This window comes from Helicoverpa armigera, chromosome 25 (assembly GCF_030705265.1).
Source record: "Helicoverpa armigera isolate CAAS_96S chromosome 25, ASM3070526v1, whole genome shotgun sequence".
In the NCBI taxonomy this organism is placed as follows: Eukaryota; Metazoa; Arthropoda; class Insecta; order Lepidoptera; family Noctuidae; genus Helicoverpa; species Helicoverpa armigera.
In genome coordinates, this window is record NC_087144.1 from 3,514,017 (window position 1) to 3,635,468 (window position 121,452).

Sequence of the window (121,452 nt, forward strand, 5' to 3'; positions counted from 1 at the left end):
TGTATTTGTCGCCAATATTCCGAAGTTTCCTTCCTACTCAAAATTAAGGAAAACGGAAATGTTAACACTGATTACAGTTATGAATAATGATTTTCCTTCCGAATTTAATTTGCACTTTCAATGTAAGATTTCGTTTAATTTTCCCGTTACGGAGTATCTTCGTCAATTGTCTAACTTTGTCTTGCGAACTTAACTTTTTTCGTTCGGAAAATCTTTAGAGGCTTTACTTTCGAAGTTCTTTGCTCAAATTGAGGTTGTGTTTCGTCTCAAAACTTTTTGATTGAGTGGATAGTTAATCTATCTATTTACACAGACACTTAGCCATCTGTTATTTAAAAAAAGATTCGTTTGTGTTTGTCTTATTCTGAAATTACCCTTACATCGTCATTTAATAACCTTCGAACGAACAAAATACCTGAAGAGATACTGCAATATGAAAGCATCCAATTAGCGAGAAGTGGGATAAACAAAACAACATCAATATTGGCATTCGATGCAGTTTACAGCGCTCATTTCCCAGCAAATAACAAACAGAAGCAATTTGATTACGAGAACATACGTAGATATATACCTAAATAGTAAAAGTTGTCCGTAATAACAATTCATAAAGGTTGGAGATTGATAATTCCGTGTTCTGACCACGTCGGAGGGCGCGCGATGGTTACCAATGTCCTCGGCTTTCAGCATGAAAATCAAAAGGATACAGTTTTCCTCCGTGGCATTATAATTTTCTCCTTTCCCACCACAGTCGGTCTGGGACCGTTGTTGCGAACGGTCGCGCGTCGCGTCTTTCCGTGCACCCAAAAACATCACAGTGAGATAAATATACCTAAATATAAATATTGTGTGATACAGCTGTGTTTTTGTGTATTTCTATTGACGTTTATTGGATTTTCTTGTCGGTAAGTGTGATTTAAGTCATTATTTGTGATATTTTCGAGCTTTTGTTTCGATACCTGTTGATTTTCGGATGGCAACATAGAATGATAAGTGAAGATAGAACATAAACCATTACATTAGAATACTGTAAAGCACAATGATTGATAGATCCTACATAATATTGTTTTTGTTTATTTGTTGTTTTGTATGTAAACAATTTTAATTTTAGACATGCGGGTTGATCGATATTGTCCTTTTTTATTTTTTTGTAGGGTAATAAAATGGATAAAATTCTCCCCTGTAATTATTTAATATGGTAGGTATTCCTACAGAATTACCTAAAATACCTATAACATACTGTCGGACGGTTACTCAACTGCCAAAGGCGGGTAATGTTTTTACAACACCATTTATTCCTAATTCTTTTTATAGAAATGTTTTTTAATAATATTAAGCAGGTGTTCTACTTAAGATTGGTCGACAAAACTTTAAGTATCAATATAACTTAGTTCAGATAAAAGGAACAAGATTTTAGGTACTGGAATATTTAGATGACGGCGGCATATTAATCATAGTATTAGACACCAAATTCACAAACTGTGTATGAACGATTTAAGTACATATATGCCTTCTACCAAATGGTTTACCTAGGTAGATACTAAAATAAGGAAACAAACAAAATCTAGTAAGTACAAAAAGCACTGGAATGGTAAACAATATTTTGGGGCATATTTCGGGTAGACCCTAAATCAATTTTTTTTAAAAGATGAAAATCTATTTGTGGCAGATAGGACATCGTTAACGCAAATAAGGAACATGATTCGAAACGAGACGATAATGAACATTTTAAATTAGTTTATCTGACTCATGCATTCAACCTTTTTATTCTGCTTCTGAGTCTTCTACTACAGGCATATTTTGTCTAAAAGAGGATTCTGTAAACACTACTGTAAACCAATTACTGTCACAATAAATTATTCTTATTCTTATTTTTATTGTCTACTGCAGAGCACAGGCCTCATCTGATACAGAGAAGGCGTTAATTATTGTTTGCCCGAAGCGGATGGCAATCTCAGACTTTACAGTCCACGTTTGTAACCAAAATATGTACACTCAAAAGTACTTATGTATGACTTTAAAAAGTTACACTGGTAGCCGTCTGGTCTGTTATCAAACCTGTACACTCAGATTTGAGAGGCAGGTGCTGTAACTAGCGATGCGTTCCGTCATTATTGCAAAACCCTTCAAAATCAGCCAGGACAACCACTTAGCTAATATTACAAACCCATTGAAAGACTGTGATTCAATAAGACCACAAAAAACTTATACAGCTACATTTTCTTACACAAGAAAAAAACAAAAGAATACCCAGACATTCGATCATGGCCTGTCCCCCGTACATCAGGGAACTGTAAGTAGTTAACAATCAATCGATAGCAGTTTTTATGTCTAACAGGGGCCGTAAAACTGTACTAGGAAAATGGATTAGTATGTAGTTACAAGCAGAACTGCCGCTTCAGTGGCGTTTTTTAGGGAGGGGAAAATGCCATACGATAGAAAAGTTGATGGTTTTTGGGGCAAAAAAGTGACGGATTTTTTGTGACGAAGCTTTGGGAGAAAATGGTTTTGGACAGGTGGTGGTATTCAAGATAATGACTGGCAATAGCCCACTGTTATTTAAGTTCATTAATTTGATCATTTTGGTTTCCGGTTTTCCGTTATTAAGAGTTTGTTTGCTCCTACGTTTTAGCTCGCTTATTTATCTAGGAGGGCTATAGGCACCTTTTTATCCGGGTAAGTAAAGTAGTTCCGCAGAACAAAGATGAAACCGCTGTTAATTTAATAATAGAATTTGTTTCCCGTTGAATAAATCGTCCCGACATTTAATCGCATTGCAAGGGAGTCACTTTTCACAGGAAATTGTGGATTCTGTTTGCATTTTCTTATTTGAATACTAGCTGTGGTTCACTCTTACTGTGGTTTTATTCGCATCCCAAGGGAACTGCGCACCCGAGTAAAAATGAGCAAAAATATTTTTCTGATCTATAAGCTATAAGTTTTACTGCTAACAGCCAGTTTCTTCATCAAAAGTAAAAGCCAAAGTAATGTCATAAAGTAAAAGTAACGGTCAAATTCGTTTTTTCAAGGCTAAAGTGACAACAAAACTAATAGAAAAACCGAATTTGACCGTTACTTTTACTTTATGACATTACTTTGGCTTTTACTGTGGCTTTTACTCTTGATGAAAAAACTGGCTGTAAGTATTATTCAAATTCAAATCCGTTAATTGTTTTCCCGTGAAAGAGTAACCATCCATGCATGCCTCAAACTTTTACGTTCATCATTAGTGTAAATTGTGGTATGAAGCAACATTGCACTAGGTAAGACTTAGATACGTATAGTATATATGTATGTACCTACTGTGTACATACTTGAATAGCATTGTAAGTATTATTTGTACAGCAGGCAGGTAAATACCCACAATGTAAAATGCGTTCGTATGCTGCATGTCAAATAGAAAGCTTTTAACGATAGTCAAATATTTCACGGGCATTTTCCGTGCGACAAAAAATATTTGAACATTTTTCATTGGAAAAATATTTTGACGAAAACGAAAACAATGACTGTGGTACATATACATATACATATATGTATGTACTTATTTATTGTGTGTTAAAACGGTTTTTGGTAAGGAACAATAAAACATCGGCAGTGTTCGTTTGTTTGTTTCCTTGAATGCGCTAATTTCAGGTCCCATACCTAAGAGACAGATCTGAAAACTTATTTCAGTATCAATAGATAAGCTATCTAACATAGAGGATTTTTTTCAAATTGGACTTGATAGTCCTAGTTCCTTTACTCACCGTTTTCCACCAAAAAAACTCCCGAACTTTATGTATACCTCATAAAAATATTTACAGGACCGATTTGAAATTAATTTCAGTGTCAGTACGTAAGCTATGTAACATTGAGGAAATTTCTTCAAATTGGGGAGGTCTAAGGACTAGTTCCTGTTTTAGCGCTTTCCATCAAACAAACTCTTCCTCGTACTTACTCGTAACTTAATGCAACTTACCACTTGGTACAGTTCATACTTAACTTCTTTAAAAGCTCGCAGAAATACGCAGCTCACATAGTATAGCTATAGCTCTGCTTGAAGCGCCACAGGTGTTTGCGAGGTATGGCACATAAGGTTAATGGCGCTTGAAGATTTTCAACATCATTGCGTTTTGTCACGTCAGCTTTCTTCATTTATTTGCTCTGTATACTGGAAAGAATTTGATTGAGTACTGACTTTGTGTAAGAGAATATTACTTTTATAAATTACTTTTAATGTAATGTAACTTCTAAGAGAAACTTGAACACTAATTATGAACTAATGTTGAAAGAAAAGATAATCTGTTGTAAACAATCTGTATTGAAGTGCAAAATTAGCAATCAACGCTCATTCTTCCTCTGTATGAGAAGAAGCCTGCGTTCTGTAGTAGGATAATTATAAAATAAGAGATGACAGAATTCAAGGGCTTTGAAAACCGCGGAGTTTATCAATTACGTAGTTTAAGTAAGTAGATATTTAGGTAGGTAGGTATAGGTAAATCCTTACCTTGTTAAAACTATTTTCGGCAACATGCATTTTTGAATTGGGTTCTTATAATACGTAAAGCTAAGACTAAAGTTACCTATTCTCCATATTTTTATACCTGATAAAGTGGGCAGGGTAAAAGTCCTTTTTCTTAGGATAGCAACCAATGATATCTATAGATTATTTTGTTCAGTTGGTCCCTAAGAGAGTTTGTTTAATTCCCAGTGTCAATTCGTTGATAGATCGATAAGTCGCTTTATAAATAGCTAATCTTTGAGTTGTAAGCAGTCGAGCAAAGGGAATGTTAGGTAAATGCGATGTTTTCATTATTTGTTTTTTTTAGGGTTCCGTACCTCAAAAGGAAAAAACGGAACCCTTATAGGATCACTTTGTTGTCCGTCCGTCTGTCTGTCTGTCTGTCTGTCTGTCTGTCTGTCTGTCTGTCTGTCAAGACCCTTTATCTCAAGAACGCGTGGACGTATCAAGCTGAAATTCACATGAAATACTCAGGTCTATGGTCCTTTTAAGCTGTGAAAATATCAAATTTCTAAGCCAAGCCAATCAAAAGATACATCCGATTATGTCGATATTTTCAACAAATTTTCGACACTCGCAAAGGAATCAAAACCTACAGGATACTTCCCGTAAACTCAGAGTCTTGAAATTTGGCACGAAGCATTGTCATATAATGCAAATATAGGAAAAATTACGAAAATCTCATTTTTTTAGTTATATAAATTAAAAAAAATATTTTAATAAAATGAAACTTACTACCTTATTTTTCACGAACGAATAAAGGTATCAAATTGAAATTTATACCAAATACCAAGGTCTATTGTCCCTTTAGGCAGTGAAAAAATCAACCTTCTAAGTTAACACGCTCAAAAAATACAGCAGTTATACCGACACCTTAGACGAATTTCCGTCACACGCTAGGGAATCAAAACCTACAAGGTACTTCCCGTGAACTCAGAATCTTGAAATTCGGCAAGAAGCAACGTTATAAAGTACAGATAAAGGAAAAATTGCGAAAATGATAAATTTGAAGTTACATAAAATATTAAAAAATCAGGTGTAAACATCAAATATTTTCTTCATTTCAATGGAGAATTTAAACGACCAAGTTTGACGGATTTAAGAAATCATTTCTTTGTAGTGAAAGAGTATACTCGCCGTTTATTTCCATTGTCATCAGGTCAGGATCTGATGATGGAAATCCTGAGAAATCGAGGGCAACTATCAGAAATTGCAGGCATGCATAGGATTAAAACTTGATTCTCAGATGTATGTCTGGTGAAACTATCAAACAGTGAAGGTTTAGAGCTTACCTGATGATGGAGACGTGAGAAAGTCGAGAGTACTCCTCCACGGCATGTTTTAGTTACGTCGTGTTTGGGCTTATATTATTCGTATTGACGAGAACTTTTCACAAAAGTTAAAAATAAAAACTTTTTACAAAAAAAAAAAAACAACTTCCAAAAACAACAAGAAAACTGTTTATATGCATCGGTCTAGATCTCAGTGGTTAAATAAATATAGATGCATCCTCTAGACACCGACTTCTAGACCGATGCACCTAACATCTTTTCAATTTCTTTCTTGCTTTTGTTTTCTTGTTGCTTTTTTATATGTTTGGATTTGGATTTGTTTGTAAAATGCTACAAAATAAAATAAAGCCGACTTTATAAAACAAAGAAAGGGACAGAATTACACTTTTGTCAAGGCTCTAGAAACGTAAAGCCAGCAGCCCCGAATCCTACTCTCTAGCAGTCGTTGTTACAATTCGACAGTTACAAGTCGTCAGGCAGTTTCGAAAAAAACATGAAACTGGGGCTCGTTAGGTGATTAATCCCTCAAAAATAAAAGATTCCCTTCCTGCAATGGCTGCTTTAACCCAAGTTAGTAGTGAATCCTAGAATTCTAATAGTGAACCTAAAATAAAATAAGCTCCCTCACAAGGTTACGGGATAAATTGTAAAAGAGTTCCCATAACTATATCTGATCTTTGCTATCGATCCCACAATGGCAGTCAAAGCTATCTATATGGAAAGTCTACGCTAATACGAATAAAATAAGCCCAAACACGTGGTAGTTGCAACATACCGTTCAGGAGTTCCCTCGTCTCTCTGTAGTCTCCATAATCAAATCAGCTCCAAAATACAGTCACATGTCTGGTTTTGATTCGATGCGTGCCTACAATATTCAAGAGTTGCCCTCGATATCTCAGGGTTTCCAGATCCTCATCAGATCCTGGTCATCCGAATTGGCATCTTCCTTCTTTATGAAAAGTCTTTAACAATAAAAACTAGCATTGCAACCTCTACAATCCTCTGTATCTGCTTGTCTTTTATATTTTTCAAACGATCCTGGACATTCGTCTCCATGGAATTTTAATAAAATATTTATATTCAAAGAAACGTCATACCATTCTCCACGATTTAAAACTACTTTGATTCATGTCCGCCACTTTTTACAAAGCGGGTCAGATATGCCCAATGACCTTTAAGACATAATTAGTTATATTCAATCAGATTTCTGAATGATGACTATAAAATGTTGTATATAAATAACTTTAATAAAATAACTTTTACAAAGTACTGGCCTACTATTTTAGTTATATTATAAAATAAAAAATATTAACTAAGTATTTTGACTCTCACGAAATTACCATAACTATGATTGTTCTAAGCTGAACGGTTAGCACGAGACTCACTTTTCATCTATACAGGATTTGTACGGAACCCTCGGTGCGCGAGTCCGACTCGCACTTGGCCGGTTTATTTTGTTTAGCTTTAGCTGTAATTAAAATGCGTAGGGTATGTATTAGGACGAACAGGTTTAGTTGACAAGAATAAAGATAAAGAGCATCCTCTTGCAGCATTTTAGTGTTCTTTCCTTAAATTATTGTATCGTCTTTAATTATATATATCGTAAACAGACGCAGAGCTTTCTTTAGTCGTTCTCTTCAAAAGAATTTGACATCTGTGGACAGAATAAGCATTATAATTTTGGTTTAAACACTCTTGCAAACGACATATGATGATTCGGCACAACAGATAATCATTAAACTGCAAAGACCCAGACCAGAGCGTTAGCTCTGTGTGTGTTAACACATTCTCACTACACAAAATGTTGAACAATTGTTCGCAAAAAAAAATTGATGAAATCCTGCCATAATATAAGAACAGGCGGAGATAAGCTCCTCATTTAAAATATTTTTATTTATAAAGCATATTAATAAATAGGTCCCTAAAGAGGATTTTGAAATAATAATTTCAGTCCCTTATTTCATTGGTGAAAACCATTAGCGCTATTTATTATTCAAAACTTAACCGAAACGTTTTATGGCCGTTTACAATATTCTACTATTTAACTGTTGGTTTCCTTACAGTTACAGTAACAGCCTTTTTTTTTATCGTCCCACCTGTGATTTCAGACTTTATAGTCCAGGTTTCCCAGGTACATACAAACTTAGAAAAGTTGCACTTAGAAGACCCAGGCACTCATACTTGAGAGGTTGGTTCTTCGACTTCCAGCGGGGCCCAGTAGGGCCAAGGCCTACCGGGGCTGCGGGTTGTTCGAAAGAGATACCGCGGCCCTGGTACATAAAAGACCAATGACGGAACACGACGGTTTTTAGTCAGTAAGAGTCTGACACTCCCTCACCGCTGCTAACCCACAGCGGGAGGGGTCATTTGATGATTTTTGACGTCGTTAAAAAAAAGGCCTCCACGACTTTTTCGATTTGCCTAGATTTTTGACATTTCTATCTAGGTAAGCTCCATACAAGTAATGTCAAATTGCTAGCTAAATAATAGATGGATAGAATATCGGGAGGCCGTTTATATGTTGTGGTGTAACTTATATTTATGATTTTGTATTGATAGAATATTCAATTCAAGTTTTCTAATACTTCGTGAAAAGAAAAAGTTTTTTGATAACATATTGTAGAAGGTAGGATATTTTTTGTCTCAACATATAAGTTCTTGACAAAATAATATTATCAGAAGACCTTGTTAAAATGACTAAAATAAAACACACGCGTAGGTACCTGTCTACTGACTTTGATAACAGTAATTTTATCGTAAAAGTGTTGTATTTAGATTATTTAAATCTAACGGACATAGGTACTGTTGCTGGGTAGTTTATTGCGCCACTTTTGCTTCCTAACAAAAACACATAGGAAGTGGTGAACACCGTTTTTCGGGAGAGTCTCATGTAAGATATTAGTTACTTTCAGCCTATTTTGAAAAACTTTCCATTTTTATTTTGGAAGCGAGACAGCAGAGCTAACTAGTAATTAACCGACACTTTATCGGTAGCTTAGCTACCGAAACCGGGCTTTAAGATTGTAATTACCGGTAATAGGTTGAGCAGCTCGCGTCATCACAGTTTCTGTAGAACTGGATAATGCAGTTAGAAGTTCCACGAGGCGCAGGTGTTCTTATGAAGCTAATCTGCCATCAGCTGCAGCACTTTTCTGCAGAAAACTATGAAGTGAAACAACATACAAATGTTTTTTGCTGTCTTTGTACAAAAAGTATAAATTAATGATAGTCCAATTGTATGTGAATATTATATCCTACAAACTATTTTCTGTTAGGATGAATGAACTATCTAACACTTGAAGTTTTTTTTAATGTAATCGGTAGATGATGATGATGATCCTCCTAGCCGATTATCGGCTACGGCGGCTGTTCTCATGTAAGGAGATTAGCCAACTACGCAGGAGATATTATAGTGCACGAGCATTTGCGCAGACACAGGTGCACTCCCTATTCCTTCACTCTCATAGCCCGATGGGACGGTAATCCGACACGACCGGAGAGAGATCAGGCGCAGGACCGACATTTTACGTGCTCTCCGATGCACGGGTGTATCAATCACCAGCTTCCAGGCTCCGGGCTGCTTTTGTGAAAGTCTTCTAAAACCCACAAAGCGATTTCGGCCCGACTCGCGAATCGAACCCGAGACCTCGTGCTCAGCAGCCGCACTTGCGACAGCTAGACCAACGAGGCAGTTATCGTTATAGTAATCGGTAGATAGTGTAGTTACATTAGATTTGTAATATTAGCAAAAAAATATATCCTAGTTAACTTGACTTTACGTCGAATAAGTAGGTATTTGGTACATTTTCTGTTTTGTCCCAACGTCTAACACTAAACAGATAACACATTTTGAAAATTGGTCTTTCCAGCTATTGGTCCTTCTGTCCAAAAGTAATACATTTACGAAAAAGTACCCTAAAGCTATATTACACGTATAGAACAGGTCGGCTTTCTCCATCCTATAAACGAGAGTATACCCTCGACATTTGGAGCACGGATGCTCGCATTCAGACCGTTAGATCGCTGCAGAACCGAACGAATGGGTGACAATTGGATAATTGGCTGATTCCTTATTGTATTCTCCTTTATGTACAATTGTTGCATTTCTATATATAGGTATTGTATAGGCAGGCTTCTATTGTAAAGTGAGACAACTACAAACTTTTAGGAGGCCAATGGTTGGTTTGGGATCATAAATCAGTATGGAAATGAATGGTTGTAAGCACATGACAATGATCAGGTAATCATTTGACCGGTATCAGACTGACTTTGATTGAATTCAAGATTTTCTTAAAAAATATGTTTTCCAACCATTGGGCAAACTGTTAAACTTTCACGTTTTAAGATTTGGTATACGACGATGTAAATTATACCTATATTTTGCTCTTCAGCCTCTCTTTTTGTAAAAAGTTTTTTCGTCACAAAAAATCTAGTTTGCCTCATACATATATGAATGAAATGAATCACCTAGATATCTTATCTTTCTTTCCCCTCTAATAACCACTTTCGCTGATAATAAAATGATAATGTTTCCCCAACAGGAAAGTCCAATAACGTCGGGCCTTTTCCACGAAATATTTGTGACCAAAAAAACCTATAACATCTATTTATGTATAATCATCTATCTAGTCTTTATTCAACCATGTTGGGGTCGGCTTCCAGTCTAAGCGAATGCAGCTGAGTACCAGTGTTTTACAAGGAGCGACTGGCTATCTGACCTCCTCAACCCAGTTACCAGGGCAACCCAATATACAATAATAGGTTTCTTTTATGAATAAAAATGAATCGCTTTTATTACTCAGCGAAAACTCGAAGATTGAAAGGCCCCCGGGGACGCTACTTTTTTATCCGTTTGCCTGAAGTATTTTTGTTGGTATGCAGGCAAAACCTCTAACTCTGGAACTACCGAATCGGCATATAAAAAGAGAAATAACCCCCTACCTCTTTTGGTTCACTTAACAACTAGTATATAGAAGAAGGTATGGATTAATTAAAAAAATAAATATCATTTAGATATTTAGAGACCAGCTAAAAGTTCAGCCCGCCCTATGCTCTGACTGTTATAGCCAGTTTCTAAATAATATTTTACTCTCTCCGAGTCATTGGTGATGGGGTGTGCCATTTACATAGATAAAATATTTGAGCGTGTTGAAAATTCGTGTTTATTATTAACACTACATTCTCATTCTAATCAGCTTCGACAAAAGGAGAGCTCTTTTTATAGCTATAGGTATAGCTATATAGGCTAGGTAGGTATTAAACATAGTCCTAAAAGCCTGTTTTCAAATGTTTTAAATCATTCCAAATTCAATTACCACTTAGATTCGTTTTTCAAACAATAGAATACGCAGGAAAATTCACATCTGATCTGAATTAAGTATTTTTTCCTGCGCTAAGTAGATTACGTAAAAGATAAACGAACAGGAAAAGGGCTATCCCTTTAGAATAAGCCCTTTTCCAGCTTTCAACAAAAGGGACTAAAATAATTCGCACAATGCTTCCAGGCAACGGCATTCTAATTATTCAGTGTAATGTCTTTTTTTTAAAAGCGCATTAAAAACAGTGTCCATAGAGCAGATTATGCAAAAAATCTAAACGAAAGACTGATCTACCCTTGAAGGAATGTAATTTATTAATTTTAATCTGTACCTAAAACACAAAAGAGAATTCATCATTTTACAAAGCTTTAACACAGACATTTTGACACTCTTGAAAAATTAAAATGATTTATTCGGAGTAGAGAAGCACCTAGTAGCGATACTAATAGCGACTAAAAATAAGAAAATGTCGATATTTTTGGCATAATTTTCTAAAATAATGATTAATTATTGTATGTCAAAGTAGTGATTGATCGATGGACTTTAAATATTGGTCAAAATAATCAGAAGTTTACTCATTAGTATTACGAAAACCAACTAGCATAATTACCTAGTTCGTACCTAATCTAAATAGATCAGAGTAGACAAACATAATTAATCATCGTCACTCATGTCCTAATTTAACAAAGAGGAGCTTCTATACATATAGACGACATTTTCCAAATAGTTCAAAATGATGTAATCACATAGTCTCAAAAATTACCAAAAACACCTCAAAAACCAACCAGCTCATCTACCTAGCCTTTTCCCAAGTATGTTGGGGTCGGCTTCCAGTCTAACCCGATGCATCTGAGTACTGAGTGACTGCCTATCTGACCTCCCCGAACAACCAAATACCGCTATATAAGACTGGTTGTCACACTTACTGGCTTCTAACAACCCGTAACGATTGTCAACGCTGTTCAACGACACGTTTAGCTTGGACATCTAGTTTATCGTGCTAGAAACACGGTACCTCAAATGACTAACGATATCGATAAAACATATCGACTCTGCCACATCTCTAGTTGCACTATATTCCGAATATTGTCCATTAGAGCGATCTGCCTAGTAATTAGTGTTTAATCCCAATCATGGCCGCTAGAGGTGCACCCTTTGTTGCCCCGTCATTTTGCTAATTAGTCAGCTAATTAGCCGTTTTATAATGTTGCTGGAGTGATTTATTATGTCTGGCATGTTTTGTTTTAAATACTTGATGGTTTTGAAGTTTTACATAGTTGTTAAAGGCTTTTGTTTGTGAAGGATCGGCTCGGGTTTGTGTGTATAAATGTATGTACATGCGCACTGTCTTTGTATGTGTAAGATTGGGAGCGGTCATTGGTTACCCTATGTTGACAAAGACAAGACTATGTTACATGATGTACTAACGTGGACTTTTCCGCCTGATCACCAGTGATTTTTAGCGTTTAAAGTCCTATGGTGCTATTGAAAGAAAAGTCTTTATAGATTTCACCTTCTAGGAACGCATAATATCGTTTATTTAAGGTGCTTGTGGCAAAGCAAGAAAGTAGTTTTTTCTAAAGAAAAAGCAAAATGGAATCTAGTGGTGGTCAGGCGGGAGTGTCTACATAAGTTTGACTCAGCCGCTGTCTGTATTTTCTAAGCCATATTTCTCATCATAATCAATCCAGTAATTACGATAATTTACGGCGTATACCACGGCAGAATAATAAAGTCTTAAGATCCATCTATTAATGGCTTTATTAGCATCGCATGCGGCCGTCTGGATTATATTAGTACGAAAGCTTAGAATAAAGTAAGACCACATAAGACATGTGTATCAAGAGTTTTGTAGGTGCTATATTTTCTTCAGTGTTGAAAAATGTTTATGCGCTGTCATCATAATATAGGTGAAAATAAATGGCTTAGTTGCCTTAATAATGAGGGTTTCCCTGATATTGTGGTGATAGATCGATTAGCGCGCCGCGCGATGATAGTCGATGTCGCTGTTCCGCATGACGAGAACCTTGTGAAAGCTGAGAAAGAGAAACAAATAAAGTATCTCGACTTAGCGCACGAGGTTGTCGCCATGTGGAGTGTCGACACGGCTGTTGTTGTGCCGATTGTCGTTACGGCCAATGGTTTAATAGCCAAGAGCCTCGACGAACACCTCAGGAGGCTCTCGTTGGGCGGCTGGATCAAGGGACTGATTCAGAAGGCAGTACTCCTTGATACGGCACGTATTGTGAGGAGGTTTCTATCTCTGGGACCCTAACCACCGGTACCTTGGACCCTGTGCCCGATATCGGTGGCAACCTATTTTTTATATTTTTAAATGTTTTTTATTTTTATATTTAATATTTAAAAATGTAAATTATATGTTTAAAAATAAATAAATGACTATAAAGGGTTTTCTAAAATGGCGTCCACCAGGTGGCAGCACCGAGTCGTCAGGTCCAGGTAACTGTCAAAGTGCTTATCTTTACTATGAATAGTGAACGATTTTAGTGTTTTTATTTTATTTTATAATTAAAGCACTGCATTATTGTTTTACTATTGAGGTTGAGTAAATATAAAAAACGAAATCATATTGTGTTAACAAATTTTTCAACAAGCTTTTCCTTAGTACCAGTGACTTTTGCACCCTCTCTCTTAGCTCAATTTTTAGTTCGGAAACCTTATTCTGACCGTAGTCCATAATAAAATCAATAACACTTCCAATATAACAGAATTTCAATAAACAATAAGTTCGGACCCTACAATTCCATACTATTTGACAGCTGTTTGGACCTGACGCATACGAAGCGCCGCCTGGCGGCAGAAAAAGTATCGAAAACCCTCATTGGTACAAATTCTATAACTGAACAACGACAAAAATATGCGGTACGAAATCTGCCGTTCGCCTTTCTCTTTACTTTCGAAAATATTTGCAAAACAAAGTTCACCCAATCAAAGGACTAGGAGGCTATTGTCGAGTTTTAGAGAGGCTATAAAACCATACTTACCTATGCGTAGCTCATTATAATCCTCAATATTGATAGCCAAAATATGGTTTTTGAATTTAGAACTATTGACAACTGGCGAACTTAATTGTTCTTTTTCCAATTTCAAAGGTTATTCCATTTAAAATTTCAATTCAAACCCAAAAAGTATCCGATTGTTTTTTGTCAATAAGGCCAGCACATAACATATGAAGTACTCAGATGTCAAGTTAACAAGTGAAGTTTATTTATTTTTTTATTTATTCATCTACATACATTTACCATTACAGGTTACCCCAATGCGAAAGTTGTCACTATGTTATATTATTGTGTCACTAAGTAATACTTAAGTGAGTGTCTCTTCACTCATGAAGACAGATTAGTTTATGCCAAGAATTATCTCTGAGCCTTATAAGTAGTAACAAGATACGCTTAGTAAAAAGGAGTTTTCTAGGTGTGTGTAATATTATAAGTAAATAATGGATTCCTGTCAAGACATAATATTCGGTATTTAGTTAAACGATAGATAGTCATTGATTGATGATAATATATTGATAAAAATAGTTTATAATCTCTTCTTGTTTAGCGTTAATTCCTTACAAAATACCGGGTCGTATGGTCCTTAGCCTCAGTGAACTTTAGATATACCACGTGACCACTTTAAACTTAGTTAAAAGTACCTACACTTCATTGACACTTAATTATCGAGTAAGAGTTTAATTAGTTTAACATATTCAAAACGAAAAAGTAAAAGATATAAACGTGCAAAATGTATTGAATGATTTGTTGCGTTCTTAACTAAGATTTATGTAAATAAAGATGCAGAATTACTAACTACCTTACGGCTCCTGACTGCCCGTAACGACTGCGCAAAGATGATCAAATGACAGCCTAGGCCCATCAATACAACGTAGGTATAACTGAAAAACCATAGCTAGGAACAAAACAAATATTTTCCCGTTGTAGTGTTTAATGAACTTTCCACATTCTTGAAAAACAACAGCAGAAAAACAAGAAATGTATTTTCCCCGTCCAAATTCGTCACCTGTAGACTTTACTCACTAAATCAGTTCTATAATAGTTCAGTTAATATTAGTCGTAAAGTACACTAATAGACGTAGAAAGTCTAAATTTACCGTTTTATTGCAATTGACGTAAAGTTTGACGTGTGTTGTTAGTGTTCCTAAATTGTTGCAGTATTGTTCATTGGGGAATACAAAGTATGAGTTGGGAAAATTTTTATTTAGTGTTTTGTAATGGTTGGCTATTTTTAGTGTAGTTGAAGTAATGGCCTGATTATATTATACTACCTTCCGCCTGCGACTTCGCCCGCGTAGAGTTCGGTTATATCGCGTTTCCAAGAAAATTCTTCAAAAGTCCGGGATAAAAACTATCCTCTGTTCTTTCTCAAGGTCAACTCTATCTCGGTACCAAATTTTATTGAAATCTGTTCAGTGGTTTAGACGTGAAAGCGTAACAGACAGACAGATAGATTAGTACATAATATTAGTAGGGATGTGACTCTCTTCTAACCTTCTCTTCTCAGTACTATTTAATTCTCGTTTCTATCAGAGTAACAATAATTGTTACTACTACATACTTTATATTTCCACCTTATGTACTTACATTATGGAATGCAATGAATGACGAATATGTATATTGAATGCCAATACTCACCACATTGCATAACTGAAACAACGTTCATGTACAAAGATATACATTATTCAATCCCTCCTTTCTTTCCAATAAATGCAAAACTGACTTTGTTTATTTGTTACGCTATCACGCGAAAGCGACATAACTAATCTGAATGAGATATTCGATACCTAGATGCAAGTTCCTTAGCAATTTCTACTCTTCCTACGTGGGAATTCCGGCACAGTTTCAAGCTCAGACTAGCCTCCTTTTTGATAAACTAAGTGGCTGTTGTATCAAAGCCTAATTGGAGTGCTTTAATCAAGGTATGGGGAAATAGTCGCTTCGGAACCCGGGCTCACCTAGCTGAAACCGTGGGGCACAGTTAGTCGTCTTATGTTTTAATGTAGGTAAATCAGTACGCCCATGAAAATCATAAAGACATACTTTTAAACCCTTTCACAATTTATAATTAGCAACACCGATAACGAAAACGAATTCCTGGAAATTCACTTCATTACATAGCCAAGTCAAAGAAAATAACATAGTAGGTACATAATAAAACATTTAGCTAATTAGACATTTTGTTCGCGAAGACGGTTTTCTTCATATTTTAGCAGTCAACGCCCGATAAGCTAGCGAGGCGAGATTAAATTATCTCCCTCCGTAGCTGACGTGTTTTACTACACTTGAGGGCAATGAATTCGGGTCGTTTGCAAAGATTTTAATAACTCAAATAATTATGTAGACTTTTTTATTGACTGTAAGTACAAGTTATTGTGCTGGAATAGGTACAGCGGGTAAATAATGAATACAGATATTTTTAACTTCATCCTGGTTTCGTAGACATTGTACAAACAACCTGTCTTTAACCTGCCATTTGAGTCAAAAAAGACTTCGGGACCTTGTGAAGCTATGAAAATAGAAAATGAAAAACACATTATATAATAAATTATGGAATCAGGCGTTACTTTGACTAAATCTATGACATAAAATATTATAAAAATATGTTAAGTTAATTCCATGAGATGGTAAATCGAGGCATTGGATACTACATATTTCTCTGACTCTTCGACCGTTCGCGCATACTTCATATTTTTCCTATCTAACACATTGTATGAGTTTAAAGAGTAGCCCAATTAAACTGCCAGTAACTGTAATATCTGCCTTAAATTCCACCTGTAAGCCACAGGTACATACATATTACATAACCTACATGGCCGGATCATTTGCTAGTCCGTTATGCCAAGTTCAAGTCGTTGGTAGCACCTGTTGACAGGGCTTGTTGGGGTATGAAGTATAGCTAGTACTTATGTGGAGTTGAAGATGGCTGACTTTGATTATGTGTAGGAACTGTGTAATGCAATAATTCTTGGTGTAAGCTATATAATTTTCCGGAGATTTTGATTAATCGATTAAAGTTCGATAGTGAATAGAATTAGTTTTACTATGATTCTCAAAGTGGGTACTCATCCCGGTTTGACGGAGTTTTCCTCTACCAACCATCCAGGGGTACGATACCATATTAATTAAATTAAGAAGGCCTGTTACGAAGAAACTTTTTCAGACAGTCGGTGTAGTATTTTGATTCAAGTTCTTCAGTTTCTGACTTCACACGAGAAGCATGGAAAAAAAATGAACAATGCCACATTCACAGTAAAATTTTAAATACCACATAACAAGAAGGAGGTCCCACTACGACCAGAAGATATACAACCTTATGTATTATTTAAAACTACCATAGACTAGACATATAAAACCTCATAGATCAGTGGTACGTGCGACAAACATATTGCTGCCCCCGGCGCGGGCTGACAGCTCTGTGATTTATGCTGTTAATACCGACCCTATGTTCGGTAGATGTATTGCATTTGACCGTTTGTAGATACGCAAATATGTTACAGTTTTAGCTGTGTTGGTGGTAATGTTTGTAAGATTAAACTTTACATATTAGAGGCGTTAGTACACCTATGTATAATATACACACATATGCGTTCTGGCTACCCTTTGGACATCATAGCCAGTCTTACTAAGGGGGTATCGAGTTTTCGAGGTAACGGGATTGAGGAGGTCAGAGATCGGTTCATATAAAACACGAGTTACTCCAATACATTCAGTAACACTGGAAGCCCCAATATAGTTGGGAAAAGGCTTGACAGAGGATACTTGTCTATTCATACCTATTTCTATCTATGTTTTCAACTGGTAGATTCAATTTGTATTATAACTTCTTGTTTGTCTTATGACAAATAAATAGCTTTTTCATTCATTCATTCTATTTTCATATCAACGTTATAAATAACTCAAAAGTAAAACAGGTACTTAAGTAATAATTCTAAGACAACAAAAACTTACTGGAACGCCCACGTTCAGATAATTAGAACAAAATGATGTCTGGTTGTGTTAAAACTCCCACTTACTTCCTACGACTATAACAGTGTTATTGCAAGCCACGCGAATATTATTACGTATTTAATTATCTCATTTACTACTGCATAATATAGGTACTCGTATATAGCTATAGGTAGGTACATCAGATGCGATCTGACTTTCTTTGAAAACTATTCAACTTTATCCAGTCTTAAAATGGTATCAATATCAAGTTGCCAAGCTAACTGATTTAAGGAAGTCAGATAGGCAGTCGTTTCATGTTAAAGACTGATATTCAGCTGTACTACACGGTTAGACTGAATCATAATTATTATGATTAAGAGAGACGATGTAATGTTCTGAGTCGAAATGTTTCTACTCTTCTGTGTTTAAAAGGTCTTTTTAACACATAAACAGTTCTCTAGAAAGCTGATGTGCCCATAAATAGTAAAAGTGTAACCCCACAGCTTATTTTGAATACTGATTAGAATATCGATCGGGCAAATAATTAAAATCGGCGAGCATCAAAAGGAATTATTCATAGCCCTGCTTTGAAGATAACGGGTAATCTGTTAATTTGTATGTATGACAGATACCTATTATACAACGTATATAGATTATAGATCTCCTGAGTTGAACTAATCTATAGACGCATTCTCGCCCACAATATTGTTAGGTACTGTGATATTATATATTTACATCTAGAACAATATACGCTAAAATATATCTACACAGTACGCCCACTTTAGCAAGGTATGGTAGGTAATTTAAGTATACATGGTATGTAGACCAAATTAAGATCTTTCCATTTTTATTTGAGATGAAATGTTGCATCCCAAACATTTACTTATTAAAACACATTTTTGCTCTTTCATTGCCCTTTGCGTACCAGGATCGCGGCAACTCTTTCTTTTGAACCATCCAGCTGTCCAAGCAAGCTAAACCTTTGCATGCAGCTAACATATGAATAAGGATGACTACATACTCGTAAAAGACATAATTAAAGCCATACTGTCCATTTTCTGCCCACCAGACACGCGAAGCGATGTTTCACGATATACTGCTAGGTACCTAAAACACATACCTACGGAACTGCAGTGCCCACTAAATCAAAATAGCTGGCTACCGCAAAATTGGCACCGAACTGCTCGCAGATAGCATCGAGTAACAACGTGGAGTATACCGCGGTATTGGTAGCATACCTCCGAGTAACGTACACGCATACCTCCTGCGAGCGTGGGTGGTGAATGCTGCCTGGGATATGTGGAATGGCGGGATGGTGGCTTTTGAATGTGAGGTACGTTTGTTTCAGACTGTACCACTAAATACCTACGTATGTTTAATGTGAAAGTACTTACCAGGTAATTACTACTCTCATTTAAGTAATGTAGGACGTCGTAATGAAAGATGGAACGACGATTTAAAGGTTGTGGGCAGTAGATGGATGTAACCGGGATGGCTGACGTTGTAGGGAGAACGACCACAGTCAGTCAGTTGGGCAAACGCAAAAACAAAGGAAGTAGGTAAGAGTAGCAGAAGCAAATCACAAAATTGTCATGATTGAGAGCATAAAGGCGTGTAAAAAGAGACACGTTTCACTACAATATTTTTTATAGTAAGTTGGGTTAAAGTGTCGCAGTGTGAACTCGCGCTTACTCGAGTTGCGGAATACCGCGCTCGTTTCTGTCCACGACAATGATTTGTAACACTTCTTTTGTTCAAATTATGTTTCCATTTGAATAAATACTAGAAAAATGGCGGCCGAGGGAGCCGTCCCGGGTTCATGTCGGTCGTTTCAAGTGACAGAATCGATTTAGTGTCGACCAAAAACAATTTTACGTAAATCGAGGTGAAGGAATTGGACGTAATACTTTTGTTTTTTACGAATGAATCTTGATACCGTTTTCGTTGTTTTTCCACTAAATCCTAGTTGTCAGGATTGGTTTTGTGTGGGAACAAATAGGGTTGTTTTTATGTTAGTCAGGGAAAATGTAATCTAGGTTATCTGTCAAATTACCGCGCAAAATCAGGCATCCATTTTCTTTTGTAGAAAAAAATGGCGACTGCGAGTAACCTACAACTTTATTAGAACTTAACCTATATTTATAAGGAGATAAGAATAAACAAAACACTAAATTTTTATCGAACACTCGGTGAAGTGCTCTCAGACACTGCAGGTACCATCCTGTGGGCCAAAAGTACCATCCAAAGCCCACAAATGCTCATTAATGAGTCTTGGTAAGGTTAAGGGGCGTTTGTGCCATAGTTGCTCGATTCAAGGGCCCTGGATCACTCAGGAATGCTCTTGGACCAAGCCTAATAAGGCCAGGAATGCTTAGTGGTATATTTTTGTTTTGATCCACCTTTTATCTTGGGAAAAAGGCAGGGGTTGCGAACGTGTAGGTACAAAATAACGAAGGGTAAACAAAAATATTTTGAATGGAATCTTTGGGCAAATCAAATTACCATGTGTACAGGTTTTATTAAGGGAATGTTTTTTCAGAATGTTTACAAGCATTTTGAATATTTTAATGTTTACTGATAGCGGGTATATATATGTAAATGAAAATCTGTGATGTGCATAATGTCGACATCAAAGAGTATTTTTAACCAAACATGACGAATGACAGATATAGGTAGTCATTTGAAAGATGTTTCTTTTAAATCAGATCAGTAGTTCCTGAAAATACATACATATCTTGTTCAAGAAAACTTTATAATATTAGCGTAGAAGATACTTCTGCTAGCTTTCACAATGGTGGAAAAACTTTTTGGCCAAGTAAGCTGGACTTCGAGCTTTCATTTGTCTTATACCTATCATAGACAATAATATCATCGTGGCAGAGTAGCTGATGTATCACCACTCTAGTGCCATATTGTAAAATGGTCATCGTTTATATCCAAACCGCAGGAACCACGGTATAGCCTCGGAATTTGATCGGTGGCTGTGGCCCTGTAATTTACCCTTCATATCCTATGCAAACCATAGCTATCTTAACTAATATTAAAAGCTAATATTAAATGTAAAAGTTGTTACGTTTGTCAGTCACAATTTATTTTAGACTGAAACGTGCATTAGAAGAAAGAAAGAAAGAAAGAAAATCCATTTATTTCGAACACACGAATGACGCAAGAAACAAATAAATAAATATGGCAATATGGCATTAAACAATTTTTGATCTCTATCAAAAATTCTAAATCTATTTAATTGCTGCAGGTAAGCATAATTTTGAGAACTCCGTTTTGAAAAAGTAGCAATGGAGCTGTTTGCGGTTCTTCATAGTGTTCAACTAATTTCATATGCGTGAAAGTTAAATAAGGAACTCAATTCAACTTTCACTGTTATTTCAGCAGATCTTTAGATTTCAGTATGGAGAAATTACATCTATTGTTTTTTTTTTATACAAAAATGTCTTCAGCAACCAAGGTAAAACCGTCGGCAACAGCAATACCATAGTCAAAATTACACAATTTAGCAAAGGGATGGCGGCCAGGGTCGATTCCTCAGTCCGAGGTCAAAAGGGGTCTGCGGGGTTAATTCAAAAGGTCTTCAACATAACTACGAGTGGTTTCAGAATATCAATTTGACTACATAATCATATTATGTCGGAATTGTTTGGCGGAACTTTGTAATTGATATTTCATGAGACAAGTTACAGCTTAGGTATGGGTATTTTTTCACGCAAACGGTTCGGATTAGGGTCAATTCCCACTGAAAGAGCAGCGGCCGGCAGAGGCCGGCAGTAATTGCAAGGGATTGAGCGCGAGCGCGGCGGGCCGCGCGGCGCCGCGCTGCGCCGCACCGCGCCGCGCTCTTACATTTTCCGTGCTCTTACGGCCGCTGCCGGCCGCTGCTCTTTCAGTGGGAATTGACCCTTACGGTCGGTACGTAGGTAGAACTGTTAATGTGTCAAAAGATCAGAATAATGTATGTTAAAAGCAATAAGCTACTTTATACAGGTTCGGGGAAGTAGTTTCCTTGTGGGACGCAGGTAAGACTTGGGTTTTCATATAGCATAAATAAAAAGCTTTTCAGTGATACGTATAGTTGTCACTATCCATACAAGTGGGAAGTTCTCATCAATACAAAGAATATAAGTCCAAATACGAGGTATTTTACATATTCAGTTGTCGAGTTCCCTCGACTTTCTCTGGTCTCCATCATCAGGTCAGCTTCAAACCTTCACTGTTGCAAAGGTCTTGTCAATACAAATAATTTAAGCTCAAACACGAGGTAGTTTACATATTCAGTTGTCGAGTTCCCTCGACCCTCTCTGGTTTCCATCATCAGATCAGCTCCAAATCTTCACTGTTGAAAAGTGCTTTTAGGCGTCAACTGAGTATCAAGTTTTTACCCTATGTATGCCTACAACTTTCGAAGGTTGCCCTCGATTTCTCAGGGTTTCCATCATCAGATCCTGAACTGATGACTATGGGACCAACTGGCAGCTATTCCGAGTCGAACAAAAAAAGAATCACGTAAATCGGTCCATAAACCTCGGAGTAATCGATGTACATACATAGAAAAAAAAAAAAACATACCGGCCGAATTGATAACCTCCTCCTTTTTGGGAAGTCGGTTAAAAATAAAGACACAGCCAGCCTAAAATCATTGAGTTTCTTTTCAAATTCAGATTTTTTTAGTATGTACACTCAGAATACTTATATGTACATAGAGGTATACATAGTTTAGGTACGTTAGCTACACGTGGCTACACTACAAAATTCTGCACACTGCAGTTGTTTGCAAAGTAAACAAGCGTCACAGAAAAATTTGAAAGAGTTCCTACGTAGATATTTCACAGAATTTTTCGCTAGACTGACGTGAGCTAACAGAAAGTAACAAAAAGAAAAAAATCTAGGCTGTTCCTGGAAATAAAAAAGGCCGTATACGTCAAGCCTTGTCGGCGACACTGCAAAATTTTCCCTCCATTTTTATTCAATTTTCTGGAAAACACGTCAGATTTGAAATTGGAACTCGTTCGGAATAAAAAAACAAAAGTTTTGAATATAGAAAAGATGTGGATACGTTCCAATTGTCTTTTGTTAATATTTTATTCTGTTGTATGAAGGTTTGCATACATATTGAAACTTTTATAATAAAATAAATATTTTCCACTGCAGAAGAGTTGTTCAATATTTATTTATTAAATTGAATGTATCTAGCTAGACATTTTTATAAGTTCTTTTTACAAAACAATGACTCTTTTGCATAGTTTTTCCTATTTCTCTGTTTTTGACGGAAGTCGGTACGTTAAACCCATATATTTATTTAGTATCAACTCTCGTATGGCTGTTTAGTATCACACACGGTTTAATCGATCTTTGTTTCTCGATTTAGAATATTTATTGTGGTTACTCGTCGGCCGTCCGGCTGGAAATATCCCAAGGGAGGGATTTATTTTCGGCGCTAACTTGGCAATTTTATAAAGTACTCGCTTTAGGTAGAAGTATTGGAAAATAAATAAATAATTGTTTTTTTCAGTTCTAACAATGACAGAGATATACTTTTTGCTAGGTTCCTCCAGCGGCGTACCATGGGCACTACTTCGCGCACCCGGGTAAAAAAGGTAACCGATACCATTTCTTCAGGAACGGGTGAAACCGAGGGCTGCATAATATAAAAAATACACGAAACGACTTCGTTTGTAAAATTGATAAAAATATTCCACGCGCCACTTTGTAAAATGAAGTTTACGAACATAATGAACCAACAACGAGATATTTTCAATTTTATAAACTCCATAAAGGTAATTTGATTTGTCTATGTGTACCTGTACCTATATGCTTTCAATTTATTTTTGATAATACAATTTTTCTTTATGCCTGGCCAGACGTAATTTGTAATTGTAATGTTGCTTGATAAAATTATGAACGGAAAACCTTGTTTGTATTTTATTTATTTTACTACCGTCATCTTTGCATCCACTTTTTTCTTCTCTATTTTTTCGTTTCGTAAAACCCTTTTCATGCTTGTGCTAAAAGAAGTCTTATCTACATCTATCTACTAGGCGCCCATGACTTCACGCAAGTCTCTTGCCGTAACTCCCAAGTTGTTCGCAGCTCGAAGTGTCACGAACAACTTACCTGCACTATAAACATGAGCTCCTGGTACATCAAAGTTAATTTAATTCCACCTGAACGCTCGTGTTTACAACACTGTTAATTACTTGAACATTGTTTTAAGACTCCACGCCATCTTGCGAACGGCTTATGAACAATGATAGCTTTTACTTTAGATTATGTGCTTTTTGATTGTAGAAGTTTATACATTTATCAAGGTGTTGATGTCAGTTTCGTACAGTCAAAAAGTACGATGTTCGAAATTCATAGCAATTTTATTGAATAGTAGCTTTTCCCTTAGTTTTATACCCGCGTCCCGGAGGATCTTATTAATGTATCTAGACAAAATAAAGGCTTTGTAACACACAGATAGTCTAGCTTACCAAACGAGAAAAAAACTTCAAATCGGTTCAATAGTTTCGGCACCTTCGTGTACAAACAAACAGCCAACTTTCGGCGCCTTTGTGTACAAACAACCAAAAAATCCACACTTGTGTTAGGAAAAAAATATTCTAGGTTTGAATAACCACAAAGAATAATGTCTATACATAAATACATCTACCATCTCTTCGCCACATTACCCGTTAATCTAATCCAGCTCATGTGACGCTCACGTCTTATTAATCTAACGTCATTACTGTTATTAATTAAAAGGAGCCTTAACGATACTCGAGCGTTGTATTTTTTTATATTTCCACGTGTAAACAGTCGATATTTTACCATAAATTCTAGGACGCGTAATAAAATGTATCTATGAAGGTTTGATCTCGAACTTGTTGGCGGAACTTCTTGGATACATTAAAAAGTTTGACTACTGGTACCACTGACTGGTACTCAGATGTACGTACCTAAGTTGAGAACTTTGGGAATTAAATAGCAAAAGTATCGACTAGTATGGGTAAAAAATAAAATAAAGTGTTCTTCTGTCATTTGTAAATTCATTGAATTTTTTTTATTTGTACTATGTGCACGAAAAATCTGCTGTGAAAATTATTTTTCCTACTATATATCAGTAACATTCCTTTTTTAAGCTACCAAGCAGGTACCAGGAACACATAAGTCAAAGGAGTCTTTCAGAAAATTTGCGGCCATACGGTATAACTACTACTGGGGAATGAGTTCCACAATTTCTTTTCGTCTTTCTAGGAAGTTGTACACCAAAGTGCACAAAAGTGTGGCTTTTTGGTTTTCAAAAAGGGAGATTGAAATAGATATCTCGTAGGGAACTTATTTCTACGAAATAAGTTTAAGGTTCCCTAAGGTTTTTTTCCTAAGGCATCGATTTACACCTAAGTGTCATAATTCAACACAGACAACCCATCCATGAATTGGATGAGTCAAGCAGTTTTCCCTTAGTTAATCGACCCGGGCGGCCGCTACTTAGCGTCGATTCACTCTATTGATTCACAAAGTAATGTCTATAACTTATTGTTGACTATAATAAAGCTTACCTAGCTTGGTAATGAAAGCACTTCAACAACAGAAGTATGCAATTTTTTACCGTCTATTCAGGTGAGAAACTCAATTTATTATGTTTTTATGTCGAGAAGAAAAACAAAGTTGTTTTCATGTTTGACGCTTTCAGTTGCCGACAATAGCTTTATTTTATGAAAGTGTTCTTTTCAAGTTTGTGCTAGATAATGTTGTGGATCATCGTTTATAATATTACTAGTATTTTCTGTTTATGTAAACGTCTTTAGAGGGTTTGAGAGATATTGTAAGTACTTGCCATGATTTTGAAAGTCATTTGACTCTTGCATGAGCCGGGAATGCTTTGTTAATATTCCAAATAGAACACTGTAAGAATCAACAGAATACATAATTAGAATGCAAATTGATTGTCACTTTTTTTTTGGTAGATGGAAATCATTAAATGATCCTCTCTCCCGCTATGGGTGCAGCAGAAGTGAGTGTTAGACTTAAGGTAAACGCGGGTGAAGTCGTCATGCCCCAATAGTCGTCAATTAATCTTAAAACTTTTATTATTATTTTCTACTGAACTTAAAATGGGCCGGTTTATATATCAACATATTCTTGATAATATATTGCACAATTGAAATAACAATACGGGGTTTTAACAGTCACGGCTTCTAAGATATGTTATTTCAAACGTGTGTGCCCTAACAAAATCGTTTTTTCGTGAAGTTCAGCTGTCAAAAGTGAAACTCAGCACGTGGTTTTGTGTTTTGATTTACATAACTCCAGTGGGGTCTGTGGTATGTTTCTTTGTTCAATTAGATAGTTAAGTTTATTTGCTAGCGATGTAATATGCAATTTGGAATACTTTTAACATAGAAGATATATTTTTTTAATGTGACATCTATTGGTACTTCAAAACTCCCATTTGACCCAAAACCCGTCAATTTTACAATTATTATGACGACTACTGGGACATGCTCAAAAGTTGCACCTAAACTCGTCATAATGAGGATATTTTGTGTTTTACAGTACAAAATGCGAATAAATAGCTAATATCGGGACTTTTACAAAATTGATAACTGTCTAGAACAAACATATTTAAGGTTAAGATTACATTTGTTCATAAAACTGCGTTTCTTTTAAGCTTTTTCTTAGGGGTAAATTTTACTCTGCTGGTTCTAGATGCACGTACACAGTCATGTTATTCGATTCAATTAATATGTTTCTTAATGGTTAAATCCCCTGTTTTCTATAAGTATGCACTTCCTACGAGTGTTTTTTCAGGTATATATTGGCCGCTCCGCCATTCGATTAAGATCTACCACTTTGGGTACAAGTAGGTCTAGCACTAGCCTTTGTTTCTACTACGCTTGGATTACAATTTGTGGCAAACAAAAATTGACTGTTCTTACACTACTGCTTTTTGTTCGAAATAACGTGCCTTAATAGCGCCTGTATAAAAATTATGTCATTCAACTAGTTTTGACGCAAAAATATTAAAATCAGTTTTAAAACTAAGATGACATAGCTTCCATCGCTGTCACTTCTTTGCTTGTCGTATTCGATATTGATGGGTAAGGAGAAATCTTAAGTAAGATTTTTTATTTAAAATTGTCTGTATTTAGTGATTGCATGATCGTAATAATAGCAGATCATGACTGAAAGAAACTACAAGCAAGAGGGCCTTTTAAAAGTCATAAATCGTAGTCGTCGTAAATCAAGGGCCCACACACAACATCAGATGAAGCAAAAAAATTTAAAACGCCCTTTTAAGACAACTTTAATGAAATGGTGACACAAAACCGACGATTATCCCTGTATATACTATAGAAATGAACCCAAGGACAATCTCCGGTTCTGTGCTAAAGTATTGCTAACTATGGAGGAAAACTACTTGGGCTATTGCGTTGCGAGGGATGTTGATTGGATATAGGAAACTATAGGAACTATGGCACTTGGAAAAAAGTCGTGGTGGCCTGGTGGGCCAAGAATCAACCTCTCAAGTATGAGGGCGCGGGTTCGATTCCAGGTCAGGCAAGTACCAACGCAACTTTTCTAAGTTTGTATGTACGTTCTAAGTATATCCAGCAATGACACCAATGACTGTGTTTCGGATGGCACGTTAAACTGTAGGTCCCGGCTATCCTTGAACATCCTTGGCAGTCGTTACGGGTAGTCAAAAGTCAGTCAGTCTCACACCAGTCTAACCAAGGGGTATTGGGTTGCTTGGGTAACTGGGTTGAGGAGGTCAGATAGACAGTCGCTTCTTGTAAAGTACTGGTACTCGGCTGAATCCGGTTAGACTGGAAGCCGACCCCAACATAGTTGGGAAAAAGGCTCGGAGGATGATGATGATGAGGAACTATGGCACCTGCCGATGACAATGTATAAAATACATGTTAAAATGGCAGGTGGAGACTCGCCACCTCACTTACTGGGCCCCCGGGAATCAGTTGCTAAATCGCAACAAGAGGGCAACAGGTACATGAGCGGCTGAAGGGTGAGGATACCTCGGCGGACTTTAAACGCAGATCACGCGCTCCCTGTGGGTCCAGCATCACCGGCCCACTCGCCACTTACCACGAGGCACCTACCCTCCGAGCAGGGCTGCTAACCCTGCTCTAGCGACTCCACTCTGGTCGGCCAAGGAAGGCAAGCCAAGAGGCGGGAGACCTTCACTCCAGCAGGCCGGAGATGGGGGACAGTATACTCTCCCTGGAGCACTCGGATATATAGCCCCGCGGGGTCGCTACTCCCCGTCATCCACCTCAGATGCCCTGTGGGGCTTATTAGATATTATTATTATTGAGTTTGAACGGTTAGTTGTACCTAATCATATTTTATTTTTTGATTGATACCTTTAAGACAGTAGACAGTTTAAACTGTCTATAGAGATTTTTGCAAATGGTACTTAGCATGCGCTAAGCAGTTCAGAAGTTTTGATGAATGACAAACTTACCTACATATTTATGAATGTTAGTAATTATTTCGCGATAAGCTATATCGGGTGTGTCGTTCACAATCACATTAAATTCTATCACATATACTTTATGATATTCTATGGCGATTTGTAAAAAAAATAACCTAATCCATTCAGTGGTTTAGCCACAGGAGTCATTTTTCGTTTTTATAATTTACAACATCATGTGTAAAGCAGAGATAAAGTTAGGAGTATCGAATGTTTTGATCAGTTGACAGCTGTCAGTTTTCAAGGGAGAATTACAGTTGTTTGTAATGACTGACTTTTATATGGTGTTCTAATTTTCGCACATTTTTATTCTATTTACTTTGTTTGAAAAATTCATTTTTTTATTTTTACGTATTTTTCTTTTTTCTTTGTGTTAATGGACATATATTAACCAGTATATTAACGCATTTCATTTAATGTGATTATGAACGACACACCCGATATAAATGAATGTGGCTTTTATTTTTTGTGAATACTAATTATTTTATTTTACAATTTAAATATTTTAAAAGTAATTATTTTACTCGTGCTACATATGCACATGACTGCATCGTTATTATAATTAAAACATATAACATACTAGCTTCTGCCAGCGGTTTCACCCGCATCCCGTGGGAACTACTTCCCGTACCGGAATAAAAAGTAGCCTATAGCCTTCCTCGAAAGAAATATTCAAATCGGACCAGTAGTTCCTGAGATTAGCGCGTTCAAACAAATAAACTCTTCAGCTTTATAATATTAGTATAGTTATCGGCACGAATCTTGAGCTGTAGGTCACAGCTCCTGCGCAGAAGTATTTATTGGGTCCCTTTTGTGGTATGAAGTGAGGCGCGGGGACGGGCTAAAGCGGGGATTGGCCCGCAGTGCATCGCGTCATAGCGGTCACTCGGGATTGGTCCTTTGCTAATAAATCACTTCTGCGCAGATGTAGGTCAGAGCTCAAAATTCGTGCCGATAACTATATAGATATTTTATACATAGACTGGTTTTGTGATTCCAAGCGTTTGATAGATAGGAATATAAATTAAAATGCAACCATGTATCTGTTTTATTGAATACCTGCTCTTCTAACAGATTATGACCTGCTATCCTAAATAGGAATTTGGTTTTTTATCTATCTACCTACCTGATGTTTCAAAAGCACAAGTATGCTTAACAAATTCAAGCACAAAAAAAAATTTACATAACTTGAACCTTATGTTCAAGAGCAGAGAGTTTACATTAGCATTAAAAGTTGACGAGTACTGGGATAATTTGACGAGTATCCGTACAAATCAGACGACTATTGGTACAAATCGCCCTTTTTTTACTTTTGCCTTAATAAGTATAAAAATCCATCAAAATGATTAAAAAAACATTAGTTAATTAGAATAATGAATAAATACTCTATCACGTCATGCAAAAATTTTCATTTTCTATTGAATATTTAACACACAGTAGCGCTTCAAAGTCAGTGATTTCCGAAATCCGACGACTATTGGTACGTTTACCTTATACTTGCTACTATCAACCCATGTCATGTACCTTTTGTAGAATGTTTTGAAACTGACTCGGTGGTACCTGAAATCCAAGTTTAGGAGACTTGAGTACCAAATTCAGAGGCATTGAAAGTATCAGTTCAAAATAAGACACACCTACACCACCTTTGCCTTTGCAAACACAGCCAACTAAATCTTTGTTAGAGAATCTACATGTCATAAGTCTACTTATCCCAACACCTAAACAAAGGTGTGATAAACAACAGATTACAGTCTATACTGTATCTATGTATTTTTATACATATGTATGTATATAGGTTCGTCCTAAAATACATAATGGTGGCGTTGAAGCGTGGGCAAATAATCAATAATGTTATCGTAAGATAAGTTCGTTCGTGATACCCGCAGAATTAGCCAGTGATGGTGTAAATGAGCTGATATATTTAACTAGTAGTCGCCTGCGATTTTGTCTAAGTCTCGTAGAAACTTCTTCGTATATCGGGATAAATATATGTATAAGCCTTTAGCCTGTCTAGCCAGACGAGATATCATCATCAACTGTCTAGGTTTTATTCAACTATGTTGGGGTCGGCTTCCATTCTAACCGGATGCACTTGTGTTTTACAAGGAGTGACTGCCTATCTGACCTCCTCAACCCATTTAGCCGGGCAAATCGATAGCCATTGGTTAGACTGGTTGTCAGACTTTCTGGCTATCTAACACTGATATATTTTTTCAAAGTGGGCTGATTACTACAACGCTTTTACACTGTTTTTTCGTGCGCAGCAAATCCAAATTATTCGCTCGACAATTTCCTAGCAACATTATGTATTCCTGGCGACATAATCTGTCATGCGGATTTAGAGCCTGAGATTCTAGCAAAGCAAATAAAATCTTTAGCTTTATAATGTTAGTTTGGATAAAATTTACTAGATACTAGCGTTTTCTCGCCGATTTACTTTACATAGACACAATGTGACTTACTACTGCGGACCTGGGAATTGTATGTTTTTTATTTTTATTTTTGCGTTTAGTTAAGTATTGAATGACTGATTTCTGATATTAAATATTAATTTCTTAAAAGGTTTGGTAAACGGGGTTAATCGAAGTTTACTAATATATTTTATAAAATACATACTATAGATAGGTACCCAAATGTACATAGTTTAGAAATAAAAGAGTTTTTAAAATCAAACCTGTTGCTTTAGAGACCTAAACAAACAAACTTAGGTACATATTTTTATTTTAATATTAGTCTTGATAAGGTTTACACAGATTTAAAACTTTAATTTCGGCGTATTAACTTTAGGGCTTCATAAATAACTTATTAGCAAATATTTACGTGGTTTTCGTTTGAGTTATAAAGTTCTTGTGTAAACTAGTATAGATCAATAAAGTCTGAGTTACGCAGACATTTTTGTAGTTAGACTTCATTAGACTTTATATACTTATGTATGAGAATAGAAATAACATGTGCGACTCTCTAGAGATGAGCAAGTACTTGGGTGATTTTGAAAACTTTTTTTCAAATGATTTTGATTGCTTTGGTAAAATAAAAAAAAAAAGTTTTTGAATAAAATTGATTGAAGACACTGCAATGTAATGGTGAGTTGCTACTAAAATTGTAAGCATATTTGATTGGGAACAAAAAATGTTCGCTAAGCGAGAGTTCGAAAGAATGTCCGCTATGTTACATGCCTACATAAAAATACTCATGATTTAAAATTCACTTTCACATTGTTATTTTTTAATTTACTTTTTTTAATCTCCCTTTAATCCGATGGTTAACTGGTACAGAATGCTTTGTGGCATGTGCATTTTTTTGTACATGTAGTATACATAAATAAAGAAAAGGCTGCAAAAAACCAAAGTCTATTTTATTTTATACAAGTATCCAATTACTATAAAATTCTAAAGGCTTTTATTCTCTTAAAAAGACTAATAAAATAAAAACACCGCGACAACCAATCGCTTAGGACCATTAGCGTAATTAATTAACTTACCGCATTTTATCTTGTTTCTTACTTTTCTATAGAAATTAGATAAAATAGAAAGATATAGTGCTTTTTAAAGAGATGTCACTTAGTTTTAATTAGTCTCTTAATTATGGAGTCTAGGTGGTGGTAAAAGTCTCAGTTAAAAGCGAAGTTCTAGATACAGTGCCCATTTTAAACATATTTTTGGTAATACTGTTGTTGAAAAACTTTTTAACCGACTTCCCATAAAGGAGGTTCTCAATTTTTATGTTTGTATGTGTTTTGGTCGGTCGGTATCAAACTAAAATTTATTGTTAGGGTCTTGGAATTATTTCCTTATTTAATTATTAAATAAAAATAATTTCACAGATGGGATTGAATGAGCAATCGATCGGTTGGTGTAAATTCTCTCTTAGGACAATGTGTTTATAAAATTAAATTGTTATTTTCTTAAATTAATTTACGGACGTATTTATTATACATAATATGTCGTATCCACTTAGTACACACATAGGTATGGAGGAAAAACCCGAACGCCAACATACCTTTAGAGACGCAACACAAAAATATTCTCGACAAGCATAATTGATTAAAATTCGACCTTTTCCCGTTTCCCGTAACATGAGTGAATGGACAATATTGGATATATGTATGTACCTACATATATAACGTACCTACATGTCAGGACATTATATTTATTTCTTAGAAGCGGATGTAATAACGTATCCAATCTCCATTACATAATGAGCGGAGCAACCATATTTTTATTAGTAGATTTCCTTACAGAAACTACCAATACATAACTGTATTACTGTAGGTAAGTTTGTTACTCATAGTATTAGTTAGACAAGGTTATGAAAGTCGCAAATCGGTAAGTAAAGTAGTACATTATGTTTATGTGGTTTAGTGGTCAAATTCAATTATGTTTCACAAGTTTTTTTTTATTAGAAGCTAACGCTTTTCCCGCACCTGGATAAAATATAGCTTAACATTAAGATATAGCAACTTTACGAGAGTGACATTTTTTCCAATCGGTTAAGTACCTACATAGTTTCGTACCCTAATCTTTCCTCTTTATAATATTAGTGTAGATTCTAAATGTTTCAGTTGAAATCATGAGAAACAGAATCCATAATGTCTATCTTTCAGTGAGTAGTTAAGCACTCTGCAATTAGGTACTTACATAATTTATAGATGCAAGCAGTTTCTATTCATAGCGCCTACATCGCAGGCTACATGCATTTTTTAGGTTCGATTAATCGATATTTTAGACCTGTCTTATGTATATTTTATTAAGTGACTTGCAATATATTTTTCTAACATAGTTCATTTCGCTTTGATACTTTCTACTTATGAGATTCGGTTTTCAAATCTTTAAGTTCAGATCAGCCATTAAATATAGGTATAAATAATGTTTACCTTTTTTTCTCATAAACATTAATTACCTACCTAAGCGCTCTAACCCCGTTCCATACTACCAGCTATTTTCGTATTTATTTACGGCTAGTACTCTATCCCAAGGGATTCATGGCAACGATCAAGGTACTAGGCATACAGAACTTACAAGGGGTATTGGTAAAGTTGCTGTTTACTCTCAGGATAGTCCTGTGTCCCTCGGGTCCCATATAAGGGATTATAGTTCCTTTGTTTTTTTATAGATATTGAAAGGAGTTGGGATGTTGTGGAGAATTTAAAATTTAATGGTTTCCAAACCATTAATGGTCTATAAATCAATTGATTTTTTTTTTCTGGAACGCCGGTGGTTCATCTTCCTATACTTTGCATTAATGTTTGTATTTATTTTCGGCTATCCTTCGTGAGCCCAAGGTACTAGGCAAACAGAAGCTACAAGGAGTATTCGTAAAGTTGCTGTTTACTCACAGGATAGTCCTGTGGGGACGCCACAGAACCTTTCTGCATCCGGATAAAAAATACCGACTCTATCTCTCAGGCTCTAGACTAGAGCTATCTATTTACCAAACTAAAAATTTAAAACCAATTTAAAAATTGGTTCTGTAGATTTGACGTGAAAGCCAAACAGACTTTATCTTGACTTCCAAAGAAACCCAGATTAACTACATAGTTTGTTTTTATATCTTCTTATTTTCTTCCCAGCTATCCTCAAATATTCCGAGTCACACATACCCTATCTTGTAATCCCCCCGAATCCCCAAACCAAGTTCTATTGGCTTCAATAAATCTATATTGTGAATGGGACTCTGTCAACGGAAGGCCAATAAGCCTAATAAAGTTGCCGACTCAATCAGGATCGTTATGTCAAACTTTGACAGATGACAGCGTGGGAATTCGCGCGGGAAACGAGAAACGAACGTCTATTTACGGAACAAATCGTTTTGTAGGTAAAATGACTTGTCTTTTTAATTAGAAAACCGTGTATGAATAACGTTATTGAGTGATTTTATTATAATAACAACGTTGTCTTATTTAATATTCGAGTAAAATTACCCTTTTTATTTTATACCCATTTTATATGTTTAAGCATACTTTGAAAAATTTCTAAAGCTTTTAAAACTTTAAAGTTCGCATTCCTTTTAAAAGGATTCAATTTTATTTTAAAACGCTTTTGTTTTTCTTTTTTTTTAACAATAGACCACAGTCTGATATTTTTTTTATGACTAAAGAAGGCCACTAACCTTATTAGTAATGTTTGATATTATGATTTCAGTTTTGATAATATTAATATGGTGGTATTAAGTTCAAAATAGATCATTCAATTGGCAGATAATACTATTCAATTCCAATTCTAGTCAAATAGCATTTTGAAACTCACCCTATTATTACCTAAAATTAATTTCAAAGCATATGGAGAATTCGACATTTTGTAGATAATTTTTATAGCACACATACACACTTTTGGGTGTTCTGAAATATTTTCTCGCTGTCCTATGACAATATGCGTGACAAACAAAATATTCCAAACACGTTTATGAATATTATTCTATCGTCCTATCGAAGCTTAGATTTTAAGGAAAGTGAGATCGCGACTAAAGGGTGCGGATAAGCCAAGAGTGAAAATTAATGTTCGCCATCTTGGATAGCCGTAGGCGTTATTAAGCTTAGAATACATTAGCTGGCCTCGCCTAAGAGTAATTTTAGCCTGCGCGCACACTACAGGGTATTTAGTCGGCCCTTGGTAGGAATTTTTTCGTCGGTCAAATTCTTAGTCGGTCTGATACCGAACAAATACCTAAATCTAATTGTTTCGTGTGTAAGTAAATCGTTCGTGGATCAGAGAGCACGTTAATGTCAGTCCTGCGCCTGATCTCTCTCCGTCCAGTCGTGTCGGATTGCCGTCCGATCGGACTATGGGAGTGAAGGAATAGTCAGTACACCCGTGTCTGCGCAAATGCTTGTGCTATAATATGTCCTGCACAGTTGGCTAATCTCCTTACGTGAGATCACCCGCCGCAGCCGATAATCGGCTAGGAGGGCATCATCAATACTTCCATTCATCTTCATACTGATTTATGAGCAGAAATCAACTACTTACTTATCGGCCGACTAAAGTGTAGTGTGCGCGCGTTCTAAGAGTAATTTTAGACAGCCTTTTATGAAGGAAAATATGTCATTCTATTGTTGAAAGAAAGCTTTTATTTTCTAGGTATTTTCAGCAAGGTTTTGGATAGAAACAATTAAGGTGTGTGGCTTAGTAACAGGGAGTAAGTTTGTGGTGTTTTCTTTAGGTATATTTCGAAGTGATGTTCTGATTATAGTACCTGCTAATGTTATTGTTTTGTTAATTAAGTACGCACTGTCACCTCTTTGAGCCTCTCTTGGGGACCTTCTATTATCTCACTTGCTTTCTGGGGATCAGGGCGGGTTTTGGTCAGAAATGTATCGTCACCTGTCTGCCTCTCTGTATTAGTAGGTACCTACCTACCTATGTGTAAGCAATATAATATTATAAATAGGTTTTTTCTTTACGTTCGTTTGTTTATACTTATGCTAAATGCTTCGAAATTACTGAACCGATTTGGATATGGTACGTAAGTATAATTAGTTCAAATGGCATGCGAGTGAAACCACAGGAAACAGCTAGCTCCCACATAAAATAACTAGAACAAAACGCTACTGGAAAACGATCTAAACAAATCCGTCATAAACCCGTAACAAAACGTGCCCATCAGTTGTCACGTCAAACCCGAGTTAAGGGTAGCGTCATAAAAACTTTACACTCTAATGCATTTAATGAGATACAAGTGGGAGGGGGGGGGGACAGAGGGGAAGGGTATGATCACGGAGAACAAAATGACTAGTGGAGGTGCTATAGCGGAAAATCGCCTAAGAAAAGAGCGCGCCAAAATGTCGGTGAGCGGGGGACGAGGACGTTGGACCCGACCATTTTTTGTAATACCAAAAATCTTTGACAAATGTATAAAGAACCTGAACTCCTTGTTAGTTTACTTGTCACGGATCGTTTTGCCCACCGTAAGAATTTGACCTGCAAGGCATCTCCGCTCATTTTTCCTTACTCCAAGGGTGTGACGTACCAGGAAGAGAATATCGGCCTTCAATGGAATCGTTTAAGATTGACGTTTTGTAGATAGAAAGGATGACGGTAATAATAAGGTTTTGTGAAGAAATGCTTTATGAATTGTTTTACCTATAAGGAGGAGAATATTTACAAGTAAAATTGGAATATGTTTGAAGAAAAATGTGGAGACGATTTACCAGTCTAACCAAGGGTTATTTGGTTGCCCGGGTAACTGGGTTGAGGAGGTCAAATAGGCAGTTGCTCCTTGTAAAGCACTGGTACTCAGCTACATCCGGTTAGACTGGAAGCCGACCCCAACATAGTTGGGAAAAAGGCTCGGAGAATGATGTGGAGACGAATTGAGAATCTACTCATTATAGTGCAGCCTGTATAAAAGTATATTGTTGTTCTTAACCGAAACCAAAAACAACTAAACTAATATAAGTGAAACCGTTGGCGAAATCTAATCTCCATATAGGTATGTATAGTTGGTAAAAGGCAAAAGTAGCCAGCCAGTACTGGACCATTAGGTACTTTCAGTATTCACAACTGCTTATTTTTATTACTTCCACAAGCAAAATAAAGCCTAACAAACAATACAGCGATTTACTCGACCAACAGCAATTAAAAAACATTCAAAAAACACCTGTTAAACAATAAAGTTACTTCAACTAACTTTTACATTAATTTCGCAGCGTTTAAGGAAAATAATGCTTTTGTCTTAAGGTTAGAGTACATGATACTATTTTAATTGGCGATAGACAACAAACTTTTAATATTTCGAAGAAATTAAGGTCTGTTTAACGCTTAAAAATACAAAAATTTAAAAACTATAAAATGGCCAATTAGAAGAACATGCGCATTTTTTTTTGTTTTTTGTTATAAACTTCACTAAATTTACCAATATCACCACAAAGTGGATCCCGGAGGATGGAAGGCGACCGAGAGGGAGACCAAGGAAACGCTGGAGGGAAGACTTGGACAGCTTCCTCTCGGACTGGCCTCAAGCAGTGATGGATAGAGAAAAGTGGAAGGCTTTGGGGGAGGCCTTTGTCCAGCAGTGGGACAGAATAGGCTAATAAAAAAAAACTACGCACAAAGACATTAAACATATATGTACTACTTGACGCGGGATGTCATCTAATCATTCTATACTAGAAAAAGAAGTACCTATTTTGAACTAAAATGATTTTCCAACGCAAAAACCTAAAAAACAAATGCCGAGCAGTCACAAAATCAGTCGTTCGTGAAGCTAAAAGTATCGTGTATCACTGCCTTTATACAGAAAGAGAAATAAAATGGTGCAAAAGTAAGCATTTCTTGTTTTGCTTGTCGAGTCGAGATTTCCGCGCGAGTGTCTGTGTTTTTCATTTTCTGTAAGCTTGGTTAATGAAAGGCTACAAGTCGGGTGCTAATTTTGTGTGTTTTGATAGAAAATATGTATTTTTGGCTTTCACGCAGTGTAGACTGTAGACCATTCGTTTTAGACTTCGTTTTCACTCATTTGTTTTTGACTCTGGTCAAGCATCAAACAAATATACTCGTAAGTCGAAGACAAGCTGTATCCAGCGGTTTTAGTCGCGTTTTGTTAGAATTATTTCACGGTACCAGACAAAAAGTGGTCTATAGACTTCAGAAATTCATATTTGGACCATTCGTTCCTGAGGTTAGTGTGTCCAAGCAAACAAATGAACTCATCAGATGTATAATATTAGTACCTAAGTATTTATTTTATAAAACAAATAATGGATTCTATTTTATCTGAATTACCACCATGTTTCAAAATCACAGCAAGACCTAAATTATCTTCAATAACGTCGATTCGATAGGTCATTTTTTAGCCCCAAGGCTATAATGTCTCAATTTATATCGCCAAAAAAGTTTTCTTATTTTTTTATCCTCGCTTTGATGATCTCATCTATTGGTTCATCTGTTTTAACATCAAAACCTTATAAGAGGACTCAGCCCAATATACGGAAAGGTCACTTAAGTTGTTACTGTTACTGTTACAGCCTTTTTATCGTCCCATTGCGGGGCACAGGCCTCCTCTCACACGGATAAGGATTGAGCGTTAATCACCACGCTTGCTCAATGCGGGTTGGTTACTTAAGTAAAAAATATAAACATCCGAATTGAGAATAATATCTTATTATGTAGTTGAATGTATGTAATTACCATAGAAATCTAGTAAATTACCGAGCTACTAATCTTGCATGATAGAACGCATACGCCCAACAAACAGAATAAATAATAACCCGTCTTAATAATTAATTTCTCTCCATCTATCTTTGAAATTCGTGTATTTTCAGCCATTGAACCAAACAGTTAGCCTCGATATCATCTACCAAAACAATGCTATTGTTAGCTCTGCCTCAAACGACCGCATTCAAATCATCCATTCATTCGTTCACTAGTTCAAGGGTTCAGTACTGAACTTGTGATAGTTCAAGCTCGTTCAACCGCTTGGAGATTGTTGACAAAGCCAATGCTGAAATGAGGGTTTTTGAAATTTTTTCTGCCACCGGGTGGCGCCACGTATGCGTCTGGTCCAAACAGCTGTCAAATAGTATGGAATTGTAGGTGCCGAACTTATTGTTTATTGAAATTCTGTTATATTGGAAGTGTTATTGATTTTATTATGGACTACGGTCAGAATAAGGTTTCCGAACTAAAAATTGAGCTAAGAGAGAGGGTGCAAAAGTCACTGGTACTAAGGAAAAGCTTGTTGAAAAATTTTTTTACACAATATGATTTAGTTTTTTTTATTTACTCAACCGCAATAGTAAAACAATAATGCAGTGCTTTAATTATAAAATAAAAAAAAACACTAAAATCGTTCACTATTCATAGTAAAGATAAGCACTTTGACAGTTATTTGGACCTGACGACTCGGTGCTGCCACCTAGTGGACGCCATTTTACGAAACCCTCATTCATTGTTGTTTCTGGCTTTTGACGTTGTTAGACCAGGAGCCAGCGGACGCAAGACTTACGTTATTTTATAAAGGCTGAAACTTTGTGTGTGCATCTATGTACCTTACAGTGGGTGTGAATGATAGACTACTACGAAGTTTGACTGACGGTGGCTTTTGAAAATATATAAAAAAATACTTTACCTGACTCAATATTATTTTTTTGACAATCGTATCCTCCTTTATATTAAAGATTATATTAATACAAACCACTTTTTCTATGGAAGTAATATTTATCTCATACTAGCCGTTTTCCCCCGGTTTCACCCGCGTCCCGTCGGAGCTACTGCCCGCACCGGGATAAAATATAGCCTATGTTACTCGCAGATAATATAGCTTTCTAATGGTGAAGGAATATTTAAAATCGGTCCAGTAGTTTTTGAGTTTATCCATTACAACCAAACAAACAAACAAAGTTTTCATCTTTATAATATTAGTATAGACTAAAGTGCTAGCCTTTAAACATAGTTTTATGTTCTTTGTCTTGTCCCCTGTACGAAATCAACGATTGATGTCATATAATGTGTATAAATAATGCCAAGATCAGTGAAAAAATTTGTTACAAAACCAACGGAGCTTTACGTATTCCGCGACGCCGAGATTTTCTCCAAATACCCACAATATGACGCCTAATAAATCTTAGTTCAGTACATGGGTATCCAAATGTTGCCAGCCTCGTATGCGACATAAATAACTGCTGACACAAATAGCCGCGAAATGCGTCGATGTCAATCAATCACTAGATTTGTGCTGTTTTACTCTACGTTTCTTGCAATGGCTTTGGTACCTATAATACGTAAACATGTATAGGTATTATAGCAGTATGTAGATATCTTCTTACCAACTGTGACTAGACCTACGTGACCTACTGAGAAATCCATTGCCTATACTTAACGCTAGGTAAAGAGTTACTTTAACTCAATAACCTGATAACTACTGGACTGATTTCAAAAACTCTCTCAGTGTTACATAGCCTAATTACCGAAGAATTTTGCAAGTTTATTCTTCTGGGTTCGTGAAGCAGTTGCCAGTTAGTATTACAAGTATTTTCTCTGGCTCTAGACCAGCCATAGTTAACCTGCAGCCCGTCGGGCCCTTGATTGGCCCTGGATCAACCCCGGGTATCAAGATCATCTAGATGATCAAATAGTCTAGAGTCACACTATCTGTCTACACAATGTTTAATTGTATAGTTTTGCCGTGAAAACCGAACAGACAGTCAGAGTTTATTTTGCATTTACAGGTAGATTCTCTCTAACTCTATTCTCTTCTACACACTGAAACAACATGTCCTACACAAAACAGACAAAAAACACATTTATTTATAAACATATACCTAATACACTTAAATCTTACCCTACATTCTTTTCACCTACATTACACCTATCTATCTCCCCAGTTGATTTATACCCGGTCTCTTGACAAAGTATCCCAACTTTTCGATCGACAGCTCACGGGCTATTTCGTAATTCCTTGAAGGCGTTTTAATGGTTATTTAGTACTGCACAAGATTAGAAATGTATACGTCTGACATTTTAAGTATTTAGGTCAGACTTGTGAAATCAGAATGGTACTTATTACAGGTGACATTTTACTGAAAGAGTAATTTTTATTGAAATTGTAGACGACGGGAAAATTCCAAGTTTTTTTGGAGTTTTTGATGTTGATGTCAGATAAGTCGCGAAAAGTAAGCTTTGTAATTTAGGTATTGTTTCAGACATAGATAAATTTCTGATTTGTCGTGTCAGAACTCAGAAATATTTAAGTTATTTAAAGGACTGGTTTTTCTTTTCAAGTTAAGGTATGTAGATATTGTAGTCTGTGTGTCTGTATATACTCCACTATTTTCTTTATTAGTATGAAATGATCTATAGATAAAAATAGTAGTATTTAGATCTATGAAATGATATTATCAGACTCGTCACTCGTTTTTATTCTGATCACGACTACGATAGCTGTATTGAACAATCCCATAGTTACTACAATATATCTAGTATATAAATACAAATCTTCTGTCAACATAGGCAGCCGGAAATTCGTTCAGAACAATAAACAACTGAAATCAAAATGGCCGTAGGTAACTTGTATTATTTGAGTAGGATAATATTCTGCCCTCTAGGGCCGATGCTATTTATATCCTAACCTTTAGCGTGCTTTAGCGAACGAATCACGTCCAAATTGTCACAATGATATTGCTTTAATTTATTAGTTTTTATTTTTCTATAAATAACTACAATTTGCCTGAAATTTTATCCGCGTCTCATGGGAACTACCTAAGTTCCGGACAAGAATATAATATGCATAACAGCCTATGTCCGTTTACAGGATATGATCGATTGCTATGTCAATTATCAACTCAATAAGATTGGCCATTTTAGCGTGAAAGCGTAACAAACAAACCAACTCACTTTCAAATAATATAGGTAAAGGATAAGTAACGACTTTGTACATCTTTTGACAAATACTAATTTAACCTTTCCCTGCCTTTTAATGTTAGAAAATACTTGAGCTCCGCTGGTTAAGGAAAACGTGAAGAAATCTGTGGATTGTAAGAAAGTCTGTTATTCTTAGCAGTCTCCGTAAATCCGTGGTGAGCAATCATGGATGTTATTTGTGTCTTCTTTCCTTAAGTGAAATTATACTTTCTGTGAGCAGTGACACTATAAATAGGTAGATTGTTGACTGAATATGTAAAAGTTGAATCAGCTAAAAATGTGTTTGTGTTTCAGTTTTTTTCCGGTTTAATTGTTATTTACCAGCAGAAAAATATACTTAGCTTGTTCTACAATAGAATTCCTATCTTATTTTTTTCAAATACATTTTTGCACTCACACCAGCAGCGGCCGTCCGGAAATCATCAATCGATAGAGTCGATTTTGACAAACCCGGTGGAGCACTTCGTTTTGTAAATATATATTATGTTGTAACTTCACCATGACAAGTTCTAAATAAGTAATTCAAGTAAGCATCCGTATTTGCAACATCGCTTGAATACCTACTCAGCTTGTTTATTCTGCAAAAGCACAAATCAACAACTTACTTGGCAACCCTAAGCTCTTCCATGTTTGCCATTTGCTTTCAGTCAAGTGCATAGCATACAATATACATAGCAAGTAATATATCAGCATTCATATCTATCTGATTGATAGTCCATATTTAGAAAAATTGCGAAAATGCTTTTATTACCCTGTACGTTCATTTAAGCCATTTTTCGTCAAGTCAAGAAATCTTTTTACGGTAAAGATTTTTATTGATCTTGAAATCCAAAAGTGAAGTTTACTTATGAATGCTTTTAAGTTTGGTTTGGTTCAACAAAAATCGAGCTAACCAGCGTTTTCTGTGCTCAATCGTAGATAGCTTCATGCAAAAGACATGCGATAAAGCAAAATAATACCTAGCGAAATAAGAAGCACAAAAATCCCACAAGACATTCGAAATGAAGATCAGACTTCACATAAAATAACCCCCAGTACCAATGAAGTTTGTTACCTTATAAAATCGAGTTTTAAAAATAAAACTTTCTATACCATCCCTACCTCTTACTGTTGAATCAACCGCCATGGCTTTTAAAGTCAAGTGCATGGTACATATTGCTAAACCAATCCCTTTTACCCTCTCAGACCAATAAAAATACATAAATCATACTTAAGAGATAGGATTTTAAAACAATACTCCCATTTCTATTTATTGGACTTGATCGAAGTAGATTGTCTTTTGTTTTTGCTATTGAAAATCTTGTGTTTGTTGTCGTAAATAATTTGTGATCGTGGAAATATGAAGTACTTAGGACATTTTCAGACGTGTTTTGTTTCTCCGGTGTTGAATTTTTTTGTTTAATAATCTTTTACGTAGGTACCTTGCTTTTGTTCTGATGGTTTAAGAATAAGTACAGTTTGCTATGTTTTGTCTATGAAACGAAAAAATATAATAAAAAGCTTATTTGTTTGTGCTTTTGACACAAAAACATGTTATTGTCAGATAGCCCATTCATTTTGTCGGAAAAAGGCTTCTTTTTATCCGAGTATGTTTTAGCAGGCGGAAGCTAGTTATTGATATAACAATAGTTTTCACTTCGAACACAGTCACAAGATAGCAGCCAAATTCGAACGCTGAACAACCGAACCGTGTCTAATACAAGAACAAGTCAAATATTGATAATACGAGTGCCTACGCTTGAATATGGCTTAATTTACACCGACGCAGAATGAAATGCTAGCTAGCTGAATGCGCGAGAATTCCTGCGAATTTTTCGGCTCGTACTTTGTACACGTGTTAGAAGGTACTAAGACTGGGCCCTGGCGACTGATTGGATCAGTAGTGGTGACGATATAACTCGTAGTTATATCACACAGTAACTGAGCAATAGTCAACAGTTATACTTGACGATAAGTAGAAGGATAATCCCAAATGTGACACTGAGCAGCATGTCCAAAACTGAAATCAAACACTGCGCTCACTGACACCCATGCTCAGCTTGGTTTATATGGGTTACTCCCCCAGGTTTGGAGAGACAACAGTCCAGCAATGGACATCTTTCGGCTGTGACGAGAACGATTGACAAAGACTTCTATGATGAAAATACTCGGTTCCATTACGAGACGGTGTAAATGTACCCCACAAGGGTGTTTCCAGGTTCCTTACAGTTCAAGGCCGTGACGTCATCCCATGGTACGTTTCCTGTGACGCGAGCACGGGCTGTCTTGTCTTTAATGATGGCATATTACTTGTTTTGTACGCCTGAGGAATTATAGATGAAGTTTAGCAGTAGGATTTGTCTTTGAGTGTGTCAAGCACTGAGTAATTTTTCTTTTTGACTTTGCTGATTTCCTTTTGAAAGATAAAACTAACGCCCATATCATTATTAGTAGCTTACGACTGTAACTTCTGCAAAACTATTGAAGGAAAAAAACGTGATGAAATATTATTACAAGCATGTTATGTTACAATTTTCATGATCCGTTTACGAATGAGGGTGAGAGATTTTCATATCGAACTAGTAAAACTTGTTACGCAAAGTTTGATGGGGATGTGTATGTGTGTGTGTGTCTTGAGGGTGAATATTGAATGTTATGATAGAAATCTTGATGTTATTTATAAACGGATTTGTTGATAGTGCAATTTAGATACTGAAATAGAATTGTTGGAAAAGCATTTTCACGTATAGATCTTCAATGATTTCATTTTGAATGTTGCTCACACAGAAAAAAACATTATTAATTGGACATACACATTATAAGAAAATTCATACATCAGTTGTTTAACTATCGTAGGTACATCCTAGTTCATCCCTCTTAATATTTTAGTAGTAGGGATCCCTCCTTACCTATTTGGATAGGCAACCCTAAAATAGCTAGGCATATGTTCGTCTGTTTGATTTCGAACAATAAAAATATTTCGCATATTAATTAACCCTTTCACTTCACTTTATATTCTCTGTATCAGGATTATTTTCAATGCAATATGCGTATTCAATGCTGCGCTCGGTGCGCATGAAAAAGTTTTAATTTTCAGTCTATTGTTCATACAAATAACAGTTCAGGGACCGAAATATAGTATCTATTGAAATAATCTGTATCTCTATAAGTCTTTATTCAGAATTAATATTAATCATCAGCATTTCTATTGTCCCAATGGGGAGCACAGGGTTCTTTTAGTCAGTAAGAGTCTGACACTCCCTCACCGCTACTAACCCACAGCGGGAGGGGTCATTTGATGATTTTTTACGTCGTTAAAAAAAAAGGGTTCTTCTCGTACAGATATGGAATGAGAATCAGAATCAATCATCATTTCGTATTAAACTTCAGCACCCATATAGTTGTTTAACATTTAATATTATGACCAAGGGCGGATCCACCGTTGTGGGCACGATGGGCATGCCCACAACCTTAATAGACTTGCGACATCACACTTTACGGTCTTTTGAAATCGATAGGCTGATCATAACACAAGGGAACAAAATAAGACTTTTTTTTGTTGCATTTAATTTTATGACCGTTGTTTACTAATTCATGGTCACCATATTTTTTTTCTAACAGCTTTAGTTTTTGAGGTACTTTTGTGTCCCAAAACTCAAAAAATTCGCGGCTTCTTCACTTTGCAGTGATTTGAGTCCAATGTCATCAACGTTCGATTAGTTTAAGTTAAAATTTAAAAGTAGAAAAGAATAGCACCCCCATAACGCCCTCTTTCAGCACTTTCTGGTTAAGAAGAAGCGGTGAAGAACAAACTTCCCAGCAACACAGCTGTCTATTACCATAAAATTATTATTATTTACAATAGGCACTATTTTAATTTTTTTAGTTGTTTTGGTACTGCTTTGACCCAAAACTCAAAAAAATTTGCGCTCGCTACGCTCGCGGCTTTTCCCTCAGAAGTTACTTTTTTTTACTTCTTTGGGTGATTTCGTGTTCCAAAACTCCAAAATTTTGCTCACAGCTTCTTAATTTCACAGTACGTCTCGATCCGCTCGCGCAACTTTATACGCTTCTATTCTACGTCTTCACTTTTGATTTTATAACTTGGTACCTACAACAAAATCTAAAAATTTTCCGGCTTGCTACGCTCGCGCAAAAAAAATTCTACTCACAATCTTTCCATTCCATACATAGGGGTGCTTTAGCAATGATTGCTCCCGGTACATAAGCTAGAGATGGAACTGATAGTGAGCATAATATGCGTTTAGATATATTCCTAAAAAAAAACGGCTTATGTTTAACTGATCACCAGAAATAGTAACAAATAGCAGACAAAAATAGTAAATGATCACCAAAATGAAACTCGCATTTTAATGTAAAATGATAACCAAAGTTTTAACACTTTGCTATCCTATTTAAGTGAAATTACTCCAAAATAAATCATGCGCAAGCCAAAAATAGTAAATGATCACCAAAATTAAACCACCATTTTAAAGTAAAATGATAACCAAAGTTTTTACATTCTGCTATCCTATTTAACACGTTCGCGTAAGCAACGTCTTACAACGTCGTATTGGTATAAGTATGAAAAGGCCCAACGTCGTACGACGGCCTCTAGATTGTCATATTTATTTTGACGGACCATGTCAGACCTATGTGGTGGCGACAACGTTTATAGACGTTGGACGTGAAATAACGTTGCGCCACATAGCACAGATTATAAGACTACGTATAACGGCGGGACGTCTTAAGACTTGGTTTAATTTTGTGTGCGAAAAAGGTGCGCCACAGTACCAACATTTAAAAATGAGATTGCTCATGCGAACGTGTTAAGCAAAATGAGTCCAAATAAATCATTGTTATCCCAAAAGTAGTAAATGATCACCAAAAGTAGTGAATGATCATCAAAATTATACCAGCGTTTTAATATAAAATGATAATTAAAGTTTTTACATCTTGCTATCCTGTTTAAGTAAACTGACTCAAAAAAAATAAGTTCGGAATGATACAATAAATGTAATAACATTATGGGGACCCTTTTCCTGCACTAGGGTGGAAAATTGTCTATTACATGCCTCTAAACAGTGCGATAAGAGTGTGTTTTCGAGGGAGTGTATCGAGAAACACATTCTTCTTCTTCTTTCTCCTGCCCTGTTCCCAATTTTACTTGGGGTCGGCGCAATATGTCATTTTCTTCCATTTTCCCCTGTCACTCGTCATACTGACACTCACGCATGCATTGCAAGCCGGACACATAACTTAATATGGCATCATAATACTTTATTTGATAATAAGCCTACATTTTATGGCAATCACAGTGACTTATTTAGGCAAAAATAATACATTAATTTGGTCGTCAAGAGTTGGTGATCATTTACTAAATTTGGTGGTCGAATACAATTTAAAGTGAAGTCGTGACTAAAATAGCTGGTACTATTACATTTTTACACTTTATTTTTCTGGTGTTCAGTAGATTTTTCTGGTTGCAAAACTAAGGGTATCAAAGCATTTTATGGTGGTCATTATATTTGTTCCCAAAAAAAACTACTCACAATCTTTCCATTACATAGGGGTGCTTTAGCAATGATTGCTCCCGGTATATTTTTTTAAATCGGTCCGACTTCCTCCTAAGTTTATTTTCATTCCTAATGCCAAAGTCCTGATGCTCAGAAAAAAGGAAATAGTTTAATTCAAAAGTTCATAAACGACTTGCATGATTGTTAATGAGCATGTTCATGCTCCGATTTGCACTTAGCCGTTTTTCTACCTCTAGTAGCTGTGACCACAACCTTTTTTGAGGGCTGGATCCGCGCTTGATTATGACGAGTAATGTAATTATTTGTACAACAATATGCAATTGAAGAATATTTATTGCAAAACGAACAAAAAGTTTTCATAACTCTGCAAAGTCAATAAATATCCGATATTGCTGCATCAACGGCTTCATTACAAATGAATGACAGTATTACCAATATAACGAAGAAAACGATGTTTCTAGTGAATCATTTATTGTGACTTATTGCAGCTTACTGCACTAAAAAGCATAATATTGCCAATACAAAACGGCTTTTCTGTCGACTTGTATTTGGTTATCTACATTGAATTTCTCGCAACTTACTTTAACCGAACTTTACTCGACGGTACCTATCTAAAGAAAGATTAGGTACTTATGCATCTTATCAGACTAATAACTACCAATTATTTACAGACTATGGTCTATAATGGACTGTAGTATCTTAACATACTACAGTCCATTATGACGAAATTATATTTCATTATTTTTACTTTATCGATTTCGTTCAAGACGATGATTTAATTAAACCTAGCACTAAATTCGATACTTTTTAAGACCGAGTTTTATAATGAGGAGGAAGTTTTTTTTTTATTTGAGGAGGATCAATTTGCCTTTTCTCTTTCATTATCGTTAATCTGGTATCTTAAAAAGTATCGATAGTCGTGGTGGCCTAGTGGGTAAAGGACCAACCTCAAGTACGAGGGCGCGGGTTCGATCCCAGGTCAGGCAAGTACCAATACCACTTTTCTAAGTTTGTATGTACTTTCTAAGTATATCTTAGACACCATTGGCTGTGTTTCGGATGGCACGGTAAACTGTAGGTCCCGGCTGTCATTGAACATCCTTGGCAGTCGTTACGGGTAGTCAGAAGCCAGTAAGTCTGACACCAGTCTAACCAAGGGGTATCGGGTTGCCCGGGTTACTGGGTTGAGGAGGTCAGATAGGCAGTCGCTTCTTGTAAAGCACTGGTACTCAGCTGAATCCGGTTAGACTGGAAGCCAACCCCAACATGATTGTGAAAAGGCTCGGAGGAGGATGGATATCGTTAATCTGGTATGCCTCAAACTGCTGCCATTATCATTAGTAATTTCCGTTGTACCACATAAACCTTTAAACGTCTGTTGGACACTTGTTTAAAAAATGACAGGTTATGTCGAATATAACAGGTTACAATGAAATAAGGCCCGTTTTTCACCCACACTTATTTAAGATTTTATGCAAATAAATCTATCTTTATCTTTAGACAAGTGTTCAAAAGATGTTTAAGTTTTTGTAGTAAGGCGGTTTATGTTTTAGATGAGGATAAGTACGCAAGTCCTAAAAGGCCGCGTATTTACCAAGCAGGTTACATACTACTCTTGAATTGAAGACGATTCATTGAGGATGAACATGTACAGTCAACTTCAGGTCAGTGGTAACAGTTTTATAGGAAAATCGTACTTATTACTATTGAGTTAAGGTACATGACAGTTACCACTGATGTGCGGTCTACCGTACATAGGTATTAGTACTAGAGCTAAGACGCATCAAGTACATACCTTCATTGACTTGGCCTGACGTCACACGCTAAGAAAGGCCACAATTACTTCTATGTGGGCGCCTCTCTATTGAGAAGTAACGACGCGAAGCTAAGGACAAATTACTCCCGGCTTCAGTTTACAGCGGACAGACAAACTGCTCGTTTGTCTACACTGTGACGAAAATACAGAAGGTTCAGTAGTAATTGGAGAGGGGTAATTATAGGCCTTTTAGGGACGAAAAAAATTTAGAATTACCTGCTTTTTGAAGGCCTGAAATGTATTCTTGATTAGTGAAACAAACACTTCTGTTTGGAAGAACTATTGATTGGAAATGATGGTTCAGGGGTCAAAATTAGTGGCAAGACTGTCGCTTAGAATAAGTTAAGTCTTAAATAAAATTGAAGCAACTTCTAACCCTAGAACTTCTACTAATGAAAATAGGAACATAGAACGCCCACTGAAAATCCAAAAGTATTGTAGAATTACCAGAAGGACCAGTTGAATGCATCCAGAGTCTAAGACCTTTATCTGACTATCTCATGAGTGTCAGCACATTGAAGGCATGAATTTTAAAAGAAAAATTGTGTTTAATAATAATTATAATTTGCCTCAAATTCTCCTTTTGCCTCTTTCTTTTTGATTCGGTCCCTTTCCATAAACAGGCCTATGACGATGGAGATAAAACTTGTATAATAAATGTATTGTATAAGCTGACGACGTTGACGTTACGGCTTCCTTTATTTCTGAAGTTGTAAAACTTTGCTCAAAGGTCAACGTATTGGGGGTTACATTTGTTATACAATCAATGTTGGGGTTTACGAGTTGACATTTTGTGTTGACAGGGAAAGATCAAGTGTTTGAGAAAAGAAACGACATGTATTATTATCGCTTTATTAAGAGCGTTTTATTTATTCTATTGGCTTAAATTCTCATTCAATAGCTATTGAATTCCACCCGTGTCTCACCAATGTCCTGTGGAAACTACGCCATCTACATTATATTAATTCTACATATATATTAATATATTCTACATATTATATAGTTCGACTGAATGCTAGATATTGTATTACACCACGGAACAACTTTTCATATCCGACAAGCAGTTGTTTATATAAACGCCTTCAAGGAAACAAACCAACCAATTCTTCAGCTTAACATATTACAATAGAGCTACAATTAATTCAAAACTATGGTAAAAAAACCTTAAATAACTGACTTTCCCACACATGAAAACTTATTAAAAAACATAGATAGATACTAAATTCTTCAAAATGGTCTTGGCTTGTACGGTAGACTGCACATCAGTGGTAACTGTCATGCACCTTAATTCAATAGTAATAAGTACAATTTTCCTATAAAACTGTTACCACTGACCTGAAGTTGACTGTACATGCTACGTTACAAAATCTGCGCTTTATGTCAGCTATATAATCCGTCATGTGTCGAGCAATTGGAGTGCTAATGGCCTCTCGGGGACTATTATAATCCCTCACTAGGTGCACCGTTTGAAATGTCCACTGTGAGCTATTCGTATGAACAAAGAGCAACAAGTTAGAACTTTGGAGTAAACTGTTATATTCGGTCTATTCCTAGAAGAAAGTGATGTTTAATTTAATGGAACATCATGTCTACATGTGTCCTAGTGTCTTCTGCCTTATAATCAACAATTGTTAATTTCATGTACAACGTCTTGTCTTGGCGTTATGAAGATATTTAACTATTTCTTTAAGAAGATATTTAACTATTACGCGCTAAAACAGCGAATGGATTTAGGTGTTTGTATATATCTATGGAGTAGAGTGGAGATGTAGTTTATAAGGATATATCTATCTAATAACGATCATCTAGCGAGGCAAAAAATATAAACGGGTTTTTGATGAAACTTGTCAGTAATACCTATATCTGAAATAGTTCTTTCAAAACGGACAAAACCACAGGCAACTACTAGTTTCTAAGACAAGGTTAAGCTTAATTGCGAGCGACTGAAACCTGATGCGCTGAAACAGTATCAATTTACACGCTGAACAACATCTACAACTTTATCCTTAGCAGCGTTTAGTTTATAATTATCGAGGAAATCGGAAAATATAAAATCGTATTAAGTACAAGAAAGTAGTTTTAGCTAGCAGGGCCACTCGTGTGAACTTAAACGTTAACTTATAATTTTATAATTGTAAAGTATCACTCCTGTACTGAGAAAATTATTTGACGTACCTAGGTATATTTCAACAATCTTTTCTATTGTATATTTATCACTTGTATGTAAACCCAAAATAGCCCGTTTTCAATGTATTCTTCAGATAAACTCCATCCAAAGGTTGTCTGGAAGTAATCGCTGTTTAGAGATAAGACTGCCAATTGTAGGTACGTACTGTTCTTTGTGTTTTGATTTCCTGTGTTGTTAATTTTCTTATTGTACAATAAAGAATAATCTTGGTATCTAATCTTATTCAGTTCAGCCATTTTCTATAAAAATAATTGCAAAGTACCTTTTACCCGTGCTTACTAGTTTTTACCCGTGCTTTTACCGTTCAAGTATAAAAATCATACATACGCGCCCGGATGTAAAGTAGCTCATCTTAATAAATAGGAAGAGGTACCTAAAGACAGGTTGGATCTCTGTATAAATATAAGCTAGGATTTACATGTCCAAATAGTTTAGAAATAATTAACATCTAACATAGTGACTAACTAATATGGTATTCAGTAGGTTTATTCATGTGAAACCCGTCTGTACCCAAACCCTTTTAAATGATTAAATGACGAGTGTCCCAAATAGCGTACCTACATTTAAGAGCACTGAATTTGGGTCAGCAGTAGGAACATTATAATTGAAATTGAATATTAGTACTTACAGAGAACATAATTAGGTACCTAATTTATGTTTTGAATCAAAATGTAGCGATGGATGCTTGAAGAAATTACTTGTGGCTAAGTCAAAACCGTGCGGATGGATCGATCGTTCTTCCCTCTTTGGAAGGCAAGTTAAATTGGTTGTCATTGACAATCATTTCAATCATCAAAATCAAAATCAAATTGTTTTTATTTCAAATAGGCCTTTGCAGGCTCTTATGAAACGTCAAATTAGTTGCACGGTTCCAAAAAGTTGGTCTCATGGAGAAGAGCCGGCAAGAAACTCCATAGACACTCAATATCTTCGTTACGGGTAGTCAGAAGCCAGAAACTCTGTCAGCAAGTCTTACCATGATGTGTCTTACATGATAGGCAGTCGCTCTATCTAAAGCACTAGTAAACAAATAGTTGGGGAAATATCAGGCAGATTTGGATATGGGGATGGATGGGTGACCAAAATCATTCATAGTATGCGGTTGTATGTGGTTTTATTCAGTTATATTAGTAGTTACACGACATCAGACGTCGAAAGTAGCTTGCTAGGGAGTGCTACATCTAATAATTATAGCATACTAATTTTCTGATCTGCTGGTTTAGTATCTAGGTTAAAATATTGACTTGCCTTGAAAAAAAAAATGCTAAATATACTTTACCTTACTAACTGACCCTGAATAATTGTCCTCAAGTGTACAATGACGAGACGTCCCACCTTCTTCAGTAGACGTGAGCAGATGAATATGGCTCGCAGTGTAACATTATTTACAGTTGGATAAATTGATAAATACATGATGACGACTTTGTATTGTACTTTGATGATCCAAAAGAAAAAGTAACATAGGATCTAAGCAGTTTAATGCAAATGTTATTTATATTATAAAAGAAAGTCATGTTAGTTACACTGCTTACACCTCTAAAATGGCTGATAATTAGAGGGGAGGTAGCTTAGACCCGGGAGAAGGACATTAGATAGTTTTTGCCAACATTTGACTACGGGAAGCCGTTGTCTCAGGATGGGGGAAAACCGCGGGCGGATACTAGTATTACCTGTACTAAAATAATTACTTAAGCATTTTCGGACGATAATCTGATCTAGTTCATAAATTGGGAAAGAGATGATTAGTAGTGCGCACATTACAATGAACGACCCGACCCGTATCAGGCCTCATTACAGGCCTCATTGCCTTTAAAATAAACTGTCAATCAACCATCGAGCCAATTGTCGGCTGACAGTTTAATCTGCAATGTAAATGGAAGCACTAAGCCGTAAACCATATATGCACAATACATACCTACAAAAGTGTGCAGAAAAATCTAGAAACCATTTACACAGGCAACGATCCGCAAACGATTGGTTTCACATCAAACGATTCGTATCGACTCGCCTGCATTCATTTGCAAACGCATTGACATTTTATACCAACCGAGTTTTGTAAAAGCAAGGTAGAAAAAGCTTTTTGTTAATAACTAGTATGGACGTGCGTTGTGGCTAGGATGTGATTGGTTGTTTACATAGTTATTTTAATTTTCAATTTTAATTTGCAATCAAAATAACTAGCAAACCGGTGCCCATAGATTTTTATCGGGATACCTATTTCTATGGAGGTATCTAAATGACATAATTAGCTGTCATCTCACGAGCATGACATTGGTAGCTTCCACCAGCGGTTAATAAAGAGTTTATAATAAAAATGATGGAAGCTTGTATTCAAACTCTAACTAAAAAAATATTTGCATGTTAAGGTTCTTAGGGAATACTTATTTATTTATTTACAATTTTGTAACACACATAATAAAGAAAGAAGACAGGAACGAAAGAATTTACAAAGGTAATGCTTATTATATAGGTACGTCTCTACTCAACAGACTGTACCTACAGAAAATTATTCCATTGACACATAACCACATAATCCCAGATTATGTTTACGTACTAAAGCTGACGAGTACTGACGACAGGCAAAAGCTATTAATGTCCAGCAGAATAACTCCAGTAGGTATATCGATAGATTTATCCGAGCCATTACTCTGTAAATATCCCATAATATCCGCAAATGGTTATTTTCGATATGACAAGAAAATAACACATTCCCAAAATCACCGATGAAGCGTGAAATGAGAATTGCTAGTTTTGCACAGCACTAGTGCTGGCCTCAAGGTCAATGGTAGGCCGAAAGCCGAAACCAACGCCCACATAGTTTCGGCGAAAACCAAATATCGTGTGTGCTTTCATGTTAAATGTGCCTAATATTATTATGAAGGGGTTTTACTTTGCTAAGGATTGTGCAAACAGTCTGTGTTTAATAAGTGAAAATAATTAGATTATTCGTACGTGATATTTAAGTGTATAGAAATTGGGTCAGTTGCGTATGTGTTTAATATAGGTCTACAGTTTTCTCATAGCTCGATTAATTTTTTTTTGAATATTCAGATATAAATTATAAAAATCCAGATAGATAAGTCTTACCAAGGGGTATCGGGTTGCCCGGGCAACTGTGTTGAGGATGTCAGATAGGCAGTCGCTCCATGTTAACACTGGGACTCAGCTGAATTTGGTTAGACTAGAAATTTGAACATAGTCGAGAAAAGGGCTAGGCAGATGACGATATTAATTATTATAATAACATTATTCACCCAGCCAACACACAACCAAAATCTTTTTCTCAACAAATTCAGTTTCGGCCTAACATTCTAAACGCCGAATATTACACATCAGTTGCATGTCATACACAACTCTACGACGTAGTAGTACTCTAGCATCGTAAATAACCAGCTTAATTTACCGAGCAGTAATGACAACGGTCATACTCGTAAAAATAAAACGGAACCAAGATCATTGATACTGAGGAACTAGGTCGAGAACTTGACAGTAAAAGTACCTTAGTATCGGAATAGGAAATCATATTTATTCAGCTCGTGGACATTGAGAACTTTGGAAATAAATGGAAACATTGAGTCATTTCGCAATTGGAAATTATATGTTCATTTTCAATTTTGCAGCTAAAATACTTAACTATTGACGTTACCATTACAAAATGTTGTAACTATCTCTCAATAATGAAATTAAAATGATTGAGGCTTAATCAATTTTCATCATTCAGCCTTTGCTGTCCCACTGTAAGGCAAAGGCCTCTCTCATAGCCAAAGAGGGGCTGAATAGAACACTTATACAGCTTCTATAAGTACTGCAAATAGCTGCCAACAGAAAAAGATGGAAATCTCAATTTGAAGAAAATGTTCAGTAAAGTTTCTATGGTTAAATCTGGTAGCGGTGAACCGTTAACGTATCATTTACAATACCACGATTTTTTGACATCCCGATACTCCCTGGAAGCCGACCCCAACATAGTTGGGAAAAAGGCTTGGAGGATGATGATACTCCTAACACCCAAACACATCAAAAGTCAATAGAATTAGCTTCCTTTCTCTATGTTTAGTACATCTTTTATTTCTCTTAAATAAACACTTAAGTGCAGAACATAAAAACATTAGCGTTCTCTTCGTCGTCGGTACAGTCGCGTACTAAAACATTATCGTTCTATTCGTCGTCGGTACAGTGGCGCACTAAAACACACTTGCAGTATTTACGATAACTGTCATGTACTGCCGGTGGTGGGAGGATGGCCATATTAAGGTGAATTCAACTGGTAGAGGGAAATTCAAGTATACAATAAAAGAGGAGATAATTTTGTTTGTTTATGAAGGTTAAAGGCTCCAAAACTCTTGAACCGATTTGAACAATTCTTTCACTGTTAGAAAACTACACTCTTCCTGAGTAACATAGGCTACATTTTATCGCGGTACGGTTCCCAAGGGCCAAGGGGTGAACCTGCGGGAAAGTGGCTATTTCAAAATATAATGGTTTTTTTGATGTTTTACCGAAGTTAACGTAGATTTTGTGGTGTTATCGTATCATTCGCGGTTATTATAAACCTCAAAGGAATGAACTGACATTTTCGGAGTAAAACAAAGAAATCCAAAATTTTCTTTGGTACATTACAACCGCGATCGATAACATAACGCTGCATATCGAATATTAACCTAGGCGAAAAAAGAAATAAAAAACATTCTATAGGTATTTGAATTTCCCGCTACGAACATTCACCTTAATACCATTAACGACCAGGACGTGAGAGAGAACGGTCGTGTCAAGCGTGTGTGAGGATTATCCTGCTATTAGGTATAAGGATAGTACACTCAACAGCTGACGTTTATTGCATTATGAAGATTAGACGGCTGTTAAGGTTATAAAAGCAAAAATTCTGCACATGTGTGCATGATTTTTATAGCTTTAGGATGGTCGTTCATGTCTACGCAATTTTTAATAGCGAAATGAAATGTCACTAATAAAATAACATTAAAAAAATATCTACGTATGTTCGCATTTTTAAAGGGCACAAATTGCTCGGCCGAAGCTGTTACTTGAGCTGACTTTCTACATTATTTGAGTATGAAACATTTAAATCATTGAAAGAAGTTATTTTTTATGATTTCATTTTGATTTTAGTTGCATGTTTAATAGCATGAAATATTCGTCAGAAAGCGTTACATTATACATACCATTTATAATGGTAGTAAGGATTTCTTTGATTTATACTGTGTGTTCTATTGTATGCTTCGTAAGGCCCCAAGAGGCGAAGATAGTACACAACATAATTATCGATCAAGCCCTGCTTTATTTGGCTAATCCATCAGTCTGGTATATCCATCATGGCTGCCGTATATCAGATCAACTTTCAGTCTCCCTCACAATAGAAAATGTATCTAAATTGTCTTAATATTTAGGCACCTTCGAGTTCATTATGTAGTTTTTCTATAAAGCTTTTCTTTTGTAAGTTGGTACTTTCAGTCGAAGTGATTGATGTTTCAGAATATCAATATTAAAAGCCAGAATCAATTAAGAATTTCTTTCAATTTATTTAAGCTTTTCTATTCAAAAAGGTACCTAGTGAATTACATATCGAACACATGCCAATAGGCTGTTTTCGTGTGAAAGGTTTCAGCGAATTTCGAAGATCAGTATAACGTGTGCCGTATGTGAATAATAAAAATATCATACTAAATTAGGCAGCGATGAAATGTATGAACCTTTACTTAGCTATTTACTTTTAGGTGCTGTGTAAATATGTGTATCTACATTTTCTTGTAAGTAAATAAAATGTTACTTAAGTGAGACTTTTATTTAGTCGCAAGCACTAAAGAATAATAGCGACAGTTTTGTAAGAAAAATATAAACAAATAGCTCTACTTAGAGACAAGAAACAAGACAACAAATAAACAAAGACAAAACAATGATGAAGTGAGTTTTCTTTGAAATAAGTTTTATTTCATTCGTCGAGTTGTCCCTGAGGAAGTTTTGTCGTAATCCCTAAGGGACGGACCAAGTTTAAACACAGTTGTCGTTTGATAGACATTTTGTATTGACGGACAAACGAACACACGTTTACGTATGTTATTTTGTACGAAAAAAACTTTTGGGTTTTTAGTAAGTGTGATTATTAACTTTACTTATTTCTTCTGTTTCAGATAAACAGTGAAATGGTGACAGAGTGATAGTGCAGTAATCAAGATGGCGGTCAACAGCCCCGGAGGTTATCCACCCGTTTCCCCCAAACCACATACTCCTAAAAGTCCTCGTCACTTCATATTCCCTCAGAAAAGCCCTTCCATCACGTCCAGCACGTCTTCATCAGGGTACTACACCCCCCAGTCTGGCTGCAGCTACGACAAGCACAACCAGCCGCCAAAGTCCCCCATAGCCCACGGACACAGAAGCCCGATGTCTCCAAGGCACTTCAACTTCCCCCAAAAGTCCCCATCAGGGCGATCCAGTCCGTGCATCGAGCGAGCCAGCTTGCACTACTCCACATCTCTAAAGCATAGTCGCCGAGAGAAGTCCAGGTCGCCGAAACCGCCCCCCGTGCACATTCACACGAACCCTGGTTATGTGTCCCCCAACCGAACCAGGAAACTATACGGTTCTACTTCCACAGTGAGCTCGCCGCGGCTTGTGACGTCACCGAGCATAGTCTCCAGCCACACTGATGATTCTACCGACGCCATGCCGGGGACACCGTCTGCCATCCTCCATGATGCAGACGATGAGGCTACCTCAATATCTTCGAAGATATGTCGCAAGTCGACCTCGGATTTGACGGACATGACAGATGATACCCCTTGTACGCGGTCAACCAGCATCAGTAGACCATGTTCTCCGATGCGCAGAGGGTCAATGAAGGGCGGTTTGGCGTACTTGGCGAGTAGACGAGGGTCTCGTGAGTCTACCATGTCAAACTGTGACTCTGTGGAAGACATCGGGCCGCTAAACTTCCAGAACACGATGAGAGGTCGTCAGCGGAGGACGTCAAACTTTTTGGAGTTGCCTGGTGAGTACATTAGAACTCTTCGCATCGATCCGTTAGCGAGAACTGGCTGTGACGCGCAGATATGACTTTGATGAGGGTACGCATTGATTAGAACTGATTAATAATTAATTTTTATCCTTAACGTGCTGGGGTTTTATTAATTTTGTATAAGCTTTTAACCGCCCTTAGGCGAAGGGTAAAATGAGCTTTAGGGAACCGAAAATATAGAAAACCTCGTGATTTTAGCCGAAAATTTCGTCCAAGGTTTTCCCAATTAACCCTTGGCTGTATCTACATAATACACAAAAGGTAATAATTATGTAGCTACTGAACAGCCTATTCAGTTTATCATCGAATATCACTCGAAGCTTAGGTACTCTGAAAGTCGAAATACAAAGAATACTTTCAGAAACTTTGAATAACTTTAAATAAACAAAAGCAAAGTTGACAATATCTTTATGTAAATTCATGCTATTTGTCGCTGAAAATCAATATCAGATCAGCTTTATGATTCAAATTGGATTACAGATTTACTGAAAATCTCATTAATAATACATTTATACTGTTTTTGTTTTGTTACAATTTGAGAAGTCAAAGCCGGTTCGGCGATAAGATTTCTTGTTTTTGATATAAAGAAGGGTTTATCACGAAGGCGAATTCAGGTTAAATCAAAGGTTAATTATTTACGAGTTCATTTCTATTACGAATAACTTAATGCTTGTATTATAGCGTGAACGAACTCATTACAAGATCTTTAATTTTGTGAGGTATTACGAATCCAATGCAAATAATAAATTAATGTAGGTATGTTTCACTCTTGCCCTATTTTATAGTTCTTTTGTATTTATTTAAAACCAACGGAAGATAAGAGGAAAAACCAAGAGACCGAAAAGTAACCGATTTAAATATAAAATATATAGATGTAGACACTTTACAAGCCGCTTTTCTTTCAATACTCCTTGTAAAAAAAAAATATTTTTAAAGTAATATGACGCCAATAAATTCTATTTCACGTTTTGTTTTCTGAAAATTATACTAAAATGTCGTTATCCCTAGGTATATTGTTAAGCAATTTCCAAAAAGGTTAAAGTCCAATTATTGTTTTGCTAGGTTATGTTCCCGTAAACCTAATGCTGTTGTTTCCTTCAGTCCTAATTGGTAGCAACGCAGTTTCTCTCTTACAGAAATTTCAACATTTTCTAGATTTCTGGAACTCGTTCTGTTTTGTGTCAGATTTAATGAACGTTCTTTATAGAACAACAAGTCTTTTAGTTTTATAAGAGTATTCTCTTACTGGTTTTTCTCCAGTAAGTACGACGTCTTAAGGTAGTATTCAACTAGTATTCCGAATGATCCATGTGTATGTCATGTGCCATTGACGATCGATAAATAGATCCACATTGTTATTAAGTACTGACATTGACACAGCAATCGGTCATCGGCCACACATGACAGATGCTTTAATAGGAATTCCACGTTCACCTAGCCGTTTCCAAAGTTTCGCTTAATTATTCACCTTTAACTCCACTCAGGTTGGGATTACAATACAATATGCGCATTTCAAGATTATTCTATATTTCTAGGGAAACTTAAGAACTTTTCAATGTACACACAATTTTAAACATACATATTCAACCTAATTAAAACCGCACCAACCTAAAGTTTCTCAGCTCCTTCATTTTCTAAAGGCAAACTCTTTAACGAGAATGAACATGTCGAAACACAAATACCGCACAAACACACATACCTAGCAATGAACATAGATTAAAATCGCAGAAGCCCAGAGCTCCCACAGATAGTTTTCTATTTGTTTTGTGCCAAAAGCAACAGGTTGTTATGCGCACTACTTCTAGCTCTCAGCATTCATTTAACTTCGTTCATGTTCTTCAGAGCAATTTTATAATTAAATTTAGGTATGTATGTAACATCTGCGCGCATTTTGAATTTGCGTTGCAATTATTTATTTCAAAATATTGTGCAATGTCGAAATCTTTTAAACAAATGTCACTTGTAAGTCCGCTTTTAGGGAGGAATACAAGATGAATTTATCATTTAAAGGACTATAATTTTCATCGATAACGGGGACCAATTTAGAGGACTTAAAACAGCATCTTTAGATTCTTGCATTACCTACTCTCTTGATTAGTATTAGAGCACATTCCGGATTAAATTGTCAGCTGATAGTTGGCCCAATGGGAGGTCTGACATTTCATACTGATCCATGTCCAATTGTCTATACTTAGATTTTCAAACCCGACGATACAGTCAGATGACTAAAAGTTTGCTGTGTTCCGGGGCTCTAAACTACACTGTTGTACTTAAGATAATTGCAAAATGAAACACGACAAACCTCACAGCATAAAAAGACAACAAAAACCGACTTTTCTCCTACATTCGCGCCATTTCGTTGTCCCACAAGCAACAAGTGAACGTCTTAGCTCGGCCATTATTCCAGATTACGAGGTACAGGTGTGAAATAAAAGTGCCACTAAAATATCATATACTGAGGTAGGGAGGTAATCCCTCGTAAAAGTGTTCAGCTTAACACCCCCATAATGTTTGACGGGGGTACTTATTGAATGAGGTTTTTGTGCCGTCATTTTATAAGGCAAGTGAACTGCGTAAACGTTACTTAGCGAAAGATGTCACTTTGCTATTGATTGGACAATTGTAAATGCATAAATATATGGACTAGCTAGTGGCGTCTACGGCCGATTTCGGCCACGGAAACTGTTCTTATACCAGGAGATCAGCCAACTGTGCAGGACATATTTATAGTGCACGAGCATTTGATGACCTAGCTAGTGACTAACAGCCGCACTGATTGGTCAATCATAAGTTATGATTCATAACGTAAAGCACAGTAGATGGGTGTCATTTGATCATCTTTGGCAGTCGTTATGGAAGAAAGAAAGTTTGACAACCAATCTTACTGTCCAGGTAACTGGAATAAGGAGGTCAGATAAGCAGTCGTTCCACGAAAACACTGGTACTCAGCCGCATCTGATTAAGACTGGAAACCATATTCACTACACTGCATGCATATTTTAACTTTAAAATGGCAACACACATCGCAAGGCTTGCAATTTAACTTAACAAACTTCATGTTTGGCCTAACTTCAAAGTTAGCAGTCTTCGTGTGTATACACGGCAAGTTTAAACGTTTATAATAGGTATACGTTGCAAGTTGGTTATTATGCATGATGCAGTTTTATGAGAGATAAACTTAGCGGTATGGAGTTGTGAAGCGATTTGAATTTTATAAGTACCAAGTGGTATATGGGTTAAGATGTTTTTGTTGTTGTTATAGGTAGAAGACATTATAGATATTAGTGAGTTGTGCAATTTAATTTTAACGATAACCGAACCATTTTCAATATTCAAATCCGATCTGACCAGATCTATACATTTTGTGGTTTGCTCATCTGTTCACGTGGTAGCAAAATATTTGTATATTAATGTAATTGAAGCAAATTTTATTAAATGACAATGTGTCGTTATTCATGTTATATATACTTGATAAATCTAAACTAATTTAGACAAAAATATTAAAAGAAACATTGACCATGTAAACATTATTGGCTACTTTCTGAGAAAGAATAATCCTCAAAGGAAGCAGGTGAAACCGCGCGTAACAGCTAGCTATCATAAGCTGAACAACAAACCTCGTTATATTTTAAAGGATAACTTTAAAGCCAACTTAACAATTTGATGGAGTGTACCTTTTAAAATTGTTTAGCATTGTGATACTTTTAACCGAAGTTTTCCAATCATTTAAAACTTAACTCTGTAGACTCGACTTTGCTAAGTTAAGTACTTTAACTTAGTTTGCTTGTATCGTATTTTTCAGTCGGTTTTTACATTTTGTGAAATATTGTATGAAAGAGAAGCTGCATGAAACATTTATGTAAATAGTTTTGATTTATAGTTTGTATCGACAAATATTTGTATTAATAATAAAGTTAGTGATTTGCAAGAAAAAATATATGTAAATCCATTCTAAGCTAAAACCCATTTTAAAATTTTCTCAAAGGCATTTATTACTGTTATATTTTTTACTTGTATGTAAGGGACAAGATTTGATTTGCAGGATAGTCGTGGGCGTGATCAGGTACAAACTTAAGGCGACTGTTGTGTTTTTCTATTTAAAAACAAATAACATGGATTTAACGAATAACAGAGTTGAAGAAAATATATAATGTTCTATGACACTATAATGAGAAAAATAATGCAATACTGTTTTTGTCATAAATCTTTACAGCAACCAAAACAGATGAATTTTAGACATCATTTCTAAGAAAGAGCTAATAAACATCAAAATTGAATAGTGAGATAAATAAGTTCATATTTAGCAAGTAAGATTTGTTTGTCTGTCTGTCTATAACATTTGACAACTTAGAAAGTTTGTTGACGCTCATATTAAGTTCTGTTTGCGTTTATTGCAACATCAATTTAAGCTGTCTAGACGGCTTTTAGAAATGTAATAAAAAGGCAACGCAAAAGATGTTAGGTGAATTAATTAAACTGCAGGCCACCCGCTGTGGTTTCAGATTTATTAGAAAGTCTTTGTAGTTTTATGTTATCCTTAATCCGAAGGAACATTATGAATGCAAAAGGATTTATTTGTATGTATTTTTTTTTAAACGGATAAACTATTACGAAGATATTGGTAACTATCCGTTTTTCCGTGAGTTCCTGCGTCCTGTGCTAACTTCTACCCGTACCGGGATAAATATGTCTAGGCCTATGCTACTCGCAGATAATGTAGCTTTCTAATAGTGAAAGAAATTTTTAAATCGGTTCAATCATTTTTAAGTTTATCCAAAACAAACGAAAGTGTATACATATTTGTTAAATGTTAGAGTAGATGAGGTAGGTTGAATTCATAATGTTAATGAGGGACAGTCGAACTCATATTTTAATGCGAAATCTTTTTGCAATACTTGTAAGGGAAAGAGAGCCTTGCTGTAACGGCAAAAATACTTTCAAATTTATTATTAAAGTATATTCATGTTATTTTCTCGGTTTTAAATCTGATTACAAAAATACAGTACAACCGAATACACAATAGAAATCTCACGGATATTCATTCCTACTGTGACATACAATGGGCCACAGATTACGAAGACCCAGTTCCATTCGATTCTGTCGTCATTCATTCATTCACTCTTGCTGAAGATATTGATTAAGTTCATTCAGTACCGGATTACTGGCCTTGATTAATGCAGCCTGTGATTTTATGTAAATTGTTCGCAATTTTAAAATATTGTTTTATTTCATACTCTCTGTTTTCCTTCTTCCTGTAACTTGATAAAATACAGCGTATGTTACTCGGGATAGAGTAGCTTTCCATTTGTTAAAGATTTTTTTAATGTATTTAGTAGTTTTGGAGTCTTTGGGATAAAAACAAACTTTTCCTCTTTGGAATATTAGTGTAGACTAACCAGATTTAGCCCTTCACTGCTTCCCGCACCTGAAAAAGTGTAGATAACAAATAAAAACATAAACCAATGTTACAATTAAGTTAGATTGTAATTCGTAATTGTTATGCATTAGCTTATTCAGTTGGTCCGTGTTAAATTAATCCCAGGTTTCAATCTTGGTTAATAATCTTTTGATCTCATTAGCTATGTTATTTTTCTTCTTATAAATGTTGTTTTAATCAATCGGCTTATATCTTAAACTTACCGTTTGTCCGCGGTTTCATCCGCATCCCGAGAAAATGGTGTCAAAAACTTAATTGGTTCAGCTATTCTTGAGTTAACGCAGCGTAACTATCACTACTTTCTTTTTTATATAAAGATATATAACGTAAATACTTTTGATGTTCATTAGAAACCCAACGGAATGATGTAGGCATTTACTTAGCTATCTGAATCAAGTCAATGTCTCATTAGTTTACGATATCTTGCTTATAATATGAAACCTTTAGCGGAAGCTACTAACAAATAAATGTCACATTACTAATCCAATTCAGTACCATACAATTATTAGCTAAGTGACATGGCAATTACATGCAGATTGGATAATCTTCAGTGATTGGATGTACGAGTGTTCATCAGAGAGAGATCGTTCATGCGACTGGGTATATTAGCATTACAATACACGTCTAGTGATTAGCTTGTAACTTTGTTATTATGTACTGGGATATGTGTTAATTGTGTTGGTAATTATTAGTTGTAATATGGTGACATATTGATGTACATATTGTACTCTCGACGAAGATTAGCTCGTAGCTTAGTCAAAGCTGAGGATCGATCGATCATGAGGTTAAGCAACGCTTATCGCTTTAATGATATTGACATATTGATACGGTAAATTGAGTCCTTTGAATATGAATATATAATATATCAACAGAATAATCTATCTCTGAGTTTAAGTGGTATAGTGGCTAAAGCATCTGCTTCTCAGATCTAGATTTCAGATCAGGCAAGTCCTAATTTAAGTTTTCTACTATATTTTATCAGTAGTTCCTCCCATGTCCCAAGGGAACAACTTCCCGTACCCGGATAAACAGAAGCTTATATCCTTTCTCAGGCTCTAAATTATCTTCTATGGTGTGAAAGTCTGACAGACGGACAGATACTTTTGTTGCTATAGCATGTACATTATTAGTCAAGATTTCTCCTTCAAATATTATAAAATTAAACCATTACCTTTGTATAAAAATCTTTTGAAAATATCTGATAAGATCGTTCAACCTTCTTACTCAAAATGAAAGCCATACAAAAAACATTGCAGAATCTTTTGAAACTACACATTATTAAGACAAGAACATTCATCTATTCATTAGGAGCATTAACTTAATGACAGTCGAAGGTCAAGGTCATAATAACCAGCTTATCTGAAAGTCAAGTGTTTTGCGCAGAATTTTGATAAGGTTAATAAATTCGTACATTATCTTGTTGACTTGTTGCCTTGGTAACAGGAGTGTCAATCGATAGGTGTTAAGGTTGGTTGAACTTAACGCGGTTGGTTTATGGATGAGTGTTTCACAGTTTTCAGGGTTTTGGTTCCATTACTATTGTTCTATATATACTTACTTACTAATACTACACATCAAAGTAGCTCTGTCTATCTGTCCGTAGGTCACGATAATACCACTAAACAACAACTAGCATCAAACCTATTTATAATTTTTGAAATTCATAAGTGCTTGTAAAGCCTAAATAAAAAAAATTGACTTTGAAAAACCGATTTAAATATATTCTGGCCTAAGAAAGTACACGGGCTACTTTTTATCTGGATGTAGGCAGTAGTTCATTCAGGATGCAAGGGGAAAAGCTAGTAATGACACTAAATGAGTGTCCTTTTGACACACAAATGACACAACCCCATTACCATTCAAGCAACCATTACAATATCATTTGGGGCCTCATGTGTACACACTTTTATCATAATAACGTCCTATTTGTTATATTTCTTTACATAATAAATAAATTATGCTCCTCAAGTCGGTGTCGAGAAATTGCTGGCTATTTTCGTGAGTCATCAATAAAACATTATGGAAGGTAAACCTGAGGAATTTGTTCGCAGTGATTTAGATAAGAAACTGGGTTACTTAAGTAGTATATTTTTTTTGGTTTGAAATCCTTGCTACGAGTAAAAAGCGTAGCTGCTACGGCGTAGGTCAATGCTACGAACGCTACGCGAGTTATTGAATCTTTTTCTTCTAATTTCTATGACGAAATGTACTTGAAGACTACGCATTGACTAAAATAAAAACCAAATTATAACCAGTGTTTGTATTTGCCGTCCGTCGGTCATGGGGATTTGATAACTTCAAATATTTTAGTTATCGCTATAGTTAAATGGTCAACCAATGTAAGATGTAAAACTTTCAAAGTAGAAGGCACTGTTGATCAAACACTGACTTTCATTAGATAGATGCTACGTAATAGATGCTACGACGTAGTCACTGCTACGACTGCTACGCCGTAGTAAATCAATATAACCTACATTTTACTTCATTTGCGAAATTACAAACTTTCTCACAAGCTCTAATAAATTGGTAATATAATATTATTAGGTAAACATACTCTTAACGTCAAATTGAAAAGTTTGTTTACTATACGTATCTTCCGTCTTTCGAGCACGTATCAAAGTTAGTTTATAATTTAATTTAGTAACAAACTTATATGTGGCGGTTGAGTTTCAAATAAGAGGGGTTGTTTCACCAAATATTACTGATGAAAATATTTTATTAAACTTACCTACATGAGAGAACTCGTAAGGGTCGGTAATGAGTTTTTGAGTTATGACTTTTTGGGCAAAGAGTTCGTTAATTTTTGGCAGTTTTGGGGTCTGTTTCGATAAGGTTTGAGATAAATCGTGAGGTCGTTATTTACAGGACTGATAGTTATCATATGCGTGTCGACTGCCTCGTTGGTCTAGTGGTCGCAAGCGCGGCTGCTGTGCTCGAGGTCTCGGGTTTGATTCCAGTCGGGCCGAAATCGCGAAATCGGCCGTGGACGCCATTATTACGTTAATCGTAACCTGCAACCTACTAGGACTATAAAATATGGGTGATAAAGGTTTTCAATAGGCAGCACACAGATATTGTCATCTTTGGCAGTCTTTGCGGGCAGTAGTCAGAAATTCTGACGACCAGTATTACGAAGGGATATCGGGTTGCCAGTTAAACTAGGTAGAGGAGGTCTGATAACACTGTTACGATGAGACTGGTAGCCAACCCCAACATAGTTGGGAAAAAGGCTAGACAGATAATAATTGGCAGGTAGACGAAACCGCAAAGAATTTCGTCTGAATATTTTTTTTTTCAATAAATGAGTTTAAAAGGTCAAACGTAAGGCTAGTGACTGCAAATCGTCTAGACAGATTCAATTGATTGTATCGACTATTGATAGACGAAATACATTAGACTAGGACTGCAAATAAATTAACTTTTACAAAGGGACATCGATACGCACACTAAAGTCAGAATCTATTATTATCGTACTTATATAAAGAGCGATCACTTATCGCATCTTTATAACTCTTTCTAAGAACCAACCCCCACAAACTGTACACTAAACTGTCGACCGATAAGTTTTCAGGCAGTTTATTTTGTATCTGATAAAAATTTTGTCGATCTGATATCGGCCAGATAGGTACCTGATTGTTGTAATGAAAGAAAAAACAAATCTTTATATATTATTTAGGTACGAAATCTCTTAAAATTCTTACGAGAGTGAAATATGGACGGATTTTTGTCACACATAGGAAAACCGTGCGTATACTCGAGGCATATTCCACGCGCCAAAAATCTGTCGCTTGGTTTTATGTTTTACTAGCTTCCGCCCGCGGTTTTGCCCGCGAAAAGTTCGTTTATATCGCGTTTCCAAGAGAATTCTTCAAAAGTCCGGGATTTCCAACAAACAGACAGACAGAGTTACATTCGCATTTATAATATTAGTAGGGATTACTAACGGCATTTTGCATCGAGGAAGACCTAGCAGAATACCTACCATTATAGAAGCACTGTGAAACTGTAACTACTTACGCCATCATCACTTAAATAAAAACACATGACTAATTCTATAAAAATAACTCTCTTCTTCCCCAGTGGTGGAGCACTCCCGTCCCCGCGTGTGCTCACTCCCGGAGAAGCCGTACAACCCTCGGGTGTCAGACGACCTGTACCGGCTGCGGACCTTCAGCATCACCACCAAGGGCGGCGTGGTCAACTGCGGAGACTCCATCTGTAACCGCAGGAGTCGCTCTAATACTTCTGTTAATTCTACTAACAGCAGGTATGTGTTTTTCGTGATTAATCTAACTTCAAAGGTTCACCGGTATTCCGGTAATAAGTACAGTAGACTGCACATTAGTGGTAACTGTCATGCACTTTAACGCAATAGTAATAGGTACGATTTTCCTATAAAACTGTTACCACTGACCTGAAGTTGACTGTACTTTATATGTCTTTCTGATATATAAGCCATATTATTACACATTATAATTCATTCTGTAGTTTTTGCGTGAAAAAAGGAGCAAACTTCCATACATCCATTTGTACATAGAAACTTTCGCATTTGTTATACTTGTAGGGATGCGGGTTTTCTTGTAGCTCTTAACCATGTTGAATGAATGTTAAAAAGAGTAAATACAAAGGGTGACTGAAGTAGTTTTTGTGTTTGTCTAAGTGTCCATAAAGTTTAAAATACCTACCTTCTACATCGAATCGAGAACTTTTTATTTTTGGTTAATTTACATAAATCGGGTGTACGGTGCACGTACATGAATTTTAAAAATACACTTATTGCAATAAATAAGTTAGCTAGTAGGTTCGTGCATTTGCACTTTGGACGCAACCTACATTTGGCAGTGCATTGACACTAACATATTGCATTCTTCGATGCAAATTATGTACCGTAATTTTTTTATATTTTAGTGTTCAATTAGACGTGGTTTGAATCGGACAACTTGCATTTTTATTTAGATTCATCCCGTCGGGCATTCAGTGACATCATTTTGCATTCCATACTGACATTCCACATTTAAGTGACAATTTGCACTACATTTGCATTGACAATACTTATGTAAGGGAGCCCCCTTACACCGGGTTATCAAAGCATTTTTTTTATGCTTCTTTCTGTTGTAAAAAATTGACTATACAATTGAATTTCACAACAAAATCCGAGCAGTTAATATATATTGACTTTTATATCTGACGTAGTTTAAAGTACTCATCAAAGAAGTAATGAGTTAAATAAACCTAGCATAATCCATGAAATAGGTGTCATTACTGGAATGCTTTGCTTCGGAAGCGAGCGATGATAGTCTCGAACACGCGACTTCGTGATTGCCGACTGAGTCATAAAACTGATGTTCTGTTAGTAGTTGAAGTTGGAAGACGAATCGGGTGTAATGTGCTTAAATGTGCATTTTGTTGCGTGTTTTTAAACGACGCTACGTAACAAAGATTCCTTAGATCGGTATACCTAATTAAATACTAAGAAAAATTTAATAGAATTCTGTCCACAAGGAAATATCGTTTGGATGCCTCGAAAAAACCTGCAACTACATAAAAAAGCTTTAAAACACGCATTTGCTAGAAGTTGTTGTTGTAAAGGCATCAAATACACACGTATACTGTCCTAAAGGCGAGGATGTCAATGGTGGGCGGTACTGTAACGCATGTGTCTGACATTATTTCTGGATCTACTCGCTTTAGCAAACAGTTACAAATTGCGTGTGAACATATCTAAAATGTCCAAATAATTGCAACCTTTACGCGCGAACACATTATAATATTGTAGACTCGCATCGACACTGCGGCGGTTACACTCGACGGCGGCGATAACTCACGAAACACTGAGTGGACTGTATAGGTTAGAGTTATACGCGAATGTATTGCCACAGGGACTTGTTCAAATAATAAACGAATGCGACACTTTTACACGGCTTTTATTTATCACCACAATTGTTATCACTGGTTTACATTAAGTTTACTCTTTAGTTTACACGACTTTATTATATTACACACGATTGTAAACACTACGAGATTTATCACAGCAAAGTTATAACGATTTAAAACACAATAGTTTGAACACAATAGAGTTTAGCACAATAGAGATTTAATAACACAATGAAGTTAGAGTTTAAAACACAAAGAAGTTAGGGTATAAGTTTTAACACTAAGTTAGGTCACAAGTTTAACACTATTAGGTCATAAGTTTATCACAGTTTTTAAAGTACAGTTTACACAGTTTTATAACACAATTTACACGATTTTATAGAACACAATTATTGGCACATAGATTTATAACAATTTTAAGGGTTTTAGGGCATAGGTTTAACCCTAGTACTTTCACTATTTTCACTGAGCACTGGTTATAACGAGCATTACTTGCTTACTGTGGGTCGACTACAATTTCTTCGAAAAATGACTCTATCTTTATACAATATTCTAAGGTCCCAAGTCGTAGGGGTACCGGACGGGTTGCAATTTACGTTGACCAATTAGCTATAATTTTATGACTTACGCCTGACCTTTTTCAGCCCCGCTACTCGACACGAGGGGGCTCTTTGATTAAACTAAGCATGCTCATTGGTGAAAGTTATGGAAAGTTACTGATGACCGTTATCCTTTTACGCACACATGTAAACTTTCTTATCTATTGCGCAATGATTAAAGCTATTGCATCAGCCAGATATTATTACTAAAAACCGTTACATTCAAAATCTTATTACGTAACAATCAAGTTAGTCACAATCATAAACACATATTAAACAAAGCTTATCTGGCTATCAACAGTGTCAGTTATAGCATATTTCAGCATGCATGTTATAGATTCATATGGTTTGGCAATATTGATTACCTCATAACATTCCTAAATTAAGTACACATATTATATACATCTAGCCTATATCTACTGCAGGCTCGGCGTCCGCAACAGCTCTCCCCCCGGCGCAGCACGCGTAGCCTCCTCCTTCACGAGGACGACGAGCTTGCTGACTGGGCGCCGGAAGACTCCCGTTCGTGTCCGCACCTCGGCGACTCTGATGCCGCCGTCAGGTCCAGGATGTGTGCGCTCGACGATCCCCATCGGCCAGACGTTACGCGGCAGCGTCCCGTCGGCGATGAGAACCACGTCGCCGGTCTGCAGTGGTCGCTCGTTGTTCTGGGGCTCGCCTCGGGGCGCGAGCAAGGGTAGATACTCGCGCACCCAGCGCGCCCAGAACCGGTCAGCGAGCGCTTGAGCGGCCCGCCAGGTTCTGCGGTCCGCCTCGTCGCATGGGCCCGTAGTGGGCAGGCCCGTTGATGAGCCCAACAGGAAGTGGTTGGGGGTGAGCGCCTCGGGGTCGAGGGGATTCACGCTCACGTGAGTCAGGGGGCGCGCGTTGACTGCGAACTCTGCCTCAGTCAACAGGGTCAGCAGGACTTCTTCGGAGGGCGCCCTCTCGTGGAGCGTGGTGCCGAGAGCCGACTTGACGGTTCGCACCATCCTCTCCCAGGCGCCTCCCTGGTTCGGCGCGCCAGGCGGTATGAACCGCCACTCCATCTTGGCCGCCAGCCCTGCTTCTTTCAGGGCCGGCAACCACTCGTTGTATGCTGCTCGAAGCTCGGCGTCGGCACCTCTGAAGTTGGTGCCGTTGTCGGAGTACATGATGCTCGGCCATCCCCTGCGCGCAGCCATGCGGCGCAGCGCCATGATGGCAGAGTCCGTTGAGAGGGAAGCCACCAGCTCAAGGTGGACAGCGCGACACGTCAGGCACGTGAAGAGCGCGCCCCACCTCTTCTCTCGGCGACGGCCCACCTTGACGTTCATGGGCCCGAAGTAGTCCACCCCGCAGTTGGTGAACGGGCGGTGGAACGGGTCCAGGCGGGCACGGGGCAGGTTGCCTGTAGCTGGCGGCCGGGGCACGGCGCGTCTGCGTCGGCAGAAAGCGCAGCTGGCCTCGACGGCGCGCACGGTAGGGCGCAGTCGCAGCACCCAGTAGCGCTGCCGTAGGTCGTTGGTCACGCGCTCCCTGTTGGCGTGACCCGCAGCACAATGCTCCTTCTGTACTAAAAGCTTAGTTAGTGGGTGACGGCCGTCCAGTATGACTGGCCGTTTGGTTTCGGCTGGTGCAGTAGCCGCCTCGATGCGGCCTCGCACCCGGAGTAGCCCGTCCTCCATGACGGGATCCAGCTTGTACAGCCGGCTCGTCCGTGGCAGGGGACGCGCCGACTGCATGCGCGCCATTTCGTCCGCGAAGCTCTCTTCTTGGGAGCGTCGCAGCAGCTCCTTCTCCGCCCGTTCAATGTGGCGGAGCTCGAGCGTGGTGGCGGCGCGCCGACACTTGTCAACGAACAAGAGCGCCCTCGCCGTGGCCCTCACCAGCACGTTGTAGCGGGAGAAGCGGGCTGGGTTAGGCAGCCAGCTTGCAGGGGCCTCGGCGACGTGCAGCGTCTCGTGCTCGTCGTCATCTTCGGGGCTGGCTCGGCAAGGCCAGCAGTGCTCGCCGCTCTGGAGGAAACTCGGACCCTGAAACCATCTATCACTTGCACCAATGGGTGCGTCAGTTAAACGTGTGGCGTCATCCGCCACGTTAAGTTGCGTTGGAAGCCAACGCCATTCTTCCTTTGAAGTTAGCTCGGCGATCTCGCCGAGACGGTGCGCGACGAAGGGCGTGTATCGCCGCGCGTCGTGCTGTATCCAATGCACGACTGTGGTTGAGTCCGTCCAGTAGACGGTTCTTGTTATGTTAAGCCGATGCTCTTTTCTTATAGCTTCGGCTAGCCTGGCCCCTATGACCGCGGCTTGCAGCTCCAAGCGCGGTATGGTCTGCGCCTTCCGCGGCGCCACCTTGGCCTTGGCAGCGACCAGCACGACGTCTGCGGCGCCGTCCTTGTTCGGCATCCGCCAGTACGCCACAGCAGCGTATGCCTGCTCGCTGGCGTCACACAGCACATGCAGTTCACGCTCATCATGGTGGGTTGTCTCGTAGCACCTGGGCAGCTTTAAATCGGTTAGGTTTGACAGTTGCGACAACCATTCCGAGAACTGTTCATTGTCCTCTTGTGGAATGGAGTCGTCCCAAGACATTTGGAGCCTCCATAGGTTCTGAAGGATAATCTTCGCCCTTACTGTGTAGTGACTTAGAAGCCCAAGCGGGTCATAGATTGACATGACTGCGCTCAAAGCCTCTCTCTTCGTTGGTGCGCGCTTTCGGTTGCGCACCTCGGCTGGCACTCGGTTCATTGCAGTGTTGAACCCGAGCTCGTCACGTTCAGCGCTCCAGTATAGGCCTAATATTTTGCTGGCAGGCCACTCACCACCCAGTTGTGTAGGTGCAGTAGTGTGCAGCTCTGAAGGCACGCTGCGCAGAACTCCTGGATCGTTGGAGCTCCATCCTCGCAGCGTGAACCCGGCGACGGCGTGTACTTTCTGTAACTCTTGTACTGCAGTGTGTGCCTCGTCGGCGTTATCATAACTTACCACCAAATCGTCCATGTAATGATGGCGTGTGATGGCGTCTAGTGCCAGCGGGCACTCCTCGCCATGCAGCTCAGCGTTGTGGTTGCGCACATAATGCGCCATGAATGGAGAGCTCGCCGCGCCGAATATCATACTTGTCATCTTGTATTCTCGAGGCGGGCTGCTTCTGTCCTTTCCTCTCCAGAGGAACTGCTGAGCTGGCTGATCTTCGGGGCGTATTTTTATACGCAAGAACATCTCTTGGATATCAGCTGTGATGGCCACAGCCTTCTCTCGAAATCTGAATATAATGCCTGGGAGGGAGAGCAGTAAATCGGGGCCTTCCAGGAGTGCGTCGTTAAGACTCACACCATTGCTTCGGGCTGCTGCATCAAACACAAGTCTTTGCTTACCTGGCTTGTTTGGGTTCTGCACCGCGAAGTGTGGAAGGTACCAGCACTTGGGGCTGGCCTTCTCCGTCCCGTCGCATGGCACTGCATAACCTTTATCCAATAGGTTATCTATCTGCGATGTATATTGCACCGCGAATTCAGGCGCGGCGTCCATCTTCTGTTCAATTTTGATCAGTCTTCGTAGTGCCGCCTTATAGCTAGGCGGCATGGACACTGCATCTTCTCGCCACGGCAGCCCCACTTGGTAGCCGCCCTCGATGGCTGTGGTTGTGGCCTCCACGATGGCCTGTGCTCGACGGTCCGCGTCGCTCACTCTTGGCTTGTGAGTGACACCTAGGGCCTCGATCTTGAAATGCGCCTCCACAAGTTCATGAAGTTGATTATCACCTTTCATGTCTCGCTCATGAATATGTAGTACTCCACCTTCAGTGGCCACGAGCGTCCGAGGTGCTGTTCCATGCACCACCCAACCCAGCTGTGTTCTTGATGCAGCAGGTTGGTTCGGACCTCCGACCCGGAGTTCTCGCGAGACAATATGTTCCCAGTGATCCGTTCCAATCAATACTCCTGGACGTGTAGGCGCGTAACAAACCTCATTTGCCGGCAGGTCCCGCAGGTGCTTATAACCAAGCAGCGACGCCGGCACTGTTTGCTGATGCAGCTTCAGATCCTTAATTGTCCTTGCTTGAAGCTGGTGGGGCGAGCACTCCTTGCCCACCCCTCTTATCTTAATGGTGACCACCTGGCTGTCCTCCTCCTGTGAGGACATGTTGACGCCGCAGATGTGCAGTGGCCGCACGGTGCCTTCTGCGCCAATACTTTCTGCCAGGCTGCTGTCAATTAATGTGATAGTTGCTCCTTCATCGAGGAGCGCGTGGGTCCTTACCTCCCCCCGTGGTCCTCCTATGACCACGGGGCACATCTTCAGCAGGACGGCCCTATTGTCGGCGGCGGCTCGGTTGGCTACCGACATTACTGCTTCCTCCGCCTGTGTCTTGGGTGTGACTGTTTCCTCCTTCTTGGCAGGAGGATCGGAGTGTAAGGTCACGTGATGCGGCCGGCGGCACTCGTTCTGGCCGCACGGCTTTGCCCGGCATAAGACGCGCCGATGTTTCTTGACGGCGCATTTAAAGCAAATGCCGTTTTCTTTAACAAACTCCCAGCGCTGGCCCACATCCATGGCCTTATATTTAGAACACTGTGTTAGCGCGTGGTTTTCTTTACATAGGAAACATTGGTCGGCCGCTGTCTCAATAGCGGCATATACTGCACCTTGCTTTTTCTTGCCGGCGACTGGGAACTTAGATGCTGCAGGCCGGACCTCCCGCTTCTGACCGGCAGTCGAGGCGCTCGCTACTGTTGAGTAAGTATATCTCAGCGCCCTGTCCGCCTCGCGCATCAAAAAACGTGCTAGGCTACATATCTCTGGCTCCGCAGTACCCTCGTTATCGCAGGCGAAGTCACACCATCTCGATCTCAGGTGTGGTGACAGCTTCTCCAAAATTTCCCTTGTAAGTAACGGATTATATAGATATCCGCGACGATCAATGGCTTTGAGTGTGCATATTGTATTTTGTACCTTAACTGCAAAGCTATTTAACTCTGCTGCCGAAGATCCGGGCCGCGGCACGCGTTTCAACTCGTCCAGCGCCTTGTCGATAATCATTTCTGGCCGGCCAAAACACTGTTCCAGCGTCCTCATTATTACAGCCGGATCAGTTGCTGTATGCAGCAGTGCTGCTACCGCCTCCCGTGCCTCGCCCTTGAGGCACGTCCTGAGCCGCTGAAGGTTCTCAGCCGTGGACACTGTATACATATTGGTAGTATCATTGAAGGCTGCCTTGAATGCAAGCCATTCACTCACCGTTCCGGAGAACGCCGGCAGGTCCGTATGCCTCAGCCGAGGGCGCGCCATCTTTTCCAATGTTACAGCAAGTTGATCTATACTATTTCTATTTCTAGACGGCGACCTCTCCCGCGGCCGTTCATCTCGCGCTGGTCTGTGTTCTTCCGCAGTATGTGCGGCCCCCTCCCCCCGTGCAGCGGGGGTATGGGTATTCAGCCACTGGCTTACCTTATTATGCTGGTGTTGGTGATCATCGTGCAGGGCCTCGTCCTGCACGCTCTCCTGATCGTCCTGCATTACAGATACTTCAGCGGCAAGCCGCTTTTTCACCAGCTCAGCTTCCATTTCCAGCTCTCGGCGGGTGAGAGCAGCCAGCTTTTCAGCTGCTTCCAACTCGGCAAGCCTTAAGCGCGTGGTCGCGCTGGTAGTCGACCTCACTGACCTAGATGAAGGTCCAGCGACAGCATGCTCAGTGGCTAATAAAGTGGATTGTTCTACCTGCGGTGATGCCGGCGGGTCCATGGAGAGGCGACGCATCCGCTCCCTAGCTATCCTCTCCGCTTCCCGACGCTGCAGCGATGCGAGCAGGCCCGGGTCTCGTCGTTCAGAGGCCCGCCTCTGCTCCTCCAACTCCGTCAAGTCACTCTGGCTACGTGTGATAACCATCGCGATCGGTAGACGGCACACACGTAATCACTTCACTCAACGTTCACTGCACTATCGGTTCGGATTTACACTAGCTGGTCACGACCTCGAGATCCGGCTCGAAGGACCAAAACTGCGGCGGTTACACTCGACGGCGGCGATAACTCACGAAACACTGAGTGGACTGTATAGGTTAGAGTTATACGCGAATGTATTGCCACAGGGACTTGTTCAAATAATAAACGAATGCGACACTTTTACACGGCTTTTATTTATCACCACAATTGTTATCACTGGTTTACATTAAGTTTACTCTTTAGTTTACACGACTTTATTATATTACACACGATTGTAAACACTACGAGATTTATCACAGCAAAGTTATAACGATTTAAAACACAATAGTTTGAACACAATAGAGTTTAGCACAATAGAGATTTAATAACACAATGAAGTTAGAGTTTAAAACACAAAGAAGTTAGGGTATAAGTTTTAACACTAAGTTAGGTCACAAGTTTAACACTATTAGGTCATAAGTTTATCACAGTTTTTAAAGTACAGTTTACACAGTTTTATAACACAATTTACACGATTTTATAGAACACAATTATTAGCACATAGATTTATAACAATTTTAAGGGTTTTAGGGCATAGGTTTAACCCTAGTACTTTCACTATTTTCACTGAGCACTGGTTATAACGAGCATTACTTGCTTACTGTGGGTCGACTACAATTTCTTCGAAAAATGACTCTATCTTTATACAATATTCTAAGGTCCCAAGTCGTAGGGGTACCGGACGGGTTGCAATTTACGTTGACCAATTAGCTATAATTTTATGACTTACGCCTGACCTTTTTAGCCCCGCTACTCGACACGAGGGGGCTCTTTGATTAAACTAAGCATGCTCATTGGTGAAAGTTATGGAAAGTTACTGATGACCGTTATCCTTTTACGCACACATGTAAACTTTCTTATCTATTGCGCAATGATTAAAGCTATTGCATCAGCCAGATATTATTACTAAAAACCGTTACATTCAAAATCTTATTACGTAACAATCAAGTTAGTCACAATCATAAACACATATTAAACAAAGCTTATCTGGCTATCAACAGTGTCAGTTATAGCATATTTCAGCATGCATGTTATAGATTCATATGGTTTGGCAATATTGATTACCTCATAACATTCCTAAATTAAGTACACATATTATATACATCTAGCCTATATCTACTGCAGGCTCGGCGTCCGCAACAGACACGTATGGACTTTTTTATCGCAAACTTTGTGGAACTCTCTTCGAGTTTCAAGTTTTCGAGACGAGTAATTTTCACTCTCATTTAGCATACCTACTCCTGGTTCTATACATCCAGACACAACCAGCACAGTCGGAGACAATCCGAGGAGTCAGCACAAAGTCCTGACGGGACCGGCCGCTGTCTAATCAGATTAAAAGAGATTTGTAACTGATTACCGGGTTGCGTGACAAGAGTAGGGTTGTCAGGTGCATAGAACTACTTCGTGGGGTAAATTGACTTAACTTGACTTTTGACTGGATAGCTGTGAGACAGTCTACGAATCAGACACACTGGTTAAAAAACCAGTGTGTATTGTGTGATAAGATGACTCATGAGACAGGGAAGTTATTAAAATGACCTTGCTTTGCTATGAGTTCTCAAGACTGCATTTCTGTCGCTTTTAATAACAGTTGAAATTTTTCCATGCTAGTCGTACTTCTTTAAATCAATTATCGATAAGCAGTCAAAAGTTAAAATGGTATATATATAGGTATTTATTGGTATTACCTTATGTCTGCGTAAGTAATAAAATAAAGTTAGTGGAAATGGATCGGAATATACAAAATACAAAAAACCTAATTCATTGTTATTAATTGTTGGTAAAAGTCATATGAAAAATAAAATTGGTAAAAAACCCTTCTACATAAGTTTTTTACCAACCCTACAACCGACCTACTTACCATTCGCACCCCTCCTTGATTAGCGGTCGACGAAGCAGGTCGTCTTACCGCGACTACTGTATTATATTCAAATAACATCTCTTACTCACCTTTAGCTTTATAACGACAGGTTTTATTTAATTCTACAGGAATATTATAAACTGATTATCTTGTAACTTGGAAAGAGAATAAATTAAATAACGTAACTTGAGAAGACAAAGTTTACTTGTAAATGTTAATTTAATGTGAATTTTAATGCAGCTGTTTTCGACTTTTGTTTGTGGATTTAGTAGAAGACTTGTTGTCGAATACCAAGCTTATTATAAAACATGGCAAGTTCTCACCTTGTTTAGTGCTTCTTAATATGAAAACCTAAAACAACCTTGTCATATTAAATAATTCCATGATAATATTAACACGCAATTATATTATTAAACCTATGTACATACGTAAATCGATGACTTTGTGTTTTAAACCGAAATTGCAACATTAATCACGCACACTTTAAGCTTGTTGATAGTCCTTCTACTCTATTTGTTTATTGATGAAAACCTTACGAAAACATTCAGAATATTTTTATTACCAGACAAACTCGGAGTCCGACTTTGTTTCGCAATATATGGTGACGCGTCACTCTGTGGTAATATCTGTATGTTTCTACGTATCTGTCACCGACGTGATGTAATCAAAATGGCGTCAAGTCACGTACTAGTCATTTGGAGGCAGCGCTTGTACGAATGTAAAATACTATGGACACAAATGTGTATGATAATGACTGAAACTGGACTGCTTTACTAATATGTAGTTTCGTATTTTGTCATAAAGGTGCTTTAATTTTGTTTTACCCAATTTTATTTGAAAGTTAATAGCTGTTATGTAGCAGGATGTTTTTTAAACAAAGCCTCTAACATTTAACAAAAGTCTGCCAATTTAAGTGCGAGCGGTAAGGCTTAACAAATTGTCTGTCAAAGCTATGTAATGTATGCACATGCATATATAATAAGCTATGCATTATATATGCATGTGTATACATTAAAATGCATGAGTGCATGCATCCTAAGATTACATACGTTTCGCACGCTTATGACGCAGGCATTGTATAATACACAAACTTGAGCCACCTATGTATCGAAAATAAATGTGCAAATATCATGTGTCCGGTCATTCGAATCCTGTAAGCTTGTACCAATACTGAGATTTTTCTCTTTTTATCCACGTATTTTTAGCCTGGTCCACTTATATCGCCTTTATAGTTAAAAAAGAAACTTGCCCTTTACACTATTTCTATAATATGATACAAAATAAAAAATATTCCTTGTTAGTCCGCTAAGTATAAAGGTATAAAAATAATCCGCCCACATCCCGTGGGTGTTAAGGAGACTGCCATACAACTCTTAACGGACAGGTCAAATAGCGTAATAGTATACAAATAACATTATACTAATAAGAGTGACCCGGTCGATAGTCGGTCACGGCGGCTGTTCTCTTTCAAGGAGATCAACCAACTGCGCAGGACATATTACAGTGCACAAGCATTTGCGCAGACACAGGTGCACTCCCTATTCCTTCACTCTCATAGCCCGATGGGACGGCAGTCCGACACCACCGGAGAGAGATCAAAAACAAGACTGAATATGGGCTCTCCGATATACGGACATTATATTATTAAGGCAACAGATTATGTTTGTGAAGAGGAAAAGTTAATAAGGAATTTCCGGGAAATTCTTCTTTGTAGGTCGACATTCCTATTGATCTGATTTTCTTATTCATCTTTTGTACAGTCATGTGCTATAATTTGTGTGCACTTAGCATTTAATAGATTAATGAAATTTAATCTTAATGAAATGTTGACTTTACTTAGAGATGAGAAATATTTTGAAATTGTGACTTCCAAAATATCATGTTAGTGAAATCTTTCACAGCAGGAAGTCGCTATTGAATTTTGCTATATGTTTATTTATTTACACATAATAAGGAATTAAGGGTCGCAGTGGATTAATCGAGATTACGTATTATAAATTCTTTCACGAAATTGTGAAACACGAAATATGATAAAATAGCATGCTTAAATATCAAAACATTTTTTATTGAGTGACATACATATTAAATACGCCATTTTTTCCTACACACGGCCTAATATGTAACGATGAACAAGCTTGGTAAAACCGCCGCTAGGCTCCAAGTATACTTGACAACGCACTCAGCGCAGTTAAAAGCAGATTCAAGTAAAAGAGAAAAGAGGCCACTCAGATATAACATACGCTTCAATGGTTAGAAGAACAATTTACTGATAAAATATGGTATGGTAGGGTTGTGTATGTATGTAGATACATTTTTGTGACATTATTTTGTTCTTAATCGATTAATCAACATGCTCCTAAGCTAAAACTGCTGAATACTCATATAGAGAACTTATCTAAACAGATTTAGATTCAATTTAGCATGGAGTTATAGTATCTACTTCGTGACTACTATATGAGCGCGTTTAAAATAAATATAGGCTGCGGGAGAAATTACAAAAAAACAACTAGTAATGAACGCTAAAATTAATTGTATTGAAACTCAATTATCTCAGACACTATATACCTACATACTCGTACATGGATTACCTACAATATATTTTCAGTTTTACCTACAAAACTACCCTCAACTTAATTTTACTAACTGCCCGAGGCTGGACCTTCAAATTCAATTTAAAACTATTAACACCTGAACATAATTCCTAATTCAAAGTCCCACAACGACCCGCAGTTTGAAACTCAAACTTACTTCATTCATCCATTACACGGAGAACAAAATGACTAGCGGAGGTGCCATAACAGAAAATCGCCTAAGAAAGTAGCGCGTCAAAATGTGGGTGAGCGGGGGACGATTAACGTTACTGTCTTCGCCCTTATACGCCCTCTTTGGGCTTGATCATTTTTTGTTTTAAAATCGTTGAAAGATGTGTCAGAGAACCCGAACGCCTCATTAGTTACCTCATAACTGATCATTTTGGTCATGCCCACCGTTCGAATCTGACATAGAAAAAGGCACCTGACCTACGTGCATTACGGTACCTCCGCTCATCTTTCCTTACTCCGTGATTCAGTTAGTGACCGGTGGGTTCTCGTTCGTTGTTCACCGGTCATTATTCAGAGACTGGTAGTTGTTATAGCAAGCTCATTTGTCTTACTGGCTCCACATGTTGGGCCAACATGGTTGGTACTACATAAAGTGGCATTACACTTTTGTCAAAATGCTTAGCGCAGTGTAAAAATCACTTTACGACTTCATCAAAATTAAATGTGTTGTAAACACCGAGATTTTATGAAATATTAAGGACTCTAAGGGCCAGCAAACAATGTATCAGTGGACAATACTCAATTTTTGATAAACGCTCACGAAATTGAAATAATGCAAAAACGAGTTGTTATACTATGTATACTATGTTGCGATTACTGCTATGAAACCTAGAGTTGACCCCAAAAATAGCCAATGTTCGGAGACAGTCATTCTACATTTGTTTTTCAAACCAAAGTACCTCACTATGTTGGTTATCCAACTACACATTGTGGGAATGTTGGCCACAAAGTTTGGAGCTTTAATTTGATGGTTTGTAAGGATTCCCATGGCTTTGTTTGTAATTTTATCGTTTAATCTTATGTGGGCGCTTGGTAATTAGTGGTATAGATCTTCTTGTGTTTCAAGTTAATTTACCGCTTTTAGCTGAATTGAAATAGGCTCAATATCATTATCAATTAAATCTTTAGCTCTATACTGTTATAATAAAGAGGAAACTGTTAAACATTAAAGGCTCCCAAACTACTGAACTGATTTGAAAAATTCTTTCACTGTTGGAAAGCTACATTCTTTCCGAGTAACGCAGGCTATATTTTATCCCGGTATGGGCAACAGTTTCCACCGGATGCGGGAAGGTGATAGTTTTTGAACATATTCAGTCTGAAAAATACTATCTATATAAATAAAAATGAATAGTTGTTCGTTAGTCTGATTAAAACTCGAGAACGGCTGGGCCGATTGAGCTGATTTTGGTTTTAAAATGTTTGTAGAGGTCCAGGGAAGGTTTAAACGATACGAAGTTCGCGGGATCAGCTAGTAAAATATAAAAACGAATATAAAAACAGTATTTCGACAGCACCATGGTAGAACATGCTCCAACCGTACAGCCAGTATTATAGCAAAATAATTAATTATTTGTCGTAGGTCAGGGGTGATCAAAGCCACTGAGTATGCCTATAAAATATATTTCAGCAATTATTTTAAGGACTTGTGTTCAAAAAATTCTCCTTGTATTCCCCTAATTAATTCTAAGGCAAATCCAATTGACGGGAGGTTTGGGCTGAGTAGCTCATTATAATAATTATAGCAGTTAATAGCTGCGATTATTATGAATGGTCGTTGAATTCAAATGTCAAGTGGTTTGGTCAATTTGCGCAGACTTTTAATAATTCAGAAGATCAAGTTTGTTTAAGTGCAAAGTAAAATAATACGTAGGAGTTCATTTTGTTTGTTACTTTTTCACCGCTGAGGTATGGAGTTTGGGTTCCACCCTGGAGATATTCCTAAATTACTAGTAGCCGCATACCGTTGGGATTACTCCGCGCACCCGGTTAAAAAGTAACATATGTGTGTATAGCCTTCTGTGATTAAACCAATAGTTACTGAGATAAGTGCGTTCTAACAAACAAACTTTTCATCTTTTGTATATTAGTGGAAATACATAGGTATATTACAGAAGACTGACTTCATAGAGGGAGTATTTTTTTATTTAGGTAATCGATTCACCGTTTCCACCTCAATGCCTGATTAATTATTTAGGTAAGCCTGACTTCAGGCCTTTTTAACGCGGGCAGACTGTTTATAAGTACTATTTTTAGTGTCCTATTTTTAAAGTCACAACAACGCGATGTGCCTTTGTTTATCACATCATGAAATAAATAGGTAATTATATTTCAGTACCAACGTATACATTCATATTTCAGTATACAGTAAGTACGTCTCAAGGAAATTTCTTCCTATCTAAGTTATATCCTTTATCAGGTCGTTTATGTATCAAATGTAATTGAAATCGGTTCAGTCGTTTTGGTTTAGAAGCCAGGCAGATAATTTCGCATTTATAATATTAATAAGGATTAAACCGTCTTTCGACATAGGTATTTCTCCCATATTTTTTCAAAGTTTATTGTGCATGCCAAAAAAAATATACTTAGGATGACCTAAGTATATTTTTTTCAATCATGGGTGAATGATCACCCATGATTGAATTACAGATCTAGATAAATATTTTCAAGTTTCCTAAAAAACGAAACCTACCTTAAAACCTAATTTTCATCGCTTAAAGATAAGCAATAATGGACGACTTGCCCAAATAGTGGCAAACTGGGTCAGTTCATTTAACTGTTAAATGTCGCGAGTGCCAAGTCAGTAAGAAGGTGATCGATCGCGCATGAACTATAGTTGGCACTTAAGAGTACCCCATTTTGTAAATTACCAGTACCTAGGTACAGCTTAAGGGGTTCAGTGAACTTTTATCGGATTGAGTTATTTGAATGTAGAATTGCTTGAGCTGTTAAAGAAATGTGTTTCATTTGTTTTTTATTAGTAGAAGTGGGGTTGTTTCTGATTTACACATGACAACGTCCGTCGCCGCGCTAGGCGGTAAAGTGGATTCTACTAGGTAATCTAGTTTCTATGTAATCTGTACGAAACTTTTATATGAACACCGCCTGTCCGAGAAGTAAACCGTTTGTTTGAGAAGCGCAAACATCTACAAGGGTGCATCGTAAACGGCGTGGATCATCAAGTGTAGAGTTCGATATAAAAAAATATTTCATTTTGTAAGACATAGAAATATAAACAAAAGAAGTAATGCAGTTTCACCACTACTGTTCCACTATTTGGTCAGAGCATGGTTAGAGATGCACTCGAAACATTTTGCTCGTCAGTTAAACCACAAGTTAAACTGAAATACTCCCACACAGTTCAACCGAACACTACCTAACATACACCCACAGATATACGTGTATATATATCAAACTACCCGCCTTGAGATCTCACCCAAAATTAGTTGAAACACGAATTTAGTAAAGTGAGCGTCATAAGCGTTTGTAATTGAAGTAGACTCCGTTACATGTCTAAAGCAATTGTACTGTAGCTGATGTATAAAGGAATATTATGTACTTACTATTTAGCCGTTTTGTGAAGATGCTGTAAATGATTTTCTGGTGTAGGTATTGGTGGATTTAATTGATTAGCTATGTAGCTGGAATTAGTACTTCAATTTCAGGAGCAAAGCGTTGCTGTGATTCCAGCTGTGTTCTGTGATGATGTGTGTGTGTGTGGTATTATAACACGCAAAAATGTATCTTCTAGTGTATTTGCTATATCAAAGACTAACTTTCTCAAATGTCCGCGGTATTGCAACCTCAGCTCGCGATAAAATACTAGCCGTCGACTTGCGAACAAATGGTAAACAACACCTTGGTGGTATATACGCTGTAAGGAAGACCTTGCAAATACCTAATCCTTGCAATACGCCAAAGTTATATGACAAGAGATGATGTATTTATTTCATATATTTCGACTATGGTGAAGACATATAGCCAACTTCAGAACGGCAAAACAAAATTACTGTACTACGTATATGTGGTACCTACCTATGTAGGTCTAGTTTCAATTACACAATTAGTAGAAAATATGTAGCAAACCTGTAATATATTACTACAGGTATTAACTTCCAGAGATAACACAGCGGTTAGATATAAATTCACACATAACTCGCGAACTCGGCACAACTTTGCAGAATGTTTTATATTGAATAAACAAGCGGGTACCAGGGCTGCATACTTTGGAAGCGGTGACAAAGTTATCACTGAATAATACCGAGTTACAAGTTATTCTATTAGGGATATTCAACAGGCTGATTGCGTTTTCCCCTTGAATATATTTGTTTTTGGTAATGATTCGATGATTTTAATGAATATCTTTTCGTGACTTTTCATGTTTGTAAATGCCTATATGTAATTCAAAGCTTGTCGTGAAAGTTTTCGTTACATAAAATTAATCCATTCTTTTTTTGTGACCTTGTATTTTCGACACTTTTCATTAAAAATCTAAACTATTTGCCATATATTTAATTATTTGCCAGGCATAGATTTTTACTAAAACTGATTTATTTATACAGGTTTTTTTTATATAAAGGTGTACGTTGACGCCTACTTGTCTAAAGGTGGAAGCCATTTTGTTACGTCACCTTCTCAATTTTTGATGCAAAAGGCTATTTAACTTCTTCTTTAACGTGGGTGTTGATACAAAAAAAGCTTCAATATTGGGTACCAGGTTAAACGAGACAAAAATGGCAACAGTATGCAAACATCATTTAAATTAATGACCTTGCCTCTGTCATTAATTCATCCGCGTTCTCATTGCTCCTTTTGACCGATGAAGCAAAAATAGCAGCCAATTAATTTGTTCTTTATTACATTTACATTTTATGAAACAAGGATATGAAGGGATGCTATTGGTTGAAAGTGGACCATGGAGAACAAAATGACTAGCGGAGGTGCAATAACGGAAAATCGCATAAGACACTAGCGCGTCAAAATACGGGTGAGCCGGGGACGAGGAACGTTACTGTATTCAGCCTCATAAGCCTCATTTTTGTCCGATCTTTTTTTGTAATACAACAACTCGTTGATAGAAACCCGAACGCCTCGTCAGTTTACTCGTAACTGTTTTGGTCATGCCCACCGTACGTATTTGACCTAGAAGAAGGCGCCTGACCTACCTGCATTATGGCAACTCTGCTCATCTTTCCTTACTTACTGACACGGATGGCTCTGCGTCAGTTGTTTATCTTTATGCGGTTCAGTGGTTCATACGTGTGTTTCTGTATACGTGTTTATAAAGGTAGTTATTATTATTAAGGGTAAACTATTGTCGTTTTGAAAGGGATTGCTATACGATATCTCAAGGTACAACCCCAAAACAGTTAGGTAGAATTCAATAAGACCAAATTACATAGTATCCAAACCGATTCATCCTTTCAAGAGTCACATCACAGTGCCAGAGACAGTTACGTCATATCAGTCGAACATGCAATACCCCTTTTTGTGTGAGTTAATAAATAAATAAAACACATTTATTTCAGATAACTTAAATCCCATTTTTGGACTGTCCGTCCAGCAGTGGACTGCGATAGGCTGATGATGATGATGATGATAAAATCCCATTTTTTGTATAATAATTACTATTATTGAAAAAGTCGTGATGACATTTCCTCTTTACAAGATTTCAGCTCCCCTCTTCACCTATGTCATTGTGTTAGCTAATATATTATCTAATTAATTTATATTTTCTTTGTTCACAGAGCTTCAGATCGGTCACCGTTCGACGGTTCTTGCTGCTCAGGGTACCGGCCGGTGGACTCCGCCAGTCTCGACACTCCTGATGAAGATGAAATGGATCCTGTAAGAATTATTGCTATTTTATGATTATGCGCCGATCGAAACAAATAGAATTTTGTATGAACTCTAGCATGCTTGTGCGCGAATCTGAAAGAATCACATACTGACAGATCTGTAATAACAGGTGTGAAAGAAATACAAAAAAATATCGAAGTTCACCGTATTTTATGTACCTACTTTTGAACGAGTTATACCTCCTTTGTCTCGCTTAGGTATATGATACTTTAGACTAGGTAGGTACATATTCGGCGATCTCAATATTTCTTGGTTAAGCGTATGTAGCAAACGATAGTATAGTATGTGCAGTCAGCACATATTTGAGCTTGCGTGCTATGTCCCACCTCACGATGCATTCAATATATTATGCTACCCTAAACTGACTACGCGTTCATTGGAACCCCGTATGTCTGTACTTAGCTTTACAGCAGCAGAACATATACAAAGCCATATAAGTGGTGGTGTATATCGAGCGATCGTTCCCGATTACAACCAACTTGTTGCGTCTCAAGCAAGTGTTACGACAAAGGGAGGAGTGCCCTTCTGACAACACTTTGCCACTCATTAAAGTCTTTCATCTTATAAACTTAAAAGAAGCAAATACGTATCTATACCCTACGCATCTTTATTTAAGCTATAAACTTAAAAGAAGGAAATACGTATCTATATAGTATCTACTTTTTGCTCAATCTCTTCTACACGTGTTAATTCTACCTAGGGACAGAAAATTTGTTAGTGTGTATCATCAGCATATTTATTGTCTTAGCATACGCCTCTTCTCATACAGAGAAGGAATAGGTATTAATCACCACGTTTGTTCTGGTATCTACTTTAAAAAGCAGATGCTTACTTAATGATTTAATCACAAGGCCACCGGCGCTTTTCACGTCATCATCATTTATTCAAGTCTTGAAAACAATACAAAATTCTTTACTTCATTTGCAAAGAGAGTCAAGCAAGGTAGAGCCTCTATGTGAATCCTGATATTCAGTTGCACTGAATAAGTCTGCCAGCCAACTTCAACTAGGGAACACCCAATATGTTACCTACTTGGAAAAAGCCTAAGGAGATAATGACGGTTTTCTCATGGTATTCCTTCATATTACGAGCATAATACAAAACGTAATATCCCATCAAACAATACAACGAAACACCACACTTTTCATATACGAACATGACATAAATCCAATATACGTGAAACATAATCCATTTCAAGCAATTTTGAATCTTAATCCCCCGCATTACGTGTCAAAATTAGGTGTAACATATTTAATACGCGTAGTGACAGCGGTGAGGCTAATTTAAATTTATATTGAAGAAAAGGCCTATTTTTCCATTATTTAGAGGCAAAAGCTGTTGTGTTGAAATAATAACGTTTTTGACAATGTAAAGGATTATTTTGGAAAAAGTAGGTTTACCAGTTGGTGGAATTTTAGAGCACGACACAATACATATTGTCTATGACATAACAATTTAGGATTAGGTACTAACTGTGTGGGTGTTGGTGAAAATTATGTCTACATTGTTCAATTGTGTAAAATAAATTTAAGTCTGAATGATTAAATAAAATAATTAAAGTTTGTACAATATTTCACGTAGCTAGCACACCGAAATTTACTTGACTGAACGTAAGTTTAAGTTAAGTAGGATTTTTTGTCTATCGTCTTTGATCTTTGGATCATCATCCTCCGAGCTTTTTTCCCAACTATGTTGGGGTCGGCTTCCAGTCTAACCGGAAGTAGCTGAGTACCAGTACCGTTGAGGATATCAGCATAAAAGGATTTAGGTACACAACTACAGCTTTTCACATTGCTATTTCTTGGAGACATTTTTTCAATTTGAATGTATAATCGGAACTGTATCTATTGAAATACCAAGCATATAGGATATCAGCCTAAAACGATTTGCAAAACTACGATTTTCCTGACTATTTGTTGAAGATATTTTTGTAATTTCTATTGAAATACCAGGCATAACTATAACAAAAAGATATCTAAATCCATTTGCTAAGTAATTGATTTGTGTTCGATATCTCAACAATAGGCTACAGATTCCGCGAAACGCATTGTTTGACAATATCAATATCGAATATTGTATTAATATCAAATAGTGCTCTAGCAACATGACAATAGAGTCCATATTTGAATGGGTATCATGTTTGATTTATGATGTTTTAGAATTGGGGAGAAAGGCATTCAGATTCATAGAATGTGCAATATTAGTGATAGGAATTTTAACATGTAGGCAACTAGCTGTTTTCATCGGTTCACTCGCGTCTCAGTGAACAGTGCGAACTCACAAATAACTTTTTTTTGATAAAAGAATTTTCTAAATTGGCCTGAAACCCCCCACAACGTTACGATCTGTTGAGAATAATTATACATTGGTATTAGTAATGAGTAGTTCTGTCTCCTTCTAAAAGCAGTTGACTGTACTGTAACTTCGTAAATTACCAACATTTAGGTAGCAACTTGGTAACAACTCAGAGAGGCGTTAATTGACCTCATGAAAGTGTCATTATATTACAGTCACCATGATTTCTTTTACTTTTCATCTTTATAAAAATAACAAAAAAGTACAATTTTTATGTCTCAAAGTAGAAGCCATTGACACTTTCCGTATAAAAAATAATGTTGTAGAATACTTCTTGTAAAGTACCTACAAACTATACTTGAATCCAGAATTTCATGTAGTAAATCGACAGATAAATCGTAAAAAATACCACTTTTTTCTTTTGTAAGTTGACGTCAAAACCGCCAAGGATGGAAATTCCAGTATATTTAGTACCACCAGTAATGTATATTTTTTGTTACAGATACCAAAGTACAGGGTGGTTTTGCTTGGTGACGCCGGCGTCGGGAAGACAGCCCTAGTGTCACAATTTATGACGTCAGAATACATGAATACATACGACGCAAGTTTAGGTAAGCCCCTAATCCGAACATCACCGAACATAGCCGAGGTTTCACGAACATTCCCGAACTTTTCCTCCACCGTTTATGTTGTTAAGAAATAAAGTTCCTCCTTTTTATGCAGCCCTGGTACATCGCATTTCTGAGATGTTTCCCCAAAGTTTTAAAGATCATCAATTTACCTACTTTTTAAGAGTTTATTTTATGTTTTTTCCTGGCCGAAATTAGGTTGAGAATTTTTTAATTACATTTTAAAAGTTAGTTCCGTTGTTTTTATTATTATTCAAAACCATTTTTTGAGTTGTTAAACATTTCACCAACAAAAATAAAATGAAAACGAGCATGAAAAAAATTAGGAATCGCTTTAAAAAAAAGCTAGCATGTGCGAATTTCCTTCCAACGCATGAGCCAGCATTGAGCATGAATTTCGCAAAATTCCTAGAGATTTTACTAAACATTTTTATCACCAACTTTAAATAGAATTAAATAGTTTAACTAACTGATATTTTGTTTTAGATAAGACGGACAGTAGCAAAAATAAAGATGGTTTGTAATACATTTTTCAAATATTTATCTAATTATTTTCTTTTTAGGAAATAGTTTCAGCCTTTTAGTTTCTTCTTACGTAGGTATTTTTCTGTTCCTTCAGTTATAGAATAGTATACTTATCATTATAGGTCTTAGCTAGATTGTCAGAATATCAATGCAGTATTATTTAGAATAGTTAGAATTTAGTGACAAAATTAGGAAGAACTAGTTACGTGCTTCCAACGTAGTTGCTTTTCATTGAATAACGTGGTACAAAATATAAAGAAGAAAAACCGTAGATTTATTATGATGCTTTCTTAACTAAGCTAACACTATACTCTATGCTTTATTAAGAGGTTTTATGAGTTTTTGAGGTTGCAAAAGTAGTCAATGATTGATAGGAACTATGCCATTTTGTGTCATGAATAAATTGAAACCAATATAATTTTCTTTTTTTTTGTGCGTGTAAAGCAATTTTTTCGTCACGCGATTGTAATCTCTGTACATTAAGTACCCCTATAATATGATGGTGTACTAATGGCCTCCAACATGTCGCCATGTCATTTAGGCAGAATATGGCCGTCACTGACAGCTGTCAAGACCACATGCTGATGACAGGAGTGACGTGCGCGCGTCATAGCCATTAGGGGATGGTTTCACCAGAACCAAGTTCAATGCCTAGTATAAAAAGAAAAGATTCGTTTTACTTTTGGGCGATAATTTTTGTTTGACGATGCTTATGTCAAAATCTCCCATCCGCAAGAAAAAACGAATTCTAGTACCTTTTATATAATCAGGCTTAACTAGATTATATAACCTCCATCTTGATACAGTAACAGATTTAGTCCTATTTCTATTTTCCGATTTTTTCACATATTTGTAAGTAGAGGACTAAGTGAAAATAAACTAGTTGAAATGGTTCCAGAAAAATTTCATCAGAAATGACATTATCAGTACAGGTTTACAAATAAAAACTGGTTTATTTTGCAATGGAGTTTATTGACTGAGTTTAAGTTGATCGATCGATTGGTATGAACGGTGAAATCGGCCTCTAACCCTATATGTATGCGGACAGGATTTATGGGGGTCTAGAGGACAAGAAATTGTGTGTAACTATCGTAAGTAACAACCATACCGTTGTCACATTTACATGATAATATTTATTTTTATGTTTTTTAGATACTCAATAAAATCCCAATACGTTTAAATCACGTGAGAAGGGTAGACAGAGCCTTGTAAAGCCATGTCAGATATTGACGTATTAGCAGCGTCGAGATCATAATAGGTAGTCCTTCCCGGAATTTGGTATAACTGAAATCTGATCATTTACTTGGTTGATAGGCAAAGGGCCAGGCAGATGAAAATTACAAAATGAAAAATCTACAGAATCTTCTAAAGAAATCTTGTTAGACCTTAAAGGCTTGAACGATAATTAAAACACCAAAAAAATCCAATTAATTTATAAGAAAAAGATATTGAGCTCTACCTTTTAAACAATTTAATTTACTAATAATAAATTGTCAGTTTTACAAAAAGTTCCATATAAAAAGGTTCGTAGCCCGAACGGATAAAGTAATAGATTTAAAAGTTTTCTACTAAACTGGCTGATTTGGGTCGCAGTTAACTTAATTTACGGGAAATTTTATTGTCCTTGTATATTTCTTTTTTGTGATTTTATTTCATCTCAAAAAGTTTAATACAAATGTAAATTACTAGCCAGAGTAATATATGTACTGATGTTTTATTTCACGAATGCGGGTGAGCTTCACGTGTGTGTGTAATTGTGCATGCACATTTTATTTCTGTACCAAATTTCACATAAATCGGTTCAATAGTTTAAACTTGAAGAAAAGACAGACAGACAGTTACTTTCACATTTATATTATTAGTTAGGAAATTAGGATTAGGATGACGCGGCGACTAGGCCACTACTGAGTGCCCTCGAGCCTACACATTCAAAGACAATATGCATGCACATTTACACACTAAAATGTGGCTCACCTGTTTCCGTGAAAAACATTTATATCAGTAGTACAGTTCCCAGGGGTGTACAGGGAACTATTTCCCTCACCCAGATAAAAGTACTTATTCTATTACCGTCTAATGGCCATATTATACCAACTCGTATCTCTAACTATTACTAAAGTCCATTTGGCATTTCAGCTAATTTGAGTCCACCGTCAATTCCCCAGGTTAAGCCTCTAAGCCTTATCTAACTTCGCCATTTGTCAGCCAAAAGGGCTTTAAACTATATTACCAATTATAACAAACTATAATTATTATTACCAGTTTCTAATGCTGCGGTTTCCCTTCTAAATTGAAGGTAGATATTAGCTAAGTGTTGTGGTAATCGCTCAATTAACCGAAGACTTCCGAAGATGGCCGAAGGTTTCCGAAGTTATGGGACCTCGTTAGGGTAAAGTTTGTCACCTTGTAAGGTAATTTGTCCCTTGTATCTATATTAATATCACTGTATTTTTGAAGGGTAGGCAGATTATACACCAGCAGCCAGCCATTGCTGTTTGAATCGTCCTGTCTCCTTAGGTAGGGAGAACTGCCCTAAGCAATTTCAAGTTCAAGTGATTAATGAGACCTAAAACTAATATATTTGGAAACAAATGAAAAATGAACTTAACCAAATGAGTTCAACCGTTCTTTTAAATAAAACTCGTCCCTTAGTAGATAAGCACTTCATAATTTAACAAACCCCCATAGAAAACGAAAACCGCTTAATCTACCACTCACACTATCCTATCAGACTAGCATGACGTCATCACACGTCAGCGCCGATAGCAAGTCCCTTCCGCGCTGTCATCCGGAGCGAGCTGTCAAACTGGGCAGATATGTCGATATGACACGAGTATCACGTGTAAATGTTTATTTAGCTGTTGTAGGCTGTATTTTATGATAAAACTGAAGTCTGTTTTTTGGGTTAAACACACTATTTCAGATTTTGAAAAGTTTTTTCAGTGTTAGATAGTTTATTTACAGAGGAAGGCTGTAGGCTTCTTTTTGTCTGGGTGAGCGATATAGTTCTTGTAGTGGAATTTAGGCAAAACAAAGTCGTTTAGGAACCACGTGCGACTTTGGCCGTTCCGTTGATTTAAAAGTCACAAGTATTTTGAAGCGTAATTATGTTCGGAATCTACATAGAATTGCATAATTAATCTCAATTAATATCACTTAACTTATGTACTAACAATTTCTCTGAAAACGCGATTGGTTCGAAGTTTCAAAAAATCTCTTACTAAAAACCGATAAAAACCATCGCAACGTCCCAAACTTAATTGAACCCTAATATTGCTCCAGACACGACCTAAAAAGTCTAGCAAAACATATTGTTATTTACAAGACCTAAGTCTTACATAAGAAACTTTTACCGCACTTTACCCTAAAATGTGGCACCCAAATAGGTTCAACTAACGTCATAAATTCTTCAATAGAAAACAGCTTAATGGCAGTACTTTGGCAAAACCACTTACAGAACACTTAAACTTGATAAAAGGAAGATAAAATCAGCTATTTGGCCCATTTGGACCTCTTGGCCTTTTTGTGCGAAAAGCTTTTCATAAGCTTTGAAAGTGTTGATTATTTATGTCTGTTTTGGTTTGGTGAAAGGAACCTAAAATAGCTGGCGAGACTCATTGATTTGTTGATGGATTAGTGAAAGACACATGGGTCAATTGATCATAGGGTTATGCTAGAAACGTTTAGTGAATGGATAACGACGAGTTCCTTCAAGGCACGTTAAATAGGAAACAATTTTCGGCACTCGTTACCGATAGTCAGAAACTAGAAAGTCTAACAACCAGTTTTTCCTAAGGGTTATCTAGGTAACTCGGTTTAGGTGGTCAGAGAGACCTCATCCACGTACTCGAAACTTAGTTGCAGACCACCAATAACTTTAACTGTACTTATTTATCTAATAATACAAAGTGCCTAACAACACATGAAGTAGGCAGAATTATCACGAAACTCTTCAGGTTTCTGACACCCTGGTACAGTCTGGATGTTCTCACAGAATTAAGAGTAAGTAATTATGATTTGTCCGAAAACATTTATTTTGCTACACTATGACATAACGTTTTTGTAATTGAAGTGTCTGTTAGCATCTGGAAAGCATCATAATAAATTCTTTTCTTCATTAAGGAGTGACAAGTAACAAACGTTGAGAACAATTCATAATGCTTACTGCCTTCATTATTCTGGACTCCTAGTACTTTTGTTTAGGCACTATTTTTTGGCGTAATTACTGAACAAAGAAAGATAGATTGTTTTAGGTACTTTTAGGTACAGAATATAATAATGACTATTTTTGAACTTTTGTAATTATTTAAAATGTGTGTTAATTTAGCGCGGTTTGTATATAAAGATATGCTTCTAGAGGTCTCGCTTACACGAGATATTTTTTCTTCAGTTTTCCCCCTAAGTACAAGTAAATATTTTATTATTTAATTTTCTTCTACTACAAATTAAGCAAGACGCAGTTAGATTACTGTGTAGGTGCGAATATTCGGTTCTTTTTATGTTTTTATTTAGATATTTTATACAGGTTTTTATTTTTGTAGGGATTATATTAAAAAAGCCGGTAAACATTAATTTATAATAAATTGTTTAAGTCCCTATTATTTAAGTAGCGGGCTGGTTATGTATAAGCTTTACTTAGTAAGATATGGATGAGAGCAGTTTTTAATATAATCGATGATTTTGTAATGATTTAATAATTTTTTTTACCTGCAGAATAATACAAATTAATCATTAAAAAAACAGTGAAAAAAGAAAATACTTATTATTGAACAGTCTTTTCAATCACTGTCAAGATGTTATGTACAACTAGCCGTTTTTCCGCGTGGGTACTGTCATAAAATATAGCCTATGTTACTTGGGAAGATTGTAGCTTTCTAACAGTCAAAGAATTTTTTGAATCGGTTCAGTCATTTTAAAGCCTTTACAAACAACCAAAAAAGTTTCCTCTTTATTATATTAGTACAGAGATAAATAAACTTTTTAATAAATCGGTCTCAATTCCCTTGCTCTAATTAGTCTAGACATACCGGTTTCAGCCGAAATAATGAAATCACCAAAATTTATCAGAAGTTCCATTTCAGACGGTTCGATTAATTTGCTTGTATTTGTAAAATGTAATTACAATCGAAGTAGAAGACTAATTGAATATCAATTGTAATCGAATTCTAATAAATTCGGTTTTTCGAGAAAAAGGTTTTACAAAACGAGTTTTTCGGACTGATAGAAAATTATCTTGGGCTTCAAATAAATGAAATGAAAGTTTATTAAATTAGTTTCTTGTAACTATATTTGATTTGTAGGCAAATTAATGTTTGTGAGTGTACTTTGATTTTGATGTAACTAATTTCTTTAATAGAGGCATTATTAGAAGTTTTGTTGGTATATTTTCTGATTGGTAATATTTTCGTGGAAAATAATAAAGCATGATATAGTAACATAAACACAAGATTAATTTAGAAAAAAAACACAATATCAAATTAAAACTAATTTTATTTTCCTTGCTAGCTCGTTTGTTATAAACGTACATAGGTATATCTTTCCCTATTATTCTTTTTATAAAATAATGAGTAATTATATTACTTAAATATTGAATAGAACATGGAATAAAAAATAAATGACAATAATGTAAGATATCCAAATCATTTTCAAATAAAATTTTCTTTTCGCTTCAAAAAACTGCTCTCACCACATATCTATAGCAAAATTTTGACAATAAGCACAATATGGCCGCTAGTTGTTCTGTAAATAACAAAACTTCTTCATGCTGCTTGCTCTGGCGAAGCCAAACGCGGTAAGTGTGTGTCACCCTTTATTGTCAGTGTGGTACCGCCTTTACACCCCTTTGTATACTGGCTGTATGCGTTTGTGTGTTGTGTGTGCATAATAAAATAAAAAATATATAAAGTAGTGTTGTCCTATATGATAACTATTTACAATCGATGAATGAACCAGTTGCTTTGAAATGTGTGCCTTAAATCGCTTTCACATTAACGGATCTTAGCAAAAACTATGCGTATACGTGCGACTAATTCCGATCGGCAAAAATGTGTCCCTCGATCTTAAATGTCATCTTTCGCATTAGCAGTCATTAGTTGTCAATTGTTTTTTGTCTCTCGTATACGCGTGACACCGCCCGTACGATCCGCTAGTGTGAAAGTACTGAAAAGTAGATTGCGTAACTATTGTTAAACACTTCATCAGTAAATATATTTCAATAAATTGCTGATTCTGATTACTGAGTCAGAACAATGTTTTAGTGAGATGTTGCACAGTCTATTGAGTAAGTTTTTTATTTATTGCAAGGCATGGTAACTTTTATAGAAAACTAGCTGATCCCGCGAACTTCGTTATCGTTTAAACCTTCCCTGGCCCTCTACAAACATTTTAAAACCAAAATGAGCCAAATCGGTTCAGCCATTTTCGAGTTTTAGTGAGACTAACGAACAACAATTCATTTTTATATATAATATTGCACTTATTATCCACTTACTCAAATAATACTGTAAGTAGAGATAATCGGACGAATTTATATGTACATGTTTACTGGAGTGTGAATGTGAATTTCAGAAATGTAAATTATGTTCAATGTCAACAGTAAAAGATTATAGCTAGGTAAATCACCTCCACTCTAAAATTCTTGGCTACGTACTATGGTGGATGGCCGTGGCATAATATCGCGTAAGTAGTCCGAATTATAGTGCATTATTTTGACTTCACTATTATATTACCTTACAATAGCAGCTTCATTTTAAATCATTTATGGATAGACTTTTATAGTTGAACACAGCTGGTTAAGTAAGTACCTACACTATTATTGTTAAACACAGCTGGTAAAGTAATAAAATTATTTCGTTTTACATGCAAGCCGTTTGGCAAAAACATTTCAATTCTGAGCCAATTGTGACATAAATGTCAGTTTTCTGTATAAAATAGTTTATCTAGCAACTAGTTCCCGCCAACAGTTGCACCTGTGTTCCGTGGGAACAATTTCGCGAACCGGGATAAAAAGCCTGTCTCCTTCCGTGATAAATGGGCTATCTAACACTGATATTTTTTTAAATCGGTCCAGTAGCTCCTAAGATTAGCGCGTCCAAACCAGCTTTTTATCCAGGTGCGTGAATTAGTTCAGTTCCCACGGAACGCGGGTGAAACTACCTGAGGAAGCTAGTTCAAGCTAGTCAAAACATGTAAGAGAACTGTTTACAAGAGAAGTACCTGTTTTAATCTTGAAACATCTAATAACCTTTAAAACAAGAAGTTAATTTATTACAATAGCTTACTCGTTTATTACTGAAACAAATATTCTAATACCTAAGCAACAATAAATTGTTCAAAATGGGATTTACAGTGTTGATGTAAACAGATGTTAAATTGCTCTATTTTAATCTAAGTTTCAAATTGTGTAGCTTTATTTTAAATTTTATTTAACTCGGTATTTTGGTGAGAAAATAAATAAGGGATTTGTACAAAAATCTAGAAGGATTCTGTGAGATTTGTATGAAAATTGGATTCGTTTAAAAAAGATTGTATTATTAGAAGGTATTTGTTTATTTGTAAGTCAGGTTTAATCTCCGTAAGATGCTCCTTTTAGATACGATCCATTACGTATTATGCGCAATATTGACTTTGTAGAATTAATATTGAAGATTTGCAACTATTTCTTTACAAATAAAAAAGGAAATATTTATCTAAAACTATGTATCAGAAAAACTCATCCACATCGCTGTCAGCGGGAATCATGACCAAAAGGCTGGCTGCATTGCCACGCTGGATGGCAATGCATATTCGTTGACCGAAGTATAAGCCCGTATAATTAAAGTATCTACCTATGTAAAAAAACATTGAAAATTGCGCAATATTAGCTCTTGTAATATTGCACAATGTTATTGTAAGTCTAGTTGGCCGCCTAAGTAATAATTATTTCATTTTAATTATATTAACCAAACATTATGGAGGTAAAGGGCAAATACGGGTTTTCCCTTGAGTCGTGTAGGGTATGATTTCTATAAATATGAACTAATGACAGTTATCAACAAAGTTAAGACTTAGATTCCGAGGGAATTTGTAGGCTTTCAAATCATTAATACCTACTGTTTCACCTGCTTCTCAAGGGAGCTATTTCCTGCAACTGGATAAAATGTAGCCAATGGTATTTTTAATTCTGGTATTTATATACTATAGTTAGTAAGTTTTAGTTAGTAGCTATAGTTAGTAAGATCAGTTTTTATTAAAATCAATTCGGTAATTTGCGCGAAAGATCAACATACAACATATGTACATACATAAAAACTTTCACGAAAAATAATATTACCTAAGTATTTGTGATCTATGGTCAATGTAAAGTGAGTTAAATTAAATAAATAAAAGAAAAAGACAAAGCCAGCTCTTAAAGGAAAGATCAAAACAAATGACACGGTTTTGAGAATATACTTGTGCAGTCAAAAGCTCGGTACTCAAAACAGCTTTACAACCTTTGAACAGATCTCAATGCAATTCAGCATTTTCAGAAGATTATGTAAAATACGAGTATATTATTGTAAAAGCAATTATGTCTGTCATCTGTATGTCACGTCAAAACTGTAACGGTTTTTTGAAACACAGATAGACTAGCTAGAACCTGAAATAGGACATTGATCACTTATTTTATCCAGGTGCGGGAGGAGTAGTTCTCCCCGGGTGGGATTGCGGGAACAGCTTGTAGGACATTTTTGTTTATCATGATTTTCCGAATCAAGGTTATTATGACATCATTAATATAATGTATTGGCCTCGATCAATGAGCTCTCGAGAATATCTAACACAGAAATCATATTAATTCAAATCGGATTATCCATTCCAGCGAAATAGTTCGCAAACTAAATACCTACATAGAATAAACCAACTAGATTAATTTATTAATTAACTCCGGTTCCACAAATGTATTTAGTTTTTGCGAAAATGCTCGTAAAATCTTTGGTAAAAGCTGGATTAAAACTGAATTTTGTCTTTTTAATATAATTTTTCACAGAAACGTGAAAGCTTATACAGCGAGAGTAATGAATACTGAGAACTGAGAGTGTAGTGGCCTCGAAAGTTAATATTTGAATATTTTATTTACATTTATACTTTGTAAATATTTCTCTGAAAAAAAAAATGGTAGCAGTTGTCAAATACAATATCTATTTAGATTTTATAATGTTAAAAAATATGTAGTTTTTTATCTCAATTTTTCATTTAGATTTTATAATGTTTAAAAAATAAATAGTATTCTAGTATTACTGCTCAATTGAATAGCTACTCATTATCTAAGTATGTACATCAATACCTAGCTAAAGTGCAGGTCCCGGCTGTCATTGAACATCCTTGGCAGTCGTTACGGGTAGTCAGGTGCCAGTCAGTTTGACGCCAGTCTATCCAAGGGCTATTAGGTTACCCGGGTAACTGGGTTGAGGAGGTCAGATAGGCAGTCGCTCCTTGTAAAACACAGATACTCAGCTGAATCCGGTTAGACTGGAAGCCGACCCCAACATAGTTGGGAAAAGGCTCGGCAGATGATATTAATTACAAATGTATGATTATTAGTACGAAATTTGTATATGTATGAAATAACTATATTCCTACTAAGTATAAGTTTTAATTTTTCATTAACTTTATTTTCATTAAATTCGCGTTTCAGAAACAACCATATTCATTAAATTAATATGTATATTTGCTTTTAGTGCCTGTTTGTTCGAACTAGATGTTAGTTCATTTGTCTAATGTGTTGTGTGCTTGTGAACTTTCAATTCTATCAATGAGTAGTTTTTCTAGTACACAAAACTATAAAGTAAATACATATGTACGTAGTAGAATATTCTCTATTTGCTTCAGTATATAAAAACTATGGAAAATTATGCATGCTGATTTTTTTATGCCACGCTGTCAATGGCTTTCCCAAACCAAATTTTAATGTGTGTGTAGCAGCCACCAGTGTTCTATCGGTAATGCAATGCCAGCTTCTGAGCGTTGACTCCAACGTTGGGAGGTGGTGTTCGATATTGGTTTAATACAGTATAGTATCTGCCACAACAATTTGGATCCAACATAGCCGGTTACATAATCATCTACATCTTTCTAACATGACTTTGTGTGTGTGTGTTTTGTGTGTGAATTTTCAAAACCCTGAATTTTAATGCCTATAAAATTCGGCATAGTAACTGAATGGCATTGTCAATTAATTGACTTTTTTTTTTCAAAAATATCTAGCTTCTTTTTCCCAAGGTACTATGCAGAATTTGCCACATTACTATTATTTCCAGCCCAATCTTTAACTTAATCCTTTTACACTAACAAACTTGTAAATAAACATCACTATATTGTTAATAATTAAGACCATTGTTTCAGATGACGAGTTTGGTGAGAAGTCAGTATCGGTGTTACTGGACGGCGAGGAGTCAGAAATGATATTCATAGACCATCCCAGCACTGAGATGTCGGTAAGTCATATTGCATACATACATATGTAGTTGTGGATTTGCACAATTTTGATATCAAACGGATATTGATATTAAGCTGATCAAAAATAGACCATAACCTTATCCAGTTTAGGTTGAGATTTGCTTCTTAACATAACCCATGTACGCTTACGCGAGGTGCCGGTGGTATACTCTGTAGTATTGAAGAGCCAGTTCCTTCAATTAATTTGAACCATAAATCGTTCACCTTGGGTCTGCCTCTCAGGACAAGCCCCCCAGGTGGTAACCAAGAACTCCTTCTTTCAATGTAATCTAAACCCAAACTCCTTCCCCTAAGGTCGAGAACTGCCTCTCAACATACGAGCCACACGCCTGCGTGGTGGTATACTCCGTAGTAGCCAAGAGCTCGTTCATCCGCTCAGCAGAACTGCTGGCGTACCTCGCCAGGGAGCAGTTCACGGTGGAAAGGACTGTGGTGCTGGTGGGGAATAAGGCTGACCTGGCTCGAGCTAGGCAGGTGTCTACTAATGGTGAGTATGAAAAGATAGATATTTTGTTCTGGAGAATAGTTGTGTGTGAAATATAGTAGACATCTTAGAAGTATAAGAAAGAATAACATGCACCGATTCCAAAAGAGATGGAGATAAAGGTAGTAGAAATAGTTCTGATGAATAGTTAATTATCTTAATGGTGGGTTGGTCTAGCAATCAGTACCTACCTTATAACCCAGGATCTTTCTTGTGTCTAGTTAGTGGAAGCTTTTGTCCTAGGTTTATCTGAATAGTTTTTCAATTTATAGCGCTTTTAAGCCATCAACAGCAGTTTGGCTCGGTCCTCGTATTCATTAAGATACAATGTAGATATATTTAACTAAGTATTTCTTCATGTGCAGAGGGGAAAGGACTGGCCACATCAAGAGACTGCAAGTTCATAGAGACATCATCAGGGATCCAGCACAATGTGGATGAGCTGCTGGTGGGCATCCTCAAGCAGATCAGACTGAAGGAGAGCAGAGACAAGAAACATGCCAAGAAAGTTGGGAAGCAGGTATGTGCCGCGGTAACAAAATATTGGAACAAGGATTGGTAGAAGTGGTGTGTAGAAGTGTCGAAAAGAATAGAGATTGGTAGATATTTAGTCGTTTGTCGGTGGGCCTTCCCCTAATCTTTATATTTGAGGAGTAAACTATACCTAGCCTAAGATAGAGAAAAAAATCTTTAGACGGAAAAAATCTGCTGGAAACGGCTTTTTTAATTTGAAAGAGGAACAGAGATATGGAGTTTAAATGAAAATTATGGGAAAAGATATGATCGCACTATTGTTTAGACTCTCTTGATATCCGTGTTTACCGTCAACAGCTAATGGTACTGTTAATCTATTGATTATTATCTGTCTCCAATTAAATTATTCAGATCAAAGCTGACAGTGAAGACAATTATTATTATTTCCACTACGTTAACGTTATAGTCACTGTCAATGAAGTGTCGGAATTTACTTATTGACAACTAGATAATGCTATTAGTGATCTAATTGAAACGCAAATTATCGATTCAATAGGGCTCATGCCTTATAATTTAATGGCCTAAATCGTGCTCAAATAAAAGAAATTCAGAACGCAAATCGTACCATTAATAACACACTTTAGCAATTCCAGTTCAAGTGGATATAAGTACTATATTATGTACGACGCTTTTGTCCTCAATAAAACAGAGCAGTGTAAGGAAAAAGTTAATGATAAAATGCCTAGCTTCAGGGTGAAAAGATACTCAATGTTTCATAAAAGATAAAGGAAAAACATGTTCAAATGTAACATGCCTGTGTATTTACGTAATTATTGCTGAAGTGGAGATAAAAGGACTCGAAACAGGACCCAAATGTTAGATCAAAAGGCGAATTCTTTTAAAGGAAAAGATAATGTATTTTGGAAAATGTTTAGACTGGGTAATTATTTTGTTTTAGGAAGCAAAGCAGCCTAAACTAGCGAGTTCCCGTACACATATATCGCTAAGCATCGCAAGAGAGCTACTGCAGAAGATCTGTATTAACGACATTTCCAAATCAAAGTCGTGTGAGAATTTACACGTCCTCTAAGCTTCTGGTCTCCTGGTACTTTTAATGATATCTGTAGAGTTTTCTTACTGTTAATGTATAGGATTTTCCTTGTTTCGTTAATGTTTAGATTTTCTTTTAATCGGTGTTTGACTTGTTATAAGATTAAGACATTTTTGTCAAGTATACGATAAGTGCTATTAGTATTGACTGTCTGCTTTCTAGATTTTTTATAATGCCTTTCTTAGAAGTTTCTTTGACGAAAATTGTGTACCTAAATAATCTTTATTTCTTTACAACGCGAATTTGTTTGGCATCGTCTCTATTCAATTTTAATAATCCAGAATCTTTGTTCATTATAATTACATTTAACTTTCGCAAATTCTTTATTGTTCCAAGAAAATAGCTGTTTTTTTCCTCAATCGTTTACGTCAAAAGTATATCACGGGGAATAATTTATGAATAAAAATATAACAGTAAAAATATTCTTCCCTTTTCATAAAGTACCGAACGCTGTTGAAAAGAGCGTTGATTTTCGCCAAAAAAATATTATATTCTCGTTAAGAGTATCCGCACACTATAGACTAAAGAGTCGGCCGACGGTTAACCTTTTTTTGTAAAGGAAATCTTGGTTCCAATCAAAGTTTTCAGTCGGTCTGACACCGGCTAAATACCTGATCTTTGTAATGTGTGTACTACCATTTATCTTCATACTGATTTATGAGCCCAAACAAACCATCGGCCGACTAAAAGTTTACAGTGTGTGGAGCTTTAAGTGAGAAAATCTTTGGTTCAGAGATCGATATGTGGGTTGGTAATAACAATTGCCTGTAATATCGAGTTCGGCCATTCATATTCTTACAAGATATTCGAGAAACTCGTACAAATCAGCATTCGGATTTATTGTATTCCATCCATTAATGCTTGTAACAAGATTTCGTCATTATTTCGGAACTTGATATATTCTTGCTCGCCTTTCTCTGTCCGAGATTATAATGCTATTATTTTCTTTATTCTATTTGTTTCTTTTTTCATTTTTCAGTCCGCATTTAATGATAAAGTTGATTAAAATTGATTCTTTTTTCGTTAGATTTCGAATGTAATAAAAATCTAATTGGTTACACCCAATTAGGTTCTTTATTTTTCGAAAAATATGCGTTAATGAACTTTTAGAATTGTAAATTCTTGGAAACGCTCTTATAGATTTTAGAGTAAGTGTATGATGTTTTGTTCTAACTAAAAAAAAAACTGTCGAAGACAATTTTCGGCTGACATAAGCCATATAAATGTATATGTATAAACTATGAAATAAATTGTTACCTTTCTTACGGTTAATAGTTTTAAACGTAGATTAAGTATAGTTCTATTTGAATGTTTAGTAATATCAATGGAATTTCATATCTTTAGCATATATTTTGGTCCTTTTTCCTTTCGTTTGGTCCTTTGGGTTATATGAAAATCCCATACTTACCCTGAAATCAACAAATCCCGAGGGGGTCACTTGACTGTATCTAAGTGGCTTCTAGGATTCTAACATTAGCTATTTACGAAATAGCGGTGAATATGATGAATTTGATATCTTCAGGGAATTTCTACCAAATCTATCATTAGATAGTTTCAAAGAAAAGACAATATTTACTAGAAAATTCCATACAGAAATTGGGACAATACCACGAGTAAACTGACCACCCACCGCTAATTCGCAGACAGACGACTCTTCATAAAACATGTATCTAAGGACCTTTATTAAATAAATGTTGTTCATAAATGTATCAGAAATGGTTGCTATCGTTAATATAATGAGAATTTTCCATTAGAGTACTTGTTATGTTTAGTGTTTACCTTCTACTCGTGTTTCAAGTAATTACGTGGAACGTTCCAGAATTCTACTCAATGGAAATGCTTTGGGTTCGAGATATGATGGTTTATTTAGATATCTGATATCGTAAGACATCGTTGAAAGCTTGTTTGATTAAAAAGATTATTGTTTCTTTATGTTAAAAATTGCTGGGAATAAACTGGCTGAGTTGCCTTGATGGTTAGAAATCAGTTTTTTTTTAAGGTAATCGGATGTCTAATCAAACTTTTTTATTCGAACCGATACCGGCCAAATACCTGATCGTCGTTATGCATGTTCGTAGTGCCATTCATTTTCATACCAATTTATGAGCCCAAACAAACTATCGGCCGACTAAAAGTTTGTAGGGTGCTTTTGGAGGTAATCGTGAATACATTGAAACTTTTGAATCGGTCTGATACCAGTCAGTTTCCTGATCGTTGTTTGATAATTGATTTACTTAATTGTTGTTAATTTCTTTAATAGAAGTTTATAATGTTCTGTTCGTAAAAATCAATAAGTCTGAAATAACAATGATAAATTGAAGGGAAAATATTACTTGAAACATGAGTTTTGTATTTTAAGGCTTTTACGGAAACGGCTATTTTTCTTTGAATATTTCTATTTTTGTGGTATTTATGAAATAGTATTTAAATTATTTTGTTAGTATGTAATCCGTGTTTCGGTTAGGTCGTTCCTACAAACGCTCGCGATCCTCATATTTATTTGCAAAGTCATAAAAATTAAACCTGTTTTGAGATTGCAAATGGTAGGATAAAATATTTTTTTTATGTCTAGAGCGCAATCAATTGTTGCTACAGTCACATTTTTCTGATTGTGTGAAATACACAGTCTAAAAAGACACACAAATGAGATACCTACTTTTTCTTGAAAATGTAATAAAATAAAGTTCGTTATAATTATGTTAGAATATCTTTAATCTATGATAAATGAGGTAATAGGACCTTAATTTTTTCATATGTGTTTTCTACAACAACTTTTCGAATTTCCACATATGTATTAATTATTATCGCGAGATCAACTTTAATTGTGTTACTTTTTAGACTGTGACAAAAAAAAAACAGTATTATAATAATTTTTCGTAATATATAATGATTAATAAATAAATATATAAATTCGTACGCTTGTCTATATAAGTGTAAGTTAATGTAAAGCTACGTGTTACTATTAGTGAACTAATTATATTTTTCTATGTGAAACTTTCTACGACTTTTGAAATGGTGTTAGTTGTTTCTTATAAAACATATTTTTATTTTTTTTATGTGTGCCAGTGAAAAATGCCTTAATATTCAATTTTGTATTTAATTTGAGTTGACTAAAGCGTAAGTAGATTATCTTTTTTTTTAACGACGTCAAAAATCGTCAAATGACCCCTCCCGCTGTGGGTTAGCAGCGGCGAGGGAGTGTCTTACTGACTAAAAACCGTCGTGTTCCGTCGTAGGCCTTTCATGTGCCAGGGCCGCGGTATCTCTTTCGAACAATGCGAAGCAGCGTAGATTATCTTAAACATTTATAGATAGCCCAAAAGATTTTCTAAGTTCCTAAAGCATGTTATACACGATAATGTTAATTATCACACTGCACGGGTTAATATTTTCTTTCAATTATAACTCTTCTAGAACGGAGCAAAGAAGTTTTTAGATCAACCCTACATTATTGGCCAAAATAAAATACGATGTATTATTATACTTACCTAATAAAATTATCTGTGGATACCTTTAAGAAAAAATAACTTTATTACAATGTAATAAAAATAAATAGTCACAGTAAAATAAAAGGTTAACTAGAAGTATAAAATTTTATTGCTTCAGAATATATTGAATGATCAATATAATATGTTTATGTAGGGTGTATGCGCCAATTACCTCCCGTCGGTTCAATAACGACAAATTGCCCAGCGGTAGTCTTGTTTGTCAGTACTTTATGCTTCATTAAGCTCTTTCAATAAAAATGTTGTTAATATTTTTATCTTTCTTTATCACTAACTACAGCAGACGATCTTGGAAAGTCTGAAAACTTAGAAAAATTAATTGTACCTACTAAGATGGTCCTTAATGTTCAAAATTAAGAAAGACTTTTCAACTTTATGAAAACATTTTTATTAAATTTCTGAATAATAATATAATTTAATATTAATTAGTTTTTAATTTGTGAGACTATCTCAAAGTTCTAAAGTAGATTTTTTATGTAAAAAGTCAGGGCATTTTTCATTGACACATTTAAAAATTATCTTCTAATACTTTTGTAAAACAAAAAGTGTCTTTTCGGTAATTATATGTAAATCAATGTTTTAGATAATAATTTATTTACCTATTAATAAGTACTTAGAACTTATTTCAAAGATAATCAGGCACTACTTAGCATGTGCATTCAAAGATATATTTATCTGCCTTGGAACATGGAGGAACATGGTAAGTAATGTCTGGATATTTGAGTGCAACTGTCTTTTTGTTTCTAAATATTCTCCGGAGGGAGTTTCTAAGTATTTAGATAGGAAACAAATGATTTTTGGGGTTTGTGCGAATAAAAAAACATTATTTTCGTAAATTTTAACGCGCGGTAAATAAATATAATTGAACGATGACCTTAGAGAAGTATGTACTACCTAAAAATGGGGTCAAAAAACATAATTAGTCCTGAAACAAACGAAAATAGACCGTCAAAACGACTTTTAACATCCTTTTACCATCAAAAAACCCTTTTCATTTCCCCAAAAAAAAACAACATCTTAATTCACAAACACGATTTCCAATCCGACCTCAACGTCTAAGTATTTTCTACACCCTCTAATTAAAAAAATCCCCGGCTAAATACAAAATTGTGTTTCCTTCCCTCTAATTATGTTTGCTGAAGGTTTTAAGATGACTTAATTTTCTCCCGTGTTTAATATTTCAATGTTTCTTGTACGGTGAAATTCGAGCTATGAGTCAGAATATGACGTGGAGAGTTTTTGGTGTTTTCGCCCTACTTTGTTAGCCTACTTATGTATGTTTAAATTGGTATGTTTTGCTAATTACATATTTTTGTATACAATTGGAATATAATTTTTGTTATGTCGCTTTGAATGTGGAAATTGTAATGATGAACGGATTGCGTTTGGACGGAAAGGAAATATAATTTGAAAATTATCGACCATTTTATGAGCTTTTAGTACCTACTTATTTTTTAGAATTAAAGTACAAACAACAAACGATATCAATCTACCTAAAACTGTCAAATTTCCACAATAGATTTTCAACTTTCAACAATAAATTTTCAGTTTTTGATTGGCAAAATTTGACAGATTTCGGTAGCTGGTATCTCTAAAAAAAGTACGTTAATGTAAAACAATGATTTTCTTATAAATATTTTGGTGAAAAATTCGCACAAACCCCAACATTCCCTGGAAGGGAGATCGAGCTTTAAAAGTACCTATAGTAGTTGGAGCGTGCTTCACGCAGGTCTCTCCTTGTGATAATGTGAATGTGCATTTCTATTGTTATTACATCTTTGACCCCTCTCTTTGGAAAAAGAAACATTGAGAAAATTAGCTACCATCATCGTCAAAAGTAGCTGAACCTTTTTAATAGTTATTTAGCAATGTAAAGAGTGATAATTGCTTAACAACAGAAACGTCATATTTAACATCTTAAACTTAAAATAAATAGTAGGGGAGGCCTAGAAGGGATTTCGGGATTTACTCAAGCGCGGCAGATTAGTATATAGGGAGGTACCTATTACCCCATTTAACACCTTCACCAAATATAAGCCCTGTATATGCAGCCGCGCGTCTAGAATAAAGGATCAGATTAGTAAAAAAAAATATATCATCTGACATTCTCCAGCGCGTCAGATTAAGATAGGGTAAGTTAGTTATATGCTATAAAGTGTATATTCCACTAATCTGACAATTTGTGATTGACGATAAGAAGTAGGAAGGTTACAAACTTGTAAAAAAAAAACGTCATCTTGACTTTCTCGAGCGCGGCTATTTTTTTTTTTTTTTTGAAGGGAGTAATTCAACGTTCACGAAAAATATAAAATCTGACGATTTCCGCAAGCCGAAGTAAGGAAAATTAATCGATAAAGTTTAAAGCGTGCAGCTACGTGATGCCGGTATTCTCCTCCCAAGTTTCTATTCCTCTCTCTCTTTTTTCAATTCAATTCATTTGCAATAAGTGTTAGTACATTTTGGGTCTTAAATAATCTACACTAATATTATAAAGCTGAAGAGCTTTTTGTTTGAACTCGCTAATCTCAGGAAGTTACTGGTCATGGTATGCAGATATATTGTTTTAACGAAGACGATTCATTTTATTGGATACTTTCGTTATATACGTGTGCCTTCCAGTTGCATTGTTTGTCTATCGTGATACCGAGAAATGCCGTTTCGTATACTTCGCCTTTTTTATACAGGTCGTGGTGGCCTGGTCATCCGGTTAACATTGGCTCTACTCTGCATAACGTGGTTCACAAATTACGCGCGTAGTGTCGCTTCATCAATGAAAGCAACCGCTATCTCTTTCTATCTGTTCTGCAAGAGTGGCAACGCGCAACTCTACTGGATGGTTTTAAACTAATAAATTAAGTCAAATTTATACGTATTTTTTTTTTGTATGAAAATAGCTGGGAAAAAGGCTAGGCAGATTATTTAGATGTTAGATTTATCTATGTGTATTAAATTGAATAAAATTAGTTTTTGTAAGATTTACGCGTAAATTATTTCCGTCAAGCCATGTTACTTTAGATTCTATTGTATTGTTTATGACACATGTATATTTATCAATGTCATTATAATTAAATGTAATTATTATAGAAATGTATGTAATGTATGAGCAGATTGGTACACTCCGCTAATAGCAATGTCATATATATCATTGTATGTGCCTTCTTATCGAGAACAACCTTTATTATAACAGCTTTGTTGAAATGTTTGTCCGTTCTGAGATATAGATCAAAAAGTGTGTAAAAGTTGATAGTACTTAGAAGACATACTCGTAGTAGCACTTAGATATTCCTTTAAAAACTTGAGATATCAATGGATTATTTAGTTTTAACTTTTACACACTTTTTGATCTATATCTCAGGACGGGCAAACGTCAACAAAGCTGTCATATTAAAGGTTGTTCTAGATAAAAAGGCCTATACAATGATATGTATGACATTGCTATTGGTGGAGTGTACGAGGTTCCGTATATTTGTGTCCATTGTCCTTTATGTTTTTCATACTTATTTGCTTATAAATAAAAGTTTTGTACTTCAAAGAATAGGTACATACTGGTTTATTTACTTGCAATTTTTTCAGTTCTTCAATTTGTTAAAAGGTTTGCAAAAAAACTTTCCATTGTCAGATTAAGCGAATTCCTCCAGATAATCGTCAGATTATAAGATGATTACGTTAAGGGTACATAAATGAACCATATATATCTTAATCTGACGCGCTCGAGTATTTCAAAATGGCGATTTTTTTTTGCAATTTCAAGTAATGGCCACGAGTTTAGGTCACGTCTAAATCGTCAGATTATTGCATAAGAGCCTTCGTTTTGGTTCACTTAACACCCCTTTTGATAATCTGACGCGCTCGATAAAATTATTTTTTTTCCCATTTTTAACCCTTACCTACTGCCACCCCCACCATGGAAACAGTCAGATTTATATACGTATGTTTTCAAAATGACGTAGGACGTGCATGCTATTAATATCTGACGCGCTCGAGTATGTCCATGCAACTGTTTTTTTTTACATTTTTGAAAGTTTATAGCCGCTCCACCCACCGATGAAAGTGTGTGTATGTCAGGACATTTTTTTCTTCTTATCATCTAAGCTTCGCAATCTAATAGGTCTCATTGACGCTCGAGTCACTCCCGATTTAGCACCCTCGCCTCCCCTACTAAAAGTAGATGAATACGTTATCAACGATACAGAGTTTAGGTGTGGTTTAGGTTTTTGAATATTTGGATTTGTTCAACTATTTTTGAAGCTGACACACGAAACTATTTATTTCAGGGAATAGGTATTATAAACCTATTATTGTATATCCTTTGCTGGACATACGGCTCCCCTAAAGCTGGGTATTCAATTGTGAACCGTAACTTGGGTTATACAGTTATATTTACTAGGTTCTAGTACCCTTTCATTTTGGTCAAAAACAGACAACATAGTCGCTGTCAGCGCTCTTTGTAAGCTTGTGAACCACACTATGTAAAACATGCTACGGCTACATAATACGGGTACATACTAGAACATGCAACGGTTATGCTTCGCAAGTGAGTACCCGGCCTTACATGTGCAATGTGGATACTGAAAGGCTGCCTGCTCACGTCAGATATTTTGTAGGATGCATAATCGGGCCAATTTTATGTAGGACTATATGACCGGCTTTTAGCAGGACGTGTGCGTTGCACTATTGCTAAGTGTTTTCCATTTTTCTCCTACAAAAAATCGGACTCCGATAACTATCGGACGTGGTGAGAAATGAACTACTCTTTGTACAACTATCGTTTAGAAAGGAGGGGTCTGTAACTATTCTAAATGCACAAAATTCACTCACATAAATGTATATGAATGTGTTAAATTAGTTTATGCTAAGTAACTTTTCTATATTTCCTAGCGTGGGTGGCTGATGATTTTAGTGTTACGAAAATTGAAGATTTTTTATGTATAGAAAGTGTCAACTTGATGTTTTTTGCTTCCCTAATGGGTACCTGCCACCTGTCACCGGGTTTTTAGCCACAGTGTAGAAAATACAGCAGGATAACTTTACTTTCTGTTTTCCCTGCTTTTTCAACAAAATTTTAAAATAAATTATGACCTAATAATAGAATTCAAACATCAGAAAGTCTGTGATCAAGTCGCTTTTTCTAATACATACTCATATTTGAATCTAAAACTACGACTTTTGCAAGCAACTAACAGAAATTAGAAAGAGTTATTTGTATGAAATTGTTTCACGATAAATCGGTCACTACTACAGGCGTGAGTTTCTACAGATGCCAGCTTATCAAGCCACTCAAAGTTCAATATATTTTCAACTTTATTTGCAAAACATATGGTTCAATATTGATTGGGGTCTACAGATTGGAGTAGCTTGATATGCCCCACTAACATCATCAGCTACTCACGAGTTTTGTATAAATATTCTGAAAGTCTGAACATTTCTTCTGTGAACTAAATAATACGAGATGTTGTGTTTTACATTAATTCCGTGTAGCAGTAGATCACGTTGTATACGTTCGTTCGATGTTTTCAGTGATTTTAAACTATTTATGTGATTATCATAGTTGCGAAATAAAATATGATAAATTGGATCTTTTGTTTTATTTTTGACAGAGACCTTTTTAATTTCAATGTAAAAAAATTGTGCAATGACGCTATATAGACGACAAGACCCACTGCTGAGCACAGGCCTCCTCCCACACGGAGAAGGATTGAGCATTAATCACCACGCTTGCTCGATGCGGGTTGGTGATTTCAGACTATATACTTAGTCCAAGTTTCCTCAAGATGTTCTCCTTCACCTTTTATCAGCCATTGGTGTCCAAGATATACTTAGAAAGTACATAAAAACTTAGAAAAGTTGCATTGGTACTTGCCTGACCAGAAATCGAACCCACACACTCACACATGAGAGGTTGGTGCTTTACCCTATAGGCCACCACGACCTATATAAAAAATTACACAGCATCAAATAAATGATTGAAGACAAAAGACTGATTAACTTACAATTACAGTGTGTCCTTTTTTTAGTAATCTAACAAATATTTCGGAAAAATACGTAGATCCAATTTTACACGAGTTGTAAGTGGTTATGTATAACCACGAACCCCTATGCCATATTTATTCGGCAGTATTAGACAAGATGATTGATGTGCAAATTATACTTTAGGTCCACACTACAACTCAAATAACATACCCACACAAATTAAATTGAAATCAAACCATTCCAGAGGGCAGCTAGTAATTAAAACTTAATTAGAGCAAAGGGTCCGAACGGTATAATTACACCTGTTTTACATACGTCAGTATGTAACGTGATATGTTGCAAATACCTTGTAATTATTTTAGTTACTTTTCATGAAAAACATCCAAACATCGTTTGGCCAATACATTTATCATCATCAGCAGCCTTTAAATTCAGGTAACCTATTGCAGAGGACATTTATAGAGAAAGAAGGAGTATAAATCCTGCTATGTAACCCATTTGGTGGTTTGGTTAGTTTTCCTGAACTTTTTCATTTCGCTCTATCTTCGTCATCGCTAAAGGACACCTGGAATTCCATCATGTCTTTACCTACATCCCTTAACCTCTGACGTGTTGTCTAGATCTTCAACCTCGTGTGAAAAGTAATACCTAAGCCTCTTTGACACGAAATCTGGTGGTCTCCTCTTATTTCCTGCGACATCGACTGAAGTGCCTCGTGAGAACTCAGGGAATACTAAGTATGACAAATAGGTAAGTAACTAAAATATAACAAACCAATTGTTCTACAAACAAAAACAAAGCCCATCTGATTTCCATTCACATACCCTTCAAAGAGTAGACAAATGTAAATTAAATGTGTAACACCTGGAGGTCTGACCGACCCCTGAGTCCGGAGCGTCAATTAAATAGTAATTACAACGACCCTTTGTGTGCGTCTCAGGTTACATACGTTTGTTTATATTAGTACCTATGTACGTTCTGCCGGGGCTGCGGGATTATTCGAAAGAGTCACCGCGCCCCTGGTACATAAAGGGCTTAAGAAGGAACGTGGTGGGTTTTATTCAGTAAGAGTCTGACACTCACCCACAGCAGAAGGGGTTATTTGATGGGATACCGTAAAAAAAGAGTAAGTAAGAAACATGGTGGGTTTTATTCTTAAGAAGGAACATGGTGGGTTTTATTCAGTAAGAGTCTGACACTCACCCACAGCGGAAGGGGTTATTTGATGGTTTACCGTAAAAAAAGAGTAAGTAAGAAAAACGAAAAAGGTGTGGTAAGTTTGTCATTAAAGTCGAGGTGTAATAGACAGATCAAAGGTACCCCTTATTTGAATAAATAAACGAATGTAAACGTTTTTGCACTATTGCGGTAAATAGCACTTTACGTGCGTAAAGACTATGTGGAAAGTGACGGTTTTCAATAAAGTATTGAAAATAACATTTTACATCACTTTAGTTCGCTTTAATTTTACATCGCTTTATTTTATTTCGCCACCAAATTCTAGAGCAATTTTTTCCCTAAAAAACCTTACAAATTGATGTTAGTTACTTAGCATTTCTGACAGCTAAATTACCCTTAACTGAAGTTATAAAACCTATATTCAGGGGTAAGTACCCCATCGAGGGTAAGTTACGGCTAATTGTCGTGGTCACGTAAGAGGGAAGCGTAAAAAGAAATACAGCGCACATTTTTGTCACTTTTTATTGTTTTTTCGCCTCCTTATCGGCGAACATTTTATTTATAGCGCTGTTACTACTGAATTGATGGTTACTGGATAATTTAGAATAATTTAGGAGGTTGCGCTAATGTAGGTTTCTAACCGAATTTTTATAGTCTACTAAAATGTGCTCTACCAGTTCTGAAAAGAATTTCTGTGACTTAAGATGCACTTTTCTTAAAAACAATGACGTACTTCAGTTCTAGAGGTATATATTTAAAAAAATCGACGACATATTTTTGGTTTAGTACGGCTTGTAAAGCGGTTATTCTAATTTTAAGTGGTTTAATTCGGTAAACTCATTTCCACAGCTGAGACCGAGTACTTAAAAAATCATTTTTAACAAGTAAAAACATGACATCCCGAAACCTTCTTCATAAAAAAATATAAAATGGTATTCCCTCATAAAAAATCAGACTGGCAGCTCGTAAACGCGTAACATAAGTAGCGGTAATGCGATACTACAACATGTTACAGCTCTCGTGTATCAGATGTTCGGCTAATTGGATCACGTTCGAGCGCTTGACGCAAGACATGTTGCGCGATTGTTTGACATGTCAATGTCAGGCAGATGATAGGTATGGTTTTTGAATAGAATTTAGTTTATTTTGAGTGGGATAGGTAGGTATATTCTTTCACATATAAGGAGATCTTATATGTGAAAGAATAAGGAGTGCACCTGTGTCTGCGCAAATGCTTGTGCACTATAATATGTTCTACACAGCTGACTGATTTCCTTATATGAGAACAGACACCGGGGCCGAAACGGGCCTTGACGTCATTATAAGGAGGACAGGACATATTATAGTGCATAAGCATTTGCGCAGACACAGTGCACTCACTATTCCTTCACTCTCATAGCCCGATGGGGTGGCTATCCGACACGAACGGAGAGAGATCAGGCGTAGGACCGACATAAGCTACATACACTCAGCGGCACGGAATTTGGCCCAAACAAACACAAGTAGATATCAGCCCAGATAGCCGTTGTAAATTCTAATTTCATATGACATATTGTCAGTAATTTCATAATTGTTACTTAAAATACAGAAAAATGTGTGTCTGTTTAACTTTTATAACACTAGAAACAGATTACGTTGTTGGAACACAAAGCAGAAAGTTAAGTTTAAATTCAGATAGAAATTGCCGAAGTACTAAGCACGTTCCAAAAAAAAATAATGATTATGATCGTTTTTTGTTTCTCTTTTATTCACAATTTGATCTGAACATTACTCTTACTGCAGCTCAAGTTGCTCAAGTAGTGTTGCTAAGACGTCAAGGGCGTACACAGTGGAAGATGGTTGAAACTTTAAGTGCACCGCGTACATGTAAAAAATATGCATAGAAAATGTATGAGTAGACTGGCCTTTACACAAGAAGACCAGAAACTGACGGTGTAAGGTGTTCGTCGGCGCACGACGACCGATTTATCGTACGTGCAATAATGAAAAATCGGTTTCTCACTGCGTTAGAGATACGCCAGCCTTTGCAAACAGCAAGAGAAGTCAACGTCCGTAAGCACACAATAAGAAGAAGGATGGAGGAACGGGATCCGCGTAGTCAAAGACCAACTCGAGGCCCGGAACTTCTCCTGCACCATCGCATAGCCAGACTTAGGTTTGCAAGAGAACATGCAAATTGGACGCATGACCAATGGAGTAAAATTTTATGGACCGATGAATGCAGAGTCGTCTTAAGAGCTCCAGACGGCCGTGAATGTGAATGGAGAAACCGCGGAGAATGGTTTCTTCCCACCACTACCAAGCAAACAGTCGGTTTTCATGGTGGGTCCATCTTGGTTTGGCGAGGCGTAAGTTCAGAAGCCCGTACTGAATTATTGGTTGTCGAAAGTCGTCTGACAACAGTGCGGTATATTGAAAAGATCCTTCAAAATCATGTTTTACCCTGTCAGGGATTCATAGGAAGTGAAGAATTTCGTTTAGTGCAGGACAATGCTCGACCTCACACAGCTCTTTGCGTAATCGATTACTTATTCGAGGTCGGTATTCAAAAATTGGACTGGCCTGCAAGAAACCCAGCCATGAATCCTGTAGGACATGTCTGGAACATGCTTAAAAAACAGGTCCGAGCAAGTCGTAACCCACCACGAACTCTCAGTGAACTGAAAACCGCGCTGGTAGCTGCCTGTGAGGAGATCTCTCAGGTGGAGATAAAAAACATTATCCAGTGCATGCCAGATCGCATGCAGGCAGTCATCAGATCAAGAGGAAGAAACACCCATTATTAAAATTCGACAACTTTCTCTTCTGTTAAAAATGTTGAATTTAAAAGTTTATGGTGATTACTGCGGTAAAGGACTCTGTTTTGTAACTCAATTAAATTTAATGAAAATCCTCACAATTCTGTTGTTTGTTAGTCATTTTCTTTTGGAAAATGAATAAATTAAACAATTTTAAAATAAAAAATCCGATTTTTCATTTAAATATTGGTTATAAGACCCAAATGTGCTTGGGCCAGATTCCGTGCCGCTGAGTGTAGTACCATAGTACTAACCTATTACTTTATATTCTACAATTCTTCGTCAAACTTACTACTTCTTAACTCTTCACAAATTAATAACAACAAACAAGAAAGAAGCCTCTTAAACAATCGCAGTTGGTTGACCTTTTAACAAAGTAAGTAAGTGTGCCATATTTTTTTATATACTGTTTTTAGCAGGATTTTTTTTTTCCATCCCCGTAGTCCGTTCACTGGTATTCTGACAGGCGTTTGTAGTGGCTGAAAAAATGTGAAACGAACAGGGTTGGTTGTCAAATTGCTAAGCTTTGTGCGGTCGACGGGTGGTATGACGTAGTTGACTCGTTACCATGGTAACGGGCCAGTGAATACTTGAGTAGGTAGGTATAATTTCATTGAGGATACTGATCTAATAGGAGATTGAATTAATAAAGGAAGGTGAGGAATCAATTTGTAACCAGGTTCAATCTTTGAGAATATAATCTTTCATGTAAATAATATAATAATGTAAATAGGTATCTATTGCATACTTTTACATGTACCTATAATCGGTCGTAACCCGAACCAACTAAGCCAACCATTTATGTGTCTGGTCCTTTGGCATAGCTGTGAGATTTTTATCCTTTAAATCATTATAGCAACCCTGTTAACCACCTACAAATATGTGTATTGTATTTTTCTATGGGCCTTAGATGCCTGATTCAAATAAATAAATAAAAAAATATATATTATTTCTTTTTGCTTCTCTGTCTTTCAATATCTACGCCCACCCAATAATTAAAGAAAGACAAAACAATAAAGTGCTTCGACTTTCAAAAAATGCTCTCCAACGTAGGAACTTAATGGACATCAAACGTGGTATTTGTGAAATCCAAGTGAAGCCACGGCAAGCCACTAGTGCGAACATCAAAGGAATGCGCTCGCATCGAGCGCAGCTATGCTTTTGGTACATTCAACTTTGATGACGTCATCACTATGACGTGGATAAAAGGACCACCGTTGATTGTTAGAGAAGTTATTTAAATTGTGAGGCTGTCTTTTGTTTTTTTGGGTGAAGTTATAGTAGCTATAAGTAGATATGTACGGGAACCCGTACCTCTATTATTTGATAACGTTGATTTTTGTGATGATAATTATTTTTTGGCATTTGTAGGTACAAGTTTCAAGCGTCTTTCGAAAGTTACGTTGAATTAGTGAATCCCGACTGTCGCTTGAACATCTTTGGTTGATGTTACGGGTATTTGGAAACCAGAGAGTCTGGTAACCAGTCTTACCAAGGAATATCGTGCTGCAAAGGTAACTGGGTTGAGGAAGTCACATAGAGAGTCGCTCCGTGTAAAACACTGGTACTCCGCTGCATCCTGTAAGACTGGAAACCAACCCCGACATATTTGGAAAATGGCTAGGCGGACGATGATTCTCATTAGATACCTACAATTTTAGCAGTGCACGTAATAAAAAACTAATTAACCAAAATATTGATAAGAATCACCTTGACATTTTCCTAAACAATAATAATATAAAAGATAAAGTTTCCAATAAAACTAATATATTGCATGCGTCATTTGTTATCGCAGGTAAAGCCTTATTTAGGTCAACCGTATGTCGAAACTTTTGCTATTGCAGTGATAATGATATCAAGCTATTGTTTACCCCTGCTGTACTGTAGGTACAGGTACCGTAGGCATATTTTTGGTCAAGTAGGTGCTCGTATGTTAGAGATTTTTTCCATTGATAGCCCTGATATTAAAGTATTTTGTCCATTTTTTCTGCACGTTTGATTTAACTCCAGCTATTATTTACACGTTCAAACAAACAAACTTTTCAACCTACATATATAACACATAAGTAACTCCGTAACTACCACAGGCTAGCCACTAGCTGCCCGGCTTAGCGCATCTCAAACCACAGCCGTTTCAAAGCCACATTTTATCCCCTCACTAGTATGATGCAACAAAAGTTGCATAGTGCATATCCATGTCACGATTCAGAGCGATTTAGTTGACTCCTCAAAGATGTAACCTTTTCTTTTTTTAATGTGAACTCATCAAATAACACCTTCCGTTTTGGGTTAGCAGCGTGAGAGAGTGTCAGACTCTTACTGACTAAAACCGACCATGTTCCTTCTTAAGCCCTTTATGTACCAGAGCCGCGGTAACTCTTTAGAACAATCCCGCAGCCCCGGCAGGCTAAGGGAGCCGCCGCGGCGGCTCAAAACCACATTTTATCCCCAACTACAGTATGATGCAAGAATTGCATAGTGCACATTCGTGTCACGATCCACAGCGATTTAGTTGACTCCTTAAAGCTGTGACCTGACCTTGAACTGTCTTGCTGACGGATACAAATGGATGCTGTTGGTTGCGTTAAAGGTCATGGATAAGTTTGCCTTTGTGGATTGGTGTTTGTTTTGATAATGTGGCCCATTTTTAGTACCTATACAGTCCCACTTTCAAGAATATAAAAAAGAAGTAATTACATTAAAATTACAAACTATCGACAAATAAAAGTCAAGTTTCTACCCATTAATAAGCAGTTTTTTTTACGTAATAGACTAAGAAATGACCGAAATAAAATGCGTATGTGTAAGTAGTAAGTAGAAAATAATTATTTATATTGAAATTAAATTGACACGGTTTTCACAAAAAGGTCGTTAATATTGAACGCTTACAAAATGTATTAACGGCATGTTAATAAATTCGAATAGAAGAAAATTTACGAATGTCCTAAATTATAAGCTAAAGTTACCTCCATAAACTTGGGTATTCGAGTAAAAGTGTCATAATTTTGGACCCTAATTTGGTTCGTAACCTATTTCGAAGCAATCGATTACCTTCAGGAACGGGCCATAAATTTATTCTTATACCTTTATTACCAGGTTAACTGAAACTCATAAAAATATTGCCTTCTTATTCGAATTTATTAGTATACTTCTCACCTGAACTTCAATTTGTTTTAATTTATTAGACAGTTTTGGTCCGGATGAAGCAGTAGTTTAGAGGTTAAGGCGCCAGACTTTTACGCGTGTGGGTTCGATTCCAGGTCAGGCAAGTACTAAATCTTTTCGCTACTCTCAAGCGCGCTAATCTTAGAAACAACTAGAGAGGCCCGATTTAAAAAAAGTCGTGTTAGGTAGCTCATTTTATTGAAGAAGAAATTTTTTGAATACCTGCCGTATTCAAAAAATTTCCCACTGGGCGCGACAATATCTATGTAGGAATTGTGAATGGTTAGCAAGTATCGAATGTTTGTCATGGCTTCACCAATGGCAAGAAAACTCTCAAAAAGTCAACACTAAATAATTCCCTGCCAACCTTTATAATTAGTTCCATCTTTAACCTCTTCCTTGATCATCTAATTTCTAATAATAAAACGGATTGTTTGTACAAAATCTAATATCGGATTCCTCAGGCATTCCCTTTCACTTAACTTTAACTTTATAATCGTACTTGGAATATTTTGTTAAGTCATCAAAGAAAATATCTGATTGAAGTCAATTTGTGTTGAAAATCCAATGCTAGCACAAACGCCGAGTAAACAACGATAGGAATTGGTGCTCGGGTTTCATTGAAACTTTTGTGATTCTTTAATAAGTTGTTACGTACTCTTTATCTACTAAATTTTAGTTATTAAGTTTTATGTCATTAAAAAATGTTGGTAGGTAAGTATCTACCTTTCCAAGAATGTGTGTTGCTTGAACGCGCATCTCAGAAGGTACCTACCTACAGATCCGATTAAAAAAATATTTCAGCGTTAGATAGTTCCTTTATTGATAGAGATATCTGCTGGATGGAGCCTTTAGGCGTAGGTAAAACCACCAGCAGAAGCTAGTGAATTAAGGCGAGGAATTGGTCAACAATAATTCCATAACCGGCACGCGCATCTAAGGCGCCAAAAGGGGTCGGAGCGTCTGAGCGGGGCGAGGATAACAATACGCGCGCTAGCTTATAACTAAAAGTCGTAAGCGACAAAATGGTTTTGTAATTTTAATATTTAGAAATGATAATTTAATAAAAATTCCTACTACCATTTTAAAGAGTATGTATATACTCAACTACTAAAAAAGTTAAGAGGCTTAAATCGGTCCCGTTTGCCCATAATATGTGAATCTCTTTTTAAAAAGAGGTATGTTTGATATATTTTTCTCTGTTATAAAAGTTACCTAATCATGTTTCTACAACGAACAAAATAAGGCTTATATCATGAACTTTCAGGTAACCAAGTTGTATTTTGATCCGTTTTGTATTTACTGAGAAAAATTGACATCCTTGGCGCCAAAAATTCCAATTCGTCCTCTTAATAGATATATACAGAAATAACAATCAAATCATGAAGATTTTGTGTGGACTACGTTTAAACAATTTGTACATAAACAAATCTGATATTTTGTACGGTTACCAGGTAAGAATTAACGAATACAAATTGAATAAGAAATCGTGACCGAGACCTTGGTGACAATTAAGCCTAATTAATTAACATTAATTGTCATTAGTCCAGCCTGTATATTATGAACATTTTCCGTACTCACATGTACTTGTTATATCTTAGTATAGTGACGTACTTACTTAATTGAAGTTAATTAGAATTAGAATTAGCTAATTTCTCACATCACGTTCTCGAAAAATATTGCAAAAGCTTTATATGCTGACAAGAGCTAGTTTAATATACTTAAATAATAATTGTAAGTTATATAACAGCTTTTAAAAACATGCTAACTGTTTTTGAGACCATGTCTTAACTTATTGCAGTCCCAGAAATCCTTGTCTTCTTTTATATAAATGCTTAGGCAAGTTTAACTCAGAAAATCTGTCTTGTTACAGCAAAGAGTCATATCTATACATTTTGTCAGTGAAGAAAATCAGAAACTTTAAACAATTCCAAAATACAAATAAAAGATCTCCAAGAGCATGATAAAGTGCCTTTAGTTACAATGGTTTGACTTTGCAAATAGGCTTCGAATCCCAACTGCTTACAAAAAAAGTACAATGCCAGCAGGTACCCACGTAATTGCTATCATAAATTGTAAAATTTTCCATTTTCACACAAAACTCGAAAACAAAACAAATTAATAAAAACACACTTTTGTCGTCTACAAAAAGGTCTAAAAATAACACAATTCCTAGCCTTCACC

General features: G+C 36.6%; 1 protein-coding gene across 1 annotated transcript; it reads left to right on the forward strand.

Annotated features, from left to right (window-relative positions):
• The first annotated feature begins 625 nt into the window (after positions 1 to 625).
• LOC110377635 (uncharacterized) lies at positions 626 to 103,674 on the forward strand. The gene is made up of 9 exons (XM_049845955.2): positions 626 to 902; positions 57,566 to 58,425; positions 67,970 to 68,156; positions 86,545 to 86,644; positions 89,454 to 89,562; positions 100,468 to 100,559; positions 100,876 to 101,068; positions 101,431 to 101,585; positions 102,498 to 103,674. The coding sequence occupies exons 2-9, from the start codon at positions 57,609 to 57,611 to the stop codon at positions 102,627 to 102,629; spliced, it is 1,785 nt and encodes a 594-aa protein (XP_049701912.1). The 5' UTR covers positions 626 to 902; positions 57,566 to 57,608; the 3' UTR covers positions 102,630 to 103,674.
• Positions 103,675 to 121,452: the final 17,778 nt, after the last annotated feature.

Excerpts from the sequence above, each read along its gene's own strand:
- LOC110377635 (XM_049845955.2), top strand. The coding sequence starts at position 57,609 with ATGGCGGTCAACAGCCCCGGAGGTTATCCACCCGTTTCCCCCAAACCA. Across the intron at positions 58,426-67,969 it reads AAACTTTTTGGAGTTGCCTG|TGGTGGAGCACTCCCGTCCC; the intron begins GTGAGTACATTA and ends CTTCTTCCCCAG. Across the intron at positions 89,563-100,467 it reads TACATACGACGCAAGTTTAG|ATGACGAGTTTGGTGAGAAG; the intron begins GTAAGCCCCTAA and ends CCATTGTTTCAG.